Genomic DNA, 139,815 nt, shown 5'->3' on the forward strand with positions numbered 1-139,815 from the left:
GCACATTCTGCTGTGCTACTTTCTGTCTCCCAAGGGAGATACCCCCTAACAGAATGGAATAGAATGGAATAGAACACAGAATAAAAGAGAAGAGAATAGAGAATAGAGAATAGAGAATAGAATAGAATAGAATAGAATAGAATAGAATAGAATAGAATAGAATAGAATAGAATAGAAAATTGAATAAAATGGAATAGAATATGGAATAGAATATGGAATAGAATAGAACAGAGAATGGAATGGAATGGAATGGAATAGAGAATGGAATAGAGAATATAATAGAATAGAGAATGGAATGGAATAGAATAGAATAGAGAATGGAATATAATAGAATAGAATAGAGAATGGAATAGAGAATGGAATATAGAATATAATATAATAGAGAATGGAATGGAATAGAATAGAATAGAAGACAGAATAGAAAATAGACTAGAATAGAGTATGGAATGGAATAGAACAGAGCACAGAATGGTATAGAATAGAATAGAATAGAATAGAGAATGGAATAGAATAGAATAGAGAATGGAATAGAATAGAGAATGGAATAGAGAATATAATAGAATAGAGAATGGAATGGAATAGAATAGAATAGAAGACAGAATAGAAAATAGAATAGAATAGAGTATGGAATGGAATAGAACAGAGCACAGAATGGTATAGAATAGAATAGAATACAGAATGGAATGGAATGGAATGGAATAGGAATAGAAATTGAATTGAATTGAATTCTTTAATGGCCAAGTGTGATTGGTGATAATTGGTGATAAAAACAATCAATATCCATATAAATCGTAAGGATACAAGCCACAAAGTTACAGTCCTGCAGTCATAAGTGGGAGGAGATGGGGGATAGGCACAATGAGAAGACTCATAGTAATAGTAAGGCAGCCTTAGTGAACAGTTTGACAGTGAGGGAATTATTTGTTCAGGAGAGTGATGCCATTCGGGAAGAAACTGTCCTTGTGTCTAGTTGTCTTGGTGTGCAGTTCCCTATAGCGTCGTTTTGAGGGTAGGAGTTGAAACAATTTATGTCCAGGATGTGAGGGGTCTGTAAATATTTTCACGGCCCTCTTTTTGACACTTGCAATGTGCAAGTCCTCAATGAAAGGCAGATTGGCCGTAATTGCTTTTTCTGCAGTTCTGATTCTCCGTTGAAGTCTGCGTCTGTCTTGTTGGGTTGCAGAGCCAAACCAGACATTTATAGAGGTGCAAATGACAGGCTCAATCATTCCTCTGTAGAACAGAATCAGCAGCTCTTTGGGCAGGTTGAGCTTCCTGAGTTGGGCGCAGGAAGAACATTCTTTGTTGTTTTTTTGATGACGTTTTTGACCTTAGGTGTCCATTTTAGCCATCCACCTCCAACTGAAGCTGTGTTGCGTCTGTGGGCACCAGTGCTGGAATTGTAGGAGGAGGAGAGGAACAGGCCGGAGGGCGGCGTCAAGCATGTCATAAGCCTAGAATCGTTACGTTCCCACAGACCTAACCTCTCCCTCATTTCTTTGCAGGCCCAGAATCCGGTTCCTCGTGATCCACAGCAATGCCGTAAGGATTGTGGACCAAGTGATTGGTTGGATCTATTTCCTAGCCTGGTCGGTTTCCTTCTACCCTCAGGTCTTTGAGAATTGGAGACGCAAAAGGTAAAAGCCACGACGATCCTCAGTTACCGTCCTCTGGAAACTGCCAGGGTTAACCTACGAGATGGCATTGAGAAGGCGCAGCAACAGTTGGCCCTCCGATTCCACATGCTTTTTTTATTTTTCCAAGAAGTTGTCCCGAAGCCAAGTAAAAATTGGCCAGCTTAGGTTTCCCCTCCATTGGACCATGCTGCTCCTTTGGTAGCCCCCTCTAAAAAAACAGGTGGTCCCCAATATATGATCATAATGGAGCTCAGAATTTGGGTCCCCATTATGGTCCCCATTGAGGCATCAGGTCATCAGACTCAATTTTATCACCATTTTTATGATGTTGGTAAAATGAGTCGCCAAAGTGGGCATTAAGCAAATCAAGTAACTGTTAAGCGAACATGTGGTCATTAAACAAACCCAGTTTATCCTGTGGGTGGCTTTTGCCGTGTTCTTCTGGAACAAAATTGTGGTCAGGAGTTAAAGCAGGCTGGCTGGGGGATTGTCGGAGTGGAAGTCCTCCCCTCTTAAAGCATGCTGGATGGGGAATTCTGGGAGTGGAAGCCCACCCCTCTTAAAGCAGGCTGGCTGGGGAATTCTGGGAGTGGAAGTCCTCCCCTCTTAAAGCAGGCTGGCTGGGGAATTCTGGGAGTGGAAGCCCACCCCTCTTAAAGCAGGCTGGCTGGGGAATTCTGGGAGTGGAAGTCCACCCCTCTTAAAGCAGGCTGGCTGGGGAATTCTGGGAGTGGAAGTCCTCCCCTCTTAAAGCAGGCTGGCTGGGGGATTCTGGGAGTGGAAGTCCTCCCCTCTTAAAGCAGGCTGGCTGGGGGATTCTGGGAGTGGAAGTCCTCCCCTCTTAAAGCAGGCTGGCTGAGGGATTCTGGGAGTGGAAGTCCTCCCCTCTTAAAGCAGGCTGGCTGGGGGATTCTGGGAGTGGAACTCCTTCCCTCTTAAAGCAGGCTGGCTGGGGGATTCTGGGAGTGGAAGTCCTCCCCTCTTAAAGCAGGCTGGCTGGGGGATTCTGGGAGTGGAAGTCCTCCCCTCTTAAAGCAGGCTGGCTGGGAGATTCTGGGAGTGGAAGTCCTCCCCTCTTAAAGGAGGCTGGCTGGGGAATTCTGGGAGTGGAAGTCCACCCCTCTTAAAGCATGGCTGGCTGGGGGATTCTGGGAGTGGAAGTCCTCCCCTCTTAAAGCAGGCTGGCTGGGGGATTCTGGGAGTGGAAGTCTTCCCCTCTTAAAGCATTCTGGCTGGGGGATTCTGGGAGTTGAAGCCCACCCCTCTTAAAGCATTCTGGCTGGGGGATTCTGGGAGTGGAAGTCCTCCCCTCTTAAAGCATTCTGGCTGGGGAATTCTGGGAGTGGAAGTCCATCCCTCTTAAAGCATTCTGGCTGGGGGATTCTGGGAGTGGAAGTCCTCCCCTCTTAAAGCATTCTGGCTGGGGGATTCTGGGAGTGGAAGTCTTCCCCTCTTAAAGCATTCTGGCTGGGGGATTCTGGGAGTTGAAGCCCACCCCTCTTAAAGCACTCTGGCTGGGGGATTCTGGGAGTGGAAGTCCTCCCCTCTTAAAGCATTCTGGCTGGGGGATTCTGGGAGTGGAAGTCCATCCCTCTTAAAGCAATCTAACTAGTGAATTCTGGGAGTTGAAGTCCATCCATCGTAAAGCATTGTGGCTGGGGAATTCTGGGAGTGGAAGTCAACCTTTCTTAAAGCATGCTGATGGGGGAATTCTAGGAGTTCAAATCTGCTTATTTTAAAATTGCCAAGTTTGGAAAACAGTGGCCTAGAAGCTGGGTTTTACCAGCTAACTGACAATTATGATCCCAAAATTATGTGTTTAGTGCACTCGTGAAGTTCTCAAAATCTAATGTTCTTATGAACATGTGCCTGTTCCTTTTGCACAGCGTTGTGGGACTCAGTTTCGATTTCATCGCTTTGAACCTGACCGGCTTCATTGCCTACAGCGTCTTCAACATCGGACTCTTTTGGATTGTCCCCATAAAGGTATCTAGGGCCCATCTTCTCTGGCTGGGTGTCACCTGCCCTCTTGGGCCACCACTTTTGCTGTAACAGCTTTGCCTTCCCCCACAGGAGCTGTTCCTGCATCGGTACCCCAACGGCGTGAATCCCGTAGACAGCAACGATGTGTTTTTCAGCCTCCATGCTTTGGCCCTCACTTTATTCACCATCTTCCAGTGCTTAATCTATGAGGTAGGTGCACTGATGGTGTTACCCAGTTGGGTCATAAAATGTCTGCAAGAACACAACCACGTTCAGATAGCACCAAGGACCTTGTGTCTGTCTGTCTACTACCTATCTATATTCATCTATCTTACCTACCCTGTTGCCCGGAAAATAAGCCCTCCCCAAAAATATTGCAACACACCAACAGCCATGAGGTGAACACGCTTGCCGCCTCCTGCTCCTCAAAAATAATAAGACCTCCCCGAAAATAAGGCCAAGTGCTTATTTTGGGGGTCAAAAGAAAATAAGACCCAGACATAGGGTCCTTATTTTGGGGAAAACACAGTATCTGTGTCTGTCTACCTTATCTATCTATCTATCTATCTATCTATCTATCTATCTATCTATCTATCTATCTATCTATCTATCATCTATCTATCATCTATCTATCTATCTATCTATCTATCATCTATCTATTTATCTCTATATCTCTATTTTTCTATCTTATCTATCTTCATGTATTTATCTATCTTCATCTATCTATCATCTATCTATCTATCATCTATCTCTCTATCATCTATCAATCTATCATCTATCATCTATATTTATCTCTATATCTCTATTTTTCTATCTTATCTATCTTCATGTATTTATCTATCTATCTTCATCTATCTATCATCTATTTATCGATCCGTCCATCTACCTACCGATCTATCTATATCTAATCTATCATCTATGTCATTCCATCCATCTATCTGCCTGCCTGCCTGCCTACCTACCTAGATATATCTAATCTAGCACCCATCATCTACCCATCCATTCATCCACCTTCCCACCCAAGCTTACATCAAGCTCAGAGAGCACCAAAGACCCCACAGTTCTCCTCTTCTTGCTTCACCTCTTCCTCCCCCCCTTCTCCTTCTCCTCCACTCCACAAACCCCATTTAGCATTGATGATGTTGCCTAGTTTGGTAATGAAATGTCTGCAAGAAAACAGCCAAGCTCAGAGAGCACCAAGGACTCACCACGAAATCGCTCCATTTTGAGTTTTAATCCTTTTCCACGGTTAGATTTTGAGGCTGTAAAGTTGGACTCGGGGTTCAGGGCTTTTAGCTTGGTGCCACCTTTTACAATGAGGCTGGGCAGCCTAGTTTTACGCAGGCACTCCTGGATGGAGCCTGGCCATTGTAAGTTGTGACAATCCATAACACACTTAACTTCACAAGTTTTTTTTTTATTTTGAAGTGGCTGTTAAGGATACGCCTTGGTTGTAGCTGTAGCTTAACACACCTCTCATTCTTCAAGCTTGACATAAAATTTAATCACCTAGTCGTTTTATTTATTCAGTTTTACTCATTGCGAATCACAGCCACGCCCGTCTGTGATTCAAGACCTACGTGAAGTTCTGGGAATTGGAAGGTAGCCCTTAACCGTTCTGAGCCAGGCTTCCTTAAAAAGCAAGAAGCAGAGTTGTGGTCCCGGCAAAACCCCTTTTATTGACACGACTGTGAATTCCTTTCATTCACAGTCCGCAAGGCTTAGCAAACAGTCTTTCCGAGGAATATTTATCCACACGAACCTTATCTCGCTTGGAGAGCTGCCAGATAACGAGTTTCCAAACGCAGGGCAAGGCAAAACTTGGCACAGAGTCTCTTAAAGTCGCAAACAGAACTTTTCACTCTTGAAACGACCGAAGGAACGAATTGTTTCCTGCAAAAGCCCCCTCCCCATTCGCTCCTCTTTTGTTTCCTGTGGGAGGGGCCAATCACCTCCAAGGTGTGTCTCTACTCCCACGTGGACCCTGCTTTCTTAGTTGTTCTTGTCTTCTGGCAGCTCTGCGCATGCTCACAAAGGGAACAGGCTCCAGCTGTTCCTCTGCCTCACTGCTGTCTAGCTCCCTCTCTGCCTCTGACGCAGAGCCCTCGTCTGAGCTTTCCTCAGCCCCCAGGACTGGCCCCTGTTCCTCCCCAGCCTCCTCACTGTTCGGCTCAGCTGCCATCTCCACTGATTGCCGGTGGGCCGCAACTATCTATTATCTGTCTGTCTGTCTGTCTGTCTGTCTGTCTGTCTGTCTGTCTGTCTGTCTATCTATCTATCTATCTATCTATCTATCTATCTATCTATCTATCTATCTATCTATCTATCTATCTATCTATCTATCTATCTTATGTATCCCGTTTCTCTGAAAATAAAACCTCCCTGGATAATAAGCCCAATTGGGCTTTTGAGCGCATGGGCTAAAATAAGACCTCCCCGAAAATATTGCAAGCCAGCAGCAGCCATGAGGTGACCACGCTTGCCGTCTCCAGCACCTCAAAAATAATAAGGCCTCCCCGAATATAAGGCCAAGCGCTTATTTCAGGGGTCAAAAGAAAATAAGACCCTGTCTTATTTTTGGGGAAACGCGGTATGTTTCTATCTGTCTGTCTGTCTGTCTGTCTGTCTGTCTGTCTGTCAGTCAGTCAGTCAGTCAATCAATCAATCAATCATACACCTACCTACCTACTTAATCATCCTTCCTTCCTGCCGGCCTGCCTGCCTGCCTTCCTGCCTTCCTTCCTTCCTCTTACTATCTTCCATGTATCTATCTATCCATCCATCCATCCATCCATCCATCTGTCTATCACTCATATCTATTTATCTCCATTATCCAGATCATGGTTATCCCAAAGGTGCCTTTTTCAGGAGACTACTGGACTTTCTTGTGTTATTTTTTTCTTTTGAAGACGTTTCGCTTCTCATCCAAGAAGCTTCTTCAGCTCTGACTGGATGGTGGGGAAGGGAAGGATTTCTACTCCTTGCAGACAGCTGCATCCTTTTTAGAGAGTCGTTGAGGCCACTTGGAGGTTCCTCTGTGTCCTCGGGGTCACCTGAGTGGTGCAATATTGTTCCTGTAGTCTGCAATTTTTCCTCTGGAAATCCATTCCTACTTCCACAACCATTCAATCTTTTTTGGGGTCATCTTTTCCAAGTCCTCTTCTATATTACAGGTACTCCTTGACTTGCGACCACCTTGGGGCTCAAACTTTCCATTGCTAAGCAAGACAATCATTGAATCTGGCTCCATTTTATGACCTTTCCTCCCCCAATGGTTAAAGCTAATCGCTGCAGTTGTTAAGTTAGTCCCACGGTGGTTAAGCTAATCCGGTTTCCTGTCAGAAGGTTGCAAAAGGGGATCGCATGACCATCGGTGACACTGCCACCGTCGTTAAATACATGCCAGTTGTCGAGCGTCCGAATTTGGACCACCTGATCATGGGGGAATGCTGCAATGGTTGCATGAAAAATGGTCCTAGGTCACTTTTTTCAGTCCTGCGGTAACTTTGAATAGTGACTGAACAAACGGTTATACGTCGAGGACTAGCGTATTTTTCGGAGTATGAGATGCACCTTTCCCCCCCCCCAAAAAAAGAGGGTGAAAATCTGGGTGTGTCTTATATACACTGAATACCGTATTTTGGGCCTCCCGAAACCTTGCCCCCTTCACAAACAATGGACATCCATGGGGTTTGGGAGGCCTGGGGGCTGGGGAGGGCAAAAACGAGAGAGAAAAATGAGCCGTTTCCCTCCCTTTTTTGCTTCCCCCCCCCCAGCCCCCAGGAGCACTCTACAAGCCTCCCAAAGCCTATGCATGCCCTGTCTTTTGCAAAACACGGGCCGATTTTTGCTCATTTTTGCCCCTCTCTCCAGCCCCCAGGAGCACTTTGCAGGCCTCTCAAACTCTCTGCAGGTCCCGTTTTTCACAAAAAATGAGGCGTGCAGAGGGTTTGGGAGGCCTGCAGAGTGCAAAAACTGTGGGTTTTTTTTGTTTAATTTACCTCTTCAAAATCCTGGTGCGTCTTATACTCCGGCAAATACTTGTACACAGCTTAGAGATTTTTCAGAAGGAAATTGAGGGCTTTAGGGATTGTGCAGGATTTTGCTCAAATTCATCAGGGCTGTTTGGCAGACCGAGAGCATTCCTCTGCCCACAAACTGCCCGGCCTCACATTCCTTTGCCGCCCTTGAGTTGACCCATCAATGCCTTGATGCCCGCTGCAATCCGATTTCCGTGGCCAAATTGCCACTGGAAAATGTTGACTCTCTCTCTCTCTCTCTCTCTCTTTACTTCCCCCGCAGAGAGGGACTCAGAAGGTTTCTCTGGTCGCCATTGGGTTCCTGGTCGCGTCGTGGCTGTTCGTCTTCACCACTTTGGCCGTGACGGTCGCCCAACAGATCACCTGGTTGCAATTCTTGTTTTATTTCTCCTACATCAAGCTGGGGATCACTCTCATCAAATACTTCCCCCAGGTGAGCGAAGGACGGATCGTTTTTTTCAATGACGGAGTCCTCGACCTACAACCACAATGGAGCCCCAAATTTTCTGTTTGTTAAGCGAGACATTTATTGTGAGTTTTGGCCCCCTTTTACGACCTCCCTTGCCATTGTCGTTAAGCAAATCACTGCAGTTGTTAAGTTAGCAACACGGTTGTTAAGTGAATCTGGCTTTGCTGGTCAGAAGGTTGCAAAAGGGGAATTACGTAACCCTGGGACACTGTAACCGTTGTAACTATGAGTCAGTTGTCAGATGTCCAAATTTTGATCATGAGACCACAAAGACGCTGGTAGTCCTTGACTTGCAACAATCTATTGTCAGGGTTCCGACAGAGGCCCTAATTAACTCATGAGCCTCGAGCCAAGTTTCAAACGAAATCCAGTTGTTTATTAGGAGCAATGTGTCAGCATGTAACCCAAGGAAGCCAGCTCTGACCCCACATAATTTACGGCTCAACTATGACCCTGTTTTCTCCTACCTCCCAGGGTGTGTCATAAATCACATTCTCCAAAGAAGCACTTTCCCAGGCTGTAGAAAACACGCCTCTCAGGCTGGCCCCTGGTAACTTGAGATCCTGCCTATATGGCAACTCAAGAGCAGGCCAGGGATGCTTTACGAGTTGACCTCTATTTAGTGACCCTTCAAAGTTACAATGGCACTGAAAAATATGATTTATCACCGTTTTCCGTAGGACTGGCAGCATCCCCACGAACACATGATCAAAATTTGGATGCTTGGTAACTGGTTCATATTGATAACAATTGCAGTATGCCAGGGTCATGTGATACTCCTTTGCGACTTTTTGGCAAGCAATATCAACGGGGAAGCCAGGTTCCCCTAACAACTGTACTGCTAACCGTGATGGTGCAGTGGCTAGAATACACTATTGCAGGCTAAACTCTGCCCCCAGCCAGGAAGTTCGATCGTGACTCAGTTCAAGGTTGACTCAGCCTGTGGTCCTTCCGAGGTTGGTAAAATGAGGACCCAGATTGTTGGGGGCAAGAGGCTGACTTTGTAAACCACTTTGGGTTATAAAAGCACTGTGAAGCGGTATATAAGTCTAAGTGCTATTGCTTCATGAGGGAGGGAGGGAGGGAGGGAGGGAGGGAGGGAGGAAGGAAGGAAGGAAGATGAGAAGGAAGGAAGGAAGGAAGCCCTAATGACTGAGTGGTTAGAATGCAGTATTGCAGGCAAATTTTGCCCACAGCCAGGAAGTTTGATCCTGACTGGCTCAAGGTTGACTCAATCTTCCATCCTTCCGAGGTCAGTAAACTGAGGACCCAGATTGTTGGAGGCAAGAAGCTGACTCTGTAAACCGCTTAGAGAGGGCTGTAAAGCAGGATATAAGACTAAGTACTATTCCTTCCTTCCTTCCTTCCCTCCCTCCCTCCCTCCCTCCCTTCCTTCCTTCCTTCCTTCCCTCTGCCCACTGCCAGGAAGTTCAATCCTGACTGGCTCAAGGTTGACTCAGCCTTCCATCCTTCCAAGTAAAATGAGAGCCCAGATAATTGGGGGCAAGAGGCTGACTCTGTAAACCACTCAGAGCTGTAAAGCACTGTGAAGCGGTATATAAATGCAATTGCTAGGGAAGAGAAAGGAAGGGAGGGAAGGAAGGAAGGAAAGAAAAAAGGAAAGGAAGGAAGGAGGAAGGAAGGGCAGGCTATTGCTACTAAACTAACAATTGTAGTTCATTCACTTAACAATGGTGGCAAGAAAGATGGAAAAATGAGGCAGAACTCACTCAGCAACTGTCTCGCTTAACAATGGACATTTTGGGCTCAATTGTGGTCGGAAGTGGAGGATGTAGCTGTCTTGTTTCTGACGCATTGTGGGACATTGAAGAGGACAAGATGCTGACTTGTTTGAGGTCTTGGTTGTGGAAGAGCGCTTCTTTTCCTACTTATATACATATACAATAGCAGAGTTGGAAGGGACCTTGGAGGTCTTCTAGTCCAACCCCCTGCCTAGGCAGAAAACCCTATACCTTAACTTATCTGACACCCTGGTCTTTTTTTTAAGGCTTACTTGAACTTCCGCCGGAAGAGCACGAGGGGATGGAGCATTGGCAACGTCCTGCTGGACTTCACCGGCGGTGCCTTCAGTCTCATCCAGATGTTCCTACAATCCTACAACAACGGTGAGAGCGGCCCGCTGGGTCAGACAGGTGGGAGGTGACATACAGCTAGTCCTCGATTTATGTCCATCACTCCAAGAGGGATCTTGGAGTCCTAGTGGACAACCATTGAAATAGGAGCCAGCCGTGTGCAGCAGCTGCCAAAAAAGCCAACACAGTTCTAGGCTGCATCAACAGAGGGATAGAATCAAGATCACGTGAAGGGTTAATACCACTTTATAAGGCCTTGGTAAGGCCACACTTGGAATATTTGCATTCAGTTCTGGTCGCCACGATGTAGAAAAGATGCTGAGACTCTAGAAAGAGGGCAGAGAAGAGCAAGAAAGAGGATTAGGGGACTGGAGACTAAAACATATGGAAAATGGTTGCAGGAATTGGGTTCGTCTAGTTTAATGAAAAGAAGGACTAGGAGAGACATGATAGCAGTCTTCCAATATCTCAGGGGTTGCCACAAAGAAGAGGGAGTCAAAATATTCTCCTGGGCACCTGAGGGTAGAACAAGAAGCAATGGGTGGAAACTAATCAAGGAGAGAAGCAACTTAGAACTGAGGAGAAACTTCCTGACAGTGAGAACAATTAACCAGTGGAACAGAAGTTGCCTCCAGAAGTTGTGAATGCCCCAACACTGGGAGTCTTTAAGAAGATGTTGGATAGCCATTTGTCTGAAATGGTATAGGGCAGTGATGGTTAACCTTTTTTGGCTCCCATGCCAAAAGTGGGGGAGCCCGTGTGTGTGTGTGTGTGTGTGTGTCGTACGTTGGTGTGCCATACCCATAATGCTATGTGTGCTCCCCCCCCCCCGCGCGCGCATGCGTGCCCGACCAGCGACAAACACCCCCAACCCTCGCTTTTGGCACAGTTGTTTCGTCCTTCCAGAGGCTTTCTAGGAGCCTGGGGAGGGCAAAAACAGCCTCCCTGCCCACCCACCCCCAGACGCCCTCCAGAGGGCGAAAAACAGACCTACGGACAAACCGGAAGTCATTTCCGGTTTGCCTGTAGACCTTTTTTTTGTGCTCCCGAGGATTCAAGAAAGCCTCCAGAGGGCGAAAAATGGCCTTAAAAGAAGGCCGAAGTCAGCTGGCCAACCCGCACATGTGCGCTGGCCAGCTGACAAGGCAGCGTCTCGTGTGCCCTAACCAATGGCTTGCCATAGGTGCCATAGGTTCACCATCACATGTATAGGGTTTCCTGTCTAGGCAGGGGGTTGGACTAGAAGACCTCCAAGGTCCCTTTCAACTCTGTTACTATATACTATTGGGCCCAATATTCTGTTGTTAAGAGGCAGTTAAGTTCGTTTTTCCCTATTTTACAACCTTTCTTACATCCATTTTGAACTGAATCAGTGCAGTTGTTATGCTAGCAACGCAGTTGTTCAGTGAATCTGGCTTCCTCCATTGCCTTGGCTTGTCAGAAGGTCGCAAAATGGGATCATATGACCCTGGGACATTGCAACCGTCATAAATAATACGAGCCAGTTGCCGGTTGTCTGAATTTTGATCATGTGACCATGCGGCAATGGTCATAAGTGAGGAAACCGCTCATAGGTGACTTTTTTCAGGGCAGTTGTAACTTTGAACAGCCACTAAACGAATGGTTTTAAGTTGAGGACTACCTGTACTTTGCAGGGCTAGCACAGGTAGTCTACTTAGGACCACAACTGAGGCCAAAGTTTCGGTTGTTACAAACTTTTTTTGGCCACAGTTGTTCAGTGAATCACTACAGTTGTTAAGTTAGTCACATGGTTGTTAAGTGAATCTGGCTTCCCCCTGGACTTTGCTTCTCAGAAGGTCGCAAAAGGGGATGACGTGACACTGCAACCATCAGAAATAAATGTCAGTGGCCAAAGACCCAAATTTTGATCACATGTCTGTGGGAAGACAGCAACGGTTGTAAGTGCGGACCAGTTGCAGGTCATTTTTTTCAGTGCCATTGTAACTGAACAATCTTCTTCTTTAACCGGCTCACTGAACAATCACTTTGCTTAACAATGGAAGTTCTGTTCTCAATTACACTTGCAAGTTGAGGGCAATCTATACTATTTGGTGATGGATTAATGAAGTTTGTAAATTCCACAGGGAAGCAGTAGAAATTTAAGATATTTAAATTTAGTAGCCAGAGCAATGAGGTTGTTCAGTGAGTCAGACACATAGTTGTGGTTGATCGTTTGGAGAGTGCCGGCTTCTGCGTGATGCAATTTGTGCTGTGGTTGGTTGCTTTGGTTTGGAGGAGGTGGTTCCCTTTTTTCCTGCCTTTTTCTTCTGTGTGCCGTTTGCTCTGTGATTTACCTCATGATGTTCCCACTGCGTGGATTTACCTCAGGATGCTCCTGCTATGTAGATTTTTACCTCAGGATGCTCCTGCTGCGTCGATTTATCTCAGGATATTCCTGCTGCGTCAATTTACCTCAGGATGCTCCTGCTGTTTAGATTTTTATCTCCGGATGCTCCTGCTGTGTAGATTTTTACCTCAGGATGCTCCTGCTATGTCGATTACCTCATGATTGTCCTGCTGTGATTTACCTCATGATGCTCCTGCTGTGTTGATTTACTTCACAATGCTCCTGTTTGCCTGACAATCTGTATACAAAGATGTAAAATACATGTATTTGTATAAAACTACAAGCTCATGTCAGGGTCTCTAATTCCATTTGGACACCGGCTGTGCAATTCCTTGACAAAATTGTACAGACTCTTCAGTAAAATGCCAAAAACTTTTCATTCCATTATGAGTTATAAAAGTGGAAAATCTATTTATGCTTTTCCAAGTATTTATTAGTCTCCGTCAGTCAACCCTACTGGTTCTTGCAATCCATAATTATCTCTTTCTTCTTGTTTTTCAGATGAATGGAAGCTGATTTTTGGAGACCCCACCAAATTTGGTCTCGGCCTCTTCTCCATTGTCTTTGACATTGTCTTTATCATCCAACATTACTGCTTGTATCGCCACCAAATTTATAATGAGATTGAGTAGAGCCTATCCAAGTGTATCCGTGGCACTGCAAAGCCTTATTCCAAAGAAACCAGGACTGGCAAAATGACTACAACTTGAGTTTCCACTCCACCTTAATTGCACCAAACCTACTTTGCCCTCTTGTGCCTTCGCGTCTCGCAATCCACCAGTGCGGCCTTGCCAAAGTCATCCTCCCCTAACTTTCTTGGATGTGGAGTCCTCCTAAGCTTCCAAAGAAGTCGTCCTTTGCAAGAGAAGACGATGCTTGTGTTTTGCCATCCAAGGAAGGCCTCTTGGCCAGGAAGAACCTGCTTTAGGAGCTTGGTTGGTTACGAGTAAGGGAAAAAGTGGTTGTCATCGGAAGGAGCTTTATATCGGTTAAACTTGAAGGACCGCTCGTGTGACCTTGGGACTCTGAGTGTCCTCTTTTTTCTTGCGCACAGGAAGAAATGGCCGGAGGATGTTGGACTACCTCGAAAAGCTTTATGTTGGCGTCAAGGAGCATTGAAAAATCTCTTGTAAGAAGTTTTGTGTGAAACGGCTGAATACAGGGATCGTTATTATTAAAGTTTTCTAACAGGTCGTCGATGATGACTTCCTTGTGGTTGCTTGACAAAGGCTCCTTTCGAAGGTCCTGTTGGGTTGCCAAAAGTTTGAAGGGGTTCAGGACACCCGAGCGAGATTGTGGATCCCTCTGGAAGGGAGCTGTTGTGGCCCGCCAGCAGAGCTGGCAGCAGAGTCGGACAGTGAGGAGGTTGGGGAGGAACCTGGGCCAGTCCTGGAGTCTGGGGAAGGCTCTGTGTCGGAGGCAGAGAGGGGGCCAGAGCCGTCCGACAGTTATCAGCTGCCTTCAGAGTCAGAGATCAGTGGGGCAGACGAACAGCTGGAGCCTGTTCCCAGTGTGCGCCTGAGCAGAGTTGCCAGACGAAGGGAACAGCTAAGGAACAAGGGTTGACTTGGGAGTAAGGCCACAGGTGGATGATGAATGGTCCCTCCCAGAGGAAAGAAAAGAGGAGCGAAAGGGGAGTGGAGTTTGCAGGAGACCATTAGTTCGGTCGGTCATTAGATTCGTTTCAGGAGTGTGAAGACCTGTCCCTGAATCTCAGAGACTCTGTGCCTGTCTTTCCTTGCACAGAAACTCATTGAGAAAATATTTACATGGCAGCTTTCCAAGCTAAATAAGGTCTGTGGTCATGAATATTCCTTTGAAAGGCTGTTTGCTGAATGTGAATGAGGGGAATTCACATTCGTTGAATAAAAGGGGTTTTGTCAGGACCAGGACTCTGCTTCGTAGTTCTTGGGGAAGCCTCAGTCAGAAGAGGATCGCAGAGCCCTACCTGCAACCTCTGACCAGGATCGAAGACATGGGCCTGCTCCTTCCCCATTTAAATTGAACTGAGGGGGCTACTTTCAGGGGGAGGGTGCTGCAATTGGTGGGGTCTTTAGTGCTCTCGGAGCTGGGTTGTTTTCTTGCAGACGTTTCATTACCCAACTAGGTAACATCATCAGTGCTAGAAGGGAGAGGGGTTTGCTGTTTTTAGATAGCGACTTGCCCTATCAAGTGTTGGTGTGTGTGTTTCTGGTGGTTCTTTTCATTAGATTTGGATGGATGGATGGAGGATGCAGAGTCCTTGATGCTCTCTAAGCTTAGTTGTTTTCTTGGCTAGGTAACACCATCAATGTTAGTACGGAATGGGGTTTGTGGAGGGGAGGAGAAGTGGGAAGAGGAGGAGAAAGAGGAAGGACTGGAGACCTCAGTGCTCTCTGAACTTGATTGTGTTTGTGCACATTTCATAACCCAACCAGATAACACCAGCGCACCTCTCTCATAGATTAAGTGCATTCAGTGCCCGAATTTTGACGTGCCTGGAGATGATGATGTGACGGTCATTAAGTGCGAGGACTGCTCGTGACTTTCTTCCAACGCTGCTGGATCTTCAAAGAGTAATTAACCACGGATTTTTAAGATGGCTCCAGTGTCCTGGCTCATACGATTGTAATTTCCCAGCCATCTTCCGGCAAGCAAAACCACTGGGGAAGCTGCATTTGCTTAATGACTGCAGTTCACTTAACGACTGCATGATTCACTTAAGACAGGGGTGTCCAAACTTGGGAACTTTAAGACTTGTGGACTGCAACTCCCAGAATTCCCCAGCCTGACTGGGGAATTCTGGGAGTTGAAGTCCACAAGTCTTAAAGTTCCCAAGTTGGGACACCCCTGAGTCTTAACTGCAACGGTTCGCTTAGCAACCGTGGCAAAAAAAAAAAAAAAGGCCATAAAACCAGTCGCACTTCACTTAACGACCACCTGGCGTAGCAACAGAAAGTCTTGATTCTATATTGTGGCTTTAATCATCATCTTTTAATGGCCCCGTAATCCCTTGTTGGGTGGAGTCTGGGCAATGGAATGGAGTTTGGTGCTTATTGGCCGGACGCCTTTCCTGTTGCCAATGCAGAGTTTTGTTCAGCAGATATACAGTCATTGTGCCCAGAGAAATATCTGCCTCAACCTAGGATTGAACTCACAGCCACCTGATTGTGAAGTGACAGTTCCACCTCTAGGCTACCAAACCACCCCGAACATACAACCACTGTGGAGCCCCAAATTTCTGTTGCTAATTAAGAGAGTTGTTAAGTGAGTTATGCCCCGTTTTATGACCTTTCTTGCCACAGCTGTTAAGTGAGTCACACGGTTGTTCAGTGAATCCAGCTTCCCTGTCAGAAGGTCGCAAAAGAGGATCCCGTGACTCCAAGATAAATATTTAAGACAGTTGCCCGGCATCCGAATTTTGATGACGTGGCCGATGCCACGGGGATGCTGCAGCGGTCGTTAAGTGTGAAAAACAGCCATGGGTCACTTTTTTCAGTGCTGTGGTAACTTCGGACGGTCACTAAATGAACGCTGGTAAATTAAGGACTCTTTGTACCTGTACGACGTTTCAACAGAATTTCTCATTCTCATTTCTCATTCATTTTGACTCCACGCTTCTAACTTAATTTCTTTCCTTTTTTAAAAAAGAAAGGAAGAGACTTTTGAGATCAGAAGTCCAGCTTGGTTTTATTATGTGTAAAACGATCTACAGCAGCCCGTTGGTAGCTTTAGCTTCCGAACTAAACCGCTGCGATCCGGCAGTACAAAAAAAAAAAAACTCCGCAAGGCTTTGTCCAAAAAAACCAACAACCATCTTCGCCATTTCTGCTACGAAACGGCAAACCACAGATATAAGAAACAGGTAGAAGGGTCGTGACACATTTTCCTTACAAGACAGGCCGAGATTAAGGGCCTGGAAGTTAAGTCAAAGTAGCAGTCATCACCATCATCTTCTTTTAAAGACCCCATAATCCCCCGCGGAGTGGACTCTGGGCAACCCAATGGAGCTAGCAGAGTGTTTACTGGCCGGATGCTTTTCCTGACGCCAATGCAGAGTTTTGTTCAGCAGATACATTCTCGTTGGGCCCAGAGAGAGAGAAATACCTGCATCTATCTAGGATCAAACTCACAGCCTCCTGATTGTGAGGCGAGAGCTACTCATGAGTCAAAATAGTAGTAATATACTAAAATAAATTAGTGATACAAATGCTGGAAGGGAGGTTATTTACAAGACGTAGAAAAAAGGCCTTTGGGGAAGAAATTTGGCACAACAGTCACGATTGGAAGCTAACTTTGGAAAAGTCGAGAGACCCGCTCGAGGGTGCAAACCGCGGCCTTCCGACACAACGGGAGTCGCTAACGTCAGCCCGTTTCTGACCGATCGTGGTTAACAGGAATTCTGGCCGAGCGGGAAGGCCGGGAAAACAAAGGGTTAAGGCCACTGTGGGAAACCATTTTCAAATGCCCGTCTGTCATGGCTTCTCGGCGTTACTGAAGAGACAAGCCAACGGTTGGACGCCTCTTTTAACACAACCCCGTGCGGGATTCTACATATCAGCAGTAAAAAAAAAACTTTGGTCTGGATAAGAGGACTGCAAGAAGCTCATTAGGAGGCCATCTTGTTCCCTCAAGATGGCCGCCTTGCGAAAAACGGAAATTTAAGAACGGATTCACCCACTGGAGAATTTGTGGGAGAAAAGCTCTTGGGCAATCCCCAGTGGATCAGAAAAAAAGCGATTTACCCTCGTTTGCGGTTTGACGCCCACTGTTTTCGATCCAGTGGGCATCAAACTGCCTCCGCTCCCTCCCCCAGGTGCCCTCTCCGGGGACATCTCCGCGGGGACAGAGTCATTTTTGCATAGGTGTGTCGGGAGATGTCCGTCTTCTTTTTTCTTTCCTTTTAAAGTTTCTCAGGGTCAACGGGTGATAGAGCCGTGGTCCAACATCTCTCCGCTGTCTCCCGAAGACCGCCATTCGTCCCCGCTCAGTGGCAGGGCTGGGACAGCATGGACTGCTGGACAGCTTTCTGAAGTGAGTGTCTGGTCACCAGAAGCCGGACGACTTCCTCGTTCCGCTTGGTCAGCCGCTTGCGGGCTTGGTCGTGAGTCACCATGGTCATATCCCAGCCATTCACCTGCAAGAATTCAGAGCGATTTTACGGGAAGCGTCAAGATGAAACCCAGGTATTTTAATGGTCACCGGATCACACTTCTGTCTCTTTCCAACCTGCGTAAATTGCTTTTATTTTGAAATCCCAATGCAAAAATTATTTATTTTTGTTACACAATAAAAATTCTTTTGTGAACAGAGCGTTGTCCGAATTCCCCCTTTAACATTCCCACCAAAAAAACATAAATTCATTTTACATTATATTTCCAATTTTAGCGGTATTACTTTTCTTCTCCTCTTCTTCAATTTCTAGTTTTTAACATGCCCATACTTTTTCTTTCTTTTTAACAAGAAACAATTTATCATTTCCATCTATTTTCCATTAACAATATGAATCTTCCAAGTTTCAAACTTCAAGTTTTATATAATCAACATAACGTAAGTATTTATCAGCTTTAAGGTTCTTAAAGTAATTCCCACACATTCTAATGAAAACATATTTTTTACCTTGCTAACAATCTCTCTTTCTACTGGATCATATCATTCTACTATTCTCCTATTTCTACATTTTCTTTTCTTTTTCTTCTTTTCATGTGTCTTATATCGTTTCTTCTTATTTTCCCTCTCACTTTTCAATAGATTTTTTTGAGTATCTCTTCCCCCAAGTTTCTCTTTCCCATCTCCCTTTATTTCTCTCCTTATTTTTGGCTAATTTCTTTTTCGGATGACCTTTTTCCTTCTCTGCTCTCTTTGTGTCTTTATCCCATTGAGTTTTATGGTGCTTTTTTTTTTTCAAGAGGCAACTGCACTTTCTGGTTTTTCTTTGAAGATGTTTTGCTTCTCATCCAAGAAGTTTCTTCGGCTCTGACTGGATGGTGGGGAAGGGAAGGATTGATACTCCTTGCAGACAGCTGCATCCTTTTTAGGGAGTTGTTGAGGCCACTTGGAGGTTTGTCTGTGTCCTCGGGGTTACCTGAGTTGTACAAATGGGTGTGGAACCTTCTTGGCTGCAGCAGCCTCAACGACCCTCTAAAAGGATGCAAATATACAAATCTGCAAGGAGTACAAATCCTTCCACTCTCCACCACCTGGCCAGAACTGAAGAAGCTTCTTGGATGACAAGCAAAACGTCTTCAAAAAAATAAATAAAACCAGAAAGTCCAGATGTTTTGCTTCTCATGCAAGAAGCTTCTTCAGCTTTGGCTGGATGGTGGGGAGTGGAAGGATTTATAATTCTTGTAGACAGCTGGTCATTTGCATCCTTTTTGTTGGGTCATTGAGGCCACTTGGAGGTTTATGTGTGTGACTTCAGTTGTCCCAAAGGTGCAAATTTCAAGAGGCAACTGGACTTACTGGTTTTTGCTTTGAAGACGTTTCACTTCTCATCCAAGAAGCTTCTTCAGCTCTGACTGGATGGTGAGGAATGGAAGGATTTATAGTCCTTGCAGACAACTGGTCATTTGCATCCTTTTAGAGGGTCGTTGAGGCCACTTGGAGGTTTCTCTGTGTCCTCAGATAAATGGGTCCTTCCACACCTATTTGCACTACAGGGACCGTGAGGACTCAGACAAACCTCCAAGAGGCCTCAACGACCCTCTAAAAGGATGCAAATGACCAGCCGTCTGCAAGGAGTGTAAATCCTTCCCTTCCCCACCATCCAGTCAGAGCCGAAGAAGCTTCTGGGATGAGAAGCGAAACATCTTCAAAAGAAAAAAAGAAGAAAGTCCAGTGGCCTCCTGAAAAAAAGCACCTTTGGGTCTCTGGAATAATAATAAATCTCCCATCCATTTGGCTTCAAAGACACCAAGAGTGGAGGCGAAGTTGTTGCTTAAAACAGTACTTTACCTGCATGATTTTGTCCCCGACTTGAAGTCCGGCCATTTCTGCCGGTCCACCTTCGGTCACGCGAGTGACATAAATGCCCTGGAGAGGGGGAAAAAAACAAGAAGTTAGGGGGTGGAGGGCTGCCATTGCCTAATGTGGGACTAGAACTCACGTTCACCTGGTGACTGGCCTACAGTCACCCACCTGGCTTTCATGCCTAATGTGGGACTAGAACTCACCATCACCTGCTAACTGGCCTAAAGTCCCCCAGCCCGCCTTTATGCCTAGGGCAGGACTAGAATTCACCGTTTCCTGGTGATTGGCCCATTGTCATTCAGCTGGCTTGCATGCCTAATGTGGGACTAGAACTCACCGTCCCCTGGTGATTGGCTTCTAAGAATTGCATATAAAATGAGAACAAACCAGCAGCAAAAAAATACTGGACAAGAATAAAAAAACTTGCTGGAAGAGATAACTAACTAATCAATAGAGCTAAAAGCAGAATTGTTTTTATTAGGGATAATCACCAGGAACTATGAGGAAAAAAATTCAATGCTTAATATTACATGCAACAGCTGCAGCAAGAATCATGTATGCATATTCGAGTGCGCTGAGATGGAGAGACTTGCAAAAGAAATAAAAGATAAAGGAGAATATGATTATTACTTAGCATGGAACTTATAGTACAAACAGCTAGAGGAAAGATGCAAAGAAGAAGCATTAAGGGAAGAAAGATTTAAGAAATCAGAAAACAGTATAAATAAATAAATAAGAGGGGGAAATAGGGTTTCCTGCCTAGGCAGGGGCTTGGACTAGAAGACCTCCAAGGTCCCTTCCAACTCTACTATTGTATTGTATTGTATTGTAAATGTAAGATATATGGTATATAAAATAGTACAGAGTAATAGTTACAAGAAGAATATATGTACCCAGATAGATATAAGAGGTATTGTATAGAAATCAGCACATTGAAAAGAGTATGTATACATGTACGGATAAAAATAGTACAATAGAGGCATCTCGATGTGGAAATGTTGCAAAGATGAGATTTGTGTTAAAAAATGGAAAAAAGAGAACAAACCCACTCTCACTTGCACTGATGATGTTACTTAGTTCGGTAATTAAACGTCTGCAGGAAACCCACCAAGCTCAGAGCACCAAGGACCCCACAGTCCTCCTCCTCTTCTTCCCTCCCCCTCCACTCCATAACACCCCATTCCTTCGAGCACTGATGATATTACCTAGTTGGGTCATGGAACATCCAACACACATGCAAAAAAAACCTCCTAACTCAGAGAGCAATAAGGACTCCATAGACCTCCTTCTCTTTTTCCTCCTTCTCCTCTCTGCAAACCCTTCTCCCTTCTAGCACTGATGACGTTACCTAGTTGGGTCATGAAACATCTAACACACACACACACACACACACACACACACACACACACACACACACCTAACTCAAGAGAGCAATAAGGATTCCATAGACCTCCTTCTCTTCTTCCTCCTCCTCCTCTCTGCAAACCCTTCTCCCTTCCAGCACTGATGACGTTACCTAGTGGGGTCATGAAACGTCTGCAAGAAAACCACCAAGCTCAGAGAGCACCAAGGGTCCCATATTTCAACTCTGAGCTAAAATATTGATAACAACACCTTGGAAACTTGGGAGAGACAACCTATCGAAGAAATAACGTCGGTAAACGAGGGCTCAATGCCAACCTTGTCTGTCTTGTCCTCCGAGAAGGGATTCTGAGCGGGGTCCTGGTCGATGCCCCCTCCGATGCTGAAGCCCAGGATGAGGTTCTCGCCTTGGCGCAGTTTGTGGATTTCAACCCTTTGCTAAGGAGAAAAGAAGAAGGATCCAATTCGATCACTCACGTCGGGACTGCATCACAGTTCAAAACTCAAAGCAGTATGGCCTTAGATCAGGAGTCTGCAACAATGCGCAACTTTGCGACTTATGGACTTCAACTCCCAGAATTCCTTAGCCAGTTGGGGAATTTGAATCTGGCTGGGGGGGGGGGAGGAGGAGGTCAAACCATCCGGTGAAACCTTGTCAGTCTGGCAAGCAACCACGATTTTGTAAGCCTTAGTAAGACTACACCTAGAGTACTGCATACAGTTTTGGTCACCGCACTATTAAAAAAGTTGTTGAGACTCTAGAAAGAGTGCAGAGAAGAGGAACCAGGATGATGAGGGGACTGGAGGCTCAAGCATACAACGAACGGATGCAGGAACTGGGCCTGGCTGCTGTAGGGAAGAGAAGGACCAGGGGAGACAGGAGAGCAGCCTTCCAATATTTGAGGGGCTGCCCCAGAGAGGAGGAAGGAGGTCAAGTTATTCTCCAAGGCACCCAAAGGCCAGACAAGGAATAATGGATGGAAACTGAATAAGAAGAGATTCAACCTAGAAATAAGGAGACATTTCCTGACAGGGAGAACAATCAACCCATGGAACAGAAGTTGCCTTCGGAAGTTGTGGGAGCTTCATCCCTGGAAGCTTTCAAGAAGAGACTTGACTGCCATCTGTCAGAAATGGCATGGGGTCTCCTGCTTGGGCAAGAGGGTTGGACTAGATGACCTCCAAAGTACCTTCCATTCTGTTATTCTGCTATCCTTCCTTCCTTCCCTTCCCTCACTCCCAGTGGAGGTTTTCAAGAAGAGACTGGACTGCCATGTGTCAGAAATGGTGTGGGGGTCTCCTGCTTGGGCAAGGCGGTTGGACTAGATGACCTCCAAAGTCCCTTCCACTCTGTTATTCTCCCGGCGTTCCTTCCCTCCCTCCCTCCCACTGGAGGTTTTCAAGGAGACTGGACTGCCATCTGTCAGAAATGGTGTAGCGTCCCCTGCTTGGGCAAGGTGGTTGGACTAGATGACCTACAAGGTCCCTTCCAACTCTGATAATCTAAAACAAAACAAAAAAGATTTTGCTTCAACCCTTCTAGCCTTCAGTGAAGCTTTGAAGTCTCAGCTCTTCCTCCGAGCGCTGCAAGAACATGATTAGATGCTACACATCAGAAGGTTGACTTGGTGCCAAGGTATTTTATGTTTATAATAAGATGGGTATTTATAATTTTAATGCGGCTTTGAATGCCGGTTTAGCTTCAGATCGGGAGACGCTCAGAGCTGGTCCGAAGCTGGACGGCTCTTACAGTACAATACAATACAATACAATAGCAGAGTTGGGAGGGACCTTGGAGGTCTTTTAGTCCAACCCCCTGCCTAGGCAGGAAACCCTATACCGTTTCAGACAAATGGCTATCCAACATCTTCTTAAAGACTTCCAGTGTTGGGGCATTCACAACTTCTGGAGGCAACTTCTGTTCCACCGATTAATTGATATAGGTGGGACCTTGTTCAATAGTAGTAACTGTGAGAGGGATCTTGGAGTCCTAGTGGACAACCATTTAAATAGGAGCCAGCCGTGTGCAGCAGCTGCCAAAAAGCCAACACAGTTCTAGGCTGCATCAACAGAGGGAGAGAATCAAGATCACGTGAAGGGTTAATACCACTTTACAAGGCCTTGGGAAGGCCACACTTGGAATATTTGCATCCAGTTTTGGTCACCACGATGTAGAAAAGATGTGGAGACTCTGGAAAGAGTGCAGAGAAGAGCAACGAAGATGATTAGGGGACTGGAGATTAAAACATATGAAGAACGGTTGCAGGAACTAGGTATGTCTAGCTTAAGAGAAAGAAGGACTAGGGGAGACATGATAGCAGTCTTCCAATATCTCAGGGGTTGCCACAAAGAAGAGGGAGTCAAACTGTTCTCCAAGGCACCTGAGGGTAGAACAAGAAGCAATGGGTGGAAACTAATCAAGGAGAGAAGCAACTTAGAACTGAAGAGAAATTTCCTGATAGTGAGAACAATTAATCAGTGGAACAGAAGTTGCCTCCAGAAGTTGTGAATGCCCCAACACTGGAAATCTTTAAGGAGATGTTGGATAGCCATTTGTCTGAAATGGTATAGGGTTTCCTGCCTAGGCAGGGGGTTGGACTAGAAGACCTCCAAGGTCCCTCCCAACTCTGCTATTGTATTGTATTATGCTTTTTAAGTGGATCTGGCTTCCCCATCGACCTTGCTTGTCGCAAAGGGGGACCATGTGACCTTGGGAAACTGCAGCCGTCATAAATGTGAATCAGTTGTCAATCATCGGAATGTAAATCAAGTGACCAAGGGGATGCTGCAACGGTCGTTAAGTGTGAAAAATGGTCGTAGGTCACTTTTTTCAGCGCCGTTGCAACTTCCAACGGTGTCTAAGTGAACTGTTGTAAGTTGAGGGCTACCTGAAATCCGGTTGTTAAGTGAATCTGGCTTCCCCCCCATGACTTTGTCGGAAGATCGGCAAGGGGGATCACATGACCCCAGGATACTGCGACCGTCATAAATACGAACCAGCTGCGAAGCATCCGAATTTGTGAAAAACGGTCGTGAGTCACATTTTTTCGCTGCTGTTTGTTAACGATGAATGGTCCCTAAACGAACTTCTGTAACTCAAGGACTACCTGTGCAAACTGAAAGAGAACGACGGCGGCAGAAGAAAGCAGAGGTAGTACCAAAAAATGACAAAGGTGCAATGGGGTTCGGTCCCGAAACATCTGGAGCACCTCTCAAATACCAGGAGCATCGACAAATCCACCATCAGTCAACTGATTAACAACCAGAGGGATTCACTTAATAACTGTGGCAAGGAAGGTGGTAAAATGGACTTAATAACAGTTGCATTAGTTGACTTTCTGGTGTGTGTTTTTTTTAATTATTTTTTTATTTATTCTTATAAAAATAAAATCATACAAACATAATTTCAAACATATTGCCGTCACAGCGCAAGAAATCATAACGTTTAAATAACTAAACTTGACATTACCGTCCTAATAATAGGCCTAGTATTTAGCACCAACATTTACACTATATGCAGCCCAACTAGTCAGCGTACCTACATCATCAATTCTTATTTGTCCTTTAATTTCTGATTAATATTATTTACCAGTATCTGATTTAAACATATATTATTGCTTCAGTTGTTGTTATTCGGTCGTTCCCGTACCCAATTGTACCCAACTCTTCCACGAGTTATAGAATTCGGAGTCCTTTTTTCCTTTAATGAATTTTGTTAGTCTATCCGATTCTGCGCATTCATTAATTTTATTTATTACTGCCCTATCCATTGGTAATTGATCGCTCTAACATTCCTGGGCAAATGCCAATCTTGCCGCAGTGATTATGTGCAACACCAAAAACCATATCTCCATGTTGATATCTGGGGGTTTGAGTCCTAACAGGAAGGTTTCAGGTTTCAAATCTAATTGGTGTTGGGTGATTTCTATTAACCACTGCCTAATTTTTTTCCAGTATTTAATCGCCATTGGGCAGGTCCACCACTGGTGTGTTTTTTTCTTTTGGAGACATTTCACTTCTCATCCAAGAAGCTTCTTCAGCTCTGACTGGATGGTGAGGAATGGAAGGATTTATAGTCCTTGCAGACAGCTGGTCATTTGCATCCTTTTTAGAAAGTCGTTGAGGCCACTTGGAGGCTTCTCTGTGTCCTCAGGGTCACCTGAGTGGGGAAAATGGGTGTGGAGCCTTCTTGGTTGCAGAACGAGGACACAGGGCAGAAAGCATCCTGCAGCCAAGAAGGCTCCATACTCATTTGCACTACTCAGATGAGTATGGTGTGGGAGTAGGAATGGATTTCCAGAGAAAAAAACTGCAGGAACTATTTGCACCACTCAGGTGACCCCGAGGACACAGAGAAATCTCCAAGTGTCCTCAACGACCCTCTAAAAAGGATGCAAATGACCAGCTGTCTGCAAGGAGTGTCAATCCTTCCATTCCCCTCCATCTGGTCAGAGCTGAAGGAGCTTCTTGGATGTGAAGCGAAATATCTTCAAAGAAAAACCAGAAAGTCCTGTTGCCTCTTGAAAAAGCATCTTTGGGACTCCATGTGGCCTCAACGACTTTCTAAAAGGACGGAAATGACCAGCTGTCTGCAAGGAATATAAAATCCTTCCGTTCACCAGCATCCAGTCAGAGCTGAAGAAGCTTCTTGGATGAGAAGCGAAAAGTCTTCAAAAGAAAAAAACAGGAAGTCCAGTTGCCTCTTGAAAAAGCACCTTTGGGACTCCAAGTGGCCTCAAGGACCCTCCAAAAAGGATGCAAATGACCAGCTGTCTGCAAGGAGTATAAACCCTTCCCTTCCCCACCATCCAGTCAGAGCTGAAGAAGCTTCTTGGAGGAGAAGCGAAACGTTTCAAAAGAAAAAACAAGAAAGTCCTGTTGCCTCCTGAAAAAAGCATCTTTGGGACAACCAGGACCTGGAGGATGGAGAATCTCTACAGATGTTTAGCTATCTGATCACAGCTGGAGAAGCTTCTTGGAGGAGAAGCGAAACGTCTTCAAAGAAAACCCAGAAAGTCCCAGTTGCCTCTCGAAAAGTCAGATTTTTTTTCGGTGCCGTGCTCACTTTGAATGGCCCCTTAAAGGAACCGTCGTAAGTCTGCGACTGCCTGTACTTGGCCATTTGGAGCAAGCTGTACGAGGAGACCCAACTCCCAACAGCCCCACTTGAGGTCAGACGTCTGAAAGAGGGACACCAAGGATCATCGGACTCAGCGCTCTCCAACCAGTGGTCCGTGATCAAACTTTGGTGGCCCCCAGAAAAACGATTTGCGTTTTTTATATCGCACTAAATACTATTTTATCTTTTTTTAAAAAAAATTATATCGGTGGTCCACGGGATTTAAAATTATGAATTTAGTGGTCCCTGAGGTCCGAGAGGTTGATGACCCCTGGACAGATTAGCTATCTATATAGGACAATGGGGCCGACGCCCGGCTACAATTCCCAGAGATGATTTGTCCCCAGTTCATCTGGGTCAGACGAGAAGCGCCTGCAAAAACTGTGGGTGTTCTGACCCAGCTCCCCAAACATGACCAACCCTCTGAAATGAACTCAAAAGATTCCTTTATGAGGAGCGCCGGCAACCCCGGCAAAATTTTTCTCTCTCGCCGCAGGTTAACAAGTCCATCCGGCAGGGACATGAAGCGTTGTCTGCCACATCAATTCATCTCCGCCCCCTGCCTTTGATCCCCAGAGCTCGGGTGGGGCTTCGCTAGCAGCGGTGGCTCTTCCGTCCCGAGGACCGGCCCATAGATTTCCACTGCTCTCCTCTCCTCTGCCTTCGGTGTGTCAAGCACTGGAGCCAGCTGTTCCTCCTCTTCCTCATCAGCCACCTCCTGTCCTGGGGGCTGTTGACTCTCCATCTTTGGGGCTGACGAACAGCCCAGGCTCTCCCTCTGTCTGTCTGTCTGTCTGTCTGTCTGTTTCTCTCTCTCCGCCAGCTCCATTCCCTCTTCCCCCTCGGACCTCCCGGGTTGCCTTGACGCTGTCCTCCTCCTCTGATTTGAGTGGTGGGGGGACCTGCAGCCGACAGGCACACAATAGTGGGGCACTGTGTGGCATCCTAACAATGCAGTTTCTGTTGGGTTTTTGCTTTTTTGCATCGTGCCCTCTTTTATTTTTCCCCTCTTCTCTTTTCAGAAGATGGTTTTCTCCCCCCCCTCCCCCCCGCCGCCCCGAAGGCAACAGCGTCCATTAAGAAGAAACAAGGACCTATTGATGTGTTTCCTCCCCAGAGGCTCAAACAGATAATGAGCTCACTGGAAAGAAAGATAAAAAGCAGACAAAAGCAGGAAAGAGGACCGGGGGTCCTGCCAGCGTAGACCGCCGGCTGGCAAAATTGGAAGCCTCTGAAAACAAGACCAGGAATCCTGTGGGATTTTGCCGACAGATGGCAGCCAGAAGGGGCCTGGCAACCCATGCCTTCCAGGATGCCAGTTTTCCTCTCGTTTTGAAGTAAGTGTGCTTTCTTTTTTTCTTTTTTTCCAGAGAATGAAAAAAGCTGGAAGGCGTCTCTCTTGGAACTCCAAGGCTCTGGAGGAAGTTCTGAAGTTCGGGGTGTCCAGAACCCCGCAAAATTGCTCGTCTTGAGGTACAAGACCTAAGATTCGTAATAGAATTGACTAAAATATGGGGTAGAATGTAGACTAGATTAGACTGGAGAATAGAATAGAATAGAATAGAATACAATAAAATAGAAATAACTAGAGTAGAGTAGAAATAATAGAATAGAAATTAGAATTAAGAATAGAATAGAAATAAGAGAAGAATAGAATGAAGAGTAGAATAGAATTAGAGTAGAATAGAATAGAACAGAATTAGAATCGAACAGAATAAGAATAAAATAGAATAGAATTGGAATCAAACAGAATTAGAATAAAATAAGAATTAAACAGAATTAAAATTGGCATTAGCCTTAGAATAGAATAGAGAATAGAATAAGAATAAGAATAAAATAGAATAGAATTGGAATCGAACAGAATTAAAATAGAAGAATTAAATAGAATTAAAATTGGCATTAGCCTTAGAATAGAATAGAGAATAGAATATGAATAAGAATAGAATAATAAGAGTAGAATAATAAAAACAAAGTAGAATAGAATTGGAATTGAACAGAATTAAAATAGAAGAATTAAATAGAATTAAAATTAGCATAGAATAGAATAGAATAGAATACTGGAGAGGAGAGAATAGAATAGGAACAGGAATGGAATGGAATGAAATGGAATAGATTTCGAATAGGATAGGATAGGATAAAAGGTAATCCTTCACTTACAGTTCATTGAGTGACTGTTCAAAGTAACAGCATCCCTGAAAAAAGTGACTTATGACCATTTTTCATACTTATGACGGTTGCAGTGTTCCCTTAGCCACCTGATCCAAATTCAGACACTTGGCAACTGGTTGATATTTATAACAGTTGCTGTGTCCCGGGGACCCGCGGTCTTCTTCTGCGACCTTCTGACAAGCAAAGTCGGGAAGCCGGGTTCACTTAACAATCGTGTTATTATCAATGAAAGCGATTCACTTAACAGCTATGGCAAGAAAGGTCGTAAAACAGGGCAAAACTCACACGTAACAAATGCTTCACTTAGCAGCATAAATTTTGGGCTCAGTTGTGGTCGTAAAGTTGAGGACTACCTGTAGAATAGAACAGAACCGAGCAAAACAGTTTTATTTGGCCAAGGGTGCTTAGACGCACAAGGAATTTTTCTCCAGTGTTGTGGGAGGAATACTTCCTTTTAAAAACTCTGTGCAGCAATGATCTTTTTAGAACTTTAGTGGCTCACCCTGTAAGATAAGATAAGTCCTTTCTATCTTTAGCAACCGTATCAAGAAGTTGGAGGCTGCAAAGGTTAAATTTAACAAATAAGTTTAGAGGGTGAGACCCAGCTTTGCCCTTTGCCCATATTGCAGCGTTTTTCAAACTTGGCAACTTTAAGGTGGGTGGGCTTCCACTCCCAGAATTCCCCAGCCAGGATGCTTTAAGAGGGGAGGACTTCCACTCCCACAATCCCCCAGCCAGCATGCTTTAAGAGGGATGGATTTCCAGACCCAGAATTCCCCAGCCAGGATGCTTTAAGAGGGGAGGACTTCCACTCCCACAATCCCCCAGCCAGCATGCTTTAAGAGGGATGGATTTCCACACCCAGAATTCCCCAGCCAACATGCTTTAAGAGGGGTGGGCTTCCATTCCCAGAATTCCCCAGCCAGCATGCTTTAAGAGGGATGGGCTTCCACTCCCAGAATCCTCCAGCCAGCATGCTTTAAGAGGAGTGGGCTTCCCCAGCCAGCCTGCTTTAAGGGTGGGCTTCCACTCCCAGAATCCCCCATCCAGCATGCTTTAAGAGGGGAAGACTTCCACTCCCAGAATCCCCCATCCAGCATGCTTTAAGAGGGGAAGACTTCCACTCCCAGAATCCCCCATCCAGCATGCTTTAAGAGGGGAAGACTTCCACTCCCAGAATCCCCCAGCCAGCATGCTTTAAGAGGGGTGGACTTCCACTCCCAGAATTCCCCAGCCATCATGCTTTAAGAGGGGAAGACTTCCACTCCCAGAATTCCCTAGCCAGCACGCTTCAATTCTGGGAATTGAAGTCCTCCCCTCTTAAAGCTGCCAAGTTTGAAAAACATTGCTATAATATATTTTAATACTCTTCTGCAGTATTCCTATTTTGTGGCCAGGGTCCAACCTTCTCTCTGCTTCTCCTTCTTCAGTGACAAGATAAGGGACGATGTCACATTGATATTCTTGGCCTTGGACCACAAATGGTGAGATTTAAGCCCCTACTTGGCCAAGAATGCTTGGGGGGGGGGTGTCACTTGATCTAAACCAGGCCTGGATATTTTACACCATTCATGGTCCACCTGTGGCCTTACTCCCAAGCCGACCCCTGTTCTTTAGCTGTTCCCTTCGTCTGGCCACTCTGCGCATGCGCACACTGGGAACAGGCTCCAGCTGTTCTTCTGCCCCACTGATGTCTGACTCTGAAGGCAGCTGATAACTGTCAGATGGCCCCGGCTCTCTCTCTCCCTCCGACACAGAGCCCTCCTCAGAGACTTCCCCAGACTCCAGGACTGGCCCAGGTTCCTACCCAACCCTCCTCACTGTCTGCCACCAGCTCCACTGACGGGCCACAACACTCTTAGGAGTAAAAGTACCCATACATCTCGAAAATCTGCAGGTGCAAAGTTGTATTTATTTCCTCCTCAAATTTGTAAGAGAGGGATCTGAAGAGAGAAGAAACAAACTGGCGAACTCAACTGAAAAACAGATTATAAAATGTAATCGCTGAGGAAATGTTTAACCGGATCATTTTAGAAGTTTCAATTCCCTGCCAGGAATGGGAGTTTTTCTGACTTTTTCATGGTTGCTGATTTTTTACAGTTTTGAGCAGCTGGCCAAGGGTTTTTTCTCTCTTTGTACACTGTGTGTATTTATTAAACGTTAAATTTGTACCCCATGACTATCATTAAGTGTTGTACCTTATGATTCTTACGTCTTATGACGAATGTGTCTTGTCTTTTTATGTACACTGAGAGATTATGCACCAAAGACAAATTCCTTGTGTGTCCAATCACACTTGGCCAATAAAGAATTGAATTGAATTCTATTCTGTTCCGTTATGACTTCCTACACCCCTCTAGCAAAATAACCAATTTAGTCTGACTCTAATAGTTTTTATAAAGAAATTAATAAAACCACCCATTTACCAAAATAATGAATTTGAGTTGAGCCTCTCCCTAACAGCTTTTAATCAATCATCTATCTATCTATCATCTATCTATCTATCTATCTATCTATCTATCTATCTATCTATCTATCTATCTATCTATCTATCTATCATCTATCTATCATCTATCTATACATCTGTCTATAATCTATCTATCTATGACTGTGTGGGAGTAAGACACCCCTAATGCCCCTCGGAGTATGAGTTCTGTTAAGATACAGCCTGTTGTGCCTTAAAATGGTTTCTACTGTACAGCACAGTGGAGTCGCCATGGTAATGGCTTCACAGTACTCCACAAGGAGGCTCCCTCAGATAAGAAGGAAAATCTAACATTAAAAATTCCGTTCGCTCCGGACATTTTCAACAACATCGGGATTTTTCCTGTCTGATACAGAATTAGGATAAATAAATACTCAGGCAACTCCAGATTATCAGCTAGTAAATAAATAAAACCACCCATATATCAAGATAACCACTTTGGCCTGATTCTGTCCCTAATTGCTCTTAATCAATAATTTAATAAAAACCACCTATCAAAACAACCAATCTGGTCTGAGTCGCTCCCTAGTAGTTTTTAATAAATAAATAAAACCACGCATTTACCAAAATAAACACTTTGAGCTGAATCTCAACCGAATTTGCTTTTAATAAATAAATTAATAAAAACCACCCCAAAAATATCCAATTTGGGCACAGCCCCTAAGAGCTCTTCCCTGAATTTTGCAGCCGAGCTGGTTTTTACAAGCTGGATTTTCCCCCCCTTTTAAACGTCAATCCTCTCTGTCACACCTAGCAAATCATTTCTGAAAGTTTTAATCCCTGATTTCACTGACTAAGAAATCCCCACGCAAGATTTTGGAGCAAGCGGCAACATTAGACTGGTGAGCTAAGCCCCAAAATGCATGATTCACTCTCTTTTTGGAAGAAAACATTTGTTAATAGGATGCTGTCTGCAGAAAAACAAGCCTCAACGGACTTTGTCTGGGCTACGGATAACTCATACATGATAAAGTCCCTCCGTGACACATTTCATGCCTCCCAGCTATTGCGCGAAGCAAACCAGACGTCCCCGGAGGAGATTTAAGAGAGGAATCGGGTTCAAACTGATCTAATTCTCGATGACGAGACGGAAGCTAAGATTTGGATTGTGGGGCAGGCAAACTCCAGATTAAAATTCAGGATTTTAAAAGAAACCTCAAGTGAAACAAATGGGGGATACGGAGTAGTAGTAGTAGTACCGTGTTTTCCCCCAAAATAAGTCAGGGTCTCATTTTATTTTGACCTCCGAAATAAGCGCCTGGACTTATTTGTGGGGAGGCCTTATTATTTTGAGGTGCAGGAGGCGGCGAGCGTGGTCACCTCATGGCTGCTGCTATGCTGCAATATTTTCAGGGAGGGCTTATTTTAGCGCATGCACTCAGAAGCCCAATTGGGCTTATTATCCAGAGAGGTCTTATTTTTGGGGAAACAGGGTAGATTTCAGGGAGAGGAAGTACGTCCTAACACCCCCCCCCCCCGAAAACAACACCGCTAAGGAAGGAATACTTTACTTATAAGGACAAAATTTCCATTGCTAAGACAGTTCCTAAGTGAGTTTTGCCCCATTTTACAACCTTCACATCCAGCAAAGTCTTTCCAGGGAGGATTTACGGCCACAGACCTTCTCTGGCTTGGAGAGCTGCCAGCCCGATATCTGCAAAACTTGGCAAGGAGCCTCGGAGAGTCACGAAGCAATTAAGTGAACTAATGGTCTCCTGCAAACTCCACTCCCCTTTCGCTCCTCTTTTATGTCCTCTGGGAGGGGCCATTCACTGTCCACCTGCGGCCTTACTCCCAAGTCGACCCCTCTTCTTTAGCTCTTCCCTTCTTCTGGCAACTCTGTGCATGCGCACACTGGAAACAGGCTCCAGCTGTTCTTCTGCTCCACTGATGTCTCACTCTGAAGGCAGCTGATAACTGGCATATGGCTTTGGGCTCCATCTCTGCCTCCGACACAGAGCCCTCATCAGAGCCTTCCCCAGACTCCAGGACTGGCCCAGGTTCCTCCCCAACCTCCTCACTGTCCAGATCTGCAGCCAGGTGTGCTGGCTGGTCATAACATTAGCAACACGATTATTAAGTGAATCCAGCTTCCCCATCAACTTTGCTTGTTGGAAGGTCACAAAAGGGGATCGTGTGAACCGGCCCGGGGGCCAACTGCGACCGTCGTAAATAGGAACCAGTTGCCAAGCCTCTGAATGTTGATCACGCAACCACAAGGATTAACCGATTAACAGAGTTGGAAGGGACCTTCCAGGTCATCTAGTCCAACCCCCTACCCAAGCAAGAGATGGTCGTTACGGTGGAAAAACCGGTCCAAAGTCCCATTTTTCAGTGGTGTTGACCGATCACTAAACCGTCGTAAGTCGGGGATTACCTGTAAATGACCCCCCCCCTCCCTCCTTCTAGCCTTCGCTTTTGGAGAAGGTTCCCAGAAAGGTGCTTTTCAAAAAGAACCGAAGAAGCTTCAGGGGTGAGAAGCGAAACATTTTCAAAGAAAAAAAAAGTGCATTTGTCTTTCGGAAAGCGCCTTGACCTTGAGGAGGGAGAATCTCCCCGGGGATTTCGCAGAAGTGGTTTCTTTCCAAGCGATTGCAACTTGGAAATGGCGAGATTGCAGGAATCGGAGGTTTTTAAGAATAGCTGGTCAGACGCCTCTGGAGGTTTAGATTAGATTAACAGAGTGGGAAGGGCTTTGGAGGTCATCTAGTCCAACCCCACTGCCCAAGCAGGAGACCCCACACCATTTCTGACATGGCAGTTCAGTCTCTTCTTGAAAAGCTCCAGTGGGAGGAAGGGAAGGAACGCTAACAGAATAACAGAGTGGAAGGGACTTTGGAGGTCATCTAGTCCAACCCCCCACCCAAGCAGGAGACCCCACACCATTTCTGACAGATGGCAGTCCAGTCTCTTCTTGAAAACCTCCAGTGGGAGGGAGGGAAAGAAGGATAGCAGAATAACAGTGGAAGGGACTTTGGAGGTCATCTAGTCCAACCCCCTTGCCCAAGCAGGACACCCTACTACACCATTTCTGACAGATGGCAGTCCAGTCTCTTCTTGAAAGCCTCCAGTGGGAGAAAGGGAAGATAGGAAGGAAGGCTAGCAGAATAACAGAGTGAAAGGGACTTTGGAGGTCATCTAGTCCAACCCCCGCCCTGCCCAAGCAGGAAACCCCACACCATTTCTGACATTTCTGATTCCTAGATACCTTTAACCCCATTGTGCTGGGAATTTAAGACATGTAAGACGCCAATGCAAAGCCCCCCAAGGCGGGGAAGCGGCTAAGGTGAGGCGGGGTCTTCAGAGAAGAGGCTGAAGGTCAATGGAGATTCTCCATCATCCAGGTCATGGTTGTCCCAGAGGGGCTTATTCTGGAGGGCGAATGGACTTTCTGGTTTTTCTTCGAAGACGTTTCGCTTCTCATCCAAGAAGCTTCTTCAGCTCTGAGTGGATGGCGGGGAATGGAAGGATTGATACTCCTTGCAGGCAGCTGGTCATTTATAATAAATGCTTCCATTCCCCTCCACCATGCAGTCAGAGCTGAAGAAGCTTCTTGGATGAGAAGCGAAATGTCTTCAAAGGAAAAAAACAAACCAGAAAGTCCAGTTGCCTCTTGAAAAAAAAGCACCTTTGGCACAAGAGGCTGAAGGGGATTCAGTGGGGAGAAGAGAAGAGAGGATGGAAGGGAGGGATTGAGAGCCCTTCGGGTGAAGAAACCAGGAGATGGGAGTTCTAGCCCTGCCTTAGGCACGAAAGCCGGATGGGTGACTTTGGGTCAGTCACTCTATCACAGCCCAACCCAGCTGATAGGGTGGCTGTGGGGAAAAGAGGAGGCAAGAAAGGGAGGGAGGAGAAAGGAAAGGAGAAAGGGAGGGAGCCAAAAGGGAGGGAGGAAGGAATGAAAAAGGGAGGAAAGACAACAGGAGAAAGGAAGGGAAATGGAAGGGAGAGAGGGAGGGAGGAGAAAGCAAGGAAGGAATGAGAAAAAGAGGAAGGGAGGGAGAAAGGAAGGAGAAAAAGAGTGAGGAATGAGAAAGGAAGGTAGGGAAGGAGGAAGGGAGGGAGGAATAATAGGAGAAAGTAAGGAGAATGGAAGGGAGGAGAAAGGAATGGGAAAAGAAGAGAGGAATGAGAAAGGAAGGGAGGGAGAAGAGGAGGAAGAACAGGAGAATGGAAGGGAGAGAGGGAGGGGAGGAATGAGAAAGAGAGGAAGGGAGGAGAAAGGAATGAGCAAAGGAGGGAGGAGAACAGGAGAAAAGGAAGAAGAAAAGGAGGGAGTGAAAGGGGAAGGGAAGAGAAAGGGAGGAAGGAGGGAGGGAGAAAGGGAGCAAGGAAGAACAGGAGAATGGAAGGAGAATGGAAGGGAGGGAGGGAAGCATGAGAACAGAAAAGGAAGGAGAAAGGAGGGAGTAAAAGGAGAAGGAAGAAGAAAAGGAAGAGCAGGAGAAAGGAAGAATGGAAGGAAGAGGAGGGGAAAAGGAAAAAGGAAGGGGAACGGGAGGAAAGAAAGAAAGAAAGAAAGAAGGAGAAAGGGAGGAAGGAAAGAAAGAAGGGGACCCTTCCTGTGCTCGCAGCCGACTTGCTCAGACCCTTTCAGGCTTCCAACTGGACTTCCAACCCCACCAAAGGCGGGGGAGACCGGAGGCCACCCGAGAACAAAACCTGCCGCACCGTCTTAAAACTTGCCCGGCGTCGACCACGCCCGCGCGCCAGGAAAGCGCCCTCTGACACGTGTCTGCGGGGTCGTGGGAATGGACTACCCGGGAAGGAGAGGGGGGAATTGGGACAGAGAGATTCCCCCCCTGTCCTCCCCACCCGTCCCAAACCTTTGGGACTCCCGTGCCCATCATCCCCTGCCCGGGGGTGGGGTGGGCGGCGGCCGCGGAGGATGGGCTTTGTAGTCCGAGGAGGGGCGGCGAGGAAGGCGGGCTTACCACCACGGCCGTGACGGGCTGGCCCGGGATGTAGGACATGGCTCCGGATGAAGGGAGGTTCCGGGAGTCGCTCAAGCCGCTCCGGTCGCTTCGCCTCCGGCGGAACAAAAGCGGAGGGAGCGGGCGCCGAGGCTCCGCCCCCCACTCCTCGCGGCCACGCCCACCGCCCTGTCAGGCCACGCCCCCTCCTCCTGATTCCTCCTCGTCTTCCTCGGAGAAGGGGAGGGGTTGACGAAGTGGGCGGGGCCTAGGCCTTCCTTTCGCAACGACGTCCACGTTTCGCCAGGGAAGGAAATCCGGCCGTGAAGAGGAGGAGGCTCTTTAGGCCTCTCCATTTCTATGGCTTCGCTGCCTCGGAAGCGAGGAGTCCGCCGGGCTCTATGGAAGACGCGCGGGGAAGGAGGAGGAGGAGGAAATGCCGCGTGACGTCACAGCGTGGGACGCCGTCGCTCCCAGAAGCCTCTCTGCTCCAAGATGGCGGCGGCGGCGGCCTCTTCGCGGTGAGGTCGGAGGAGGCGAAAGTGGTTGGGCGAGAGCTAAGGGGAGAAAATACACGGCGAGGTAAGAGGGATTTGGGGGTTTAAGGAGGAAGGGAAAAAAGAGACCTAGAAACTTGCCTGGTTTTTAAAATCTCCATGAAGAAGATCGGTTTTGAGGTCGTTCCTGAGAACTTTCTCACGCGTGTGACGTCACTACGGGGCCATTAGAGGGGATTCTAGCTTGGGCCTGTGCCTTTAAATAAGACATTTAATTGCGCCCTTTGCATTTTCTGCTACCGGACGGGTAGTCCTCAACCTACGACCACAATAGAGCCCAGAATTTCCGTTGCTAAGTGACACGGTTGTTTAAGTGAGTTTTGATCCACTTTACGACCATTACCACGGTTGTTAAGTGAATCACTGCAGTTGGTGAGTCACATGGTTAAGTGAATCTGACTTCCCCCGTTGGCTTTTTTTTGGTGGAAGTTCACAAAAGGAGATCACGGGACCCCAGGACTCTGCAACCGTCATAAGTACGAGTCAGTTGCCAAGCGGCTGAATATAAATCACGTGACTATGGGGATGCAGCGTATGGTCATGTCACTTTTTTCAGTGTCATCGTAACTTTGAACGGTCACTAAGTGAACTGTAAGTCGTGGACCACCTGTATAAGGAAAACCTGAGAGTTTGCATGGAGTTGGCATGAAGCAACCCTGTTGAACTTCTGCCTGTTAGCAGCACTGTTGTGATCTGACAGATAAATAAATGAATAAATTTGTCAGCATCCCCTAGTAGTTTATGTGCTGTATGACCACAGAAAACCAGAGAAAGTGCCTGGACCACAAGGAAAGATTGTTGTTAATTGCAAAGTCGTGTCCGACCCATCGCGACCCCATGGACCACGTCCCTCCAGGCCTTCCTGTCCTCTCCCATCCCCCGGAGTCCATTGAAGTTCATGCCGACTGCTTCAGTGACTCCATCCAGCCCCCTCCTTCTCTGCCGTCCCCTTCTTCTTTTGCCCTCCATCGTTCCCAGCATGAGGCTCTTCTCCAGGGAGTCCTTCCTTCTCATTAGGTGGCCAAAGTCTTTGAGTTTCCTCTTCAGGATCCGGCCTTCTAAAGAGCAGCCAGGGTTGATCTCCTCTAGGACTGACCGGTTGGATCATCTTGCAATCCAAGGGACTCGCAGGAGTCTTCTCCAGCACCAGAGTTCAAAGGCCTCAAAAAAAAGGAAAGATTAGGCTCTTATAAGCAAACCACAATGGTTGAAAGTCGAGGGTTCCCTGTATTGATTGATCTCTTTTCATTTTATTTGTTACTAAAAGTAATGGCCACTTAGAAGCTAAGTCAAGAGAAGGCGGTTACCTCAAAAAATGACAGCGAAACAGAAGTTCACCTATCCACTGGATTTTAAGACCCATTACAGGTAGTCCTCAACCAAAATTTGAGCCCAAAATTTCCATTGCTAAACAAGACAGTTGTGTAAAATTTTTAACCTTTCTTTGGTTTCCTGCCAAAGCAGGGGGTTGGACTAGAAGACCTCCAAAGGCGTCCCTTCCAACTCTGTTATTCTATACTATTCTTGCTACCAGTGTTAAGTGAATCAGTGCAGTTAAATTAGTAACATAGTTGTTTCACTTAGCAACTGGCTTCATCTGGCTTCGCTTGTCACAAGGTCCCAAAACGGGATCCCAAGACTTTGGGACATTGTCATAAATATATGCTGATTGCCAAGCATCTGAATTTTGATCACATGATCCACAGGGATGCTGCAACAGTTGTAAGTGTGAAAAGCAAGTCATAAGCCACTTTTTTCAGTGGTGTTGCAACTTTGAACTGAATGAATGGCTGTAAGCCGAGGACTACCTATTTATTGCACCACATGTGTGACTTAAAGGAATTGATTGCATCACCTGTTCTCTACTGTAGTGATATGGTTGACATAAAAGTCTCACTCAGAACATGTTATGTTACCGCAGCCTCTCCTAAATTAAAACAAACAGGAACCATAATAGTAGGACACTGATTGAACCCATCCTTTCAAATTGCAGCGGTAGCTTTTCAATTGTAAGCATGATGTCTATGGAGATTCTCACTCATCCAGGTCGTGGTTGTCCCAAAGGTGCTTTTTTCAAGAGGCAACTGGACTTTCTGGTTTTTCTTTAAATAATGTTTCGCTTTTCACCCAAGACGCTTCTTTAGCTCTGACTGGATGGTGGGGAATGGAAGGATTGATCCTCCTTGCAGACAGCTGGTCATTTGCCATTTTTTTAGAGGTAGGAATGGATTTCCAGAGAAAAAAAATTGCAGTCTACAGGAACTATTTGCACCACTCAGGGGACCCTGAGGACACAGAGAAACCTCCAAGTGGCCTCAATGACCCTGGATGCAAATGACCAGCTGTCTGCAAGGGTTATAAATCCTTCTATTCCCCACCATCCGGTCAGAGCTGAAGAAGCTTCTCGGATGAGAAGCGAAACGCCTTCAAAGAAAAAACCAGAAAGCCCAGTTGCCTCTTGAAAAAAAAACACCTTTAGGACTGAAAGCACAATGTTTTCATTAACTGCCTAATGTCAGGATGGTTGCATAAATGCCAGGATTGCGTAATTATGCAAAATGTGTACACTGGTAGTCCCCGACGTACGATTACAACTGAGCCCCAAATTTCTGTTGTTATGTGAGACATTTGTTGAGTGAGTTTTGCCCAATTTTTACGACCTTCCTTGCCACAATTGTTAAGTGAATCACTGGAGTTTTAAAGCTAATAACTTGGTTGTTAAGTGAATCTGGCTTCCCTGTTGACTTTGCTTGTCAGAAGGTTGCAAAAGGGGATCTTGTGACCCCAGGACTCTGTGACCGTCATAAATATGAACCAGTTGCCAAGCATCTGAATTTTAATCACATGATCATGGGGATGCTGCAATGGTCATAAGTGTGAAAAACGGTCATAAGTCACTTTTTTTCACTGCCATTGTAACTTTCAACGGTCACTAAACCAACTTGTAAGTCGAGGACTTAACTAGTGTTTTCCCTGTTGTAAGGGGAAGGAATATTGTTGGTATATAGAATTTTTTATTGGCCAAGTATGATTGGACACACAAGGAATTCGTCTTTGGTGCATAGGCTCTCAGTGTACATAAGGAGAATAAAATACATTCATTAAGAATAAAAGAATAGAATAGAATAGAATTCTTTAAGTACAACACTTAATGATACTCATAGGGTACAAATAAGCAATCAAATGACACTAGGAAACAATATAAATCATAAAGATACAAGCAACAAAGTTTTAGTCATACAGTCATAGATGGGAGGAGATGGGTGATAGGAACGATGAGAAGATTAATAGTATAGATGTGTATAACTTCTATAATAATATAAAAGATTGCTTTGCAAAAGAGAGAATGCTAGTCTGCATGAGCTCACAGAAGGACATTTTCTCCCTAGCTCACAATCCTAATCGTATTTATAAAGTGTATGGACAAGCCCTGGTTTCCTATAGCAGTATTATTTGTTCTTGTTTCAGATAAAATGGATTTGGTAACAAAATGATTCTGTAAAAAGAATGGGTCAGCCCTGAACTTCTAAAACTGGCTTTTGGGTAGAAACACAGCACAAAACAATTATTCAGGGAGAGAAATGAGAGAGAATTTTGCAAGCTGCTCGAGACCAATTTAAAAAAAAAAAAAACCAGCTTCCTTGAAATGTTTATCTCCTGACAAGAAAGAAATCAAGGTTTAAATCTTTTTGTTAAATATTTGGCTATTGGTCGTATTCTTTGGATGGTTTTCATCGTTTTAACTGTTTTGTAGGTTTACAATCGTAAGCCTTCCAGAGTCGCTTGGCTGAGATGGGCAGGGATAAGAATTCAATAAATAAATATATAATTTGTCCTTTGCTGAGCTTGAAGCAGCTCCAGTGTTTCTTGCTTCTCCCCTATGTTTTATTTATAATTGTGTCTTCTATTTCAAACGTAGTCATTTTTTACGTCAAAAACAAATGCACATGCTATTTTTACGGGTAAGTTCTTGCTTTAAGTGGCTTGCTAATCATCGCAGGGCTGTCTTTAATATTAATTTGAGAGCTACTTTGCTTAAAAACACCAAGCTAAAAAAGTGGGAGATGATGAATTCTAGTCTCACCTTAGGCATGAAAGCCGGCTGGATGACTTTGGGCTGATCACCAGGAGATGGTGAGTTCTAGTCCTGCCTTAGGCATGAAAGCCAGCTGGGTGACACTGGGCCAATAACCAGGAAACTGGAAGTTCTAGTTCCTTTTTAAGTATAAAAACTAGCTGAGTAACGTTGAGCCAGTCACACCTTTTAGACCAACCTACCGTATTTTTCGGAGTATTAGACGCTCCGACGTATAAGACGCACCTAGCTTTTGGGGAGGAAAACAAGGGGGAAAAATCTGCTTCTGCATCCCAGCAATTTGCCTCCTTGCAACAAACAGCAAACATTACAGACAATATACACTGTTTGCAGTGTTACATTTCAGACTATACTTGTACAGATGCTGTTAAAATTGATGTGGCTTTCTAGAAGTATAGTTATTCTCTGATATTTAAAAGACAATACAATAGCACTGGGCCTCTTCAGTCAAGCATTTATTTTAAAAAGCTTCTTCGTTTTGTTAAGCTGTTCTTGAGCAACAATAAAGCAGTCTTTTAAAAAAATGAGTCTAATAATTTGAACATTCTATATCTATAGGCATTTATAATTATTGACTTACAGCAATTTGCCCCTTGGAGCAAACAGCAAGTTTCACTTTCAGTTTAAGGGAGCCTCCCGATCATCAGCTGTTTCAGGCTGCAGGGATTGCTATTGCAGCCTCTGCAAGCCCCATTTTCCCTGTTTGCTGCAAGGAGGTAAATTGTTGGGAGGCAGAGGCCAAAGGATGGGGGACGGTGGGTGGGTGGGGCTCTGTTCAGTGTATAAGACGCACCCAAATTTTCACCCTCTTTTAGGGGTGGGGGAAGGTGTGTCTTATACTCCAAAAAATACGGTATCTCACAGGGTGGTGGTATCTCATAGGAAAATGGTGTGTGGGATATGATCACCAACTTGAGCTCTTTAATAAAGATTAATCAATAAAATCTGTTTCTCATTTGTCACCTGGCTCTTTGGAAGGACAGTCTTTGGGCTTCCAAGAAACAGATCTGCACATATCAATGGTTTCCATTTTTCCTCGCAGAAAGCACCATCCGGTAGGAGAGCTGCCCCACCACTCCCTGCCGAAGCCATGGCCGCCGTGGTGGCCAAACGCGAAGGCCCCCAATTCATCAGCGAAGCAGCCGTCCGGGGAAACGCAGCCATCCTGGATTATTGCAGGACGTCCGTCTCGGCGCTCTCGGGAGCCACCGCCGGCATCCTCGGCCTCAACGGCCTCTACGGCTTCATCTTCTACTTCCTGGCCTCCGTCTTACTCTCAGTGCTTTTGGTGCTAAAAGCCGGACGGCGATGGAGCAAATATTTTAAATCCCAAAGGCCTCTCTTTACCGGGGGACTGATCGGGGGTTTATTCACATATATTCTCTTCTGGACTTTCCTCTATGGCATGGTGCATGTTTACTAGGAGGAGGAGGAAGATGATGATATATAGCCAGAACGGTCGTGAGGGGAGACAGCTCGCTACTTCCTTTCGGATGCCCTAGAAGTGGGGATCCTGGCCCATTGCTTGCACTCTTCACGCGCTCCCTAACATACACCAGAAAGCAAGCCTCTAGAACCTTGCTAACAAAACAGAATGTGAAACACCCTCCCCCCTTTCCTTGGCCTTTAAAAATGACGTGTAAATAACCCATCCTCCACTCCAGAGAACGTCCCGTTCTTCTCGGTTTATCCCTCTGCCGCAAGGCTGCTAGAATTCTGTCCTAATCCTCTTAGCCCCACCTTCCCTTCGGAGACTTTTCCTCGCTGTGTGTAACCAGATCTACTATTTTGGAGAGAGAGAGAGAAAAAAAAATCTATATCAATATTCCATGCTTGATCGGTTTTTGTACGCACCTTGATTGAAAGACTTCAGAAGAAAAACACGGTTTTCACAGCCTTAGCTACAGGCAGGTTGTAAGGGGGAGGTGGGTGGGTTGAGGGACGTTTGGCCTGAAGCTGCTTAACTTCCAAGTAAACATTTGCAACAAGTTCACTAGGAGTTTTATTTTGAAGTTGGGGGGGGGGGTGAGATTTATAGCCGCCTCCATGATCACAACCCAGCCAGCATGGCCAAAGATGCTGGATCTTCACATTTGTTATCATCACCTAAAATTCAGTAGAGACCCAGTTTTCTCATACCTACTCAAGGTACTGCAGGGGTCTCCAAACTTGAAGACAGGTGGACTTCAACTGGAGGCTAAAAAATATGAAGAACAGTTGCAGGAACTGGGCATGTCTAGTTTAATGAAAAGAAGGACTAGGGGAGACAGGATAGCAGTCTTCCAACATCTCAGGGGTTGCCACAAAGAAGAGGGAGTCAAACTATTCTCCAAGGCACCTGAGGGTAGGACAAGAAGCAATGGGTGGAAACTAATCAAGGAGAGAAGCAACCTAGAACTGAGGAGAAATTTCCTGACAGTGAGAACAATTAATCAGTGGAACTGCTTGCCTCCAGAAGTTGTGAATGCTCCAACACTGGAAGTTTTTAAAAAGTGATTGGACAAGCATTTGTCTGAAACGGTATAGGGTTTCTTGTCTAGGCAGGGGGTTGGGCTAGAAGACCTCCAAGGCCCCTTCCAACTCAGTTACTCTATATACAACTCCCAGAATTCCTCAGCCTGGCAAGGCTGAAGAATTTTGGGAGTTGAAGTCCACACATCTTCAAGTTGCCAAATTCGGAGAGCCGTGAGGTAGCGGATTACAGCTTTGGTGGATTCAAGAATGAAATAATGAGATAATTTATGACTCCCCATCCTTTTAACTTTTGTGCCGCGGTAGTTCTAAAGTTGCAGCTCTGAGTATCTCAATTCTTAAACGAGAATCGAATTGCCTTTCCAGTCGCTGGCTCTTGATAAGTCCCAGAAAACTATAAATATCAAATCATTGTTTTGGAATGTAAATAGGAGTTGGGGCAGACAGTTGCTTTGCTGACTTTATTATTTTTGAGCCTCTCGAATGCTGCTGGGTACAAGGTGCTAGGTTAAATCAAGAAGACATAAGGCTGCAATGAGGGCAGAAGGATAATGCCAGTTCTGTGAGGTCCTTGGCGCTCTCTGAGCTTGGTGGCTTCTTGCAGACATTTCATTACCCAACTAGGTAACGTCATCAGTGGTAGCAAGTGGGGGAATTGCTCCCCGTTAATATATAGTAACATGCCCTGACAGTACTCTGTGTGTATGTGTGTGTTTGACACCTTGATTAGGATTTTGTTCTCTGCTTGTTTGGTGTTAATCCCTTTTTAACTGGGTGTCGGATGGCGAGAGAGAATATATCCTGGTCTTTTTGTTTCCTTCTTAGCTTTTAATTGAACGGTGTGTAAATGTGATTTATCTCTACGTGTCTCTTGATAGCTGATAAGTCTGTTTGTCTCTTGACAAATCCCACCCCAGGGCAAGCTACTTTATATAAATAGGCAGCACATCCCACCATCAGATACACTGATGAGGTTTCCTAGTTGGGTCATGAAATGTCTGCAAGAAAACCACCAAGCTTGGAGACTATCAAGGACCAACACTCCAACTCTTCTCTTCTGTCTATAAGTTCTGTTTGTTATTGCTTTACAATCATCCTACATCTTCGCTCTTAATACAAGAACTCAGACTTGGTTAAAAGTTCTTATTTGTCTAATGAAGGGGTTGGCAACCTTAAACACTCAAAAGAGCCACAGAGGCTCAATTCTGAAGCCAACCAGAAGTCCGCTTCCCCCCACCGTAGAGTCTCCTAGCATAGTGTCCTTTTTCCCCTGCCGACCGGAAGTCCGCTTCCCCCCACCATAGAGTCTCCTCCTAGTGCGGCGTCCTTTTTCCTCTAGCTGTCGTAACCGAAAACCCTATCAATTGTGAAGCTGACCGGTGACGGAGCCGCAGCAGAGGGATGAAAGAGCCACATGCGGCTTCAGAGACGCAGGTTGCTGACCCCTGGTCTAATGCATCCCTCTTCCACTATTTGTACATCTGTTTCTCCTGTAACTTAAAAAATAACCTTAGCCATTCTATCATTTTCTGCTTCTCGGCAGTCTTCTGGATATACTTACATTTTAGTCATGCTTGATGTGCCACAATTTTTACTTTTTGCTTTTTCCCCAAGATTTAAGGGGGAGGGGGAAGCTTTCTCAATTAATCCTCATATTTCTGTGTATTTAGTATTCTCCTCTGTGCAGGGATTTCTGGATGGAGATACCGAAGCCGTGAAAATAACACTGAATTCACCCTCTATGGTCTATTTCAGGGGTGTCCAAACTTGGGAACTTTAAGACTTGTGGACTTCAACTCCCAGAATTCCCCAGCCAGCCATGCTGGCTGGGGGAATTCTGGGAGTTGAAGTCCACAAGTCTTAAAGTTCCCAAGTTTGGACACCCCTGGTCTATTTCTCATCATCAAAATCACGTTCATTTTTCAAAACTTCTTTTTCCATTCAACCCATTTATTTTTTAAGCATACAGAAATTCCAGGTGAAACGGCCATCAGGATTATGGCTTGTGGTTCCGTAGATAATATTCTGATTTAACTCTTGCAACTAGCCACTTCTATGCACCGGTCATAAAATAAGACCTGGGTTGTGTAAATTCATATCATTGGCAGAAAAAAATTGAATTCGGTCTCTTTTTTTTTCCCCCCTGAAGTGGAGGTTGAAGACATGCCGAAGACCAACCCCTCTTCACGGTGAAGTTGTGTTTCATGAGTTGGTTGGATGCTGGAGAATTGTTTATGCATGTTGCAGGAATTTATTTAGCATTCCGGCATAATCCCACAGGCTGGAGAATTGCTTACGCATATTGCAAGAATTAATTTCGAATTCCTGAATAATCCCACGGGCTCAGCAATTTCCAGGAAGAGATTCAAAACAGAGAGCAGAATGGGAAGCGAAATGATTAAAAGTCTTACTATCGTAGATTTTCAAACACAAATGCTCAGAATATGATTATTCTCAGAGCCGCTTCGAAGTGCGAGGACGGCAAATAAATTTGGTAATTACAGGTAGTCCTCAATTTACAACCACAATTCAGCCTCAAAATTTCTGTTGTTAAGTGAGTTTTGCCCCATTTTACGACATTTCTTGCCACATTTGTTAAGTGAATCACTGTGGTTGATAAATTAGTAACACGGTTGTTAAGTGAATCCGACTCCCCCATTGACTTTGCTGGTCAGAAGGTCGCCAAGGGGGATCATGTGACTTTGGGACACAGGAACGGTCATCAGTATGAGTCAAGTTTTGATTTTGGTCACATGGGGCTGCTACAAAGCTTGTTACATGTGAAAAATGGTCCTAAGTCGCTTTCAGCGCCGTCGTAACTCTGAACGGTCACTCAATGAATTGCTGTAAGTCGAGGACTGCCTGTAATAATGACCGTGGCAAAAGAAAGCAAAGGTAGTATCTATAGTAATAGATGCCTTGGGGCAATCCCAAAACATCCGGAGCACCGCTTGAAGGCCGTTGGCATTGACAAATTGGCCATCAGTCAATTGCAAAAGGTGATTTACTCAAAATAGCTGACATCCTGCGATGAGAACTTTTAACACCATCAAATATCCACACCTGCCTTTTCTGGAGTTTTTTGGAAGAATTTGATTGGGGTTTTTTGGTCATTTAATGAACTCTTGTGGGGTGGAGTCGGGGCAACTATGTTTACTGGCCAGATGCCCTTCCTGTTGCCAATGCAGAGTTTTGTTCGGCAGATATATCCTCATTGTGCCCTGAGAGAGAAATACCAGCCGCTACACCTAGGATCGAACCTGCAGCCTCCTGATTGTGAGGCGAGAGCTCCACCCTCTAGGCCACCGCGCCATTCTTGGGAAGGACTCGATGGGTGGACAAAAATGGCATTCCGAACATCTGGCCGATTGCGCAATGAACAATGATAATAATTCAGCGTGGAGAACTGTCCTCTCTACTCTTCAATTGCCTTTTCACATACATTTGATAGGCTACGGATGGCGGTGTTAGATTACCCAGAAGCCACATAAAAGAGGATTTATATCCACCACACAGCTGCGGTACTTAACGCAAGATTTTCTGGCATTTGGTTTTGATTTCAAAAAGTTAAAAATCCTGCCATCTGTAGATACCCTTGGCTCAGGATGCCGAAAACGAAGGCCGTTAAGAGCTTAAGCGAATCCCTTCCTGCAGCTTTCTGGGGTCCGTGGTTTCTCTTAACAGATGACGTCGTTCCAGAGGAAAAAACAGCTTTTAGGTCTTAACCGTCTGCAGCTGTTCCAGCTGATCCAACCGGGATAAAGAATCTTCACTCTGGTTCCCAGCCTGATTCTCATTGACAGTATTTGCCGGTAAAGTTTTTTTGGCGTTCGACCTACATGTAGAAAAGGAAAGTCGGGAAAATTAGCAAAGGTGGAATCTCTGTAAACTTCGTTGTTTTTCTGGCAGACATTTCATTACCCAACTAGATAACATCATCACGGCTGTTGAGTGTGAGGCTTGCTGCCTGTGTACTGTGTGTGTGTGTTTGTGTGTGTGTGTTGCATGTGTGCTGATAAATAAAGGGAGACTAGTATAGATCTATTTCAAGCTATTTAGCTCTCATCAGTTAGCCATACCCTTACTGGGAATTGAACCTGGGCTGTATTACATATTAGGCAGTTGTATTAGCTGATGAGAGCTAAATAGCTTGAAATAGATCTATACTAGTCTCCCTTTATTTATCAGCACAAATGCAACACAAATGTAACAAGGCAACATAAAAAAAAATGGCTTTCTGCCTGAATGGCTCCTAGGGTGAGCCGATAGACAGAAAAGAGAAGCAGTATGCTCCCTCCCATATTTGGGCATACCGGGGGTTGTGACACCATACATACATACATACATACATACATACATACATACATTCATACATACATATATAGCTAATCCACGACTACGACTTACGACCACCCAGGATTGATGTTGCTCGGTGAGAAATTGGTTAAGTGAGTTTTGCCCCATTTTACGCCCTTTCCTGCCACCCTTGTGAAGCGAATCACTGCAGTTGTTAAGCTGGGAACGTGGTTGTTAAGCGAATCTGGATTCCCCATTGAACTTGCTTGTCAGAAGGTCGCAAAAGGGGATCGCCTGACTCCGGGACGCTGCGACCATCATAAGTATGAACCAGTTGGCAATCATCTAAATGTAAATCATGTGACGGTGAGGATGCTGCCATAGTCATAAGTGTGAAAAATGGTCACTTTTTTCAGGGCTGTTGTAACATTGAATCAGTGGGGTGTTTCAAATTTTTTTAGAACCTCTTCTGTAGGTGTGGCCTACTTTGTGGGAATGGCTTGCCAGCCATGTGACTGGGTGGGAGTGGCTTGCCGGCCATGTGACCGGGTGAGAGTGGCTTGGCAGTCATGTGACTGGGTGGACATGGTCAACATGTAAAATGTGGTGAAACTCACTTAACAACGCTCTTGCTTAGCAACCAAAATGTTGGCTTAGGAACTCTGGCATTGAAGTGTGCAAGTCTTAAAGCTCTCAAGTTACAAGACCCTTGCACCCCTAACCCTTTAGGGAAAAAAAAGACCCAGGGGTGTTCAAACTTGACAGCTTTAAGACTTGTGGTCTTCAACTCCCAGAATTCCTCCTCCAGTCATGTTGGCTCAGGAACTCTGGCATTTGAAGCACGCAAGTCTTAAAACTGTCAAGTTACAAGACCCTTGCACCCCTAACCCTTTAGAAAAAAACCCCCAGGGGTGTTCAAACTTGACAGCTTTAAGACTTGTGGACTTCAACTCCCAGAATTCCTCCTCTGGCTCTTCATCTTGATGTGCGGACGGGCGGAGGGAGGGAGCTGGAACCGGTTCTAAACGGCACGGTAGATTTGTGGAACCTCTTCTATAGAAGAGGTTAGAACTGGCAGGAACCCACCCCTGTATTGAATGGTCACCAAACGAACTGTTGTAAGTCGAGGACTATCTGTATTAGCTTGTCCTAGGATTGAAGTGCATACTCCCAGAGCGGCCGCTGCCGAAAGACTCGGCTGTGGATCTCTGGATTTTGAAGCCAGAGAATAGGTTAAGCTTGGAAAGCCGCAGCAGCAGCGGCACCCTGGCCCTGCAGAGTGAGCCTGGCCAGGGCATGGTGAGGTTGGGAGGCACATCAGCTGGGGACGGAACAGGCGCTCGCGCAACCTCCCTTTCCAGCCGGGCAGAGCGCCATGCACTGACCTAAGGGTATCCCGAATGGGTCAAGCCTCGGGAGCTGACGGGGGAGGGCAGAGCACCACGCGGCTTTGCACCTTTGGGATATCACTGGGTCCGTGAGTGGCGCTCTGCCCGGCTGGAAAGGAGGGTTGCTGGGTGGCCGCTGGTGAGCGTGGTCACCTCATGGCTGGTATGTTGCGCTGCTGCGACAGCGCAGCACAGCCGTTTGTCCCTGATGCTGTGCCTGGCTCTTCGGGCGCCCTCTCGCAAGAGAGCAGCCACCCGGCAACCCCAATACAATACAATACAATACAATAGTAGAGTTGGAAGGGACCTTGGAGGTCTTCTAGTCCAACCCCCTGCCTAGGCAGGAAACCCTATACTGTTTCAGACAAATGGCTATCCAACATCTTCTTAAAGACTTCCAGTGTTGGGGCATTCACAACTTCTGGAGGCAACTTCTGTTCCACTGATTAATTGTTCTAACTGTCAGGGAATTTCTCCTCAGTTGCTTCTCTCCTTGATTAGTTTCCACCCATTGCTTCTTGTCCTGCCTTCAGGTGCCTTGGAGAATAGTTTGACTCCCTCTTCTTTGTGGCAGCCCCTGAGATATTGGAAGACTGCTATCATGTCTCCCCTAGTCCTTCTTTCTCTTAAACTAAACATACCCAGTTTCTGCAACCGTTCTTCATATGTTTTAGTCTCCAGTCCCCTGTCCCCCCCGATAATAAGACCCAATCAGTACTTTGGGGGTCAAAAGAAAATAAGACCCCGTCTTATTTTTGGGGAGACACGGTTGATCCCATCATTTTGAGAGCGACATCTTCAGCTTGAGACCAATCACAAGAATGGAAGATCTGATGCAATTTGAAGACTTTCTCTCCCTTCCTTTCCCCCGTTTCAGCATTTGGAAGGTTTACACACTTTGCTTGGTGATGTACCATCAGATCAACGTAGACTCTTACCAAATACACGGGTAGGTGTTTTGTTTTGTTTTTACACACTGTTTTACACAGAATAGAATAACAGAGTTGGAAGGGACCTTGGAGGTCTTCTAGTCCAACCCCCTGCTCAATCAGAGCTTAGACAAATTGCTATCCAGCCTCTTCTTAAAAGCCTCCAGTGACGGAGCGCCCACAGCTTCTGAAGGCAAGTCATTGCACTGATGAATTGTTCTCACTCTCAGGAAGTAAGGAAATCTCTGAGTTGAGAATGCTTTGCAGGTGCGGGTGACCTACCTCACTTCCTCGTATTTTTTCCCTCTGTAAAACTGGCTCTTTCGAAGAAGGTACAGCAGCACCAAGTCACAGAGAAACGCCCCCTGGGTGGGTTGGATGGCAGAAACAATTCCATATGAGTGAACAGAGTGGAGATCCACTCTGCTAACAGTAATTCTAAAAAGGTTTCATATCTGCAGTTGCATGCTTATTCTAACGAGGGCTTTTTACTGTCTTATTGTATTCTATTATTATGTGAATAGAATATAGAGAATGGAATGGAAATAGGAATAAATAGAATAAAATGGAGTACAATAGAAGAAGGGAAGGGAACAGAAGAAAAGAGAATAATAGAATAGTACAATATAGAAAACAATAGAATAGAATAGAACAGCGATGGCGAACCTTTTTTGGCTCACGTGCCACAAGTGGGAGCGCAGGGGGGGTCGTGTGCGGGCGTGCCGCAACCATAATGCAATGCGCGACCCCCCAGTGCGCATGTGCGCACTACAGGCGCTCCCCCTCCCATTTTTACATGCTTTTTTCACCCTCCCCAGGCTCCAGAGGCTTTATAGGAGCCTATTCTATCTTCAATAGAAGATAGAATAGAATAGAAGACAGAAGAGAATAATAGAACAGAATAGAAAATAGAAAATAGAAGAGAATATAGAAGAGAAGAATAGAAGAGAATATAGAAGAGAAGAATAGAACAGAATATAAAAGAGAAGAATAGAATAGAATAGAATAGAATAGAAGATAGGATAGGATATAGGATATAGGATATAGGATATAGGATATAGAATAGAATAATATAGTAGAATAGAATAGAATATTGGAATGAATAGAATAGAATATAGAAGAGAATTGAATAGACTATAGAAGACTAGAATAGAATATAGAAAAATAGAATATTGGAATGAATAGAATATAGAAGAGAAGAGAATAGAAGATAGAATAGGATAGAATACAATAGAATATAGAAGAGAAGAATAGAATAGAAAATAATAGAATAGAATATAGAAGAGAATTGAATAGACTATAGAAGACTAGAATAGAATATAGAAAAGAGAATAGAAGATAGAATAGGATAGAATACAATAGAATATAGAAGAGTAGAATAGAAAATAATATAATAGAATATAGAAAATAGTAGAATAGAATAGAACAGAATAGAATGGAATATAGAAAATAATAGAATAGAACAGAACAGTAGAATAGAATATAGAATATAGAAGAGAATAATAGAATAGAACAGAAGAATAGAATAGAACAGAACAGAAGAATAGAACAGAACAGAAGAATAGAACAGAACAGAAGAATAGAACAGAAGAATAGAACAGAACAGAATAGCAGAGTTGTAAGGGACCTTGGAAATGGTTATCCAATCTTCTCTTTAAAAAAAGGTTGGAGATTGGTGTTGGGATGCCCAGAGAGCAAAATATCTGCCTCTACCTAGGATCGAACTCACAGCCTCCTGATTGTGAGGCAAGAACTCAACGCACCACTCCTAAGGACTCCCTGTAATCCAGCAACTGATTGCTTCCATCCCAAATGATCGACCTACCACTCCCATTAGCGCAAGACTGGATCCCACGTTGATTACCGTTGGGATGATGTTAAATTTCCCTGCCTGGGGAAAAAAAAAACAAAAGAGGGTGAATTTGTGAGATGTGCACAGATTTTAAAGTTTGTGCAGGTAGTCCTTGACTCACAACCACAATGGAGCCCAAAACTATTCTATTGCTAAGTGAGAAAGTCGTTAAGTGAGTTTTGCCACATCTTGCAACCTTTCTTGCCACGGTTGTTAAGTGAATCACTGCATTTTGTTCAGTGAACAACATGGCTTCCCCTATTGATTTTGCTCGTTAGAAGGTCACAAAAGGGGATCGCATGACCCCGAGACCCCGCAAACATCATAAATGTGAGTCAGTTCCTAAGCGTTTGAAACGGTTGTAAGTGTGAAAAATAGTCAGAATCACTGTTTTCAGCGCTGTTGCAACTTCGAAATATCACTAAACTCTTGTAAGTCGAGGACTTCCTGCACTGGTTAGACCGTTGTTTCTCAAATTGGGTCCCTTGAAGCCGTGTGGACGTCAACTCCCAGGATTCTCCAGTGCGATCTCTGGCTTGGGAATTCTGGGAGTTGAAGTCCACGCGGCTTCAAGTGGCCAAGGTTGAGAAGCAACAGCTTAGAGTCCGGGTATCAAACCTGCTGTGTCACGTTGCCGTCATGTGATATATCGCAATGTTTTTCCCATTCGCGGAGCTGGGGTGGGTGTGGCCCAATGCGTGATGCATCCGGCCTGCGGTCCACCATTTTGACACCCCTGGCATTGAGCCTTGCACAATTCTCCCAACGGGACTCTATTATTTAGAACAGAGAATAATTATTCTGACCGAGGCTGCCCAAGAGCCTGAAGCCAACTCCTGGTCCCGACAAAAACCCCTTTCATTAATTGACTGGGAATTCTGCTCCTTCACCTCCAGCAAAGTCTTTCAAGGGAGGATTTATGGTCACAGACCTTATCTGGCTTGGAGAGCTGCCAGGCCGATCTCTGCAGAACTTGGCAAGGAGTCTCAGAGAGTCCCGAACCAATGAAGCGAACTAATTGTCTCCTGCAAACTCCACTCCCCTTTCGCTCCTCTTTTATTTCCTCTGGGAGGGGCCATTCATCGTCCACCTGTGGCCTTACTCCCAAGTCGACCCCTGTTCTTTAGTTGTTCCCTTCCTCTGGCAACTCTGCGCATGCGCACACTGGGAACAGGCTCCAGCTGTTCTTCTGCCTCACTGATGTCTGATTCCAAAGGCAGCTGATAACTGTCAGACGGCCCTGGCCCCATCTCTGCCTCCGACACAGAGCCCTCATCAGAGCCTTTCCCAGACTCCAGGACTGGCCCAGGTTCCTCCCCAACCTCCTCACTGTCCGACTCTGCTCCGCTAGCGGGCCACAACAATAATAGAGTTGGAAGGGACCTTGGAGGTCTTCTAGTCCAACCCCCTGCTCAAGCAGGAAACCATCACAAGACCCTCACCTAATGGGATCTTGACTTGATGTGATCTCCCCACACAAGACCCACTGACCATACAAAGCCCTTATAAGCACAACACCGACATTCACATCCCCCAAATTCTGCTGATGATGTTACCTAGCCTGGTAACTAAACATTCAAAACTAAACCCACAAGCTCGGAGAACAAACCTCTGCCTTCATCCCACACCCAAGCTACATATATTCGCCACCATCGCAAATCTGTGGGTTTTTTTTCCCCCAGTAGTGCTTTGATCTCACCTTGCCGTTGACCATGATATCGAAACGGATCCCGTAAGCTTTGATCAGTGTTCGGAAATCGATATCCTCTTTGCTCCGGTAATACTTGGCAAACCTGAAAAGAAAATAAATCAGAAAATGTCATACGATTTAATTTTCCAAGCTAAAGAAAAAAATTTTTCTCCTCCGGCTTCATTGCTATCTGATTATGGGCAGTCCTCAAGTTACAACGGTTCATTTAGTGACCGTTTGAAAGTATAACAGATAAGGAGGGCAGGCGGGTGGGCGAGCCCTCAGAAGCACCATACCAGAACGGAAGCTGGTGCTCCCAGCAGGCACCTGTACACCCGTACCGGGACGTACCGGCTGTAACCCACCACTGGTGTGGACGAACCAGGAGGGACGATTGTCGTCGGTTCTGCGAACTGATAGTAAAAAAAGAAGCTTCTGAGGATCGCGTGGCTCAGCTTTTCCGCTGCTTTTTTAAGCATCTTTTTCCTGCCAGTTCGGGCAAATAGGCAGGGGGGAAAATGCTTTAAAAAGCGGGGAGGGGAAAGCTTCCGACAATCGCGCGGGTCAGCTATAAGCCGCACGATCGTCGGAAGCTTTTTTTCGCTTTTTAAAGCATTTTTTCCCCTGCCTCTTCGCCCAAACCAGCAGGAAAAAAAATGCTTCACAAAGATTTTTTTTAAAAAAGGTTCCATGCTATGCCGATCAGTGCAATCATTTTTTACCCCACTTTTTAAAGAATATTCACCCAAACCGGGACTAAAAAAAATGCTTTAAAGGGTGAAAAAAAATGGTTCTCACGATCGCATGGCACAGCTGACTTTTTTTCCACTTCTTAAAGCAATTTTTACTACCAGTTTGGGCGAATAGGTACTAAAAAATGCTTTTAAAAAATGTTGGCCACGCCCACCCAGTCACATGACACCTCCCACCAAGCCACACCCAGAGAACCAGTGGCCAAAATCTTTAAATTTCACACTGTCATGGATGTGATGTAGGGTTGTGGACTGTCATCCAACAACCCCTCCAGCAGCCGAATCAGAGGAGGAAGAAGGGGTAAGTCAGGGACAGCATCAAGGCAACCTGAGAACTCCGAGAGGGAAGAGGGAATTGAGCTGGCAGAGAGAGGGGGGGGGTGGAACCCTTGCTGTCCATCAGCCCCCAGATGGAGAGTCAACAGCCCCCAGGTCTGGAGGTGGCTGATGACGAAGAGCTCGGTCCAGTGCCTGATGCGGGTATGCACAGAAGGCAAAGGAGAGGAGAGCAGTGGAAATCTATGGGCCGGTCCTTGGGACTGTTGCTAGCAAAGCCCCACCCGAGCTCTGGAGATCAAAGGCAGGGGGCGGAGATGAATAGATGTGGCAGACAACTATCCATCTCCCTGCCAGACGGACTTGCTCGCCTGCGGGGAGAGAGAAAATTAATAAAGGTATCTTTTGAGTTCAGTTCAGAGGGTTGGTTGTGTTTGGGGAGCAGAACATGTAGCTCAAGCTTATGCCTCTTGCAGCCACGCAAGGATTCCAAGCTATGCCCTCACTTGACTACTCCTTCCTTCCAGCTTGACTGACCTGATCAATTAAATCCCATCCGGATTTGGCCACCGAAGACATTTCAGAAAGACCGAACTGCCGAAGTGGCCGACTGAGGATGCTTCGGCCTCCTCTTCCTCCTCCTCCACCTCCTCCTCCTCCTTTACCTGAAGTTGTATCCAGAGGAGACAGAGTTCTCCGCAAATTTGTTGTCTAGGCGACTGAAAGAATAATGAGGGTTGCACTCTGACGATTTTTTATCCAGGTTGCAGTCCCATTCGATCTGGATGCCAATCACCCCGCCCTGGATTCAAAACAGAACAAAACATAGGAAGGCTTCCTTCAGTTTTGGCAGAAGATTAGGAAACAGTTTTTCCTCAAGAACCTGGGGAGATTCACCAGACTTGGCATCCTAAATGCAGGTGGTCCGTGACTTACAACTGGTTGCATAACAATTCAAAGTTACAACAGACCCTCCCCCCAATAGGTATTTACGGCCTAGTAATAAAGTTCAGCTGAAAGCCAGTTGAGTGACTTTGGGCCAATCACCAGGAGACTGAGAGTTCTAGTTCCAATTGGGCATGAAAGCCAGTTGAGTGACTTTGGGCCAATCACCAGGAGACTGAGAGTTCTAGTTCCAATTGGGCATGAAAGCCAGTTGAGTGACTTTGGGCCAATCACCAGGAGACTGAGAGTTCTAGTTCCAATTGGGCATGAAAGCCAGTTGAGTGACTTTGGGCCAATCACCAGGAGACTGAGAGTTCTAGTTCCAATTGGGCATGAAAGCCAGTTGAGTGACTTTGGGCCAATCACCAGGAGACTGAGAGTTCTAGTTCCAATTGGGCATGACAGCTGGCAGGGTGACTTTGGGCCTATCACCAGGAGACTGAGAGTTCTAGTTCCAACTTAGGCATGACAGCCGGCAGGGTGACTTTGGGCCTATCACCAGGAGACTGAGAGTTCTAGTTCCAACTTGGGCATGAAAGCCAGTTGAGTGACTTTGGGCCTATCACCAGGAGACTGAGAGTTCTAGTTCCAACAGGCATGACAGCCGGCAGGGTGACTTTGGGCCTATCACCAGGAGACTGAGAGTTCTAGTTCCAACTTGGGCATGACAGCCGGCAGGGTGACTTTGGGCCTATCACCAGGAGACTGAGAGTTCTAGTTCCAACTTGGGCATGAAAGCCAGTTGAGTGACTTTGGGCCTATCACCAGGAGACTGAGAGTTCTAGTTCCAACAGGCATGACAGCCGGCAGGGTGACTTTGGGCCTATCACCAGGAGACTGAGAGTTCTAGTTCCAACTTGGGCATGACAGCCGGCAGGGTGACTTTGGGCCTATCACCAGGAGACTGAGAGTTCTAGTTCCAACTTGGGCATGACAGCTGGCAGGGTGACTTTGGGCCTATCACCAGGAGACTGAGAGTTCTAGTTCCAACTTAGGCATGACAGCCGGCAGGGTGACTTTGGGCCTATCACCAGGAGACTGAGAGTTCTAGTTCCAACTTGGGCATGAAAGCCAGTTGAGTGACTTTGGGCCTATCACCAGGAGACTGAGAGTTCTAGTTCCAACAGGCATGACAGCCGGCAGGGTGACTTTGGGCCTATCACCAGGAGACTGAGAGTTCTAGTTCCAACTTGGGCATGAAAGCCAGTTGAGGGACTTTGGGCCTATCACCAGGAGACTGAGAGTTCTATTCCAATTGGGCATGAAAGCCAGTTGAGTGACTTTGGGCCTATCACCAGGAGACTGAGAGTTCTAGTTCCAACTTAGGCATGAAAGGCAGTTGAGTGACTTTGGGCTTATCACCAGGAGACTGAGAGTTCTAGTTCCAACTTAGGCATGAAAGCCAGTTGAGTGACTTTGGGCCTATCACCAGGAGACTGAGAGTTCTAGTTCCAACTTAGGCATGAAAGCCGGCAGGGTGACTTTGGGCCTATCACCAGGAGACTGAGAGTTCTAGTTCCAACTTGGGCATGAAAGCCAGTTGAGGGACTTTGGGCCTATCACCAGGAGACTGAGAGTTCTAGTTCCAATTGGGCATGAAAGCCAGTTGAGTGACTTTGGGCCTATCACCAGGAGACTGAGAGTTCTAGTTCCAATTGGGCATGAAAGCCAGTTGAGTGACTTTTGGGCCAATCACCAGGAGACTGAGAGTTCTAGTTCCAACTTAGGCATGAAAGTCAGTTGAGTGACTTTGGGCCTATCACCAGGAGACTGAGAGTTCTAGTTCCAACTTAGGCATGAAAGCCAATTGAGTGACTTTGGGCCTATCACCAGGAGACTGAGAGTTCTAGTTCCAACTTAGGCATGAAAGCCAGTTGAGGGACTTTGGGCCTATCACCAGGAGACTGAGAGTTCTAGTTCCAACTTAGGCATGAAAGCTGATTGGGTGACTTTGGGCCTATCACCAGGAGACTGAGAGTTCTAGTTCCAACTTGGGCATGAAAGCCAGTTGAGGGACTTTGGGCCTATCACCAGGAGACTGAGAGTTCTAGTTCCAATTTGGGCATGAAAGCCAGTTGAGTGACTTTGGGCCTATCACCAGGAGACTGAGAGTTCTAGTTCCAATTTGGGCATGAAAGCCAGTTGAGTGACTTTGGGCCTATCACCAGGAGACTGAGAGTTCTAGTTCCAACTTAGGCATGAAAGCCGGCAGGGTGACTTTGGGCCTATCACCAGGAGACTGAGAGTTCTAGTTCCAACTTAGGCATGAAAGCCGGCAGGGTGACTTTGGGCCAATCACCAGGAGACTGAGAGTTCTAGTTCCAACTTAGGCATGAAAGCCAGTTGAGTGACTTTGGGCCTATCACCAGGAGACTGAGAGTTCTAGTTCCAACTTAGGCATGAAAGCCGACAGGATGACTTTGGGCCAATCACCAGGAGACTGAGAGTTCTAGTTCCAACTTAGGCATGAAAGCTGATTGGGTGACTTTGGGCCTATCACCAGGAGACTGAGAGTTCTAGTTCCAACTTAGGCATGAAAGCCAGTTGAGTGACTTTGGGCCTATCACCAGGAGACTGAGAGTTCTAGTTCCAACTTAGGCATGAAAGCCAGTTGAGTGACTTTGGGCCTATCACCAGGAGACTGAGAGTTCTAGTTCCAACTTAGGCATGAAAGCCAGTTGAGGGACTTTGGGCCTATCACCAGGAGACTGAGAGTTCTAGTTCCAACTTAGGCATGAAAGCTGATTGGGTGACTTTGGGCCTATCACCAGGAGACTGAGAGTTCTAGTTCCAACTTGGGCATGAAAGCCAGTTGAGGGACTTTGGGCCTATCACCAGGAGACTGAGAGTTCTAGTTCCAACTTGGGCATGAAAGCCAGTTGAGGGACTTTGGGCCTATCACCAGGAGACTGAGAGTTCTAGTTCCAATTTGGGCATGAAAGCCAGTTGAGTGACTTTGGGCCTATCACCAGGAGACTGAGAGTTCTAGTTCCAACTTAGGCATGAAAGCCAGTTGAGTGACTTTGGGCCTATCACCAGGAGACTGAGAGTTCTAGTTCCAACTTAGGCATGAAAGCCGGCAGGATGACTTTGGGCCAATCACCAGGAGACTGAGAGTTCTAGTTCCAACTTAGGCATGAAAGCTGATTGGGTGACTTTGGGCCTATCACCAGGAGACTGAGAGTTCTAGTTCCAACTTAGGCATGAAAGCCAGTTGAGTGACTTTGGGCCTATCACCAGGAGACTGAGAGTTCTAGTTCCAACTTAGGCATGAAAGCCGGCAGGATGACTTTGGGCCCATCACCAGGAGACCGAGAGTTCTAGTTCCAACTTAGGCATGAAAGCCGGCAGGATGACTTTGGGCCCATCACCAGGAGACTGAGAGTTCTAGTTCCAACTTAGGCATGAAAGCTGATTGGGTGACTTTGGGCCAATCGCCAGCTGGTGAGTTCTAATCCCACTTTAGGCATGAAAACCATCTGAATGACTTTAGGCTAATTACCAGGAGGCGGTGAGTTTTAGTCCCACCTTAGGCATGAGAATTGGCTGGCTGACTTTGAGCCAATCACCAGGAGATCACTTTATGATGGACCACCAGCTATAAAGGAAGGAGCAGACCCCCATTTCTTTTCCATACCTCTGATGCCATCTCGCGAAAATTGCTCCCAGCCCAGCTAACCAGTTTCCCCAGTGAGAAGATGGGGCAATACGGCTGATCTTCTCCGTAGCGACAATTTTTCAAATAAGCATCATTTTTGGTGTCGAGGACATTGGTTCTACATCAGACAGACAGGAAAGTGAGAAGGGCATTCAAAAATCACAGGGTCTCGCTATTGCAATGGAGTAGGGTAATCCTCATTTAACGACCATTCGTTCAGCAACCGTTTGAAAATATGACGGTGCTGAAAACGAATAACCAATGCTGAAGGGTAAGCTACTCCAGGTGAGTCCTTGACTTACAACAATTCATTTAGTGACCGTTCAAAGGTGCAATGCCACTGAAAAAAAGTGACTTACGTCCGTGTTTCACACCTACGACCGTTGCCTCGTGGTGACATGATCAAAATTAAGATGCTTGGCAACTAGTTCATATTTATGACAGTTTCATTGTCCCGGGGTCATGTCACCTTCTGACAAGCAAAATCAAGGGAAAATCCAGACTTCTCTTAACAACCATGTTGCTAATATAACAAATGCAATGATTCACCTAACGACGGTGGCAACAAAAGTAGTTGAAATGGGTCAGACTCACTTAAATGTTTCACTTAGCAGCATAAACTTTGGGCTCGATTGTGGTCCTAACTCAAGGACTAGCTGTATCTGTAAACGGAGCGAAATCCCTTCCCTTCTGGAACTGATGATATTACCTAGTTGGGTGGTGAAATGTCTGCAAGAAAGCCATCAATTTCAGAGAGCACAAAGGACCCTGCAGTCCTCCTCCTCCTCCTCCCACCCTTCTTCTCTTCTCCCCCTCCTCCTCCTCCCTGCAAAACCCACTACCTTCTAGCACTGATGATATTACTGTTTTGGCCTGTTGGCCGTGGGCCCCCCCAGCAGCCAAATCAGACGAGGAGGTGGCATGGAAGTCAGGGACAACATCAAGGCGAGAGCTCCGAGGGGGAAGAGGGAATGAAGCTCCGAGGGGGAAAAGGGAATGAAGCTGGCAGAGGGGGGGGGGGTGGATCCTAGGCTGTCCGTCAGCCCTCAGATGGAGGGTCAGCAACCCCCAGGTCTGGAGGTGGCTGATGAGGAAGAGGAGGAACAGCTGGGTCCAGTGCCTGACTTGTGGATGCCCAGAAGGCAGAGGAGAGGAGAGCAGTAGAAATCTATGGGCTGGTCCTTGGGACGGATGTTAGTGAAGCCCCACCCTAGCTCTGGGGATAAAAGGCAGGGGGCGGATCAAGAAATGTAAGGAAACAACCAAGCACAGAGAGCACAAAGAACCTCTCACAGTCCTCCTCTTACGACTGTTTTCCACACTCACGACCGTTGCCTCAGCCCCATGGTCATGGGATCAAAATTATTAGGATGCTTAGCAACCGGCATGAACTTACGACGGTTGCAGCCTCCCGGTGTCACGTGATTCCTCTTTTGCGACCTCCTGACAAGCAGAATCAATGAGGGCTGCCAGATTCACTTAACAACCATGTGACGGACTTAACAACGGCAAGAAATTTTGCGAAAGCGGGGCAAAACTCCTTCAGCCGCTGTCTTCCTTACAAACGGAATTTGGGGACCCAATTGTGGTCGTGAGTTGAGAACTATCTGCATCGGACTTTTTAAAATAGGAATGTTTGTTCTGGTGGGCACATTGTTCTTTTTTCATATATCTATTGTTTTTATCATTTTAATGTTTTATGCTGCTTCGCGTCTTCGGGAGTTAAATTTAATTTAAAAAAAAAATTAAAACATGTGGTGCTCTCATTTATAATTTCAGCCTTGTATCAGCACTTAACTCTGACATCTTGGAAAAGCTGTTTATTAGGTTTAGGTTTAGGTTTATTAAATTTATAGACCGCCCCCTCTCCCCGCAGGGACTCGGGGCGGTGTACAGACCATTCATATATAAAACAACAAAACATGACATAAAACACCAGACAAAACAACACAACCATACAGTCTATATATATAACCCAAACTAATTACATAATTAAAACAATTCTAAAACCAATTTAAAACCCCAAAATTTAAAATTTAAAAAGCCATCCAGGAAGGTCAGTAATGAGTGTTCCCTGTAAGTGCTATTACAGTTACAATTAGGCCAGGCCGGCTAATCGAAACAGGTGGATCTTGAGTTTCTTGCGGAAGGAGCGGAGGTCCAAGGTGGTTCTAATATCGGGGGGGAGGTCGTTCCAGAGGGTTGGGCCCATCACAGAGAAGGCCCTACTCCTAGGCACCGCCCGCCCGCACTGCTTAGCGGAAGGTACCCGGAGGAGTCCCTCTCTCTGAGAGTGAATTGGTCGCAGGGATGTGTGGGGTAGAATGCGATCCCGCAGGTAACTGGGTCCCGAGCCATGGAGCGCTTTAAAGATGACAATCAGCACCTTGAAACGCACCCGAAAAGCCACAGGCAGCCAGTGCAGCTCGCGCAGGAACGGTGTTACATGGGAGTACCTAGTACTCCCCATAATAGCCCGTGCGACTGCATTCTGAACCAGCTGGAGCCTTCGGGTGCATCTCAAGGGGAGCCCCATGTAGAGAGCATTGCAGTAATCAAGACGAGAAGTCACCAGGGCCAGAGTGACTGTGCGAAGGGCGTCCTGCTCTAGTAGGGGGCGCAATTGGCGCACCAGGCAAACCTGGTGGAACGCCCCCCTAGCCACGGCCGTCACATGATCATCTAGCGCCAGCCGGGAATCTAGGAGGACGCCCAAATTGCGTGCCCTATCCACCGGGGGCAGTTGTTCCCCCCCGATGGCCAGAGATGGAACACACTGGCTAAAGCGGGGCGCCGGTAGCCACAGCCACTCTGTCTTGGAAGGGTTGAGCTTGAGTCTGTTGTCACCCATCCAGACCCGGACGGCTTCCAGACACTGGGACATCACCTCGACGGCTTCGTTCCTTTCCTTTTCATAATCCCCTCTCTCACAAATTTTCATCTACGTATCCACAGAGCCCTTTTCTGTCCCCCCCACCCCCCATCCCACTTCTTCCAAAATTGGGCAACTTGTCCCTGCTGGCAGACTATTTCCTAGAATGGTGTCAAAAACGATGAAAAGAAAAAAAAAGAAGAAGGAAAAAACTTACTTGGAAAACTTAAATTTGGGGAAACGGATGGTGTTCTTGATGTAAACCGTGAAATTCTCCGCATCGGTCAGTAGAGCTGGTCTTAAAAATCGATAAATAGGTCGATTAACTGATTTCTTTCAGAATGGAATTGAATTGAATTTTAGAGTCAAATGATTATTCTCTGGGAATAGAATAGAATTAAGAATAGAGTAGAGTAGGGAATGGAATGGAATAAATTTAGAATAGAATACAAATAAAAATAGAATAGAGTAGGGTAGGGTAGGATAGGATAGGATAGGACAGGACAGGACAGAACAGAACAGAACAGAAATAAGAATAGAGTAGTGTAGGGAATGGAATACATTTAGAATAGAATAGAAATAAGAATAGAATAGAGTAGGATAGGATAGGATAGGATAGAATAGGATAGAATAGGATAGAATAGAATAAAAAAGAAATAAGAATAGAGTAGAGTAGGGAATGGGATAAATTTAGAATAGAATAGAAATAAGAATAGAATAGAGTAGGATAGGATAGGACAGGACAGAACAGAACAGAAATAAGACTAGAGTAGAGTAGAGTAAATCTATTCTAAATAAATTTAGAATAGAATAGAAATAAGAATAGAATAGAGTAGGATAGGATAGAGTAGAGTAGGATAGGATAGAATAGAAAAAATAAGAATAGAGTAGGATAGGATAGAATAGAATAGAAATAAGAAATAAGAATAGAGTAGAGTAGAGTAGGGAATGGAATAAATTTAGAATAAAATAGAAATAAGAATAGAATAGAGTAGGATAGGATAGAGTAGAGTAGGATAGAATAGAATAGAAATAAGAAATTAGAGTAGAGTAGAGTAGGGAATGGAATAAATTTAGAATAAAATAGAAATAACAATAGAATAGAGTAGGATGGGATAGAGTAGAGTAGGATAGGATAGGATAGAATAGAAAAAAAGAAATAAGAATAGAGTAGAGTAGAGTAGAGAATAGAATAAATTTAGAAAAGAACAGAATTCAAAATACTGTAGAATAGAATAAAATTTGAAATAGAATAGAATAGAAATAATAGACTAGAAATAAGAGTAGAGTAGAATAGAAATAAGAATTGCCTCCTGAAAAAGCACCTTTGACTACCTGAAGTTTCCATACCAGGGTGGAATTAGGGGGGCAGAGAAGTTAAGGCTCCCCTTAACTTCAAGTATAAGGTTGGCGTGCCATTTCTCATAAATGCTTTAACTTGAATTCTACACTGAGTAAGAAAGGGGTTGAGTAGATGACCTCAAGGGACCCTCCCAATTCTAGCCTTCCGGGCCTAAGCTTCTATGGAAAAGTTGTTGTGTTGTTGTTGTTGAACTCACTTTGTTTTGTCTTTCTTCTCCACCGGGCACCAAGCGAGGATTTCACACGTCCCACTGATATTATTCCCCATTTTTATACACAGTCCGGTCTTGATACCTGTAAGAGCAAAGAAACAGACGAGAAAAATGTCATCCAGGTTTTAATTTTGTGAATCCCCTAAATAATTTTCAGTGGGGCTCGGGAGGAGGAGAGATAACAGCCTGCACGGTGGCGGAGAGGTCAAAAAAGTCAAAATGGCGGTTGCAGCCAAACACACCACGCACAGCAAATGGGTGGAGTTGTAAACTCTCCTTTGCAAAGTCCATTTTGAGGATTTTTTTTACCTCCCCTGCATATGCCATCAGTCCTCAACTTACAACAGTTCATTTAGTGACTGTTCGAAGTTACAACAGCACTGAAAAAAAGGTGACTGGCGATAATTTTTCACACTTACGACTCTTGTGGCATCCCTGTGGTCCTGTGATCAAAAATCAGATGCTCGGCAACTGACTCGCATTTATGACGGTCACAGTGGTCCCGGGGTCACGCGATCCCCTTTTGCGACGTTCTGACAAGCAAAGTCCATGGGAGGGGGGCAGATTCACTTAGCAACGGTGTGTTGTTAAAAACTACCACGATTCATTGAACAACTATAGTGCAAAAACGGAGCAAAACTCATTCTTCACATATGTCTCGCTCAGCAACAAGAATTTTGAGCTCAATTGTGGTCCTTTTTAGAGAGTCGTTGAGGCCACTTGGATATTTATCTATGTCCTCAGGGTCTCCTGAGTGGTGCAAATGGGTGTGGAACCTTCTTGGAACTGCTGAAGACTGTGTTGTGTAGCTCTCCACACCCATTTGAACCACTCAGGTGACCCTGAGGACATAGATAAATATCCAAGTGGTCTCATCTCTAAAAGGATGCAAATGACCAGCTGTCTGCAAGGAGTGTAAATCCTTCCATTCCCCACCATCCAGTCAGAACTGAAGAAGCTTCTTTGGTGAGAAGCGAAACATTTTCAAAGGAAAAACCAGAAAGGCCAGTTGCCTCTTGAAAAAAAAGAAGCACCTTTGGGACATCTAGATTAGGGTTTTTAAGGTTTTATTTCTATGCTATTTACGTCTTTATCACCTGGCACTCTCCCCTTCTTCCCACTGTTGCAAAGTCAGCTTAATTTTACCTTTTGTTTAAAAAAAAAGGGTTATTTGAAAAAATGCCAAGGAGAACAATTAGCCCCCTTCATCCTACAATTAGCAAAATAGGGATGACTTATTATCTCTAGGGGAATTAAGAGCTCTGCTGCACAGAGGGATTTCAAACCCTTTGTCCTTGCTTTTTGCAGTACTTGATTTTAATTAATTACGTTAGCGAGAGGCCCCATTTGATTTTTTTTTAACAGATTTCTCTGGGGTTTTTAATCTTGTTACAAAAGGATTTATTTCTCCTCTCTACTTGCCATGAAGTGGCATTGTTCACTTTGATGTTTTAATCCTGCGTATTTAAGCTGCTGTGACTGAATGCAGTTAAGTGAGATTTTAGGGGTATTCCTTGACTTACGACTCAACAATTATATGTGCCTTAAGTGAAATATTTGTTAAGTGAGTTTTGCCCTATATTACCACCTTTCTTGCTGCAGTTGTTAAATGAATCACCACAGTTGCTAAGTTACAAATACAGTTGTTAAGTGAATCTGGCTTCCCCATTGACCGTTGTTTATTAGAAGGTCACAAAACGGGATCGCATGGCCCCCCGGGGGGTACTGTAACCATCATAAGTACAAGTGAGTTGCCAAACCTCTGAATTTTGATCGTGTAACCATGGGGTTGCTAAAATGGTTGTGTGAAAAAGGGCCGTAAAGTCACTTTTTACAGTGCTGTTGTAACTTTGAACAGCCACTAAATGAACAGTTGTAAGTTGAGGACTACCTGTAATCCCATAAGGAGCGACAATAATAATAAAAAAGGGAGAAAAGTTACAAAATGCAAAGCCCAGCAAATAGAAGGACTGTGACAAAACAACTGTGACAAAAGAAAGCAAAGAATCAGAATCCGAATAGAGCTGGAAGGGACCTTGGAGGTCTTCTAGTCCAGCCCCCTGCTAAAATAATATTCATGGTTCATAAATGAATCGGATGAGATCCCAAAACATCTGGAACACTCCTGGAATTTCATTGGCATTGACAAAACCTCTGTCGGTCAATTACGGAAGGCATCCTTGCTTGGAACAGTTTACATCCTGCCATGAAAGCCTTCATATTATTAAGCAACAACAACTGGTTATTCCAAGTCCTTGAGAAGGAGTAGATAGGTGGACAAAAATGGCAAATCCAGTCTAAACATCTGGTTGGTTGGGTGAGCACCCCTTGAACACCATTGGCATTGACAAATTCACCATCGGTCAATTGCAAAGGGCACCTTTGCTTGGAACAGCTGGCATCCTGCCACGAGACCTCTAGCACCACCATCCATCCACATCTGGCTATCCCAAGTCCTTGGGAAGGACTGGGTAGGTGGACAAATATGTCAAATGCAGTCTGAACATGGCTGACTCTGAAATGAACAATCATTGTCAGAATAAATCGCTATCAGTCAATTGCAAAAGGCAACTTGACCTGAGGTTAGATTACATTCTGCGAAGAGATATTAAACATCAACATCTGGCTATCCCCAGCTACCTGGGGAAGGACTAGACAGGTGGACAAAAATACCAAATTCAGTCTGGCTGACTATGCAATGAAACATCCCCATTATAATCAATTACCACCAGTCAATTGCAAAATGCAGATTGGCTTGGAATAATTCTGGAGCAAGGACTATAATATTACTAGCAGGATACCCGTGCTCCACTATGAAACTATATAATCGGGCTCCTCTCCTCTCCCCTTCTCTCCCTCAGGCTTGCTGCACAGAAGCCTCTCCTCTCCTCTCCCCTTCTCTCCCTCAGGCTTGCCTCACAGAGGCCTCTCCTATCTTATCCCCTTCTCTCCCTCAGTCTAACTCCTTACCATCAGAGCATTTTTCAGGTAGGGAGGGGAGTAGAATGTCTCAACTCCCAGCCCTCAGGCCAGATGAGTCACACCCCACACCCAAGTGGCAGTTGGAACAGAGTTCTTTTCAGGTGGGGAGGGGGAGTAGAACATCTAACTCCTTAGTATCAGAGTGTGTTAATCTATATGTCAGGCCTGTAGTTATGTTCTTTTTAGGATCTTTGGCCTGTCACACTTTTTATTAATTTCCTATGCTGTTTCATTAGTGTAGTAGTTGGGAGGGGGGAATAGAAAGGAGTAGGATTGTGGAATGTATTGTTGTCATTCTTTTATAGAAGCCAAGGTCATCTTTTGTCTCCGCCCCTCGACACCTGACCGGAAGCAGAGGGGTGTAGATGCCAGCGTGGAAGATGATGATTGGAACCTGTGATGGATTTGTGGGTGTGGGGATAGATCATGAACTTTCAACTGAGTGGAATTCCAGGAAGAACATCAGAGTTGGAATTCCATAGACATGCTAACTTGCCTGCATGAATAAATTGGACCTTTAAGGATAACTTTGCCTTGGACAATGATTTAATTCTGCATGGTATTTAGAACGGCTGACACTATATATATAAATACTGTATAAGAAATATTAATGATCGGATGGTCATTTAGAAAAATCCTTTCTTAGCGAGCACCTAGAAGCCAAGAGGAACATACGTGCCAAATTTAAAGTTTGTAGGCTTTATGGTTCTGGAGATTTGGTGATGAACTTTTGCCTATCCTAAGTCCTTGGGAAGGACTCAGGGAGTAGATAAAAATGCCAAATCCAATCTATCTGAAATAATATTGAATAGCAAATATATACCGTTTCCGGCTATCACGGCTTCTCCCCGGGGACAGTCATTGTCGCGGTAACACAAGGCATCTGGAATACTCGGGCTCTAGAGGAGTCAGAAAAGACAAAATCTTCCTTTTACAGGCTTAAAGAACTCAAGGCTGGAAGTCAACTGGAATTCTTCCAGGATCATATTTTAAGCTGTTCAAGATACAGGGGAGAATGGGATATAAGCCTGACCCTGATGTAGCTGCCTTCTTCTCTAATGAGAAGTACTAAAGAAACTCAGTTTGTTTGGCTCAGGGTTTTTAAAGCTTCGGCCACTTTTAAGATGAGTAGACTCCAATTCCCAGAATTCCTTCGCTTGCAATGCCCCCTCCCTCCCTCCCTCCCTCTCTCTCTCATATATTTATCCATCTATCTATCTATCTATCTATCTATCATCTATCTATCTATCTATCTATCTATCTATCTATAGGTGTATTGCCAATTTTTTTACTACTGGTTTGGGCATGCTCCAGTGCGCGTGAGCATAGAAGTGTCCAGATAGGTGGGTGGAGCCTCCCGCTGCTGCTACTACTGATTCACCTGATCCGGGCCGAACCAGGAGCAACCTACCTACCTACCCACCTACCTACCTACCTACCTACCTACCTACCTATCTACTATTTATCTATTGTTCTGGTCCAAGCGTACGATTGCTGTTCTCAAACAGATAAACTTTATGCAACTAACTTAAATAGTATTTAGTTCCTAGACTAATAATACCCCTTAAATAACACATCTGTCCATCCGTCCGTCCGTCCGTCCATCCATCCATCCATCCATCCATCTACAGTAGCTATCTTTCTTTCTTTCTATCTATCTTCTATCACTCTATCTCTACCTATCTCTCTATCAACTATCTAAATATATGTATCTATCTAGCAACTATCTATCTATCTATCTATCTATCTATCTATCTATCTATCTATCTATCTATCTATCTATCTATCTACGTTGTTCTATCATTCTATCTATCATCTATCTATCTATCCGTTGCAAACTTTGGGATGTGGGCGCAATTCACTTCTTGGCCGCTAGGGTGCTTTGCAAGCTTTGAGAGATGTGGGTGCAATTCACCTTTTGGGCACTAGGGTGCGTTGCAAGTCTGATGGCTTGAACACGTGCTTGTGGTTCGCAGGCTGACCACCAGAGGGCGCTACACGGAAGTGGCCAAAATACAGGTTGCAGTTCTCAAGGTAGCCGTCAGAGGGCGCTGTGTCTAACTAATGAGATTTAACACAGGCTAGATGTCCAGTTATGGGGTCCACAAGGGCTATTTTCCCAGGATGGGGTCCCAATTACAGGCTGCCTTTTGCAGTTATTTTCCAAACAAGAGTTCAAGGAAGCAGTGGGATGATGAACGCAAAGTAGAAGTAATCACCTGGCGGAAAAGTTTCATGCTGGGGATGGGGAGGGGGGGGCTAGCCTTGCACAGAGAGAGCAGGCATTGTCTTGCAAATCCTGGGGCCTCTCCTTCCCCTCGTTGCCAGGGCAACTGATCAATTAAGCTCCAAGGACCGACTTGGCCAGATTCTCAGATCTGTGATCTAGTCCAGCAGATGGAGAGACCTTCCCATGAGACTTTTAAGTTAAGCAAGTAAGGCTTCTCTCTCACTTGGCAAAGAAGTGAAATCAAATCCACTCTGGTTTAACTGGAACAGTTTTTTTCTATCTTTGCAAAGCTGGTTCCTGCTTCCAAGCCCCTGTGCGTTCGGGCTCTTCTCAACAGCAGATTGGACTGGGTAGGTTGGGGAGTGGGGAGCTGCTTTATCATGCGATTTCTGGCTCCCCTCCCCTGGAGCTCAATTGAATGAAAACCAAGTGTATTCTGTTATCTATCTATCTATCTATCTATCTATCTATCTATCTATCTATCTATCTATCTATCTATCTATCTATCTATCTACTATCTCATCATCTATTTATCTATCAACTATTTGTCTCTGTCTGTCTACTTACCTACCTATCTCTCTCTCTTTATCTATCTATTTACCTACCTACCTACCTGTTCTGACCCCCTCCTCTTGTATACCAAGACACTCCGACACAAAGTCTCTTCAAAGATGTTTATTGACATACAGGTTCCACCTTGGCAGCAATCCAGCCTGCCAAGGTCAAGATAGCACTCTGGGCAGCAATCCAGCTACAGCGACACCCCTTGGCAGCAATCCAGCTACCAAGCTCCAGATAATCACCTTAGCAGCCAAGGTCCAGGGAACAGATTGACAGTAATCCAGGTAAAACGTTTAGCAGCAATCCAGCCTGCCAAAGTACGACACAGATCTGAGCTTCTCCAACTCCAATGATCAGTTGATTCCTGCAAAGGGTGTGTCCACAAGCAGTCCCTTTATAGTCTGGAGAGGAGTCTAATGATCAGCAGCTGAGAGCCATTACCTCCGGTAATTGCTCAATTGCTCCTTACGCCGGGTAGCACGTCAGTAACGAGCATCTAATAGCTCACTGCTGATGTCTGACTCACTGTCCTGTGACTCCTCTCCACTGCTCCAAGGCATGACATCAGGAGCCCCCTTCCTTTGGCTTTCACCACTGCTCCATGCCTCAGGCGCCCCCTGGTGGCCAACCAGCCTCTCTGTGCCCTGCTCAGCGTCGGAACCCTGTCCAGGGTCCCCCACCTCCTCTTGAGCCAACTCAGAGGACACCTCGCTGTCGGAGTCTGGTGGCAGCGGCACCGGCACCGGCTGGGCCACAACACTATTCCTCACCGCAGGGCCCTTCCCCCGGCCCTGACGCTCGGGATGCGGTCGGGAGGGAAAACGTCCATGATAAGCCCGCACCAAAGCTGGAGCATGCACAGCCATCGCATCGGTCCAGGTCCCACCGTCCGAGTCCTCGTCCGCCCAGTCGACCAAATACTGGAACCGACCCTTGAGCCATCTCGAGTCACGGATCCGGGTCACTCTGTGCGATGGCCGTGCGTGCACCTCAGGCGACGACGGCAGGGGCGAAGAGGGACGTCGGAGAGGACAATCCGACTGCTCAGGGATCAGGAGCGAGCGATGGAACACCGGGTGTACTCGCATCGAGCGCGGGAGGGTCAGGCGATAGGCCACCGGATTGATAACGGCCTCCACAGGGAACGGCCCCAGATACCGGTGGTCCAACTTCCTCGTAGGCCGGTGGGATGGAAGATGCCGCGTGGACAACCACACGCGATCACCCACGGCCAATTCCGGCACCGCACGGCGAGACCTGTCCGCCACCCGCTTGTAATCCTCCTTCGCCTGATTCAAGTAGCGGCGCACCATCTGGTGAACCGCCTGAAGCTCAGAGAGGAAATCCTGCGCTGCGGGGACCGGAGAGTCCATGGGGGTGAGAGGGAAAAAACGAGGGTGGTACCCGACGTTCGCCATGAAAGGCGTCGTCCGTGTGGAGGAGTGCTGCGAGTTGTTGAATGCAAACTCCGCCATGGCGAGGTACTCCGCCCAATTGTTCTGCTGCTGGTTCACGAAGCAGCGCAGATATTGTTCCAGAATCCCAATCACCTTCTCCGTCCCTCCATCGGTTTCGGGATGGTGCGCCGAGGACAGACAAACTTGAACGTCAAGAGCGGCCATCAGCCCTTTCCAGAACTGGGCCGTGAATTGTGTACTACGATCAGAGACGACCCGGTCAGGTAGGCCGTGCAGCCGGAACACGTGCTGGATGAACATGCGGGCGGTGGCGCGGGCTGTCGGCAATCTCCGGCAGGGGATGAAATGCGCCATCTTGGTGAGCATGTCCACCACCACTAGGACCGTAGTGAAACGGGTCCCTTTTTGGGAGAGGGGCGGTCTAAAAATCTAAGAAATAAAAATAAATAAATAAATAAATAAAACCGGACGACGGAGGCAGTTCCGTCAAGAAGTCCATGGACACGGCTCCCCAGGGTCTGTCCGGGGTCGGCAATGGCTGTAGCAAGCCTGGAGGAGCTCCCGTCGCTGATTTGGCCTGTCGACACTGCACACATGACGTGACGTATGTCTGCACGTCGTGTCGCAGGCGAGGCCACCAAAACGTACGGGAAACCAGGTGCAAAGTTTTGAACAGGCCAAAGTGTCCCGCTGCCGGAGTGTCATGACATTGGGAGAGAACCAATCCACGGAGCGGTCCTGCAGGCACGTAGAGCCGATTCCGATACCTCAAAAGGTCCTCGTCAAAGGTCCACGGGGATGTCGGCCCTACCTCTGCCCGCCGTTGTTCCACCCACTCGTCGTTTCGCTGCGCATTCCGTATCAACGACCGTAAATCCACGGGTTCCTGGATTGCAGCGAAGGACTCGACGGGTAGGACCGTCCGGGGGGGCAGTGAGTCAGCAGGGTCTGAGTACTCCGGCTTTCTAGATAGGGCATCCGCCCTCTGGTTCAAGGCACTGGGGATATACGTGACCTTGAAGTGGAACCGGGCAAAAAACAGAGACCACCGGATCTGGCGCTGATTGAGCTTCCGCGCTGTTGTCAAAAACTCCAGATTCCGATGGTCTGTCCGGACTTCGACCTGATGCTTGGCCCCCTCCAGGTGATGTCGCCAGGCTTCGAACGCCACCTTGATAGCCAGCAACTCCTTCTCCCAGATGGTATAATTGCGCTCGGAAGGATTGAGTTTCCGAGAGTAATAGGCGCAAGGGAAAAGGGTGCCATCAGGGGCGTGAGCCTGCAATAACACCGCCCCCAACGCGATGTCGGACGCATCCGCCTCGACTACAAAGGGGCGATGGGGATCAGGGTGTTTCAAGATCGGCTCCTTTGTAAAAGCGCGCTTCAAGGCCACGAACGCTTGTTGTTCCGTGGACCCCCAGTGAAACGGCACTTTCTTTTGCAGGAGCCGAGTGAGGGGCGTGGTCAAGAAAGCAAAGCCGGGGATGAAGGACCGGTAGTAGTTGGCAAACCCGAGGAGTCTCTGAACGTCTTTCATCTGTCGAGGAGATTGCCAACTTCGTAATGCCTCCACCTTGCCTGGCTCCATCGCAATTCCTTCAGGGGATATACGGTGCCCCAGGAACTCGATGGTGGTCTGCCAGAACTGACACTTCTCCAGCTTGGCAAACAAGCGATGCTTTCGAAGGCGCTGCAAGACTTGACGCAAGTGCTGTTGATGATCCTTCCGAGACGTAGAGTAGATCAAGATGTCGTCCAGGTAGATGACGACAAACTGATCCAAAAGGTCCCGAAAGATGTCGTTCATAAAATGTTGGAAGACAGCTGGGGCATTGGTCAACCCGAACGGCATGACCGTATACTCAAAATGTCCGTATCGGGTGCCAAAAGCTGTCTTCCATTCGTCCCCCGCCCTGACTCGAACCAGATTGTAAGCTCCACGTAAGTCCAGTTTTGTAAACACCACGGCCTCCCGGAGCCGCTCCAACAACTCGGGAATCAGAGGCAACGGGTAGCGATTACGGATCGTGATGGCGTTCAAGCGCCGGTAATCGCAACAAAGTCTTAGATCCCCGGTCTTCTTTTTGACGAACAAAACCGGGGCAGACAAGGGCGAAGACGAAGGCCGGATAAAACCCCGGGCCAGGTTCTTGTCAAGGAAGTCCCGCAATGCGGCCAACTCCGGTTCAGACATGGAGTATAGGCGGCCCGTCGGGAGTTTCGCATCAGGTACCAGGTCAATGGGACAGTCGTAAGGCCGGTGCGGTGGCAGTTGATCCGCCTCCTGCTCGCTAAACACGTCCGCGAACTCCGCTAAATCCGGCGGCACTGTCACCTCGGCCGAACTGGGCACCTGAGCCGCGCAAACATGACGGGTATGGTCCACGCATTGCAAGGACGGGAACGAAATGCGGTTCTGCGACCAGTGGATCTGGGGATCGTGCGCCCGCAGCCAAGCCAAGCCCAACACCACGGGGAAATGCAGACCCGAAGCCACGTAAAATTGAATGGCCTCCTCATGCTCCCCGAGGATCAGGCACAAAGGCTGCATGGCGTTCTTGATGGGTCCAGACAGAAGCACCCGGCCGTCAATGGTGTCCACTCGCATCGGAGGGTTTACCGGGCACAGAGGGACGTGATATTTCATGACAAACGCTGCATCCATAAAATTCGTGGTAGCCCCGGAATCGACCAAGGCATGGGCTGGAATTCCCTGCGGACTACCCGACAAGAGAATGTGCGCTGCAAGAATCAGATGTCGTGGAGGCCCCTCCGCCTCTGTTCCGGCCTGTGCCCGACCTGAAGTCTCCCTCAGATTGGGCCCCGCCCATTTCCCGACACGTTGCTGAGGGGAGGCCGCAGTCCGCACAGCCCCCCTACCCTTTTTGGGGCAAACCAAAGCCAAGTGTCCAAAATCCCCACAGTAGAAACACAACCCCCCTGCACGCCGTCTGTCCATCTCCGTGCGCAACAAGCGGGGTTTGGCGGCACCCAACTCCATGGGCTCCTCCCGTGCAACTGCAGTCTCGTGAGGGACCGGCACCCTACTGGTCTCCTGGGACACGCGGCGAGGCCTCCGCCTCTGCAGCCGGGCGTCTATCCGGAGGCACAAATGAACCAACGCGTCGAACGTTGGAGGCCTGTCCACCCTCACAAGCTTGTCCTGCAGGCCATCTGATAGGCCGTCCTGGAAAGTGTCCATAAGGGCTGGCTCATTCCAAGCAGAGTCCTGACTAAGCAGCCGGAATTTGCTGACATAATCCTGCAAAGAACCACGCCCTTGGTGCAACTCTTTCAGGAGTCTGGTGGCTGTTTCCCCCTTAATGGGATCTTCGAACATCAGCCGGAGATGGTTACAAAAACCCTGAAAATCGTCCAGCAGGGGGCTCGGTTGGGAGAGCAATGGAGTGGCCCACCTCGCTGCTGTGCCTGAGAGCAAGCTGATGATAAATCCCACCTTCGGTCAGTGGGAAAGTCCTCCGCTCTCAAGCTGATAAACAGCTGGCATTGGCCCAGGAACGCTGCAAACATTGCTTGTTTGCCATCAAACTTGTCTGGTGTAGCCACTGGACATTTCCTCCTTGGCTGGAGGGGGTTTGCAAGCCCCTGGAGCTGAGAGACCTGACCAGCCAGCAAAGCAATCAGTTGAGCCAACTGGGCCGTCTCAGCTTGTAGTTGCTCCATTGCAACTTAATGGAGTTTTGTTTGGGGCAGGAATCAATCTGTTCTGACCCCCTCCTCTTGTATACCAAGACACTCCGACACAAAGTCTCTTCAAAGATGTTTATTGACATACAGGTTCCACCTTGGCAGCAATCCAGCCTGCCAAGGTCAAGATAGCACTCTGGGCAGCAATCCAGCTACAGCGACACCCCTTGGCAGCAATCCAGCTACCAAACTCCAGATAATCACCTTAGCAGCCAAGGTCCAGGGAACAGATTGACAGTAATCCAGGTAAAACGTTTAGCAGCAATCCAGCCTGCCAAAGTACGACACAGATCTGAGCTTCTCCAACTCCAATGATCAGTTGATTCCTGCAAAGGGTGTGTCCACAAGCAGTCCCTTTATAGTCTGGAGAGGAGTCTAATGATCAGCAGCTGAGAGCCATTACCTCCGGTAATTGCTCAATTGCTCCTTACGCCGGGTAGCACATCAGTAACGAGCATCTAATAGCTCACTGCTGATGTCTGACTCACTGTCCTGTGACTCCACCCCACTGCTCCAAGGCATGACATCAGGAGCCCCCTTCCTTTGGCTTTCACCACTGCTCCATGCCTCAGGCGCCCCCTGGTGGCCAACCAGCCTCTCTGTGCCCTGCTCAGCGTCGGAACCCTGTCCAGGGTCCCCCACCTCCTCTTGAGCCGACTCAGAGGACACCTCGCTGTCGGAATCTGGTGGCAGCGGCACCGGCACCGGCTGGGCCACAACACCTACCTATCTATTTATCATCTATCTTTGTATCTATCTATCTATCTATCTATCTATCTATCTATCTATCTATCTATCTATCTCTCTATCTGCTAACCTATCTACCTATCTATTTATCATCTATCTACTAAACCCTATACAGTATAGGGCTTCCTGCCTAGGCAGGGGGTTGGACTAGAAGACCTCCAAGGTCCCTTCCAACTCTGCTATTGTATTGTATTGTATCTATCTTTGTATCTATCTATCTATCTATCTATCATCTATCTATCTTTCTATCTTTCCATTTTTCCATCTTTCCATCTTTCCATCATCTATCAATTGATCAATCAATCTATAATCTATCTGTCGATTTCTATCTCTCCATCCATCCATCCATCCATCCATCCATCTATTATCTATCTATCTATCTATCTATCTATCTATCTATCTATCTATCTATCTATCTATCTATCTATCATCTCTCAATTGATAGATTGATCTATAATCTATCTGTCGATCTCTATCCATCCATCCATCCATCTATTATCTATCTATCATCTATCTTTGTATCTATATCTATCTATCTATCTATCTATCTATCTATCTATCTATCTATCTATCTATCTATTTATCTATCTATCTATGTATCATCTATCTAATCTATCTATCAAATTTACTGGCCGCCCATTATACCACAGGATAACTCTTGATGACTTACACTATTAAAAAATAAAACTACATAGGGCAGAATGCTGCAAAACTGTAAAACATAAAATATAATAGCTTAAAGATGACAGGGGTGGGAGGTAGGATGAGCAGAGTGGGAGGTGGGAACTGATATTGAACAGACCCTTAGCAACTGTCTCGCTTAGCTACAGAAATTTGGGTGCCACCATGGTCGTAAGTCGAGGACTCCCTATACAGTATTTGCAGTTCTGATCCCGGGAGAGACGGGTGTTTAAACATATATATATATAAATATAAATAAATAAATTCCAAAGGAGGAGAGAAAAAAAATGATCCTGAAATATTTTAAGCATCCATTTATCATCCTTAAGCTTTTCCTCTGGAGATTATTTAGGGCAAAGAACAATTCTCCGCTCCAAATCTCCCAGATACAATGCGATGCCAGGAAGCTATAAATAATACAATAATAATTGTATTATTTATAGCTTCCTGGCATCGCATTGAATTGATCGGACCTTCTCAATTGCCTTGACCAAGGGCAAAAGACCAATAAATATTTCTACCAAGCAGCCAAAAGCAATACAATCATATAATGTTGTTTTTTTCCTCCCTGCATCAAAACTCCAAAGACACTTTGAATAAAATCACCGGCTCTCCTTTTCTGCAGTAACATAAACAGAGAAGTCTTAGCGTTAAGTCCTCGAGGCTACGATGCCATTGACTATCATTGCCGGCCCCTGATTGGTTGAGACGCGAGCAGCCAGCTGGAGGGAGAATGCAGCCATTCTATTGGTTCAGCCTCTGACAGCTCTGGTATAAAAAGGGCTCTCAGCTGTTCAATGCTGCTGTTTGCCGGGTCGAGGTTTTGCCGTGTTATACTGTTAATAAAGGTTGTGTTACCTTCGACCTGCCTTGCCTCAGTTCCTGCCTGCCTCGTTCTCCCTACAGAACACTTAGCATGTCCCATTCTTATCATGTTGGAACATTTTGTGACAGAATAAAATAACAGAGTTGGAAAGGGACCTTGGAGGTCTTCTAGTCCAACCCCCTGCCTAGGCAGGAAACCCTATACCGTTTCAAACAAATAGCTATCCAACATCTTCTTAAAGACTTCCAGTGTTGGAGGATTCACAACTTCTGGAGGCAACTTCTGTTCCACTGATTCATTGTTCTCACTGTCAGGAAGTTTCTCCTCAGTTCTAGGTTGCTTCTCTCCTTAGATTAGTTTCCACCCATTGCTTCTTGTTCTACCCTCGGGTGCTTTGGAGAATAGTTTGACTCCCTCTTCTTTGTGGCAACCACTGAGATATTGGAAGACTGCTATCATGTCTCCCCTAGTCCTTCTTTCTCTTAAGCTAAACATACCCAGTTCCTGCAACCGTTCTTCATATGTTTTAGTCTCCAGTCTCCTAATCATCTTTGTTGCTCTTCTCTGCACTCTTTCTAGAGTCTCCACATCTTTTTTATATTGTGGGATTACCCCCTTGTTACAATACAATAGCAGAGTTGGAAGGGACCTTGGAGGTCTTCTAGTCTAACCTACTGCCTTGGCAGAAAACCCTATACCGTTTCAGATAAATGGCTATCCAGCATCTTCTTAAAGACTTCCAGTGTTGGGGGCATTCACAACTTCTGGAGGCAACTTCTGTTCCACTGATTAATTGTTCTCACTGTCAGGAAATTTCTCCTCAGTTCTAAGTTGCTTCTCTCCTTGATTAGTTTCCACCCATTGCTTCTTTTTCTACCCTCAGGTGCCTTGGAGAATAGCTTGACTCCCTCTTCTTTGTGGCAACCCCTGAGATATTGGAAGACTGCTATCCTGTCTCCCCTAGTCCTTCTTTTCATTAAACTAGACATACCCAGTTCCTGCAACCGTTCTTCATATGTTTTAGCCTCCAGTCCCCTAATCCTCTTTCTTGCTCTTCTCTGCACTCTTTCTAGAGTCTCCACAGCAAATCAGCAGAAGACCTCTCTTCACCAGGCCACCATGGAAGACCTGCAGAAAACTGAGGCAGACAACGGAGAAGGTGTTGGACCCTGCCAACATGGCGATCCAAGAATTAGAGCTACAGTACAAGTGTGAGGAGAAAGGCCGTGAAGATCTCCACAAGGAAGTCACCATTAGGTCACCAGCCAAGAGGCTTGTCAGGGTTCCAAATAGCATCCAAAAGTAAATCAGAGTCTGAGGCAAAGAATTCCTCAAAGTTCCATTTTATTAAAAGAGCCATGTTGGCACGTCTGGGAAAACCCAAATCTGATAAACCGAGCGTGTAAAGATGAAGTGAGGAAAGCTAAGGCTCACAATGAAGAAAGGCTTGCCACAAAAGTAAAAAATAACAAAAAAAATCTTCTTCCAACATGTTAAAAACAAGAAAAAAGTTAAGGAAACAATTGGTCCATTGCTGGGAAAAAGTGGCAAGAAGGTGACAAGCAACAGGGAGAAAGCAGAACTATTTAACTCATGTTTTGCATCTGTCTTTACACAAAGGGATAAAACAGTCCAACCTATCAAAAACAGCACCACAAAAATCAGATTAGGAACACAAGTTGAAATAGGGAATAAAATGGTAAGTGGGCACCTGTCTACCCTAGATGAGTTCAAATCACCAGGACCGGATGGATTACACCCCAGGGTTCTGAAGGAACTAGCAGACGAGGTCTCAGAACCACTGAATTATATCTTTCAGAGATCCTGGAACACCGGGGAACTACCAGAGGACTGGAAAAGAGCTGATGTGGTTCCCATCTTCAAAAAAGGGAAAAAAACAGATCCAGGAAACTACGGACCAATCAGCCTAACATCAGTACCTGGGAAGATACTGGAAAAAATAATAATAAAAAAACAGATCTGTGAACATCGAAAAACAAATGAAGTTATAGCTATTTAGCCAGCATGACTTTGTTAAAAAGAGATCATGCCAAGCCAATCTTATTTCATTCTTTGACAAAGTGATTAAATGCGTAGACCAGCGAAATGCCGTGGACATGGTATACGTGGACTCCAGCAAGGCATTTGACAAAGTAGACCACAACTACCTCCTACTTGGTAAGCTAGAAAAATGTAGGCTAGACAGCATCACCACCAGATGGATTTGTAACTGACTGACAAAACGTACTCAACGAGTCGTCCTTAATGGTACTACATCTACATGGAGGGAAGTAAGCATTGGGGTACCACAAGGTTCTGTCTTAGCCTCCGTACTCTTCAGTATCTTCATAAATGACTTAGAGGAGGGAATAGAAGGGAAACTCGTCAAATCTGCAGATGATACCAAGCAGGCAGAAAGAGCCAACACCCCTGAAGACAAGCTCGGGATACAGATGAGGTGAAAGATAAGGCTCGAAAACAGGAACTTTGAGAGGGACCTTGGAGTCTTAGTGGACGATCCCTTAAACAGGAGCCACCTGTGTGCGGCAGCAGCCAAAAAAGTTAATCCAATCCTTGGTTGTATAAACAGAGGCATGGAATCAAAATCATGCGAAGTATGACGACCGCTTTATAAAGCCTTAGTAAGGCCACACCTGGAATCCTGCATCCAATTACAGTCACCGCATTGTTTTCAGAAATTGACAGGCTTTAGACTTCTCAGGATACAGGAAAAGTTTCTTTGGCAGCCAGGCTCAAAAAAGTTAGGCCATGGCTAACGTTGCGAATTTCTGAACGACCTTCATTATCGAAGCACGCATTCTTATACATTCTCAAAGACAGCATAACACGGAAACACTTAACTCATTTCGTATTGGTTACCTTGAGGAAAAAGCCTTATAAGGAGATGGGGGTCTTACTTCTCTTTTTGTTACAGGTATGGACCACGTGCCATTAACGAACTTTAATTGAACCTTGTGGCTTTGGACTTTTGACGTAGGGACGTTTGCTGGAACATGTTGTGGTTGAAGGCTGATGACATTTCCCTGTCCCTTTAAGCAAGCTTCTAACTGTCCCTTTTATGCCACATCTTCATTCTTATATTTTAATCCATATTTTATTCTAAGCATTACAAAAAAGTTGTTGAGACTTTGGAAAAATGCAAAGAAGAACAACTAACGGGGTCAAAGGCCTGGAGACTAAAACATATGATGTTGCAGATATCTCCAGTCTAGAGAAAAGAAGGACTAGTGGGGACATGACAGCAATATTCCAGTATTTGAGTGGTGGCCACAAAGAGGAGGGGGTCAACATACGTATTTTCCAAAGCACCAGAAGGCAGGAGGAGACAAAATGGATGGAAAGTAATCAAGGAGAGAATTAACCTGGAATTAAGGAGAACAGTGAGGACTATTAACCAGTGGAACAGCTTGCTACCAGAAGTTGTGGAGGTTTTTAAGAAGAGACTGGACAGTCACTTGTCTGAAATGGAGTATGGTCTTCTGGTTGAAGAAGTGGGGGTTGGACTAGAAGACCTCCAAGGTCCTTTCAAGCTCTATTATCATTGATCCTCCCTTCCTTCCTTCCTTCCTTCCTTCCTTCCTTCCTTCCTTGCCTTCTTCTCACTTGCCACTTCCTCCTTCTTCCTCTTCATGTTGGTTCTTCTTCTGCTACAGAACATAATAGTACAGTTGAAAGAGACTCCCTTGATCTGATCAAGCAGCAGACCCTACACCGTTTCAGACAAATGGCTATCCAAAATCTTCTTAAAGACTTCCAGTGTTGGGGCATTCACAACTTCTGGAGGCAACTTCTGTTCCACTGGTTAATTGTTCTGACTGTCAGGAAGTTTCTCCTCAGTTCTAGGTTGCTTCTCTCCTTGATTAGTTTCCACCCATTGCTTCTTATTCTACCCTCAGGTGCCTTGGAGAATAGCTTGACTCCCTCTTCTTTGGGGCAACCCCTGAGATATTGGAAGGTTGCTATCATGTCTCCCCTAGTCCTTCTTTTCATTCAACTAGACCAGGGATCTGCAACCTTAAACGCTCAAAAAGCCATTTGGACCCATTTCCCACAGAAAAGAAAACACTAGGAACCACAAAAGTTGAGTGGGTGTGGCCAACTCAACGGCATTCCCACCCAGTCACATGACTCCCCCATCCACACCTACCCAGGTTTCGTGGCGCCCCGATGTTTTCTGTGGGAAATGGGTCTCTCCCTCTCTCTCTCTCTCTCCTCCCTCCCTCCTTCTCATTTCTATTTTTCTCTCTTTTTCCTCTCCCTCACTTCTTTCTTTCCTTCTCTTTCTTTCTTTCTTTCTTTCTTTCTTTCCCCTTCTCTTTCCTTTATTTTCCCCTCTCTCTTATTCTCTCCAGGTCTCTCATTTCTCTCCCTCTCCCCCTCTTCTCTCTCTCTCTCTCTCTCTCTCTCCTTTGTTTCTCTCTTTTTCCTCTCTCTCATTCTCTCCCTCCATCATTTCCCCATTTCTCTCTTTCTTTTCTGACCTGAAAGCATCTTCCAGTATTTGAGGGGCTGCCCCAAAGAAGAGGGAGTCAAGCTATTCTCCAAAGCATTTGAAGGCAGGACAAGAAGCAATGGGTGGAAACCAAAATGGACTCAAATGTCTATACACCAATGCACAGAGTATGAGGAATAAACAGGGAGAATTAGAAATTCAAGTAAAAGTGGGCAGATACGATATTGCTGCCATTACAGAAACTTGATGGGATGAAACCGACAAATGGAAAATATAGCTAGAAGGATTTAAATTATTTAAAAGAAATAGACCAAATAAAAGAGGAGGTGGAGTTGCACTACATATAAGAAATAATTACCTCTCTACAGAAATAGAGCACAACAATGATGAGAACTATCTTGAATGCATTTGGGTCAATATTAAAGGTTGTGGGGGAAATGACATTGCCATAGGTCTATACTACAGGCCACCCAACCAAGCAGAGGAAGAAGATGAACTTTTTGCTAGTCAGCTAACTAAGGTATGTAGGAAGCACACCACAATAGTAATGGGAGATTTTAACTACCCTGACATCAACTGGGAAACAAACTCTGCACCAAGTGGAAGATCCAACAGGTTCCTAACAAACCTAGCAGACAACTTTGTTTTCCAAAAAGTAGAGAAGGAAACAAGGGGGTCAGCCATACTGGACTTAATCCTCACTAACAGAGAGGAAATGATAGAAGGTGTTGAAGCCATAGGAACCCTGGGGGCAAGTGACCATGCAATATTGGAATTCAACATTATCCAAACACAAGTAGTAGAACAAAGCCAAACTAGAGTCTTGGACTTTAAGAAAGCTAATTTCAATAAACTTAGAGAGAGCTTGGGAAAAATTCCATGGATGAGAATCCTCAAGGGGAAAACAACTCAAGAAGCTTGGGAAATTTTGAAAAATGAGATTACAAAAGCCCAGTCTAGCACAATACCAATGAAGAAGAAAAATATCAGCTCCCAAAAGAAACCAGCATGGGTGCATAAAGAACTATCTGACAAACTGAAAGACAAAAAAGGTAAGCATAAAAAGTGGAAGGAGGGGGACATAACTAAGGCAGAATATCAGCAAACAGCCCGAGCCTGTAAAGATGAAGTGAGGAAAGCTAAGGCTCACAATGAAGAAAGGCTTGCCACAAAAGTAAAAATTAACAAAAAAAGCTTCTTCCAACATGTTAAAAACAAGAAAAAAGTTAAGGAAACAATTGGTTCATTGCTAGGAGAAAGTGGCAAGAAGGTGACAAGCAACAGGGAGAAAGCAGAACTATTTAACTCATGTTTTGCATCTGTCTTTACACAAAGGGATAAAACAGTCCAACCTACCCAAAACAGCACCACAAAAATCAGATTAGGAACACAAATTGAAATAGGGAAGAAAATGGTAAGTGAGCACCTGTCTACCCTAGACGAGTTCAAATCACCAGGGCCGGATGGATTACACCCCAGGGTTCTGAGGGAACTAGCAGACGAGATCTCAGAACCACTGAATTATATCTTTCAGAGATCCTGGAACACCGGGGAACTACCAGAGGACTGGAAAAGAGCTGATGTGGTTCCCATCTTCAAAAAAGGGAAAAAAATAGATCCAGGAAACTACAGACCTATCAGCCTGACCTCAATACCAGGAAAGATTCTGGAAAAATAATCAAGCAACGAATTTGCGAACACCTAGAAGCAAACAAAGTAATAGGTAAAAGCCAACATGGATTTGTCAAAAACAGATCATGCCAGACTAATCTTATTGCATTCTTTGATAATGTGACAAAATTAGTGGACCAGAGGAATGCCGTTGATATAGTTTACTTGAACTTCAGTAAGGTTTTTGATAAGGTAGACCATAACCTACTACTAGATAAAGTAGAAGAATGTGGGTTAGACAGCATCACCACCAGATGGATTCGTAACTGGCTGACCAACCGCACTCAACGTGTAGTCCTCAATGGAACTGCATCTACATGGAGGGAGGTATGCAGTGGAGTACCCCAAGGCTCTGTTTTAGGCCCAGTACTCTTCAACATCTTCATCAATGATTTGGATGAGGGAATAAATGGGGAACTCATCAAATTTGCAGATGACACCAAGCTGGCAGGAATAGCCAACACTCCAGAGGACAGGCTTAAGATACAGAAGGATCTTGACAAACTTGAACATTGGGCACTATCTAATAAAATGAAATTCAAAGGTGAAAAGAGTAAGGTTCTACATTTAGGCAACAAAAACGGAATGCACAGGTACAGTATAGGTGGTACCGTGCTCAATAGTAGTAACTGTGAGAGGGACCTTGGAGTTCTAGTGGACAATCATTTAAATATGAGCCAGCAGTGTGCAGCAGCTGCCAAAAAAGCCAACACAGTTCTAGGCTGCATCAACAGAGGGATAGAATCAAGATCACATGAAGTGTTAATACCACTTTATAATGCCTTGGTAAGGCCACACTTGGAATACTGCATTCAGTTCTGGTCGCCACGATGTAAAAAAGATGTGGAGACTCTAGAAAGAGTGCAGAGAAGAGCAACAAAGATGATTAGGGGACTGGAGACTAAAACATATGAAGAACGGTTGCAGGAACTAGGTATGTCTAGCTTAAGAGAAAGAAGGACTAGGGGAGACATGATAGCAGTGTTCCAATATCTCAGGGGTTGCCACAAAGAAGAGGGAGTCAAGCTATTCTCCAAGGCACCTGAGGGTAGAACAAGAAGCAATGGGTGGAAACTAATCAAGGAGAGAAGCAACTTAGAACTGAGGAGAAATTTCCTGACAGTTAGAACAATGAATCAGTGGAACAGAAGTTGCCTCCAGAAGTTGTGAATGCCCCAACACTGGAAGTCTTTAAGAAGATGTTGGATAGCCATTTGTCTGGAACGGTATAGGGTTTCCTGCCTAGGCAGGGGGTTGGACTAGAAGACCTCCAAGGTCCCTTCCAACTCTACTATTGTATTATTGTATTACTGAAACTAATCAAGGAGAGAAGCAACTTAGAACTGAGGAGAAATTTCCTGACAGTGAGAATAATTAACCAGTGGAATCACTTGCCACCAGAAGTTGTGAATGCTCCAACACTGGAGGATTTTAAGAAGAGATTGGACAACCGTTTGTCTTGAATGGTATAGAGTTTCCTACTTGAGCAGGGGGTTGGACTAGAAGACCTCCACGGTCCCTTCCAACTCTGTTATTCTGGTAGTATATTCATCATTTATAATAATAATAATAATAATAATAATAATAATAATAATAATAATAATAATAATAATAATAATAATAATAATAATAACAACAACAACAACAACAACAACAACAACAACAATAATAATAATAATAATAAAATTTTATTTGTTAGCCGCACCCTCTCCCGAAGGACTCGGGGCGGCGTACAATAAAAACATATAAAATACAAATATGGACAATACATACATAAAATATAGACATATACATGGAGGAGGTAGACAGATGGATGGAAACAATTAAAATCACAGTTTAAAATCCCCTAAATAAAATCACAAAATTAAAAAACCCGTCAGGAGCGATATGATCAAACTATGGTTGAGCCAGGCCAGCTACTTGGAATAGGTGGGTCTTGAGCTTTACACGGAAGGAGCGGAGGTCAGAGGTATTCCTAATATCCGGAGGGAGGTCATTCCACAGGGCTGGGCCCGCCACAGAGAAGGCTCTGCTCCTAGGCGCCGCCCCTCGGCACTGTCTGGTGGACGGCACCTGGAGAAGTCCCTCTCTGTGTGAGCGAATTGGTCGCAGGGATGTATGGGGCAGGATACGATCCCGCAGGTATCTAGGTCCTGAGCCATGGAGCGCTTTAAAGATCGTTATCAAGACCTTGAAACGCACCCGATAGACCACAGGAAGCCAGTGCAGCTCGCGCAGGAAAGGTGTCACATGGGAGTACCTTGTACTCCCCATAATTACCCGCGCGGCCGCATTCTGGACCAACTGTAGTCTCCGAGTGCATTTCAAGGGAAGCCCCATGTAGAGAGCGTTACAGTAGTCCAGGCGAGATGTCACCAGTGCATGAGTGACTGTGCGCAAGGCGTCCCGGTCCAGTAGGGGGCGCAATTGGCGCACCAGGCGAACCTGGTGGAACGCCCCCCTTGCCACGGCTGTCACATGGTCATCCATGGACAGCCGGGCATCCAGGAGGACGCCCAAATTGTGCGCCCGCTCCACGGGGGCAAGTTGTACGCCCCCGATGGCCAGGGATGGGATTAACTGGTTGAACCGGGGGGCCGGAACCCACAGCCACTCCGTCTTGGAGGGGTTGAGCTTGAGTCGGTTGTCATCCATCCAGACCCGTACGGCTTCCACACACCGGGACATCACTTCGACGGCCTCGTTGGGGTGGTTCAGGGTGGAAATGTACAGCTGAGTATCATCAGCGTACAGATGGTATCCCACCCCGAACCCACGGATGATCTCACCCAGCGGCTTCATGTATGTGTTGAACAGGAGTGGCGAGAGGACTGACCCCTGTGGCACCCCACAAGTAAGGGGGCTTAGGGTCGACCTCTGCTCCCCTGCCAACACACGTTGCGTCCGGCCGGAAAGGTAGGAGCCGAACCACCACAAAACGGTGCCCCGGACCCCTAACCCCTCCAGCCGGTGCAACAGGATACCATGGTCGATGGTATCAAAAGCCGCCGAGAGGTCTAATAGGACCAGGATAGAGGAACAACCCCTATCTCTGGCCCTCCAGAGATCATCCACCAACGCGACCAAGGCCGTCTCCGTGCTGTGCCCGGGGCGAAAGCCGGACTGGCGCGGGTCTAGATAATCATTTTCCTCCAGATGTCGTGGAAACTGATAAGCCACCACACTCTCTACAACCTTCGCCAAAAAGGGAAGGTTGGAGACAGGACGATAATTGGCCAGCTCCGTAGGGTCCAGGGAAGGCTTCTTGAGCAAGGGCCTCACCACCGCCTCTTTCAAGGCGGCCAGAAGAGACCCCTCGCCCAACGAAGCGTTCACTAGGCCCAGGAGCCAGTCACGTGTAACCTCCCAGGATGCCAGTACAAGCCAGGAGGGGCACGGGTCCAGTAAACATGTGGTAGGTCGCAGTTGTCCACGCATTCTGTCCAAATCCTCAATGGCAACCAAGTCAAACTCCTCCCAGATTGATTTCTCAAGACTCGCCACGGACGTCTCCACTGGGCCACTGAAAGGGACCCAATCCTTCCGGATTTGAGCGATTTTATCCTGCAGGTATTTCCCAAATTCCTCTACCCTACCCTGTAAAGGGGCCTCCCGCGGCCTCTGAAACAGGAGGGAGCGGGACACCCGAAACAGGGCGGCAGGGCGGTTCTCTGCGGATGCAATGAGAGCGGCACAATATTGACGTTTGGCCGCTCTCAATGCCACAAGGTACGTCCTTAAATGGGCTCGTACCTGTGTTCGGTCACATTCGGAACGGGAGGATCTCCAACGACTCTCTAGGCATCTCTTGTGGCGCTTCATCACCCTTAGCTCCTCGGTAAACCAAGGGGCCAGGGTGGATCGTTGCCGCCGGAGAGGCCGCAAAGGCGCCACCCGGTTCAAGGCCCTGGTAGTCGCATTGTTCCACGCGACCACCAGGTCCTCTACCCGAGGGCGGGTCAGGGCTACAGAAGGTGGCCCAAGCTCCATCTGGAACCTCTCTGGTTCCATTAGGCGCCTGGGACGGAACCATCTAGTGATTTCCGGTTCCGCCTCCCCGCAGTGGGGGGTAGCACCAGGGAAGTCAAGTCGGAGGAGTGAGTGATCTGACCATGACAGGGGAGTGATGGTTAAGTCCCCTCCTCCCAGATCATTCAACCACTGGCCAGAGACAAAAACAAGGTCCAGGGTGTGTCCTCCCTCGTGTGTCGGGCCCTGAATCAATTGAGTCAGGTCCATGGCTGTCATGGAAGCCATGAACTCCCGAACCCCCTCAGATGCTTCTCCCACCGATGGCAGGTTAAAATCCCCCATCACTAAGAGTTTGGGGGTCTCAACCGCCACCGATGCGATCAGCTCGAGGAGTTCAGGCAGGGCCGCTGATGTATAGCGAGGAGCCAGGTATACTATCAGCAGGCCCAACTGTCTCCCAGGGCCCCACTTCACGACAAGGTACTCACACCCGGATGTCTGCGGCACAGTGGACTCCCTCGGCTCTAAGTCTTCCCGAATAATCACTGCTACCCCACCGCCCCTTCCCTGGGCCCGTGGCTGGTGAAATGCTCGGTAACCTGGTGGGCACATTTCCACGAGGGGTAAACCTCCCTCGTGGCCCAACCAGGTCTCCGTTATTCCCGCGAGGTCCGGCTCCCCCTCCAGAATTAGATCAAAAATGAGGGGGGCCTTGTTGACAACGGACCTCGCATTGCATAGCAACAGCCTCAGGCCCTGGGTCTGCAGCTCCTGACCACCTAGAACGCGGGGGTTGGTACAAGCGACCGGGTGTAACCAGCACCCACGGTCTCCCAACCGACTGCGAGATCTTAATCTGTCTTCGTATCTGCCCCTCCCTACGACCGTTGGAATCAAAGAGCCCTGTATTGGAACGATATCCTCCCCCTCCTCCTCCCTACCGCTCCTTCTGCTCGTGACCACACCTAGTGACCTGGCTCTGTCATCGCTCCTGACCTGACCCACCCACCCCCCAACCCCAGAGCCCCTACAAGTTTTTAAAAAACATTTAACTAAAAACCCCCTGAGCCTCCGTTTCTTCCACTTGTTATTCCTTTCTTGTTTGAACTTGTGTTACCCGAATATCCGTCTCTCCTTGGATCTATGCTCCTCACTGTTTGCACACTCGGTCCTTGTGCTTGCGCACGTTTCCTTGCACACCTGTCACCCTGGCCAATTTTAGTCCCATCTTACCTCAGGGCAGGTATCTTGCTGCTGCTTGGGGGTGATGATCAGATTGGTCATTACGAAGAAAACACTTTCGCCCTGAAGAAGAGAGGGAAGAAATTAGAAAAAAGTTTGAGAATTTTGCGAGAAAAAGAAGGGAGGGGAGATGAGAAGGAAGGAAGGGAAGTGTGAAGGAAGGAGAGCAAGTGAGAAGGAAGGATAGAAAGGAAGGAAGGAATATGAGGAGGAAGGAAGGAAGGAAGGAGAAAGAAAGAAGAGAGGGAGGAAGATGAGGAAGTGAAAAGGAAGGAAAGCAAGTGAGGAGGAGGGAAGGATAGAAAAGAAGGAAGATGAAAAAATGGGAAGGAAGGAAGGAGAGGAAGAGAGAGAGAGAGAGGAAGGAAAGAAAGTGAGGAGGAAGGAAGGAAGGAAAATGAGAATGGAGGGAAACAAGGAGAAGGAAGAAAGGAAAATGAGAATGGAGGGAAACGAGAAGGGAGGGAGGAAGGAAGGAAGAAAATGAGAATGAAGGGAAACATGGAGAAGGAAGGAAAATGAGAATGGAGGGAAATGAGAAGGGAGGGAGGGAGGGAGGAAAATGAGAATGGAGGGAAACACAGAGAAGGAAGGAAGGAAGGAAGGAAAATGAGAATGGAGGGAAATGAGAAGGGAGGGAGGGAGGGAGGAAAATGAGAAAGGAGGGAAACACAGAGAAGGAAGGAAGGAAGGAAGGAAAATGAGAATGGAGGGAAATGAGAAGGGAGGGAGGAAAATGAGAATGGAGGGAAACACAGAGAAGGAAGGAAGGAAGGAAAATGAGAATGGAGAGAAACATGGAGAAGGAAGGAAGGGAAATGAGAAGGGAGGAAGGAAGGAAGGAAGAAAATGAGAATGGAGAGAAACAAGAAGGGAGGAAGGAAGGAAAATGAGAAGAAGGAAGGAAGGAAATCTGTGGCATTTTGTAGGAAGCTGGGAATTGTTGAGCAATCAGAGAACCTCAGCCAGTCGGAACTCACCAATCTTCCCCAATCCTGGACTTTTCAAAAAGATAAGGCCACCCCCACCCCCACACATACCCTCCTCCTGTCTCCACCTCTGACTTACTGGCTGGGAATGATGGACCCTGGAATCCAAGCCTTCAAGGGGCCACGTAATTGGAGAGATTTGAATGAGACAGTGCAGAGGAGGTGAACCAGGGGCAGTTCCTGACCCAATATTAAGAAATTGGCAGAGAAACTAGTGAGATTTTAGTCCCTTTTTGTTTCTCAACCTTAGCAAACACCTTTAAGGTGGATGGACTTCAACTCCCAGAACTTTAATGGATGGACTTCAACTCCCAGAATTCCCCAGCCAGCGTGGCTGGCTGGAGAATTCTGGCAGTTAAAATCCACCCATCTCAAATTTTGAATCCGATGTGGACCATGGGCAGTGAGCCCCACCCCAAGTCATCCTCGACTTACAACAGTTCATTTAGTGGCCATTCGAAGTTACAACATGACCCTGAAATGCGGCCATTTTCACACAACAGCTGCAACATCACCGCATTTTTGAGGGTGGGCGCAGGGGTGAAATCCAGCAGGTTCTGACAGGTTCTGGAGAATCGGTAGCGGAAATTTTGAGTAGTTCGGAGAACCGGCAAACGCCACCTCTGGCTTGCCCCAGAGTGAGGTGGGAATGGAGATTTTGCAGTATCCTTCCCCTGCCATGCCCACCAAGCCACGCCCACCAAGCCACGCCCACAGAACCAGTAGTAAAAAAAATGAATTTCACCACTGGGTGAGCGCATATGCAGAAGGCGATGTGTGCGCTCGCGAGCCGGTGGCAACAAAATGCGAAACCCACCGCTGGGGAAGCCAGCTTCACTTAACAACCATATGACTTACTGAACAACAGCAGTGATTCACTTAACAACGGTGGCCAGAAAGGTCATAAAGTGAGGCAAAACTCACTTAGCAACTGTCTCGCTCAGCCACAAAAACCGTGGTCACAGTTCTGGTGGCAAGCAGAGGTCTACCCGTACCTGAGGGGGTATGACGTAGTCCACCACGTCCCAAATCCTCTTGCCCATTTCCGAGGTGTTGGTGAAGGCCACGCCCTTCACCTTGGTGATGACCGAGCTTTGGATGGAGGTGTCCACTTCCTGGTACCCTTTCTTGACCAGGAAGACCCACCTAGGGAGGCCAGAGAGCAAAGGTCAAACAATTAAAAATAGCCCATCATGGGTCTGTTTGTGCAAGGGCTGTTTAGAGCTCATTTAAACAGGTTTTGTATTTCGAGAGAGAGCTAATGTTGGCTGGCCTTCAGGAACCTTATTTGAAGCTGGTGGCTTCTCCTTTGGAAGGGATATGTTTCTACAGAGACCAATAAACGGGAGAATTATATTAAGAAGGAAAGAAACAAAGAGAGAGAGAGAGAGGGAAAGGGAGAAATTAAAAGAGAAACAGGGAGGGAGGGAGAGAAAAGAAAGAAAGAAAGAAAGAAAGAAAGAAAGAAAGAAAGAAAGAAAGAAAGAAAGAAAGAAAGAAAAAAGAAAGAAAAAAGAAAGAAAAAAGAAAGAGAGAGAGATGAAGCAAGGAAGGGAAGGAGGGTGGGAGAAAGAAGGAATCAAGGAAGGGAGGAAAGAAAGGAAAGAAAGAAAAAATAAGAAAGAAAAAGAAAGAAAAAGAGAGGGGGAGAGAGAAATTAAAAGAGAGAAACAGAGAGACAGGGAGGGAGGGAGAGAAAAGAAAGAGAGAGAGAGAGAAAGAGACGAAGGGAGGAAGGAAGGGAAGGAGGGAGGGAGAAAGAAGGAATCAAGGAAGGAAAGAAAGAAAGAAAATAAAGAAAAAATAAAGAAAAATAAAGAAAAAAAAGAGGGGGGAGAGAGATAAATTAAAAGAGAGAGAAACAGAGAGACAGGGAGGGAGGGAGAGAAAAGAATGAAAGAAAGCAACAGGTTCATATTATCATTTGTGGTGGACATTTCTTTAGATAAAAATTCAACACAAGATTCAATATCTGTTCAATATACTTGCAATGAAGTAAAAAAAAAACCATTAAAAACTGTTTGATAAAATACGTCACATAACGCGCAACAGATTAGCCTTCAAATATCAAAAAGGAGGACATGTAGGAGGACACTTTTCAAGGGAGGACAGAACTTACAAAAGAAGGACTGTCCTCCCTAAAGGAGGACGGTTGGTCACCTTACTTTTTTGGATGCCACTGCACACAGCTAGCTCCTATTTAACTGGTTATCCACTAAGACTCCAAGATCCTTCTCCCAGTCACTGCTATTAAGCCTGGTTTCACCCCATTCTATATGTTTAGGTAAAGGTAAAGGCTCCCCTCGCACATATGCGCTAGTCGTTCCTGACTCTAGGGGGTGGTGCTCATCTCCGTTTCAAAGCCGAAGAGCCAGCGCTGTCTGAAGACGTCTCCGTAGTCATGTGGCCGGTATGACTCAACACCAAAGGAGCACGGAACGCTGTTCCCTTCCCACCAAAGGTGGTTCCTATTTTTCTACTTGCATTTTTCACGTGCTTTCGAACGGCTAGGTTGGCAGAAGCTGGGACAAGTAAGCTCACCCTGTTACGCAGCTCTAGGGATTCGAAACACCAACCTTTCCGATCGACAAGCTCAGCATACAATACAATACAATACAATAGTAGAGTTAGAAGGGACCTTGGAGGTCTTCTAGTCCAACCCCCTGCCTATGCAGGAAACCCTATACCGTTTCAGACAAATGGCTCTCCAACATCTTCTTAAAGACTTCCAGTGTTGGGGCATTCACAACTTCTGGAGGCAACTTCTGTTCCACTGATTAATTGTTCTGACTGTCAGGAAATTTCTCCTCAGTTCTAAGTTGCTTCTCTCCTTGATTAGTTTCCACCCATTGCTTCTTGTTCTACCCTCAGGTGCCTTGGAGAATAGTTTGACTCCCTCTTAGCATCTTAGCCTCTTAGCCCCTGAACCACCGTGTCACTGTCTATATATTTATCCCCTTTTTATCCCCTTACACAAGTTTGCTCAACCCCCACTCCCCTTTTTGGCCTCCTATCAAAAACATCTACCTAATATGGGACCTACTTTCCCCACCCCCAAAATTCCCCTTTACCTGTGTCAGTTTCACAGTTCATAACCTACTTTTTGCTAGCATAAGCTAAGTAATTTTTTTTTATCGAAGCCTTTATTAAGGCAACTTCTGTTCCATGGGTTGATTGTTCTCACTGTCAGACAATTCCTCCTTATTTTTAGGTTGAATCTCTCCTGATTCAGTTTCCATTCCATTATTCCTTGTGTGGCCTTCAGGGGCTTTGGAGAATAGCTTGACCCCTCCTCTCTGGGGCAGCCCCTCAAATATTGGAAGATGCTCTCCTGTCTCCCCTGGTCCTTCCCTAGACTAGCCATGGCCAGTTCATGCAACCATTTTACTAACTTCACAACTGCAGTGATTTTCACAACCCCTGTGGCAAGAGAGGTCGTAAAATGGGGCAAAAACCTCATTCAATAACTATCTAATAAGTGTCAACTATTTGAGCGGACAGTCCGCTTTTTTCACATTATGTTCACTATTTTTTTTCACAAAATAGTGGACATTTTTTTTCATTCAAAAGCTTTATGATGAAATGGTACGTAATCTAAAGCTGTACAGTCTAAGACAGGGGTGTCCCAACTTGGCAACTTTAAGACTTGTGGACTTCAACTCCCAGAATTCCCCAGCTGGCTGGGGAATTCTGGGAGTTGAAGTCCACAAGTCTTAAAGTTGCCAAGTTTGGACACCCCTGATCTAAGAGAATAAGGATAGGAGAATCGTGTTTTGTCTTTTTTTTCATGTTAGAATGAGACAAAGATCGAATATCCATTGAACTCGATTCTCCGAAAAAATTATTAATCATACTCAATTGTTTCACAAGACATTTAATAAAAGTATATAACATTATTTACATACTATTTTTCTTAACTCGCGTTTACCCATTATTTTTATATTATACTTTTTTCTTAGTTGGATAGGTATGTTTTGAAACACTCAATAACAAAATAATATTTACATAAAAACAATGATTAACTTTTATGTTTTTATTGCTTCAACAAAATCTTTGGTTTGACAAATTCGCGCTCTACATATTGAGGTTTTGAGGTTCAATGAGGACTAGCCTCAATATGTAGAGCGCGAATTTATCAAACCAAAGATTTCGTTGAAGCAATAAAAACATAAAAGTTAATCATTGTTTTTATGTAAATATTATTTTGCTGTGTTCCGTAACCGACTGCTTGTACCAAGGTTGTTCTTAAGGTTGTACTGAAATTGAAGAATTATTCCTTAAACACAAAGAATTGATCAAAGCTGCTCAGTCAAATAAAAAATACACACGGCAGCAAAGTAAAACGTAATTTAATATTTTACATATTATTATATTTGATGTTTTGGATTTTAAGTAAAGTTTGGAAGTGATTATTTGAATATGTGTTAAAATGTTTGTAAGAAAACATATAATTTATTTGTAAATTTTTTAAAAAATTTTTTACTACTTAACCTCCTCCCCCCCCCCCCCGCTTATCCGCTATTTTTTGGAAACAGACCTGGCAACCCTATAACTATCTCGCTGAGCCACAGAAATTTTGGGCTCAGTCGTGGTTGTAAGACCAGTGTTGTCACAACAAAAAAAATGGTTGTGTTTCCATTGCAGTTTTGATGAAGCGTAGTGAGAAAAACTTTGAGGTGGCTTCAATTCTTTGCAAACTTCCTTCCACATTTTAATTTGCTACGCCTCGCTCCTGCCAACATCTGTCTTCCTCACATCATGCAGCTCTTTTAATAACTCCCTGATTTCATGAAAGGCCCCAATATTGGATGCTGCATTTCCAAGTCAGGCAATAGGGTTTCTGAGCAGATGCAGAGTGTCTCTGTATCTGAATACCTGCAGATCACCTCTAGGCTTCCTTGCAAACGGAGACGGAACAAGAGATTTTCCCGTCTGTTTCGCTCCACTCACAAAGCCACCCAAATCTCTGCCTGGGGGGGGGGGAGAATACAGAGGTTTCCAGGGTCTCTTAAGGCCTTATGCACCCCAAAAGAAGCTGGCTGGGATGAGGAGGCTCCCTAGCACCTTTCTATCAGGAGGAAAAAATGCAAATGGTATTGTAAGAATCCCTCAGGATTCCCTTAGGTGGATGGGGAGGAAGGGAGGGAGGGAGAGAGGAAGTAAGGAGTGAAGGAGAGAGAGAGAGAGAGAGAGAGAGAGAGAGAGAGAGAGAGAGAGAGAGAAAGAAAGAAAGAAAGAAAAGGAGGAGGAGGGAGAGAAAGAGAAAGAATGAATGAATGAATGAATGAGTGAATGAAAGAAAGAAAGAAAGAAAGAAAGAAAGAGGAGGGAGGGAGGAAGGAGTGAAGGAGGGAAAGAAAGAAAGAAAGAAAGAAAGAAAAGGAGGAGGGAGAGAAAGAGAAAGAAATAATGAACGAAAGAAAGAGGAGGGAGGGAGGAAGAGGAAGGAGTAAAGGAGTGAAGGAGAGAGAAAGAAAGAAAGAAAGAAAGAAAGAAAGAAAGAAAGAAAGAAAGAAAGAGGAGGAGGGAGGGAGAGGAAGGAGTAGGGAGAGAGGAAGGAAGAGAAGGACAGAAGATGGAAGGAAGGAAGGAAAAAAGGAGGGAGGGAGAAATGGAGAGAGAGAGAGAAAGAAAGAAGAAGAGGGAGGGTAAGAAAGAAAGAAAAGGAGGAGGAGGAGGGAGAGAGAGAAAGAAAGAATGAAAGAAAGAAAGGAGGAAGGAAGAAAGAGGAAGGAGTAGAGAGAGAGAGGAAGGAAGGGAAGGGCAGAAGGTGGAAGGAAGGAAGGAAGGAAAGAAAAAGAAGGAGTGCAGAGAGAAAGTGGGAGGGAGGGTGGGAAGGAGGGTAGAACATAGGAAAGAAAGAAAGGAGGAGGGATGGGGGAAGGAAGGAAATGTAAGGAGTGTGGGGGAGAGAGGAAAGAAGGGAAGGATGGAGGGTGGAAGAAAGGAAAGGAGAGGGAGTGAGGAAGGAAGGAAAGAAAGAAAAAGGGGTAAGGTGGGAAGGAGGGTGGAAGAAAGGAAGGGCGATCCACAGAGGAATGCTAAGAAAGGAGAAAGAGGGAGAAGGACAAAAAGAAAGAAAAAAGCTCCACTGAATTCACACAGCCACAAAATGCAGATAGACTGAGCCAGGCGGGGATGGAGACCTGGAGAAAACCCTCCCCTTGTTCACTCCCGTAAAGGAAGACCCTTCCCCGATTTTCACCACCTCCCCTTCTTGCCTCCCAGGTTGCACCAGGTGCTGCACTTCCCTTCCTCCCTACCTGCAGAAGAAGCCGAGTTCTTTGCCTCCTCACCCCCCCACCCCCCCACCCCAAGATAAAACACCAAGGTATCCTCACCCCACGATGTAGACCAGGATGGAGAGCTGGACCGCCCGGTAGAGAATCCCCACTTTTTTGTTCTTGGCGATGACATACTTCTCGGTTTTGTAATCGGAAAAGCGAGAAGCACAATTCTTTCCAGGCGATCTGATCCATTGGGGGAGATGCTGGAGCATCCGAGGCGCATTGGCTGGAGATGCGGCAGTGAAGGCGCCCTGAGCGCACAGCAGGAAGGCCAGCCCCGTCTAAAAGATTGTCACTGCTGCAGATCCAGCAAGAAAGAGAAAGAGAGAGAGAGAGAGAGAGAGAGAGAGAGAGAGAGAGAGAGAGAGAGAGAGAGAGAGAGAGAGAGAGAGAGAGAGAGAGAGAGAGAGAGAGTGTTAAATGCTGGCTTTTCAAATTGAAATGCAAGATAGAGCTGGAAAGGGACCTCAGAGGTCTTCTAGTCCAACCCCTTGTTCAAGCAGGAGACCCTACACCATTTCAGACAGGCGGCTGCCCAGTCTCTTCCTAAAAACCTCCAGAGAAGGAAGGAAGGAAGGAAGGAAGGAAGGAAGGAAGGAAGGAAGGAAGGAAGGAAGGAAGGAAGGAAAGCAGAGTTAAAAGGGAAATATAACAGGGCTTAGAATTATAATTTTTAAAAAAGGGCAGGAAATGTTTACAGCCCCAAAGCCACACTAACTGACTAGCTGTTTTTTTTTTAGCAGAGGCATTTTTTTTAATTAAAAGTTTTAACAAATTTTACACCTATTACCCCTTCCCCTTCCCACCTTCAGACCCTCCCTCCCCCCAACCTCCCAGAGCAAAATGCAGGGTATAAACATTTAACAATCATACGCTAACATAAGCTAACTGATTTTGACATCCTACCTCCTCTTGTTAAGCTAACTCCCCTTTGGTTAAGCTAACTTTAGGTAAATTGTAACATTCTTTGTGCCTTCACTCATAAGCTAATCGAAATTTTTTAGTCCAATATTTATTTTGAATATAGTCAATCCATCTTCTCCATTCCAATTTATATTTCTCATCTGAATGGTCCTTCAAATATGCTGTAATTTTGGCCATTTCTGCTAGATTTACTACTTTTAGCGTCCATTCTTGAATAGTAGGCAATTCTTTCCTCTTCCAGTACTGCGCCACCAACAATCTTGCTGCCGTCGTTAAGTTCAAAATCAAATTAGTCTCTATAACTGTACAGTCTGTAATTATACCTAACAAAAACAACTGGGAGGGGGGTGAACTTAATCCTCTTTTTAAGTATATTTTGAATAACCCACCATATTTTTATCCAAAATGCTTTGACTTTTTTGCAAGTCCACCATATATGGTAATACGTAGCGTCAGCACAATCACATCTCCAACAGTTAGGTTGTAAATTCGGATACATACAAGATAACTTTTTGGGATCTAAATGCCATCTATACAACATCTTATAAAAATTCTCTCTCAAATTCTGAGCTTGCGTGAATTTTACATTTCTTACCCAAATCTTTTCCCATGTTTCCAACATTATTGGCTCTTCGAAATTTTGTGCCCATTTTATCATACAGTCTTTAACTAACTCTGTTTCAGAATCTATTTCTATCAGTATATTGTACAACCTTTTTATATGCATTTGACTCTGGTCCCTAATTTGTTTTATCAAACTATCCTCATTTTGCATAATACCAATTTTCTGATCTTTTTTCCATCTAGCCTGTAACTGACTATACTGGAACCAGGTTTGAATTACCCTTTCCTCTCTTAATACATTCAAAGGCTTTAACTGTAGTACCCCTCTCTCTGTATTAAGAAGTTCTCTATATGTAATTACATCCTGTTTTTGTTCTATACTTATATTCTCTATCACGTGTCCGGGTACTACCCACATAGGTATCTTATCATTTAACCTATATTGGTATTTTTTCCAGACACGCAATAGGGCATTCCTTAATATATGGCTTTTAAAAATCTTATCCACCTTCTTATCATATATTAAATAAGCGTGCCAACCATATACCAAATCATATCCCTCAATATTCAGTATTCTATACTCTGTTAGATTAATCCAGTCACTAATTGTTGATAAAACTACTGCTTCATAATATAATTTTAAATTGGGCATTTTCAAACCTCCTCTTTCCCGCATATCTTGCATTATTTTAAATTTCACTCTTGGTTTCTTCTCCGCCCAGACAAAGTTATTAATACCTTTCTGCCATTCTTCCAAATTTGCATCTTTTTAAAGTATTGGTATCATTTGAAAGAGAAATAGAAACTTAGGCAAAACATTCATTTTTACTGCTGCTATCCTTCCCAACAATGACAATTGTAGTTTTTTTCCATTTATTCATCTCTAACTGTATTTTATGCCATAATGGTTCATAATTATACTTATATAATTTCCCATTTGAGGTTGTAATGTAAACTCCTAAATATTTAACCTTTTCTACTATCTCGCATCCTGTTACTCGTTCTAGTTCTTCTTTTTGATTTGTGGTCATATTTTTAACTATCATCTTTGTTTTTCCTAGATTTATTTTGAACCCAGTTACTTGACCATATTGATTAATTATGTTCATTAAACCTATACTTGATTTCCCTGGTTGGGTTAAAGTTACAACCAAGTCGTCCGCAAATGCTCGTACTCTATATTCATAATGCCTATGTCAGGCCTGTAGTTATGTTCTTTTTAGGATCTTTGGCCTGCCACACTTTCTTATAATTTCCTATGTGTTTCATTAGTGTAGTAGTTGGGAGGGGGGAATAGAAAGGAGTAAGATTGTGGAATGTTTTGTTGTCATTCTTTCTAGAAGCTTAAGGTCATCTTTTGTCTCCGCACCTCGACACCTGACCAGAAGCAGAGGGGTGTAGATGCCAGCATGGAAGATGATGATTGGAACATGTGATGGATTATGGGTGTGGGGATAAGATCATGAACTTTCAACTGGGTGGAATTCCAGGAAGAAGATCAGAGTTGGAATTCCATAGACGTGCTAACTTGCCTGTATGATTAAATTGGAACTTTAAGGATGATTCTGCCTTGGTTTCTGATTGATTTCATGCATGGTATTTAGAACGCTGACAGCCTAATCTTAATTCCCTGTAGGTCGTCTGACCCACGTATTCTATTCAACAATAACTCCAAGGTTAAGATAAACAATAATGGAGACAGGGGACACCCCTGTCTTGTTCCTTTTTCAATTTTGAAGGATTCTGTTAAACTACCATTAACTATAATTTGTGCTGTCTGCTTCTGGTATATTGCCTTGATAGATTGTGTGAAATGCTCTCCAAAATGCATCTTTTGTATTATTTTTATTAGAAATTGCCAATTTACTTGGTCAAATGCTTTCTCCGCATCTAAGAATAAAAGTGCTGCGGGGACTTGGTTGTTCTTCCCCAGATATTCCAATATATTAACAATTTGTCTTACATTACTTTTCATTTGTCTCTCCTGTATAAAACCGGATTGATCATTATGAATCGTTTGTTGTATAATTGACATCAACCTATTTGCTAATATTTTAGCAAAGATTTTATAATTAAGTAATGAAATAGATCTATAGTTTTTTGGCTGAGTGTGGTCCTGATCTTCTTTTGGAATCAGGGAAATAAAGGCTGTTCTCCAAGATGGCGGTACCCTTCCTTCCATTTGAATTTTATTAAATAATTCCTTAAGAGGATCTACCATTTCTAATTGTAACTTTTTATAATAAACCGCTGTCAATCCATCTGTACCTGGAGCCTTCCCAATTTTTAATTGCTTAATTGCCAGGAGAATTTCCTCTGTGGTTACAAGTTGATTCAGGCGTTCCCTTTGTTCATCTTGGAGTCCTAGTGGACAACCATTTAATTATGAGCCAGCCGTGTGCAGCAGCTGCCAAAAAAGCCAACACAGTTCTAGGCTGCATAAACAGAGGGATAGAATCAAGATCACGTGAAGGGTTAATACCACTTTATAATGCCTTGGTAAGGCCACACTTGGAATACGGCATTCAGTTCTGGTCACCATGATGTAAAAAAGATGTGGAGACTTTAGAAAGAGTGCAGAGAAGAGCAAGAAAGAGGATTAGGGGTCTGGAGACTAAAACATATGAAGAACAGTTGCAGGAACTGGGTATGTTTAGCTTAAGAGAAAGAAGGACCAGGGGAGACATGATAGCAGTCTTCCAATATCTCAGGGGTTGCCACAAAGAAGAGGGAGTCAAACTATTCTCCAAGGCACCTGAGGGTAGAACAAGAAGCAATGGGTGGAAACTAATCAAGGAGAGAAGCAACTTAGAACTGAGGAGACATTTCCTGACAGTTAGAACAATTAATCAGTGGAACAGCTTGCCTCCAGAAGTTGTGAATGCCCCAACACTGGAAGTCTTTAAGAAGATTTTGGATAGCCATCTGTTTGAAACGGTATAGGGTTTCCTGCCTAGGCAGGGGGTTGGACTAGAAGACCTCCAAGGTCGCTTCCAACTCTACTATTGTATTATAGTTGTATATTGGACTGATTAATTTCTTCCACCTTCTCATGCAGAGATGTTACATAACCAAGTAGACCTTTAAATGCATCTACAATGTCCTCCCTAATCTGGATTAAATCCTTAATTCCAGACATTTCCTCAGACACGTTTTTAAAAGCATTTGAAATTTTTTCCTCCAAAACAACGGCTTGGTCTTTTAATGCATTTTGGAGAACTTCAAGTGTCAGAGTTTGTGTTTCTACTGGGGTTCAATGTTCCCTCTAATTTTTTTTCAGTGTGAGCAGAAAAGTATAGTGTTTGAGCGGCACATTTTTATGCCTGAGCAGCACCTGAATTTTTTTCACAGGTGTCACCTAAGACAACAACAAAATCAGTATTATTTGAAACTCAAAGTTATGTTTATTCAAGGTACCCGCTTAATTAAAAGTGTTATATAGTATCACTTAACAACGCTCCTGCTTAGCAACCAAAATGTTGGGTCAGAAACTCTGGCATTTGAAGCACGCAAGTCCTAAAGCTGTCAAGTTACAAGATCCTTGCATCCCTAACCCTTTAGGAAAAAAACCCCAAGGGGTCTTCAAACTTGACAGCTTTAAGACTTGTGGACTTCAACTCCCAGAATTCCTCCTCCAGTCATGTTGGCTTAGGAACTCTGGCATTGAAGCATGCAAGTCTTAAAGCTGTCAAGTTGCAAGACCCTTGCACCCCTAATCCTTTAGGAAAAAAAAAAACCCAGGGTCTTCAAACCTGACAGCTTGAAGACTTGTGGACTTCAACTCCCAGAATTCCTCCTCCAGTCATGTTGCGGCAACGTCATCTGCGTGGATCTGCTCCATCTTCGGGTTTTTTCACAGGGGGCAGGGCTGCCGCTGAAGATGCCGACGAGCCCTTGCCGCCACCAGAATAACAGCTGCCTCCTCCTCCTTCTCCTCCTCCTCCTCCTCCTCCTCCTCCTCCTCCTCCAACAGCACCACCACATTTGGAGTGAAGTCGCCAAAGCTCCCGCTGGCGCCCCCGCCCATGGCAGCGGTGGTGGCGCGTCCCCCTCCACTTGGAGCACCTGAGCTGGGCACCGCGTTACCCCTGCTGCCTTCTCCTCCGCCATGCTTTTGAGAAGCCATGAGGCCTTTTTCCCCTGCTCCCGCCCCCTCCGCTCTCTTCCTACTGGCTCCTGTGGCCTCATGGCTCCTCAAAAGCACAGCAGAGGAGGAGGGAGCAGGGGTAATGCGGGGCTCAGCTCAGGTGCTCCGAACAGAGCGGGAGGCGCCGCTGCCATGGACGGGGGCGCCGGTGGGAGCTTTGCCGGCTTCACCTCGGCCGCAGTGTCGGGCAGCAAATGTGGTGGTGCTGTTAGAGGAGTAGGCGGCAGCAGATATTCCGGTAGCGGCAGGGGCTTTGGGAGTTTATTTTATCCGCAGCGCCGGGCGCAAACAGCTAGGATTGGCTGCCCACAAAGGACCTCCCCGGGCTTGCTTTGCTGAACTAGCGTCAGTCACCCCGCGCTCACCAAAACAAGTCCGGGGAGTTCCTTTGCGGGCGGCCAGTTCTAGCTGTCTGCAAAGGACCTCCCCAGCCTCCGGCGCCTGTGACAGTAGAAATCACTGCGCGGCAGTTGGAAACTGCTGCGCGGTGTTTTCTTGTCACCTTAGAGGGAACAGTGCTGAGGGTAATAAAGATTGTAATTTCTGTTTCTGGGCTGGGGAACTTCCAGCGCTCTTGGAAATGCTTAGCTTTGTTTGTTTGGAAGCCATTTCCAGATATTCAAACAACTTTTCAACAGCCAGGTTATTGAGTCCAAAAAGTCCACCTACTCCCCCAGATTTGTTAACTAATACTGCTTTCTTTGATCTTAAAATCTTGAGTCTTTTAACATCGTTAGCAGGTAGTTAATAAGTGCCATCCCTTTTAAGTTTCACTTTCGACACACCCTTTATTATTCAATCGTCATCTTAAGTCCCTTTGTCTTCACAGTCTTCACAGAGGGAAGTGAGTAGCTTTTTAACCACAAGAGCTCGCACATAATCTAGAAATATACCTGCTTGTTTCGGTTTATGCTTATAAGTTCCAAAAAAATGCAGAATCTTTGGGTTAAGCCAAGTTGGACAGAATAGAATAGAATAACAGAGTTAGAAGGGACTTTGGAGGTCTTCTAGTCCAGCCCCCTGCTCAAGCAGGAGACCCTGTACCATTACAGATAGGTGGGTGTCCAGTCTTTTCTTAAAAGCCTCCAGTGATGGGTCATGCACTGTTTCTGGAGGCAAGCAGTTCTACTTGCAAAACCAAGCATTTAATAGTGAGTGCCATACCATGTGTGTCAGGCCTGCAGAGGTTCCTTTAAGAATCTTTGGCCTGCCACACTTTCTTATATTTCCTATGTGTTTCATTAGTGTAGTAATTAGGAGGGGGGATAGAAAGGAGTAGGATTGTGGTATGCATTGTTGTCATTCTTTCTTAGAAGCCAAGGTCATCTTTTGTCTCCGCACCTCGACCGGAAGCAGAGGGGTGTAGATGCCAGCATGGAAGATGATGATTGGAACATGTGATGAATTATGGGGTGTGGGGATAGATATGAACTTTCAACTGGGTGAACCCACAGGATGTAAAACAGAGTTGAAATTCCATAGCATAATGCCAACATTTCTGTCTTATTAAATTGGAGCTTTAAGGGTAACTTTCCCTTGGACAATGATTTAATTCTGCATGATATTTGGAACGCTGACATTGTGCATGACTCATACAAGTGGCAAGAAAATTGGGGCAATCAGGCATAACACAGGTTATGTAGACAGTAAACACAGGGTCAATCAAAATGGACTCAAATGTCTATACACCAATGCACAGAGTATGAGGAATAAACAGGGCGAATTAGAAATTCAAGTAAAAGAGGGCAGATACGATATTACAGAAACTTGATCGGATGAAACCGACAAATGGAAAATATAGCTAGAAGGATTTAAATTATTTAAAAGAAATAGACCAAATAAAAGAGGAGGTGGAGTTGCACTACATATAAGAAATAATTACCTCTCTACAGAAAAAGAGCACAACAATGATGAGAACTATCTTGAATGCATTTGGGTCAATATTAAAGGTTGTGGGGGAAATGACATTGCCATAGGTCTATACTACAGGCCACCCAACCAAGCAGAGGAAGTAGATGAACTTTTTGCTAGTCAGCTAACTAAGGTATGTAGGAAGCACACCACAATAGTAATGGGAGATTTTAACTACCCTGCCAACCACTGGGAAACAAACTCTGCACCAAGTGGAAGATCCAACAGGTTCTTAACAAACCTATTAGACAACTTTGTTTCCCAAAACGTAGAGAAGGGAACAAGGGGATCAGCCATATTGGACTTAATTCTCACTAACAGAGAGGAAATGATAGAAGGTGTTGAAGCCATAGGAACCCTGGGGGCAAGTGACCAAGCAATATTGGAATTCAACATTATGCAGACACAAGTAGTAGAACAAAGCCAAACTAGAGTCTTGGACTTTAAGAGAGCTAATTTCAATAAACTTAGAGAGAGCTTGGGAAAAATTCCATGGATGAGAATTCTCAAGGGGAAAACAACTCAAGAAGCTTGACAAGCAACAGGGAGAAAGCAGAAGGGGTCTCTCCCAGCCGCCTTGAAAGAGGCGGTGGTGAGACCCTTGCTCAAGAAGCCTTCCCTGGACCCGTTGGAACTGGCCAATTATCGTTCTGTCTCCAACCTTCCCTTTTTGGCGAAGGTTGTAGAGAGTGTGGTGGCTTGCCAGTTTCCACGACATCTGGAGGAAAATGATTATCTAGACCCGCGCCAGTCCGGCTTCCGCCCCGGTCACAGCACGGAGACGGCCTTGGTTGCGTTGGTGGATGATCTCTGGAGGGCCAGAGATAGGGGTTGTTCCTCTATCCTGGTCCTATTAGACCTCTCGGCGGCTTTTGATACCATCGACCATGGTATCCTGTTGCGCCGGCTGGAGGGGTTGGAGGTCCGGGGCACCGTTTTGCGGTGGTTCGGCTCCTACCTTTCTGGCCGGACGCAAAGTGTGTTGGCAGGGGAGGAGAGGTCGACCCTACGCCCCCTTACTTGCGGGGTACCACAGGGGTCGGTCCTCTCGCCACTCCTGTTCAACACATATATGAAGCCGCTGGGTGAGATCATCCGTGGTTTCGGGGTGGGATATCATCTGTATGCTGATGATACTCAGCTGTACATTTCCACCCCGAACCACCCCAACGAGGCCGTTGAAGTGATGTCCCGGTGTGTGGAAGCCGTACGGGTCTGGATGGATGACAACCGACTCAAACTCAACCCCTCCAAGACGGAGTGGCTGTGGGTACCGGCTCCCCGGTTCAGCCAATTAATCCCATCATTGGCCATCGGGGGCATTCAACTCGCCCCCGTGGAGCGGGCGCGCAATTTGGGCGTCCTCCTGGATACCCGGCTGTCCATGGATGACCATGTGACAGCCGTGGCAAGGGGGGCGTTCCACCAGGTCCGCCTGGTGCGCCAATTGCGCCCCCTACTGGACCAGGACGCCTTACGCACAGTCACTCATGCGCTGGTGACGTCTCGCTTGGACTACTGTAACGCTCTCTACATGGGGCTTCCCTTGAAATGCACCCGGAGGCTACAGTTGGTCCAGAACGCAGCCGCGCGGGTAATTATGGGGAGTACTAGGTACTCCCATGTGACACCATTCCTGCGCAAGCTGCACTGGCTTCCTGTGGTCTATCGGGTGCGTTTCAAGGTTTTGATAACGATCTTTAAAGCGCTCCATGGCTCAGGACCTAGTTACTTGCGGGATCGTATTCTGCCCCATACATCCCTGCGACCAATCCGCTCGCACAGAGAGGGTCTCCTCCAGGTGCCATCCACCAAACAGTGCCGAGGGGCGGCGCCTAGGAGTAGAGCCTTCTCTGTGGCGGGCCCAGCCCTGTGGAATGACCTCCCTCCGGATATTAGGAATACCTCTGACCTCCGCTCCTTCCGTGTAAAGCTCAAGACCCACCTATTCCAAGTAGCTGGCCTGGCTCAACTATGATCTAACTATATCGCTCCTGACGGGTTTTTTATTTGGGTAATTTAATTGTATTTATTTATTTAGGGGTTTTTAAACATTGTGATTTTAATTGTTTTTATTCATCAGCCCACCTCCTCCTTGTACACGTCTTGGTATACGTCTTTGTTATATGTATGTCTTGTCTAGATATTTATTTTATGTGTTTTATTGTACGCCGCCCCGAGTCCTTCGGGAGAGGGTGCGGCTAAGAAATAAATATTTATTATTATTATTTATTATTAGAAATATTTAACTCATGTTTTGCACCTGTCTTTACACAAAGGGATAAAACAGTCCAACCTATCAAAAACAGCACCACAAAAATCAGATTAGGAACACAAGTTGAAATAGGTAAGAAAATGGTAAGTGAGCACCTGTCTACCCTAGATGAGTTCAAATCAGCCTGACCTCAATACCAGGAAAGATTCTGGAAAAGATAATCAAGCAACGAATTAGCGAACACCTAGAAGCAAACAAAGTAATAGCCAAAAGCCAACATGGGTTTGTCAAAAACAGATCATGCCAGACTAATCTTATTGCATTCTTTGACAAAGTGACAAAATTAGTGGACCAGAGGAATGCCGTTGATATAGTTTACTTGGACTTCAGTAAGGCCTTTGATAAGGTAGACCATAACCTACTACTAGATAAAGCAGAAGAAGGTGGGTTGGACAGCATCACCACCAGATGGATTCGTAACTGGGTGACTAACCGCACTCAACGTGTAGTCCTCAATGGAACTGCATCTACATGGAGGGAGGTATGCAGTGGAGTACCCCAAGGCTCTGTTTTAGGCCCAGTACTCTCTAACAGTACTGTTAGAACATCTTCATCAATGATTTGGATGAGGGAATAAATGGGGAACTCATCAAATTTGCAGATGACACCAAACTGGCAGGAATAGCCAACACTCCAGAAGATAGGCTAAAGATACAGAAGGATCTTGACAAACTTGGGAACTATCCAATAAAATGAAATTCAAAAGAGTAAGGTTTTACATTTAGGCAAAAAACCCAAAATGCACAGGTACAGTATAGGTGGTACCTTCCTCAACAGTAGTAACTGTGAAAGGGATCTTGGAGTCCTAGTGGACAACCATTTAAATATGAGCCAGCCGTGTGCAGCAGCTGCCAAAAAAGCCAACACAGTTCTAGGCTGCATCAACAGAGGGATAGAATCAAGATCAGGGTTAATACCACTTTATGAGGCCTTGGTAAGGCCACACTTGGAATACTGCATTCAGTTCTGGTCGCCACAATGTAAAAAAGATGTGGAGACTCTAGAAAGAGTGCAGAGAAGAGCAACAAAGATGATTAGGGGACTGGAGACTAAAACATATGAAGAACAGTTGCAGGAACTGGATATGTTTAGCTTAAGAGAAAGAAGGACTAGGGGAGACATGATAGCAGTCTTCCAATATCTCAGGGGTTGCCATAAAGAAGAGGGAGTCAAACTATTCTCCAAGGCACCTGAGGGCAGGACAAGAAGCAATGGGTGGAAACTAATCAAGGAGAGAAGCAACTTAGAACTGAGGAGAAATTTCCTGACAGTGAGAACAATTAATCAGTGGAACAGAAGTTGCCTCCAGAAGTTGTGAATGCCCCAACACTGGAAGTCTTTAAGAAGATGTTGGAGAGCCATTTGTCTGGAAAGGTATAGGGTTTCCTGCCTAGGCAGGGGGTTGGACTAGAAGACCTCCAAGGTCCCTTCCAACTCTGTTATTGTATTGTATTGTATTGTGCTGTGTTGTATTGTATTGTATTCTGCCCCTTCTTTGGGGCAGCCCCTCAAATACTGTACTGGAAGACTGCTATCATGTCACCCCTGTAAGAAAAGCAGTAAGAGCTAAATGTTGATTTTGCAGGCATCATACATTTGGAGGGACCAGTACTAAGAAATGTAACAGGGCTTAGAATTATAAGAAAAAAAGGCAGGAAATGTTTACAGCCCCAAAGCCAGACTAACTGACTAGCTTTTTTAACCACAAGAGCTGGCCCCTAATCTAGAAATACACCTGCATGTTTCGGTTTACGCTTATAAGTTCCAAGAAAATGCAGAATCTTTGGGTTAAGCAAAGTTGGACAGAATAGAATAGAATAGCAGAGTTGGAAGGCACCTTGGAGGTCTTCTAGTCCAACCCCCTGCCTAGGAAGGAAACCCTATACCGTTTCAGACAAATGGCTATCCAACATCTTCTCAAAGACTTCCAGTGTTGGGGCATTCACAACTTCTGGAGGCAACTTCTGTTCCACTGGTTAATTGCTCTCACTGTCAGGAAGTTTCTCCTCAGTTCTAAGTTGCTTCTCTCCTTGATTAGTTTCCACCCATTGCTTCTTGTTCTACCCTCAGGTGCCTTGGAGAATAGTTTGACTCCCTCTTCTTTGTGGCAGCCCCTGAGATATTGGAAGACTGCTATCATGTCTCCCCTGGTCCTTCTTTTCTTTTTTTTCTTTTTCTTTTTATTAAAGTTTTAATAAGTTTTACAATTTTTTTCTCCCTCCCCTCCTTCTCCCCCCAACCCTACCCCGCCTCCATCCCTCCCTCCCCCCGACCTCCCAGAGCAAAGTTCAGGGTATGATCATTTGATAACGAGGTTGCCACAAAGAAGAGGGAGTCAAACTATTCTCCAAAGCACCTGAGGGTAGAACAAGAAGCAATGGGTGGAAACTAATCAAGGAGAGAAGCAACTTAGAACTGAGGAGAAATTTCCTGACAGTGAGAACAATTAATCAGTGGAACAGCTTGCCTCCAGAAGTTGTGAATGCCCCAACACTGGAAGTCTTTAAGAAGATGTTGGATAGCTATTTGTCTGAAACGGTATAGGGTTTCCTGCCTAGGCAGGGGGTTGGACTAGAAGACCTCCAAGGTCCCTTCCAACTCTACTATTGTATTGTATTATTGTATAAACATATGCTAACATAAGCTAACTAATTTTAACATTCAACCATTCTTGTGCTTTAACTCCCCCTTTCTCCAGCTAACTGAATAATTTGTAATATTGCTTATGCCTTCATTCATAAGCTAATTGAAGCTTTTTAGTCTGGTATTTCTTTTGAATATAATCAATCCATTTTTTTCCAGTCCAGCTTGTATTTCTCATCTGAGTGGTCCTTCAAATACGCTGATATTTTGGCCATCTCGGCTAGGTTTACTACTTTTAATGTCCATTCTTGTATAGTAGGCAACTCTTCCTTCTTCCAATATTGCGCCACCAACAATCTTGCTGCCGTCGTTAGATTCAAAATCAAGTTAGTCTCTATAACAGTAGAATCTGGAACTATACCTAACAAGAACAACTGGGGCAGGAATTTTATCCTCTTTTTCAAAATATTTTGAATAACCCACCATATTTTTATCCAGAATGCTTTAACTTTTTTACAGGTCCACCAAATATGGTAATACGTGGCATCAGCACAATCACATCTCCAACATTTGGATTGTAAGTTTGGGTACATACACGCTAGGTTTTTTTGATCAAGGTGCCATCTATAAAACATCAATCCTGAGCTTGTGTGAATTTTACATTTTTTACCCAGATCTTTTCCCATGTTTCCATCATTATTGGTTCCTCAAAGTTTTGTGACCACTTTATCATGCAATCTTTGACTAACTCTGTTTCCGAGTCTATTTCTATCAATACATTATACAACCTTTTTATGTGCATTGGACCCTGGTCCCTAATTTGTTTTACCAAGTTATCCTCATTTTAAATAATACCAATTTTCTGATCTTTTTGCCATCTAGCCTGCAGCTGTCCATACTGGAACCACGTTTGAATTATCCTTTGGTCTCTTAATACATTCAAAGATTTCAAATGCAGCACACCTCTATCCATACTGAGAAGTTCTCTATATGTAGTCACATCTTGTTTTTGTTCTATACTTTGTAGGAAGTTATCACCCAGCCCTCTCCCAGAAAAATGAAATATCCTAGGAAATATTGAAAAGGCAGAATATTATATTTTCCTGGATGTGAAAAAGGTAGAAACACATTTTAAAAACTAAGTAAATTCCTGCAGCTTCCTGCACATCCTCACTTTATCAATGGGCCATTAAGAAGGCCAAACTAGTCCACTTTACATAATAAAGAGTTCTCCCCTTCAGCTCCAGGGGGATGGGAATGAAGGCATGATAATATAAGCCTTTACTCAACTGACCACATGGCATTTGAGAACTCAACCAAACCTGGATTCAAAACTCAGCCTAGAGGGTTGCCCTTGCACGGGACCATGGGAGTCTGACAGCCAATCAGAATACATTTCTTACACAGGAACAGGAAACAGATAGGTGGGGCCGAACAGATTATAAAAATCCCTGCAAGCCCTTCTCCTCCTCCTCTCTTCTCTTCCCTTCTCTTCTTCTCCACCAACATTGAAGCATGTGATCACCTTTTCAGTTCAGGGCTCAAGCCAATGTGGTCCTGTCCACCATTAAAGCCATCTTTCCAAGCAGCCTCCATGTCTCCAGTGTCTTTTTCCCCACTTGGAGCCGAATCCAGAAGGACATTTCTTTCATCAATGTATATTCTCTACTGCGTGTCTGGGCACCCCCCACATAGGTATCTTGTCATTTAGTTTATATTGATATTTTTTCCAAACACGCAGCAAAGCATTCCTTAAGATATGACTTTTAAAGATCTTGTCTCCTTTTTTATCATATATTAAGTAAGCATGCCAGCCATATAGCAAATCATAACCCTCAACATTCAGTATTCTATCCTCTGTTAGATTAATCCAGTCACTAATTGTTGTTAAAACTACTGCTTCATAATATAATTTTAAGTTGGGCATTTTCAAACCTCCTCTTTCACGTATATCTTGCATTATTTTAAGTTTTATTCTCGGTTTCTTCCCTGCCCAAACAAATTTATTAATATCTTTCTGCCATTCTTCCAGGTCTGCATCTTTTTTAAGCATTGGCACCGTTTGAAAAAGGAATAAAAACTTAGGCAAGGCGTTCATTTTAACTGCTGCTATCCTTCCCAACCAGGAGAGTTGTAATTTTTCCCACTTCTTCATTTCTCTCTGTATTTTTTGCCATAGTGGTTCATAGTTATATTTATATAGTTTCCCATTCGAAGTTGTAGTGTAAATTCCTAAGTATTTGACCTTTTTTACTATCTCGCATCCTGTTGCTCTTTGTAGTTCTTCTTTTTGATTTATAGATATGTTTTTAACTATCATCTTTGTCTTTCCTAAGTTTATTTTAAACCCAGATACTTGGCCATATTGATTAATTACATTCATTAAGCCTATAGCAGATTCCCCCGGCTGGGTTAAAGTTATAACCAGGTCGTCCGCAAATGCTCTTACTCTGTATTCATACTGTCTGATCCTAATTCCTCGAAGCTCATCGGACCCACGTATTCTTTTCAGCAACAACTCCAAGGTTAAGATAAATAATAAGGGAGACAGGGGAGATCCCTGTCTTGTTCCTTTCTCGATTTGGAAAGATTCTGTTAGACCTCCATTAACTATAATTTGAGCTGTCTGTTTCTGGTATATTGCTGTAATAGATTGTATAAAATGCTCTCCAAACTGCATCTTTTGTAAGATTTTTATTAAAAATTGCCAATTAACTTGGTCAAATGCTTTCTCCGCGTCTAAAAATAAGAGCACTGCCGGGACCTGGTTGTTCTTTCCCAGATATTCCATTATATTAATGATTTGTCTTACATTGTTTTTCATTTGTCTCCCTTGTATAAAACCAGACTGATCATTATGAATCATTTGTTGCATGATTGGCATCAACCTGTTTACCAGTATTTTAGCAAAATTTTTATAGTCTGTGTTAAGTAGTGAAATAGGCCTATAGTTTTTTGGCTGGGTAGGATCCTGTTCCTCTTTAGGGATCAGAGAAATAAAAGCAGTTCTCCAGGATGGTGGAACTCTGGCTTCCACTTGTATTCACTCATCCACTCTTCCTATGTTTTAGTCCCCGGTCCCCTAATCCTCTTTCTTGCTCTTCTCTGCACTCTTTCTAGAGTCTCCACATCTTTTCTACATCGTGGTGACTATTCTGTTCTGTTCTATTCTATTCTATTCTATTCTATTCTATTCTATTCTATTCTTTCCTTGTTCTGTTCTATTCTATTCAGGGAATTTCTCCTCAGTTCTGAGTTGCTTCTCTCCCTGATTAGTTTCCACCCATTGCTTCTTGTTCTACCCTCAGGTACCTTGGAGAATAGTTTGACTCCCTCTTCTTTGTGGCAACCCCTGAGATATTGGAAGACTGCTATCCTGTCTCCCCTGGTCCTTCTTTCTCTTAAGCTAAACATACCCAGTTCCTGCAACCATTCTTCATATGTTTTAGTCTCCAGTCCCCTAATCCTCTTTCTTGCTCTTCTCTGCACTCTTTCTAGAGTCTCCACATCTTTTCTAAATCGTGGCAACCAAAACTGGATGCCGTATTCCAAGTGTGGCTTTACCAAGGCTTTGTAAAGTCGTATTAACCCTTCACGTGATTCCCTTTACTAATAGAAAAACCAGCTTACAGGGCAAAAGGTGATGCCAAAAAAAGAGGGAACTAGGTAAGAGGATGAGAGGCCGGCCTGAAGAGAGGGGGGTGCAGCCAGTACATTGGCCCGGAGGAGCTCAAAGGGGTCCCATAAAAGGGAATTTTTAAAAAACATTTTACAAAACCGATTTTTAAAAAAAAAAACCATATTGGATATATACTTCATACTCTATACTTTGTGTGTATATCAAAACCGCCTTGTAGCCTTGTTTGTTATGTCAGGCCGGCAGCCATCTTTTCTTTTGGATCTTTGGCCTGCCTCACTTTCTATTATTCCGCTATGCGTTTTCTATGGTGGGAAAATGGGAGGTGGGGATTGTATGGAGTTAGATGATATGCAGCCATAACACAATTCTTTCTAGAAAGCCAAGGTCATCCTTTGTCTCTGCACCTGACTGGAACTGGATGGGTGGAACTGCCAGCATGGCAGTGGGAGATGGGACCATGTGATGGGCTTGTGGGTGTGGGGGGAAAGATCTTGAACTTTCAACTGGGTGGGGAAAACGGGAAGCTTTCAGATTTGGGTTTCCCCAGATGTGCCAACATGGCTCTCTTAATAAATTGGGACTTTGAGCAATGCTTTGCCTCGGACTCTGATTTACTTTTGGATGCTATTTGGAACCCTGACACATAACCTTTATTAATCTGAAACTCAGCGAACAGTTATTTATGTTATTTATTGAATTTTAATTTTGTTACTTATTTAAGTTTGCAAGTTTAGTTTCGTTTTTTTATGTTCCTCTTTTACTGAAACAGTAACTGAGGAGCCGAGTTAACAGTAACGGTTTATTCTGCTCAAGATACAAAGTAACGAACTTAACGGCTCTCCATCTGACAGCCCTTTTTATAGCTTAGCTATCAGACAGTTAACCAATCAGCTTGTTTAACGAACCCCTCGAGCCTGCACGGACGCAGGAGCCAATCCCGGGACACAACACGTTTCATTTATGAATATATTTTATATTTCATTTCAGTTTATGAATGGTGATGAAATGTCATCTCAAAAATCTGGAGCTCAAAAACGCTGTACATTGTAAACGTACAATTATGACACCGTGAGAGAGCCACGGTGGCGCAGTGGTTAGAGTGCGGTACTGCAGGCTACTTCTGTTGACTGCCGGCATTTTGGCAGTTCGAATCTCACAAGTCTCGTGGTTGCCTTCCGTCCTTCCGAGGTGGGTAAAATGAGGACCCAGATCGTTGGGGGCAAGAGGCTGATTCTGTAAACCACTTAGAGAGGACTGTAAAAGCACTGGGAAGCGGTATATAAGTCTAAGCGCTATTGCAATTATTGATTTATATATCCATTGTTGGTAAGGGGGCTCCTACTGGTCTTACAATAATACAGTAGCAGAGTTGGAAGGGACCTTGGAGGTCTTCTAGTCCAACCCCCTGCCTAGGCAGGAAACCCTATACCGTTTCAGACAAATGGCTATCCAGCATCTTCTTAAAGACTTCCAGTGTTGGGGCATTCACAACTTCTGGAGGCAACTTCTGTTCCACTGATTCATTGTCCTCACTGTCAGGAAGTTTCTCTTCAGTTCTAAGTTGCTTCTCTCCTTGATTAATTTCCACCCATTGCTTCTTGTTCTACCCTCAGGTGCCTTGGAGAATAGCTTGACTCCCTCTTCTTTGGGGCAACCCCTGAGATATTGGAAGGCTGCTATCATGTCTCCCCTAGTCCTTCTTTCTCTTAAGCTAAACTTCTCTTGTTCCAGCACTTAATAATCCTCTGGTGGGAGGACTGTTCAAGGTAAGAACATTTTAAAAAGCGGGGGGGGGGGGAATTAGGCGTTCCGGACAGATTGTGAATTGTGGGATGATATGAAAGGGACTTTAACTTTGGTGTCGAGGGAATAAAGTGCTGTTGAAATTTATTTTGGGGCTGCCTCACTTAATGGCGCTGGATCGATCCATAGCTCTGTTATTGGCTGCAGAGGGCTTTCCAGAAGGCCTCTGATGAAGAAACGGAGGTCAGGAACGACCCGTGTGAGTGACCGCAAGTGGCCGCAGAAGAAGTGGGCTGACAGCGGGCGGGGCTGTTGGTAGCGCCATGGCGCGGTGAGTCAGTAATTAGACCCCCCCCTCCCCAAAAAATAAGACCTGGTGCCTTTTTTGGTGGCAAAAAATATCTAAGAGTGGGACTTATTTTCGGGGAAACACGGTAGAATTCACTGTCTCCTAGTGATTGGCCAAAGTCATCTCGATGACTTTCATCCTAAGGCAGAACTAGAATTTACAGCCTCCTGGTGATTAGCCCAAAGTTGCCCAGCCATCTTTCATGCCTAAGCAAAACTACAATTCACCGTCTCCTGGTCATTGGCCAAAGTCATCAATCTGGCTTTTATGGCAAAGGCATCACTAGAACTCACAGTCTCCTGGTGATTGTCCCAAAGTCACCCAGCCGGCTTTCATGATTAAGGTAGGACTTGAGCTCACTCTCCCTTGGTACCTAACCTAGTGCCTTAATCACTAGGCCAAACTACATCTCCCTAGTGCTAAAACTGTCATGTCTATCATTTTTTTTCCAAAGCATTAAAGGACAGGACAAGAAACAATGGATGGAAACTAATCCAGAAGCAACCTGGAATTAAGGAGAAACTTCCTGACAGTGAGGACAATTAACCAGTGGAACAGCTTGCCACCAGAAGTCGTGGGTGGTTCATCACTGGACGTTTTGAAGAAGAGACTAGATAATCATTTGCCTGCAATGGTATATAGAGCTGCAGCAGGGTGTTGGACTAGAAGACCTCCAATGTACCTTCCAGCTTACTCACTCAATGACCTAGTTATTTGCGGGATCGTATCCTGCCCCATACATCCCTTTGGTCGATTCGCTCTCACAGAGAGGGACTCCTCCGGGTGCCGTCCACTAGGCAGTGCCAGCGGGCGACGCCCAGGAGTAGGGCCTTCTCTGTGATGGGCCCGACCCTTTGGAATGACCTCCCCCCAGATATCAGGACTATCACCGACCTCCATTCCTTCCGTAAGAAACTAAAGACCCACCTGTTCAATCTAGCCGGCCTGGCCTAATTCCTAATTCCCAATTTTAGTTCCTCAAGCCTGCATTTTTTAAATTTTCTAGGGGTATACTTTTAGTTGTTTTTAATTTAATTTTTAATTTTTACTTTTTGTACAGTTGTATGAGGTTTAATTCGTTTTTAAGGGTATAGGATATTCGTCTTTTGTATTCGTTTTAATGACACACCTGTACACCGCCCCGAGTCCCTTCGGGGAGAGGGGGCGGTGTAGAAATACTGAAAATAAATAAATAAATAAACTCTCACTCACCCCAGGCTTGGTTGAGCCTTGCTGGGTGATGATGTAATGGAAGGGCGTTGGGATTCCTATTATGGCTCTGCCTGAAAGAGGTAGATCTTTGTTATGTAGAATAGACTGGCCCAGGCCTTAAGGGCCCATTGACAAGGGAGGGGGGAGCTGAGTTTCTGCCTCCCTTTTAGGGGAAATATTCTCCCCTTTTTATATTTCCTAAAATATTTCATTTTTCTAGGAGAGGGGTGGGTGCTAGCTTCCCAGTTTCAAAATATCCTCTCTCGAATGGATTTCTGCCTGCCGTATTTGCTTTGCTTATGAACAGAGCTGTCTAGAAACTTGTCATCACTTTCAATAAGCTCTTTATCTTCTGTGGGCTATTAGAAAGACTTGGGGACTGCTTTCTGTCTCTAAAAACATGTTTCTCCATTTCTCCTTTAGGAAAATAAAATATTCTGCCTTTGTTTTTAATATTTCCCAAAATATTTCATTCTTCTAGGAATGGGGGCTTCCCACACACCAGCCTGAAGTTTCTGTTTTTCAACCTTGGGAAAGTTAACCTGTCTGGGGAATTCTGGGTGTTGAAGTCCACCCATTTTAAAGTTGCCAGAGAATAAATGACCAACTTTCTGCAAGCATAAAATCCCTTTTGAGTTCCCACATCCTGTTCTTCCTCTGCCCCTTGGACCACTCAAATGGAGCTTCCTCTTTTTCTCTCTGAGTTCAGTTCCCATGTGATTTGTGTCACTTGTCCCCCTGTCCTTCCTCCACAAGGGGCAGGAGGCAAAAAACACCGAAAACCCCACCACAGAGCAGACATGTGAAAAAATATATATCTTGCAGCACGATTAAACGCTGCCGGCCTTGAAGCAAAAGCCCCCCCCCCTCCTTGGACCACTCAAATGGAGGACCTCTCTTCTATTTTCTATTTTCTCTTCTCTTTTCTATTCTCATATGTATTCTATTCTATTCTATTTCCATTCTTATTCTATATTTTCTTCTCTCTTCCTTATTCTATTCTATTTCCATTCTTATTCTATATTCTATATTCTCTTCTGTATTCTATTCTATTCTATATTCTCTTCTCTATTATTTCCATTCTTATTCTATATTCTATATTCTCTTCTCTATTCTCATTTCTATTCTATCCTATTTCCATTTCCATTATTCTGTATTTTCTTCTCCTCTTCTCTATTCTATTCTATTCTATTTCCATTCTTATTTTATATTTTCTTCTCTCTTCCTTATTCTATTTCCATTTCCATTCTTATTCTCTATTCTCTATTCTCTTCTCATTTCTATTCTATCCTATTTCCATTATTTTGTATTTTCTTCTCTTCTCTATTCTATTCTATTCTATTTCCATTCTTATTCTCTATTCTATTCTATTCTCTATTCCATTCTCTATTCTACTCTCTATTATTTCCATTCTTATTTTCTCTTCTCTTCTCTCTATTCTATTCTATTTCCATTTCCATTCTTATTCTATATTTTCTTCTCTTCTCTCTTCTCTTTTCTATTCTATTTTACACTCTCTCTCTCTCTCTCTCTCTCTCTCTCTCACACACACACACACACACACACACACACACATACATACTCTTCGTCAAACTCAAACCGGACGTCACGAGTCGGGAGGGGGGGGGAAACACCCTTTCCTCTATGAGCTGCTCAGTTTCTCCTGCCGCAGCTCTCGCGAGACTCGGGCGACCGTTTGCGCGCGCCGCGCGGCCTCGGCGTCTCGCGGGAGCTCGAGGGCCCGCGCGCCGCCCCGGCCGGCCAACTCTCGCGAGATCCAGTTCATCCCCTCGCGAGAGTTTGGATTTGAAATGGCGGCGGGCGCGGCCTTCGGAGGCCCCGCTCGGCCCCGCTGAGGGGAGCGGGGGAGGCCTGTTAACCGGTTGGGGGAGTCGGGCCTTCCTCCGCCGCCGCCCGGCCTCTTTTCGGCGCCTCCGCGCAAGGCTGGGAGGCTCCGCTCGCATGGAGCAACTGCGGCCGCGGCTGCTGAGGACCTACTCGGGGCTGAGGGGGCGAGCGAACCGCGGAGGGCGAGCGGGAGGCAAGGCCGGGCTGAGGCTCCTGCCGCGGGCGGCGCCCTGGATCTCGCCCCCCGCCGACCCCAAGCGCCTCTTCAGCAGCAGCAGCTCCTCCGGGGACGCTTCCTGCTCCTCGCCCGCCTCCTTCGACGACGACGACTCGGATTTCCGCCCGCTCCGCAAGGCCCGCCCGAAAGGGCCCGCCAAAAAAGGGGGCCAGAAGAGGAAGAACCAGGCCCCACCCAAGGAGAACCGGCCTCCCCCCAAAGGGAACCAGAGCAGCAGCAGAAGAGCCTTCGTGCCCCCCACCCCCCTCCGCAGGAACGTCACCTGTCGACGGCCCGGGAAGGGCCCCCCGCTTGGCCCCAAGGGCCCCACTCGCCTGCGGGGGGCTCCTCTGCTGTGCAGCACTCCCGAGTGTCCCCTCCTGACCCCATTGGGAGCCCATAGGAGGTTGACCCGCCAGGCGGAGGAGGAAGAGGAGAAGGACCCCCACAGCCCCGTCTCCCACCCTCCGGGTGGCCGCCACTCGTGGGGAGTGCCCCAAGAAGGCAGCTGGGAGCCCCGCCATGGGGTCCTCATGGAGCTGAGCGTGCTGAAGACGGACTCAGAAGGACAGGAAATGGGCGACTCTCTGCAGCTCTTCAGCCCGGAGGAGCAGGCCAGGCCGCCGGGAGATGGTTCTCTGATGGACCCTGCGCGTCCAGAGTGTGTCACGGAGATGACTGGCTCTCCCATCCGAAGCCCTTTGCAGCATTGCGAGACCCCGAGTGAGAAGAAAGCCTCCCCAGTCCCGCGAGAGCCGCGTCCGTACCTAGGATCCGATGGAGATCGTGCTCCGATGCCATCATTGTTGACAGAAGCAAGCCCCACACCCCGAAGTCCTGTTTGCGGCGTTTTGCAACTTCAAGCCCGAATGCAGGATGGCAAAATTGCACTCTCCCCCCGAAAAGAGACAGTTTTTCTCGCTCAGGAGCGAGAGCCGTGCTTTGCTCCGGACGTTAATACTCCCGAGGTGATGGCTGGGGAGGTCGGTAGGCTTTCGGAAGGAGCGAGCGACCACGGTATCGTTCCCAATAGCCCCGGGTTCCAGCCGGTTGTGGTACTGGATAGTCAGGTGGTTTTGAACTGGTTGGCGGATCGGTCCGCTGGAAAGCAAAAGCAAAAGGCTTCCCGTTCCTTGAAGAGAAAAAAGTTCTTCCTGGCCCAGTCTCCCCACATCCTGCCTAAAACCTCCGGCTCCAGGAATAACCACCGAGTGGCCCCCAATTGTAATCCTGGAGGGACTGGCCGGAAAGCTTGCATTAGCGGCTTCAGTTCTAAACGTTGGGGGCGCCAGAAAGTCCACCGAGCGGCACACGGGCAAAACACGGGCTGGAAACAGCAAGCTGACTCTCTCCTCCTGCAGGAACGGCTGAAGTGGCAGGAGATTGAAGACCAACTTTCCGTCTCTTTCCTACCTTTGGACTCCTCCCTCAAGAACTCCAGCTTGTGGCGTAGAATCCGGGCTTCTTTTTCCCTCCATAAAAAGAAGAAAATCCTTTCCGAGGCCGAAAGCCTGAACGGTAGCGCCGCCAGCTATTATTCGGCCGAGTCGCCTCTTCACAAGGTTTGCGATACCCCTTTCACCCAAAAGCTGGGCTATTCCATCTGCCCGTCTTCCTCCATGGTGTTGCTGTCATCCATGACCTCTCTCTCCATGTTGGAGACGACCTTGACGGACGCCGAAAAAGTCTACCGGGAATGCCAGCAGGAGGGCCCCGTCACGTTCAAGGATTGGATTTCTCGAGAAAAGATGCCGAAGTGTGAAAAAATCGGGGAAGGGGTTTTTGGGGAGGTTTTCAAAACCGAGACTGAAAGGGGGACCGTAGCTTTAAAAATAATCCCGATCGAAGGGAGCGAGCGAGTCAACGGCGAACCGCAGAAGACGTTCACCGAAATCTTGCCGGAAATCATCATCTCCAAAGAACTCAGCCTCCTCGCTGACGAGGTGGCTAACCGGACCTCGGGTTTCATCCGGCTGTATTCCGTTCATTGCGTCCAAGGCACTTACCCCGAGCATCTCTTGAACGCCTGGGACGAATACCACCGTCTGAGGCACTCTGAAAACAACCGGCCGGATTTCTTCAGCGACCAGCAGCTCTTCATGGTCCTGGAGTTTGAATTTGGAGGCACGGATCTGGAGAACATGAGGAACCGGCAGCTGAGTTCGGTGGCTTCGGCCAAGAGCATCCTGCAGCAGGTCACGGCTTCGCTGGCCGTCGCCGAGGAAGCCCTCCGCTTTGAACACAGAGACTTACACTGGGGCAATGTGCTGGTGAGGAAAACCAGCTTAAAAGAAGTGGCCGTTACCCTGAATGGGGAAGTCCACCACCTTCCCACTCAAGGCATCCTGGTGAACATTATCGACTACACCTTTTCCAGGCTGGAGAGGGATGGCTTAACAGTGTTTTGTGACCTCTCCACCGACGAAGAAGTGTTCCAGGGGGGAGGGGATTACCAGTTTGATATTTATAGGCAGATGAGAGAAGAGAATGCAAACAACTGGGCGGATTATTTCCCCCACAGCAACATTCTGTGGCTTCACTATTTAGCGGACAAACTTTTAAAAGAGGTGTCCTACAAAAACAAGGCCACCTCTTCCTCCCTGAAGCAGATACAGAAGCAGCTCAGGATGTTCTCCGCGAACGTTCTCAATTTCAAGTCTGCCACTGAACTGCTGAATCTAGGGACCTTCTTCCAGTGAATTGAACTTGAGCTTGGAGGACCGAGGGAGAGCTTTGTGGCCTTCTCTCATGCTTTTGGGGGGGTGGGGCGAAATTCACATACGGTATCCCGATTCTTAAACCACATTATTGTCAAGAGTTACTCGGCTGTGTTGCTTTGCATTACGTTTTGATTAGAGGGAATCCCGACCTTCCCCACCCCCCTTCCCCAAAACCATCATTTTTACTCCAAAAGTTTTGTTTGATTTTAAGTTTGCCCCCCCATTGCAAAACCCCTTCCTATTTTCCTAATTATTGTGGCTTGTTTTAAAATAAAGCACAATCTTTTTGTAATGAAACCTCAGAAAATTATGCCAGCTTTACTTTTGCAGTATTAAATCCGATGAGCGCTTTTTATATTAAAACATTTCTATGTCGTCCAACCTGCATCTTTTTAAAAAAAAAATTGACTGCAAAATATGATTTAACTGGGTGCAGCAACCCGGTTTGATCAGCTGCTAAGCTTGGTTAGACCTGGTTAGTAGTTAAGTTGGAAGCCAACCTGTCTTAAGTAAGGGCTGCATTCCCAGGGCTATGGAGGTAGTCCTCAACTTCCAACCGTTTGAAGTTACAATGTTACTCAAAAGAGTGACTTACGACCATTTTTTGCATAACCATTGCAGAATCTGCATGGCCATGTGATCAAAATTCAGAGGCTTAGCAACTGCCTCATATTTATGACGGTCGCAGTGTCCCGGGGCTTCCCCTTTTGCAACCGCCTGACAAGCAAAATCAACAAGCCAGAATCACTTAACAACCATGTTATTAACTTGACAGAGGCAGTGATTCACTTAGCAACGGTGGCTAGTAAAGAGCTCATTCAGCTAAATTAATTCAGACAATCCAAGTTTTTGCCATTCAATGAGGCTTATGAGCAGGGCGAGAAAATCTAGTTTGGCAATCCTGAAGATTAGAATTAGAATTAAAATAACAGTTGGAAGGGAGCTTAGAGGTCTTCTAGTCCAACCCCCTGCTTAGGAAGAAAAACCTATACCATTTCAGACAAATGGCTGCCCAGTCTCTTCTTAAAAACCTCCAGTGTTTGAATATTCATAACTTTTAGAGGCGCATAGTTCCACTGACGGTTTTAACTAATATGAAATTTCTCCTTAGTTCTAGATTGCTTCTCGCCTTGATTCTTTGCCCATCCTGGATTTTTTGCTTCTTCCCTAAGGAACATTCCTCTTGTTTTCCCCTGTGTGACAAAAGTGTGCGGTAATTAAACCTTAAGTGCAAAGCATGGGGTAAACAAAGCTAAAATGCGCCTGAATTCTCACTGGGGCCAATTTACTTAGCAGCGAGAAGAAAGGAAACAAATATAATTGGAAAAGCAACATTGCAATGAAGATGCCGTTGTGCTGGGAATCAGTTATGGGGGTGTCTTAATTTACAGCAGCTCGTTTAGTGACCATTCAGAGTTAGAACGGCACTGAAAAAAGTGACTTCTGACCATTTTTCACACTTAATAACTATTGCAGCGTCCCCTCAGTCCCATGATCAAAATTCTTGGCGACTGGCTCATATTTATGACGGTTGCAGTGTCCTGGGATTACTTTTTGTGAGCTTCTGACAAAGTCAATAGGGAAGCCAGATTCACTTAACAACCGGTGTTAGTAACTCAACTGTAGTGGTTAGGAACTGTGGCAGGAAAAGCCCTAAAATGGGGCAAAGTCGCTGTCTTGCTTAAACATAGAAATTTTGGGCTCCCTTGTGGTCGTAAGTTGAGGACCTCCTGTACAGTGATTTACTTAACAACTGTCGCAAGAAAGGTCGTAAAATGGGGCAGAACTCGTTTAACCACTTTCTTGCTACCCATGGAAATTTTGGGCTCCTCCTGTGTCCTGTAAGTGGACAAAGGAATATTTGACAGATGGTTTTAATGCTGATTTTGTTGCTTTTTTTTTAATGACAATATTTTGATGGGTCTTTGCTTTGGTTCTCTCCAGTGATGTGTTTTAAAGGAGGAACAAAGCTAAATCCATTTTGAAGGGTTCCCCCTTTGAATTTTTGCTCCACATGTTTTGCCAATTGGGTAATGCAGTGGTTTTCAACCTTGGCAGCTTTAAGAGGGGTGGACTTCCTAAATCCCCCAGCCAGCCATGCTTTAAGAGGGATGGACTTTCACTCCCACAATCCCCCAGCCAGCCATGCTTTAAGAGGGGAGGACTTCCATTCCCAGAATTCCCCAGCTATCATGCTTTAAGGAGGAGGAATTTCCTAACAGTTGGGACAATTAACCAGTGGAACAGCTTGCCACCAGAAGCTTTGTGTGCTCCATCACTGGATGTTTTTAAGAAGAGTTTAGACCAGTGGTCCCTACCGCCCACTAGTGGGCGTTCCAGCTTTCATGGTGGGCGGTAGGGGTTTGCTGTAACTCTGCTTCATAAATTTTATAAAGTCAAGTTACTTTCCTACTTTATAAATCACCATTACTGTGGAACCGATGGGCGGTTAGAAAATTTCACTACTAACAGAGATACAAAAGTGGGCGGTTGGTATAAAAAGGTTGACTACCCCTGGTTTAGACAGTCACTTATCTGAAATAGTATAGGTTCTCTTGCTTGAGCAGGGGGTTGGACTAGATGACCTCCAAGATCCCTTTCAGCTCTATTCTGATTAACCCCACAGTTCTCCCCTGAACTGCAAATATTCCATTTTAGGGGAAGCTCTATGAGGCTTGTCTTGTTGTTACCCTGATGTAACGGCACGAGAGTTCAGCAAGATCTACCTCTAAATTTAGTGTCGGTGAGAAAGCTGGACGTTCTCCGCAGATAATCGCTCAGGCCATTGAGCCGTTCAGGGTCTCCCGCAACTACGGCTTGGAAAATACGCTCTCGGTCGAAGCGATTTGGATCATCCGGACTGGGGAAGAGAAAGGAGAGGAAAAGGGTCCAAGACAGATTCACTCCTTTGGTCCACTGCCCAGCTGTTAACTTTGGACCAAATACCAGGAGATGGTGAGTTCTAGTCCCTGCCTTAGCCATGAAAGCTGGCTGGGTGACTGTGGGCCAATCACCAGGAGCCAGTGAGTTCTAGTCCCTCTTTAGCCATTAAAGGTGGCTCATAGAACATAGAATATTATTCGAGTTGGAAGGTTAATAATAAGTTAATAAGGTTAATAATAGGTTGGAAGGCTCGGTGCCTTTGGGCCAATCAGCAGGAGGCGGTGAGTTCTAGTCCTGTCTTGGGCACAAAAGCTGGTTGGGTGACTTTGGGCCAGTCCCTCTCTCTCTCTCTCAGGCCAACCCACAGAGTTGTTGTTGTGGAGAATATAGAAGAAGGAAGGTGCCTTGGATAGGTTCACCGTCTTGAGTTATTTGTAAAAATAACAAAGGCAGGAAAGAAATGAAAAAAATAATTGTGTCGTGCATCGCTTTAAGATGACAGAATAACAGAGTTGGAAGGGACCTTGTGGGTCATCTAGTCCAACCCAAGCCCGCGATTCCTGCACTGCAAAGCAACCCATCAACCTTGGACAGAGACCAACGCAAAAGTTTCTCTCTGGGGGCAAAATTCTGCAAAATAATTCCCATTGGGATCAATGACTTACGCGACGAGTCCTGGCCGGTAATTCAGATTCACCCGGATCTGGGGAGAGGGAGGGGCTTCCTTCTGGAAAGGGGTCTCCAAGGGTGGCGGTCCATGCTCCGCCCCAGCTGTCCCCTTCGTGGCTGCGTTCGGATCCTCCACAAGCCCATCATCCGTCTCCAGAGCAAAGCAGGGTTTGCTCATCGTCCTGACAGGGTGACAGTGGCAAGTGGGCCAAAGGCTGAACTAAAGGGCTGGCAGGACTGGATAAGGAGGGGTTGTGGGGAAGGGGTTGGGACAGGGGGATCTTCTGGTGGACAATCAATTAAATATGAGCCAGCAGTGTGGATTGTCAGCCAAGAGCCCATGCAATCCTAAATTGTTGCCTCCTGAAGAAAGCCCCTTTGGGACAACCACGAATTGGATGACGGAGAATCTCTACAGACTTTTAGCTACACAATTTGGGATGAAGACCCTTGGAATGGCTGTGGGAGAAGGAATGGATTTCCAGAGGGGGGAAAAGTGCAGACGACAGTAACAATATTGCACCACCCAGGTGACCTGGAGGACACAGAAAACCTCCAAGGGTGGGAATGGAGATTTTGCAGTATCCTTCCCTAGGGTTGCCAGGTCTGCTTCCAAAAAATAGCGGACAAGCGGGGGTGGGTGGGGGTTAAGTAGTAAAAAAAAAAAAAAACTTCTCGTTTCTTCACAGAATTCGGAAATTTGGCAAAAACCTCCAGCACTATATTTTCGATATCAAAAGATAACTGCTTTACTGCATTTTTTGCGCTGTTGTGTAAAATGTGATTATTGCAATGAGCAGCTACAATATTGTCATTTTCCAGCAATAATTTTTGGTAAACAGATTTGTTTACTCCATAATTGACCGATGCATTATCTGCTGAGTAAGCTGAAACATTATTTATTTCCAATTCGTTATCACTAAGAACTCGACACAGCTGATTTTTTATTGATGTAGAATCTTCGAAAGAATCCTCATAAAAGTCTAAAATTTTCACACACAGTCCTTCTTCACAAGTAAAATATTGTGCAACAACGGGATACATTTTGTGATTTCCTTTGTTTGATGCGTCAGTGGAGAGAGAAAATGGAATTCCAGTTTTAAGATCATTGAGAACCAACTCAATAGAAAAAGGATACAAAACCTCATTGACAATAGCTGATGATTTGGTTCTTCCACAAGACAATTTCTGAATCATCAAAAATTTGCTACATTAGTGGATATTCGATCTTTGTCTCATTCTAACTTATGAGAAAAAAGACAAAATGCGATTCTCCTTATTCTCTTAGACTGTACAGTTTTAGATTACGTACCATTTCATCATAAAGCTTTTGAATAAAAAAAATGTCCACTATTTTGTGAAAAAAAAATAGTGAACATAATGTGAAAAAAAGCGGACTGTCCGCTCAAATAGTGGACACCTGGCAACCCTATCCTTCCCCTGCCAGGCCCACCCAGCCACGCCTGCCAAGCCACACCACACCCACGCCCACAGAACTGGTAGTAAATAAACTTGAATTTCACTACAGAATACATCCCATTAGTAACAAAGCAAAAATAAGCATTTGATGCCTCTGATCTAAAACGAAACTGCAAGACCGTTACGGCAGTCTGCACATGCTCTAAAGCCATCTCATTCACGAGCCCAATTGTTTTATTTTAGGATGGGAAGGAGATACTCACTGACTGGTTGGATTTCACAAGGCTGATCGTCCCAGATCTCCAGAATCCTTTGCAGGGATCTTCATCAAATGCAAGAAATCAACCTGGTCCTTGGTCTGCAACCCCAACACAACCTCTCTGCTGTGTGATTGGGTGGGGCATCCGAAGAGCAGCAGTTCCACCTGGAGTAGGGAAGCATCTCTGCTAGGAAGAATGTGGCTACCATTATAACCTTAAAAGAAGGAAGTGGTTGGAGTTCTCAGACTGGAGTAGACCAATTAGATTAGACACAAAACTGTGAGATGTGTTTCGATATTTGTAAGAGGTTATTTCTTCTTGGATTAGAGGTCATCCAGTCCACCGCCTGCTAAAGCAGGAGACCCTATATCTTTTCAGACAAGTCTTTTTAAAAACCTCCAGTGATGGTGCACCATAACTTCTGGTGGCAAGCAGTTCCACTGGTTAATTGTTCTCACTGTTGGGAAGTTTCATCATCCCCTAATCCTCTTTGTTGCTTTTCTTTGCACTCTTTCCAGAGTCTCCACATCTTTTCTACACCGTGGCCACCAAAACTGGATGCCGGATTCCACGTGTGGCCTTCCCAAGGCATTATAAAGTTTTATGGGCCATTTTCAGGCCATTTTCCAGTGATGAAGCACCTACAACTTATGGGGGCGTGGAGTTCCACTGATTAATTGTTCTAACTGTCAGGAAGTTTCTACTCAATTCCAGGTTGCTTCTCTTCTTGATTAGTTTCCATCCTTTGCTTCTTGTCCTGCCCTCAGGTGCCTTGGAGAATAGTTTGACTCCCTCTTCTTTGTGGCAACCCCTGAGATATTGGAAGACTGATATCATGTCTCCCCTAGTCCTTCTTTCTCTTAAGCTAAACATACCCAGTTCCTGCAACCGTTCTTCCTATGTTTTAGTCTCCAGTCCCCTAATCTTTGTGGAAGACTGGAACGTATTACCATTTATGGTGGACCTGTGAGGAGGCCAAACATTTTTGGAAAAAGATCAAAAATTGGCTGGAGGCAATAACGGGGGTTAAAATAGAATGGAAACTGGAAATCTTTTTATTAGGAATAATGTCTGCGAAATGCAAAAAAGAAATCCCGTATTTAATACTACATATAACTACGGCGGCAAGGATTGCCTTTGCCCAGAAATGGAAAAACAAACTAACTCCAAGTGAAGATGAAATAATAAGAAAGGTTATGGACTGTGCTGAAATGGACAAACTAACTAAAGAAATTCAGGGAAAAGAAGAATCAGAATTCTACCAGATATGGGATAAATGGTATAGGTGGATGGACGAAAGAAACAAGAATCAATGAAGGTATATAACAAAACTCAAAAATAATAGTTATGAGTAAAATAAGAAAGTTAAGAATGGTGAAATTCAAATGAAATACAATAGAAGGGGAAATAATATAAGGTGAGCGTTATTGATTGATAATTGCTACCAGAAAGGACAGGAAGCTCCTGTATGTATTGTATTGTGTAAATGTGTTGTACGTCTAAGTTTTGTGTGTGTGTATTTTACGCGTTTGTTAATAAAATTAAAAAATTGAAAAAAAGAAAAGAAAAGAAGGACTAGAGGAGACATGATAGCAGTCTTCCAATATCTCAGGGGTTGCCACAAAGAAGAGAAAGTCAAGCTATTCTCCAAAGCACCTGAGGGCAGAACAAGAAGCAATGGGTGGAAACTAATCAAGGAGAGAAGCAACCTAGAACTGAGGAGAAACTTCCTGAGAGTGAGAACAATTCATCAGTGGAACAGAAGTTGCCTCCAGAAGTTGTGAATGCCCCAACACTGGAAGTCTTTGAGAAGATGTTGGATAGCCATTTGTCTGGAATGGAATAGGGTCTCCTGCTTGATCAGATCAAGGGGGTCTCTTTCAACTGTATTATTATGTTCTGTAGCAGAAGAAGAACCAACATGAAGAGGAAGAAGGAGGAAGTAGCAAGTGAGAAGAAGGCAAGGAAGGGAGGGAGGGAGGGAGGGAGGGAGGATCAATGATAATAGAGCTTGAAAGGACCTTGGAGGTCTTCTAGTCCAACCCCCACTTCTTCAACCAGAAGACCTTACTCCATTTCAGACAAGTGACTGTCCAGTCTCTTCTTAAAAACCTTCACAACTTCTGGTGGCAAGCTGTTCCACTGGTTAATAGTCCTCGCCATTGTCCTCACTGTTCTCCTTAATTCCAGGTTAATTCTCTCCTTGATTACTTTCCATCCATTGTTTCTCCTCCTGCCTTCTGGTGCTTTGGAAAATACGTATGTTGACCCCCTCCTCTTTGTGGCCACCACTCAAATACTGGAATATTGCTGTCATGTCCCCCCTAGTCCTTCTTTTCTCTAGATTGGAGATATCTGCAACATCATATGTTTTGGTCTCCAGGCCTTTGACCCCGTTAGTTGTTCTTCTTTGCATTTTTCCAAAGTCTTAACAACTTTTTTGTAATGCTAAAGTAGAATAAAATATGGATTAAAATATAAGAATGAAGACTTGGCATAAAAGGGACAGTTAGAAGCTTCCTTAAAGGGACAGGGAAATGTCATCAGCCTTCAACCACAACCCTTGTAGATGGTTAAATTAACTCGTAGCATGTCTCCCTCTGCTCACAAGCTCTTCCAACAGAAAGTCACTCTCTCGGTCCCACCTCCATTTGTTTTTTACCGATGGGAGGGGAATCTGACTACTGGAAGGTGCCAAAGGCCATTCCAGCCACTCCGCCTTTCCGTTTGGCTTTCAATACAATCCACCATGGGATTTTCTGTTCATTTTCCCCCTGGAAACACCAGTTCCCACTATCTCTTTGAAGGACCAGTTCTGAAGGATAGGCAAATGGACCCTAACCAAGAAGTTCCATTACAGCCCCTGATTGGTATGTACTTGGCAGGAACCTTACAGGTCTGGACTAATGAAAGGAACCTCCGAGCCCATGCCTTTTCTATGAACATAGGAGTGTGTGTAGGGGAAAATGGAGTCTTCTTCTTATGTGGGAAAAGCTTACTGTTTCTATATGAATAGATCAGGGGAAGTCTGGATGGTGGTCCAAGAACTATGAGTTTGAGCTTCCTCTATTGGTCAAAAAGTACAAGGAACAGATGTGTGGTTCTCTTGGCTACCGGGAACAGGTTGGATCAAGCAAATGCTATTTCTTTTATTATGTGGAATCGCAAGTTTAGCCTTCCTCCCTTGCATAATACCCTTGCTTAAACAACTCGTTATTAGGTCTGTAAAGGAAACACAGGGTGAAAAGTAGTTAATATTAAATAAAAAGCCTAATCCCACATACCCTTAAAGAAGATGATATTCAAATTGCACTCTTAGAAGTAGAGAAAGTGATTTTGGAAGATAAGCCCTAAGATGTGTATTGCTTGTATCCTTGCTTTTTTGCTATTCTGTATCCTGCATGCTTATATTGTTAATCTAACAGGCTCAACTCAATTGTGGGTATTAATAGAGTCTAGAAGGGGGGAAATAAAGTAGAATAAAATATGGATTAAAATATAAGAATGAAGACGTGGCATAAAAGGGACAGTTAGAAGTTTGCTTAAAGGGACAGGGAAATGTCATCAGCCTTCAACCACAACATGTTCCAGCAAATGTCCCTACGTCAAAAGTCCAAAGCCACAAGGTTCAATTAAAGTTCTTTAATGGCACGTGGTCCATACCTGCAACAAAAGGAGAAGTAAGACCCCCATCTCCTTATAAGGCTTTTTCCTCAAGGTAACCAATACGAAATGAGTTAAGTGTTTCCGTGTTATGCTGTCTTTGAGAATGTATAAGAATGTGTGCTTCGATAATGAAGGTCGTTCAGAAATTCGCAACGTTAGCCATGGCCTAACTTTTTTGAGCCTGGCTGCCAAAGAAACTTTTCCTGTATCCTGAGAAGTCTAAAGCCTGTCAATTTCTGCAACAATGCGGTGACTGAAATTGGATGCAGGATTCCAGGTGTGGCCTTACTAAGGCTTTATAAAGCGGTCGTCATACTTCGCATGATTTTGATTCCATGCCTCTGTTTATACAACCAAGGATTGGATTAACTTTTTTGGCTGCTGCCGCACACAGGTGGCTCCTGTTTAAGGGATCGTCCACTAAGACTCCAAGGTCCCTCTCAAAGTTCCTGTTTTTGAGCCTCATCTTTCACCTCATCTGTATCCCGAGCTTGTCTTCAGGGGTGTTGGCTCTTTCTGCCTGCTTGGTATCATCTGCAGATTTGATGAGTTCCCCTTCTATTCCCTCCTCTAAGTCATTTATGAAGATACTGAAGAGTACGGAGGCTAAGACAGAACCTTGTGGTACCCCATTGCTTACTTCCCTCCATGTAGATGTAGTACCATTAAGGACGACTCGTTGAGTACGTTTTGTCAGTCAGTTACAAATCCATCTGGTGGTGATGCTGTCTAGCCCACATTTTTCTAGCTTACCAAATAGGAGGTAGTTGTGGTCTACTTTGTCAAATGCCTTGCTGGAGTCCACGGCATTTCGCTGGTCTACGCATTTAATCACTTTGTCAAAGAATGAAATAAGATTGACTTGGCATGATCTCTTTTTAACAAAGTCATGTTGGCTAAATAGCTATAACTTCATTCGTTTCTCGATGTTCACAGATCTGTTTTTTTGATTATTTTTTCCAGTATCTTCCCAGGTACTGATGTTAGGCTGATTGGTCTGTAGTTTCCTGGATCAGTTTTTCCCTGTGTCTGTTCCCCCTCCGCCCCCTTTTTTGGGGAGATGGGAATCACAGCAGCTCTTTTCCAATCCTCTGGTAGTTCCCTGGTGCTCCAGGATGTTTGAAAGATACTGTATGGTACAGTGGTTCTGAGATAACACCTGCCAGCTCCTTTTGAACTTTGGGATGTAATCCATCAGGTCCCAGTGATTTATATTCATCAGGATCAGATAGGTGTTATCTATGCCAACGGGCGACACCGAGGAGTAGGGCCTTCTCTGTGATGGGCCCAACCCTCTGGAATGACCTCCCCCCCGACATTAGAACCACTACTGACCTCCGCTCCTTCAGACAGAAATTGAAGACACACCTGTTTCGACTGGCTGGCCTGGCATAATTATAACGTCTACCTCCTGGCATACATATTTTTACTGGTTTTTAGTGGGATTGTCTCTTTTAAATTTAATCTTACAGGATATTGGGGTTTTAAATTTTGTATATTCTGATTTATTTACTTAGCTGTACAGTTTTGCATATCTTTTTATCCTCCTCTCATATACGTATATATGTATCTATTTATTTAATAATTTTAATTTGTTGTATTTCTGATACGGACTGTACACCGCCCCGAGTCCCTTTCGGGAGAGGGGCGGTCTATAAGCGCTAAGAAATAATAATAATAATAATAATAATAATAATAATAATAATAATAATAATAATAATAATAATCCATTTTCTATTTTTATTTCTATTCTGCCTTTTATGATTACGTTTTTTGGGTACGTTGGGCTATAGTTTCGTTTTGCGTGAAGACTGGTGGAAAGGATGAGTTAAGCAGCTCTGCTTTCTCTCTGCTGCCAGTTACTCCCTTGCTTTCAATCCATCCATCCACCCACCAGAATAGAGCTGGAGGACTTCTAGTTCAACCCCCTGTTTAAACAGGAGACTCTATACAATTTGACACAAGTGACTATCCAGTCTCTTCTTAAAAACCTCCAGTGACGAAGCAGCTACAACTTCTGGTGGCAAGCTGTTCCACTGGTTAATTGTCCTCACTGTTTTCTTCATATGTTTTAGTCTCCAGTCCCCTAATCCTCTTTGTTGCTCTTCTGTGCACTCTTTCCAGTCTCAATTGATTAGACTTAGATTTCAGTAAGGCATTTGACAAAGTAGACCACAACCTACTACTTGGTAAGTTAGAAAAATGTGGAACGGACATCACCCACCAGATGGTTTTGTAACTGGCTGACAAACCGTATTCAATGAGTAGTTCTTAATAGTACTACATCTACATGGAGGGTTGATCAAATATGGTTGGGGGCTCCGCCTAGGGGTGAGAATAGGGAGCGTCAAGGCATAGTGACAGTTTCTTTGCAGGGTGAGAATCAGCTCTAGGGTGATGCCCTCTGCTGGCCACTGGGAGGAAGTGCTTCAATGCCACAGGAGTAGCCCCCGATTAGTCCCATTGTAGTCTGGGTAGTGGTGTAGGGCAGGCAGGACCCCTGAATCATGGGGCAGGGAGGCCAGGGTTAGAGAGGGAGGGTCACCTCCTGAGACTCTGGGTGAGGGGTTTTTCCCTCCCACTGTATGTATATATGAGACGTTTTGGGGTATTTATACTTACGAGAGGGATCTAAAAATAAAAAGTAAACATACCGTATTTTTCGGACTATAAGATGCACTTTTTGTGTCCCAAAAGAGGGTGAAAATGTCTGTGCCTCATATAGGCCAAATATTGCCGAAGCCCCACCCACCTTCTGGTCATTTTTTGGCCTTCGCACGCCCCATTTTTGGGCCTTTTCCAGACATTTTTAAGCCTGTTTTGGAGGGGGGAGGGTTCAGCCCATTTTCAAGGTTTTTCTTGGCCCATTTTCAAATGGGTTTTTTGGGCCCATTTTTGAGGCTTTTTTCGGCCCGTTCTTTTTTTTAAGGCTGAAAAAAAGCCTAAAAAATGGGCCAAAAATTCAGGCCGGTGTTTTCGGCTTAAAGCGTGGTCGGAGCTGCCGTCTTTCTATAAATCTTGGTGTGTGTGTGTGTGTGGAGTGCTGGCTTTGTTTCAGTAAGTGGATTGATTGGCTGTGTAGTTGTATCATGATTGGTAGATTGGTGCTGATTGTGTGTCCATTGTTGTTTTGTGTTGTAACAGCCTGGGTGGCACGTGGGGCTCGTTTGTTTACTAGGGCTGGTTTCCAGATGTCTGGTAGGCGGGAGGTATCGTCACGTTTATTCATGTTGTGTATATAGGTATCGTCACGTTTATTCATGTTGTGTATGTATGTGTATATATATATCTATATGTATGTATGTATGTATGTATGTATGTATGTGTATATATATATCTATATGTATGTATGTATGTATGTATGTATGTATGTATGTATGTATGTATGTGTATATATATATCTATATATATATTTGTAGATTTTCACAGGTGTAGGTATGCTGATTTTGTTGTATTCGGGTCGTTTCCCGTGTAAGATTGAGATTGTCTTGGCAATGTTTCAGCGAAATCTCACTCGCCATCTTCAGGATGTTGTCTTTATATATTATATATATATATATATTATATATATCCTAATTAAGTGTTCCCTCCTATATTTGGGCATACCAGGTGCTTTGACATAACACTTAATCATTTCCTTGGCTCAGCTGATAAGGGAGGAGAGCTTGTGGCTTAGAGGCTAATATGACTGCCTACTATGTTAAAAACAGCCCAGGTCTGAATCCCAGTAAGGGTATTAAAGGGTTAACATAAAATGTAAAGTTAAGCCGGACAAGAATGCTCCAAGCCTTATCCATTCCACAGGGGATTGAATACCTTAACTACCTGACTAGGTCTAGCAGGAAATTGGTAAGATTCTATCCTCATAAGGCAATCCAGATATCCTGTCACTAGGGTTAATGTGTACAAGGCATACGTGACACGGGAAGAATGTGCATTTAGGAGAATGATCAATATCCTGCCTAATAAAGTATAAAACTCTGTAACCAACTGCCCTTCGGGGTTCAGATTCTGCATGAGCTATCGCTGCTGAACTTTGCGCCATAAACCTTTCCCTTCGACAAAGAGTCTGGTCTGGTCTCATTTCTGCAACATTTCTGGCGACACACGAAGGGACTACCAGGCAATCTTTCGCTCCGGACGACTAAGACCCCGCGCCGGTGAAAGGATCCGAGCCCTGGTACCTCAGGTGCCACGAGGCTCTTTGCTTCAAAGGAACGGGGAAAGGATGCCTTCCGTCGCCAAGGGCACCTCCAGTCAGTCCAAGGACCCTTTGTGTGAAAAGGGAAAGGAGAGAATCTGAACGAATCCTGGCCAGGATGAGAGGGTGAGGAAAACCTGCCGACAGGTGAGTATAATATAGTGTTGTGTACCTGCTCCACTTGAGAGTAGAAGAGTGTGCCTGATCACCGCCCTGGACTCGGGACGTCGATCCTAAAGAAGTCTGTGTTAGGTTGTGCGGGAGGTTAAACCACTGCAGTTCCTGTTGAGTGACCGTCGAGTGTCCGGCACCGCTGGTCAGTGGAAATGTTTTTAGAACATGGGTGGGGGAGGGTGTGTCCAAGGATACCTCTCCAGTGTATGTTGAAGAATTTTAAAAGGGTGTGTGGTGGAGATTATGGGGACCCCCCAGCAACCCCGTCTAAGCTGAGGAAGCTTTACGAATCGGAATGGCCCACTTTTGGCATAGGGTGGCCATCAGAAGGGGCCCTAGATCCCCGAATTATAAACCTAGTTCATCAGGTCGTAACTGACCCAGAGACTGGCCATCCAGATCAATTTCAATATATTGATCAAGGGCAAATTGCAGTCGGAAAAAGCCCCGATTGGCTTAAAAAGTGCAAAGCTGAAATGCTGAGAGTATGTGTAAACCAGTGACGTGCGGTGAGGTTTATGACTGGTGAGGCACTGACACAGTGCTGGGTTTCAAATATATTTAGACTTGTGGACTTCAACTCCCAGAATTCCACAGCCAGGCATGCTCAGTTCCAATTTAAAGCGACAGCATTTGTTTTTCTCCTTTGCTCCTTCTTTCTTTTTCTTTTTCTTCTCCTTCCCCTTCTTCCTCCCTCTCTCCCTTCCTCCCCCTCTCTCAAACACACACACACACACACACACACACACACACACACACACAGAAGTTGGATTGGACTATCTTTCCTACCCCTTCCCTCTCTCACTCACTCTCAAACAAACCCCCCCCACACACACACAAAAGTTGGATTGGATATCTTTTCCAGTGGCTTGAAAGCAGCTCCTCTGCCATCCCCCCCCCCATTCCCCTGCTGCCTTTCCCAAACACCTCCACCATTGCAAATGCAGCCTGCTGTCTGGGTGGGAAATGCCTGGAACACAATAAAGCCCACCCACCACCTCCTGCTGGCAGGCTGGGGTGAGAGGAGAGGCAGAGAAGCCGGAGGGGAGCTGAGCCGAGCCTTCCAAAAGAAAGAGGCTGGGGGAAAGTGTGTGTACTACAGCATGGCTCTTTGCCTGGCTTCCTGCCTCCTCCTGTGGTCTCCTCAGTGCTCGCTTGTGCTCTCCCTCCCCAAGTGTAGTTTGATTGCAGGTGGAGCCACGTTGCCTTTTCAAACTTGTAATCAGTGAAGCTGGGCTAGATTTTTATATAGTTTTATCCAGCTGTGTGTGAGAGAGAGAGAAATGAATGGGGGCCTGGGGAGGAAGTCACTACACTTGGGGAGGGAGAGCACCAGTGAGGTTAAGCAGAGTTGATTGCAGGTGGAGCCACGTTGCCTTTTCAAACTTGTAATCAGTGAAGCTGGGCTAGATTTTTATATAGTTTTATCCAGCTGTGTGTGTGTGAGAGAGAAATGAATGGGGGCCTGGGGAGGAAGTCACTACACTTGGGGAGGGAGAGCACCAGTGAGGTTAAGCAGAGTTGATTGCAGGTGGAGCCACGTTGCCTTTTCAAACTTGTAATCAGTGAAGCTGGGCTAGATTTTTATATAGTTTTATCCAGCTGTGTGTGTGAGAGAGAAAAATGAATGGGGGCCTGGGGAGGAAGTCACTACACTTGGGGAGGGAGAGCACCAGTGAGGTTAAGCAGAGTCATCCACGGTGAGGCAGCAACTAGCTCAGCTTTTTCCTTTTACTTTTTTTTCATGATGAGAGTGGTGAGGTTGTGCCTCACCTGCCTCACCTGACTGCACGTCACTGGTGTAAACCACACCCTAGAGTTTGCCCAGAGGAAGAAAACTTTACTCACAACAAAGGGGGCAGCCACGATCTTAACAGGAAGGCAGGAGGGAGACGAATGCCCCCCACCTTACGTCCCCCACTACCCCCCAATACATCAGCCATCCCTGGAAGTGCTGATCCTGAAGGAAGACCCAGTCAGGCCAAAACAGAAAGGGACATCAGCCCCACTGAAGAAAGAGACTGAGTCCGGCGCAGGTCTAGAATCCCCAATTTCAGGAAGGACTAGAAGTAAGGCAGACAAATCACGTTAATGGCTCCACTTAGGCAGGTGGACCAAAGGGTCTTAAATGCACAAAACCAAACCCAACTTGTGTCAATTTTCCAATATACTCCATTCACCACGACTGATCTTCTTAATTGGAAACAGCACTACGGTCCGTTTTCCCAAAAACCAAGAGAGGTGATCGAGCTGGTTCAATCCATCATGCAGACCCATCTCCTGACTTGGGGTGATATTGGCCAGCTGTTAGGGACATTGCTCAGCCCCAAAGATAAGGAAAAGTGGAGGACAGCGAAAGAGAAAATTCTAAAAGAAAGATTTCCGACTGAGACTGTAGCAGATATAAATGAGAGGAGAATCAGAGCTGCGAATCAGGACCCCCAGTGGGACGTAAATAATCCAGTCCTTATGACCCAACTAGTACAATCAATAATACAATAATACAATAGTAGAGTTGGAAGGGACCTTGAAGGTCTTCTAGTCCAACCCCCTGCCTAGGCAGGAAACCCTATAGTTTCCAGGGGTGGCGACCGTACTTCCGGGTTTAGAGCGCGATCTGAGCCACAGTATACTAAATAATGGTAAGAGGCAAAGAGCCTCATTCATTTTGGCCGCGAGCCGCGTGTTAAGTTAAGACAGTGGTTCTCAAATAGTAGCCCCCCAGGGGGGGGCGCGAGGCTCCGTAAAGGGGGGCGCGAAGGCTCCCTTTCCATCTGGGTGCAACGGCGGCGGCGAAGGCAGCAACGGCGGCAGCAACGGCGGCAGCGGTGGACTGGAGTTTCTCGCCAAGGTTGCCTGTCCGACCAGCCCCCGCTGGCTCCTGGCTGAGGGAGGAGCTGCCGCTCCGCCTTCTCCGAGCGGGATCCACGCCCTGCAACTGGCCGCGAGGGGAAGCAGAAGCGTCTTTTGAAAATCTCCAGGAAGCACAAAAAATGGGTGAAAATGGCAGGTTTTGGCGAAAAAACGGGCCATTTTTGCCCATTTGTTGCCAGTAGAATGCTTCTGGGGGTGGGGGAGGTGAAAAATGGGGTGCACAGATGCCCCAGGAGGCACAAAAAATGGGCCCCTTTTCACCTCCCCCCCACCTTCAGAGGATGATAGAGAAAGAGAGAGCTAGTGAGAGGGAGGGAGGGAGAAGTGAGACAGAAAGAGATAGACAGAGAGAGAGAGAGACACAGAGAGAGAGACAGAGAGAGACAGGAGAAAGAGGGACAGAAAGAGAGAGAGAGGAGAGAGAGACAGAGAGAGAGACAGAAGAGACAGAGAGTGAGAGAGAGACAGAGAAAGACAGAGAGAGAGACAGAGAGGGAGACAGAAAGACAGACAGAAATAGAAGGAGAGACAGAAAGAGAAAGGCAGAGAGAGAGAGAGAGAGAGAGAGAGACAGAGAGAGACAGGAGAAAGAGGGACAGAAAGAGAGAGAGAGGAGAGAGAGACAGAGAGAGAGACAGAAGAGACAGAGAGTGAGAGAGAGACAGAGAAAGACAGAGAGAGAGAAAGAGAGGGAGACAGAAAGACAGACAGAAATAGAAGGAGAGACAGAAAGAGAAAGGCAGAGAGAGAGAGAGAGAGAGAGACGAGGGAGAGAGAGAGACAGAAGGAGAGACCACTTGGACTGTCTTCGCATCTGGGATGCGTAGGTCTTTCCCATTGAGACGAGCAGGTGTTGTTTCTAGAAATCACTGCGTGCAGGAAATATATGTGTGTGTTTGTGTGTGTATACATGCACATACAAGTGTCATTTCTTCAGTGTTATCACAGAAGTGAGTACACCCCTTAACATTTTGTAAATATTTAAGTATATTTAAGTTAAGATGAAGTGGAAGATGGGTAATAATTAGGGGAATGGAGACTTTGGGTTGTGGAGTCCACTTTTAAAAAAAAATACAAAAAAACCAGCCCTTAGAACTTGAACTTTGCTAATCAGAATAAAATGCTAAGTAGTCAGAGGAAGGTTGTAGCAGTATTGTCAGTCACCTATTGCACCTCATCATGAATCAAGTATTCTATATTTTAAAAAATACAAACTTATATCTTAGTTACTAGAGATCAAAGTGTCCAAGGAAATAGATTAATTCAAATGCAATGAATTAATCATTATACTGAAGTTAAAAGACAAGCAATTATCAGAATGGTGGCTATGGCAGAGATCTTTCTAAATTTTTAACATTTCATTTAACTTAAAATACTGGAAGTTGGAAAAGATTGGTGATCTGCCAATCATTTGTAGATATACCAAACCCATAGAATCCAGTCTAAGATTAAGAAATGCTGCTCCTCTATATCTTTCTTTTGAGTCTTGTATGATTTTGAATCTTGCTCCCCCACTCCACCACCCAGCTTCCAGTTGGTGCCATTTGGAATAAAACATTTATCTTAGATAATATCTAAGTTTCAAGGAATTGTTCATTTCATTCAATAATTTGTTATAATTGTTTTCAAATGCATTATTATTATATCCTATTAAATAAGAGTTCTAGATATTTCACTATATTTTTCTCATATCCCAATCCCCCTTTTCATTTTTTTTTTCATTGGAAATTGAATGCCTTATTATCTTACTTTTCATTTAATTTTTTATCTCTAAAAGGTAGCCAAAAATCTTTGGATTCTGCCATTAGTATCTTATGGAGCTTTGTGTTTGCATAATCGTTACTACTATATCATTTGCATAGCATTTCATCTTGTATCTCTTTCTACCTGAATCTTTAGCTGAAATATTTGTTTAGCTTTTCAGTTCTGGCCCGCCAGGACCTCCTAACCCAGGGGTGTCCAAACTTGGGAACTTTAAGACTTGTGGACTTCAACTCCCAGAATTCCCCAGCCAAGTTTGGACACCCCTGTCCTAACCAATTATAAATAATAAAAGAGAAAATGCCCATCCTTGCCTTTGACTTTCCATATTAAAAGATTGTAGAGATTATTCCATTTACTGTGAATTTTAACTTGTCAAAAGCTTTGTGTCTAAAAATATTTCCGTTGCCTTCCGTTGCAGCTCTAATGGGTTTATAAAAATTTATAACAAAAAACACCTGACTGAGCATGTTATATTATGTGTTTAATATATTATTGTTAAAATTATATGCTTTTGTGTGAGTGTTTGTCTGTTTTGGCAGGTCACTGCGTGGTGTGGCTCTCTGACTCTCACAGTTTAAATTTTTGGCTCTTTTTGTTGAACTTGTTCGCCACCCCTGCTGTAGAGAAACAGTCCGTGTCCTTGAGTTGTTATCAGTCTCCACAAACAAGCTGTAAACCAGTGTTTCTCAAACTTGGTGACTTTAAGTCCTGTGGACTTCAACTCCCAGAATCCCCCAGCCAGCTATGCTGGCTGGGGAATTCTGGGAGTTGAAGTCCACAGGACTTAAAGTCGCCAAGTTTGAGAAACACTGCTGTAAACCCTCCAACTTCAGTAAAGTCAAGGAAAGTAAAACAAAGGATAGATTGTTTCAGAAGAAAAAAGACCAAGTTCTGGCTTCCGAGTGGCAGATTCAACTTCCTCTTATTTGTTTCAGGCTTAAAAAAAAAAAAAATCTCTTAAGTGTCTTTAATAAAATTTAACAAACAGTAGGAGGAAGAATTGTTAAGATTAAAAAAAAAAGGGTTTTAGTTCAGCCAAAAATTAAGGTAACAAGAAGTAGAAAAAAACAAATCAATTCATTCACTTAAGAGGAGAAACGGGAAGCGTTACAATCACTTCAATCCACAAAACGTTGTTACATAGAAAAAAAGAAAAAAAAAACTTTCTAAGGCAGTCCAATTAAGATAAATTTCACAGCTTTGTTCTTAGCTTAAGTGTCTGTGAGAAATAGATAACAAAGATCTACCACCTTCAGGCAGAGCCATGGGAGGAATTGCCCAAAGCCCTCTAATCATCTCCTCCCATGGCACCTGGGAAGATTACATCACCCAGCAAGACTCAGGACAGCCTAGAGCAGGGGTGTCCAAACTTGGGAACTTTAAGACTTGTGGACTTCAACTCCCAGAATTCCCCAGCCAGCATAGCATGGCCCCATGGGAGCCTGACAACCAATCAGAATGCAAGATCAAGATCAAAGGCCAGAGAGGGCATAAAACCAGGGACTTTCAGCATCTCGGTTTCTTTTTGCTTCTTCACCCAACATCTGGAAGCATCTGATCCCCCTTTTCCATTCAGGAGCTCAAGCCATTGTGGTCCTGTCCACCATTAAAACCATCTTTCCAAACAGCCTCCATTGTTTCCAGTTTTCCCCACAGATGGTCATTTCTTCCAACAATTCCATAGGTTGTCTCGGGGTTTATGCTTGGGGTTTGGTCCAAAAGATCCTAAGGCCTTGGTCCCCCTCCCTGTCCATTTGAGTTTAGAGTCCTTCTGAGAAGTCGAGCCAGTCGTTTTCCAACTACGTCTTTCCCGGATCTTGGGAAGAGGCATCCCAAGCCCTTCTCGGAGATAATGCAGGTCCAGGAAGTCAAAACTTCACTTGGGGGCACCAAGCCTTCAGCCAGTGGCTCATTTCGGGGAGGAGGAGGAGGAGATGAGGGAGGGGAGGGAGAAGAGGGAGGGGGAACGAGAGGAGGAGGACAAGGAGGAGGAAAGGGGGAGGGAGAGGGGGAGGGAGGAGAGGGGGAAGGAGAAGAGAGAGGGTATGGAAGGAGGATTGGAAGGAGAAGGAGTGGGAGAGGGAATGGGAGGAGGAGGAGGAAGAAGAAGAAGAATAGAAGAAGAAGAAGAATAGAAGAAGAAGAAGAAGAAGAAGAAGAAGAAGAAGAAGAAGAAGAAGAAGAAGAAGAAGAAGAAGAAGAATTGAAGGAGAAGAATAGATGATGATGAAGAAGAAGAATTGACAAAGAAGAATTGACAAAGAAGAATTGAAGGAGAAGAAGAATTGAAGAGGAAGAAGAAGAATTGAAAGAGGAGGAGGAGGTGAACAACAACAACAACTATAGTATTAGTAGTAGTAGTAGTAGTAGTAGAAGAAGAAGAAGAAGAAGAAGAATTTATGAAGAAAAATAAGAATTGACGAAGAATTGAAGAAGGAGAAGAAGAATTAAAGAGAAAGAATTGAAGAAGGAGAAGAAGAAGAATTAAAGAGAAAGAAGATGAATTGAAGAAGAAAAGAAGAACAACAACTATAGTAGTAGTAGTAGTAAGAAGAACAATAATTGATGAAGAAGAACAATTGACGAAGAAGAATTGAAGGAGAAGAATTGAAGAAGAAAAAGAACAACAACTATAGCAGTAGTAATAGTAGTAGTAGTAGTAGTAGTAGTAGTACTAGAAGAAGAAGAAGAAGAAGAAGAAGAAGAAGAAGAAGAAGAAGAAGAAGAATTGATGAAGAAAAATAAGAATCGACGAAGAATTGAAAAGGAAGAAGAATTGAAGGAGAAGAAGAAGAATTAAAGAGAAAGAATTGAAGAAGGAGAAGAAGAATTAAAGAGAAAGAAGATGAATTGAAGAAGAAAAAGAAGAACAACAACAACTATAGTAGTAGTAGTAGTAGTAGTAGTAGTAAGAAGAAGAAGAACAATTGATGAAGAAGAACAATTGACGAAGAAGAACTGGAGGAGGAGGAGAAGAATTGAAGAAGAAAAAGAACAACAACTATAGTAGTAGTAATAGTAGTAGAAGAAGAGGA

At 45.3% G+C, this 139,815-nt stretch overlaps 5 protein-coding genes across 6 annotated transcripts in view; 3 read left to right on the forward strand and 2 right to left on the reverse strand.

The window, feature by feature from the left end:
• CTNS (cystinosin, lysosomal cystine transporter) overlaps window positions 1-13,789 on the forward strand; it is a 33,097-nt gene extending 19,308 nt beyond the window's left edge. For both annotated transcript variants that reach the window (XM_081945472.1, XM_081945473.1), the window contains exons 6-11: window positions 1,506-1,637; window positions 3,524-3,623; window positions 3,711-3,830; window positions 7,923-8,093; window positions 10,138-10,255; window positions 13,092-13,789. In XM_081945472.1, the coding sequence (XP_081801598.1) occupies window positions 1,506-1,637; window positions 3,524-3,623; window positions 3,711-3,830; window positions 7,923-8,093; window positions 10,138-10,255; window positions 13,092-13,222 (772 nt within the window). In that variant the 3' untranslated portion in view covers window positions 13,223-13,789. The remainder of the gene's footprint in view (window positions 1-1,505; window positions 1,638-3,523; window positions 3,624-3,710; window positions 3,831-7,922; window positions 8,094-10,137; window positions 10,256-13,091) is intronic.
• Window positions 13,790-16,240: 2,451 nt separating this feature from the next.
• On the reverse strand, window positions 16,241-35,831 carry TAX1BP3 (Tax1 binding protein 3). Its single transcript, XM_081945515.1, has 4 exons — window positions 35,611-35,831; window positions 21,222-21,341; window positions 19,527-19,604; window positions 16,241-17,706 (listed from the first exon to the last, which is right to left on the reverse strand). Exons 1-4 carry the CDS (start codon window positions 35,647-35,649, stop codon window positions 17,557-17,559), a joined length of 387 nt encoding a protein of 128 aa, XP_081801641.1. The 5' UTR covers window positions 35,650-35,831; the 3' UTR covers window positions 16,241-17,556.
• Window positions 35,832-35,976: 145 nt separating this feature from the next.
• EMC6 (ER membrane protein complex subunit 6) lies at window positions 35,977-42,067 on the forward strand. Its single transcript, XM_081945517.1, has 2 exons — window positions 35,977-36,171; window positions 41,285-42,067. The coding sequence occupies exon 2, from the start codon at window positions 41,333-41,335 to the stop codon at window positions 41,663-41,665; it is 333 nt and encodes a 110-aa protein (XP_081801643.1). The 5' UTR covers window positions 35,977-36,171; window positions 41,285-41,332; the 3' UTR covers window positions 41,666-42,067.
• Window positions 42,068-42,203: 136 nt separating this feature from the next.
• On the reverse strand, window positions 42,204-94,929 carry P2RX5 (purinergic receptor P2X 5; the record flags this gene model as incomplete). Its single annotated transcript, XM_081945480.1, is given in 14 exon segments — window positions 42,204-44,453; window positions 44,598-46,549; window positions 49,610-49,692; window positions 51,153-51,218; window positions 52,879-52,972; window positions 54,563-54,699; window positions 58,480-58,618; window positions 61,590-61,670; window positions 62,932-63,028; window positions 66,752-66,827; window positions 87,453-87,524; window positions 89,446-89,596; window positions 94,792-94,886; window positions 94,888-94,929. Coding segments are annotated over 13 exon segments (1,254 nt in total). The 3' UTR covers window positions 42,204-44,453; window positions 44,598-46,428.
• A 20,939-nt stretch (window positions 94,930-115,868) lies between these two features.
• Window positions 115,869-119,245, forward strand: HASPIN (histone H3 associated protein kinase). The gene has a single exon (XM_081940397.1). It carries the CDS (start codon window positions 116,048-116,050, stop codon window positions 118,847-118,849), a length of 2,802 nt encoding a protein of 933 aa, XP_081796523.1. The 5' UTR covers window positions 115,869-116,047; the 3' UTR covers window positions 118,850-119,245.
• The last annotated feature ends 20,570 nt before the right edge of the window (window positions 119,246-139,815 follow it).

Source organism: Natrix helvetica, assembly GCF_964273705.1.
Source record: "Natrix helvetica genome assembly, chromosome: 2".
Taxonomy (NCBI): domain Eukaryota; kingdom Metazoa; phylum Chordata; class Lepidosauria; order Squamata; family Natricidae; genus Natrix; species Natrix helvetica.

Coding starts and splice junctions, on each gene's coding strand:
- TAX1BP3 (XM_081945515.1), bottom strand. CDS start 35,649: ATGTCCTACATCCCGGGCCAGCCCGTCACGGCCGTGGTG. Junction 19,605..21,221: donor CGGAGGACAAGACAGACAAG/GTTGGCATTGAG, acceptor CCCCCTCTCCAG/GGCATTTATGTCACTCGCGT. Junction 17,707..19,526: donor TCGGGGACAAAATCATGCAG/GTAAAGTACTGT, acceptor GAATTCTTGCAG/GTGAATGGCTGGGATATGAC.
- EMC6 (XM_081945517.1), top strand. CDS start 41,333: ATGGCCGCCGTGGTGGCCAAACGCGAAGGCCCCCAATTCATCAGCGAA.
- HASPIN (XM_081940397.1), top strand. CDS start 116,048: ATGGAGCAACTGCGGCCGCGGCTGCTGAGGACCTACTCGGGGCTGAGG.